We start from the raw sequence: 144,179 nt of genomic DNA on the forward strand, positions 1-144,179 counted from the left end.
AGCAGGCTCTCCAAGGCACACCAGAAGGAGTCGAGGCAGTCTCAGAGGAATGCTGCCAACGCTAGGGAGAGGGCGAGGATGAGAGTGCTAAGCAAAGCTTTCTCCAGACTGAAAACGAGCCTACCCTGGGTTCCCGCAGACACCAAATTGTCAAAACTGGACACGCTGCGTCTCGCATCCAGCTACATCTGTCACCTCAGACAGATCCTGCAGGAGGACCGGCTGGAGGACAGCTTTGCACATCCAGTCAGTCTGGTACGAAACTTCTCCAACAGCCATTATTGGTAAAAAAAAAAAAATACTTTAATGGGAACTAAAGTTCCATTTACTAAATAAACATGACCACATCTGTCTCATGTTAAGGCTTTCTTGATAATTTTAACACTTTGAGAGTAAGATTTGATCTAATTTCTTTTGTTATTGTTATGTATGAATTTTTCAGACATGGCCCTTTATGTCGACAGGAAGATCAGAGGAGGACATCTCATCCACTGTAAGACTTTGTGGCGCTACAGCTTAGTCCGTCTCTTTTCATTAAGCAGCTCACCTAAAAAGCACCTCCAGCACTGACTTTGAGATTTGCTTTCATGTTCAACTGTCTACATATTATGGTTTTGTAGTTAAACAACTCTTGACTAGGAACTGCAATGTTTTATTGTGTACATGTGTTGTATTTCGTTTATTAGCCTTTAGGTGTTTTTGAATTGTATTTGAATTGGAGTTTTTTTGTAATGATATTGATCTGTTAGCTGAATCAGATTATCTTTAAATAGCATGGGTTTGATTTAACATCAGTAAACAAACTGGTTTATGGTAAATACACAAAGCTTGCATAGTGCTATTCAAATCATATTGACAACATTTTAGCAGTAACTTATGGTACACAAGTTTTCCTATTTTCACAAATAAATTAAAATTTAAGCCTATTTTGCTACTTTGGATTTACATTGGTATAATAATAAATACAGCAAAAAAACAACAAAAAAACAAGGGATTTCATTATTTCTTTGTTTGCTTCATAAAAGACAGATTTTGTATTTTATTTTATTTTTATTTCAGTAATTCATTATGAGCTGATTGTGCAAATTGATAAAGCTCTTAGCCTCAGCTAACATAATTTTGTACAATAAGTAACGTAACAGCAGCCTGTCGTGAAAGTGTAGATGTTTGGTTTGAATCATTTTCTTTATTATTACGTGTTTCTACTTCACATCATAAGTCACTGAAAATGCCTTCTTTGAATTGCATTTCACAAAAACTTTGAGCTATCCCTTTAAGGCAATAAAGCACTATTGTGCATTTGGGCTTCACAATAGATTTTTATGGTTTTGAAAACAATCTGAAAACAACAAAAGGCCTCCATTAGTCTTTACATAATGAGTTGTATTTATAGTGACCTGCAATATTTACAGTCACCCCAGCTTAACTTTCTCAAATGCAAGGGAAGTGCAGCCTTCTTTCAGCCAGCTCATCTGCAGTGCAAAGCAACATTTGAGGACGGCTCAGAGCTCCACTGCCCAATGCTTCAATCAGCTGGGAACAAACTCTTTCTCTTGGAGTCACCTGATTGGTGACTGTGTTCAAAGTTGTCCCCTGTGGGACTTTGTGTTGGTGCTCTGATGGACTGATGATTTGTCCATCAGAGTTTACAGCCATTGCCTGTAAACTTTGTGGTTACAAACTGATGGATTGATATCATACACTGATCTTCTGCTGTTATTGTTTTGGTCCTGTTTTTCACTGTTTTATTTTTTCTGTCTGTTTTAGCCTTTTTAGAGCTGAAAAGATGTCTGCACCAGTCCCAAGGCCCTTAAAGACTTAGAAACAATTCTGATCCACATGCTCAGCAATGACTTTGTTGGGATTGTTTTTGGAAGAAGGTCCGTCTGTGTGTAGAAATACTTTCAGCTGTTTTTGTTAACGTGTTTTCTTTGGCATATTTCTGTACTTCTTTCTTTTTTTTGCAGATATGGTTCATTCATGGATATTATAACCATTTTTAAAAATCTGTTGAAGTTTATGAATTAATCTTTAACTCATAGATTTCTGCGGTAAATGACAATAAACACAGACAAAGCTTACAATAAAATGAGAAGGACAAATGTGTCTGCCACTGCTGATGTTCTTAATATTCTGTATGTCAAATCAGGTGCAAACATTCTTTTATTTCTTAGATAACTTCTAGAAAATGTTTAAAATAGTGACTGCTCATTAAGTATCAGGAAATACTGTACATATTTAGCTATCTTGAGGAGCACATGCAGTATTTTCTCATTTGTTTGTTTTCAAAATCTGTCTGGAACTCACATCTGCCCGCAGGGGTCTTGAGAACTTGGACCACGTCTGTAAGATTGTAGGCTTTCAAATTTCAGTCAAAACAAAGCTAAAGGAGAAAAGCATCCTGTAGGTTTGATTTGGAAGTTCAGGAAGAAGGTGAAGGTCAGTAGCAGAGCATCCAGTTCAGTCAGCCAAACTTGCAATTCCCAAATGTGCAAGCTTGCACTCAACAGCCTCCACTCTTAGTAGACAGAATGGATAATAGGGATCTCTTGATGCTGCAGCTCTTTCATCCAGTTAAACCCCACAATGATGGGAGCACAGATGGATTGAGATCTTTTCTGAGGCGGTCTACTGGGATGCCTGGACAAAACTGTTTAAACACAGAAAGAAACAGGGAGAAGAGGGGATGAGTTTTCATCAGGTTACTGCAGAGCTGCAGCTGTTGCCATCTTGGTGAGTTTCCCAGATCCTTAAACCGTTCTCCTGGGACCCACCGGTCACTGCTGGACCTAAGCAGCTAATGAGCTGCCTTCTCACACTCGGCCTTCCTCTGTTCTTGGACCGTTCCCTTCAGTTGGGGCTGAAAAAGTAAAAGTGACTTCTAAATGCCCGATGTGCAACTTGACTGCACTGAAAATGAGCTCCCATTAATCAAATCTGGCAAGACGTCAACAGAACTTGGAGTATAGCAGAGTTAGCATTTCTGTCACATGATCTGCATTTTCAAAGGATAAAGTATTTGTTTTTACAAATGATTTTCTAAAAATAATTTTTCATGACAAGGAAGATGCATGGTGAAGGACACTAAAACAAAGCTGCATTCTATGTACATTATATTGAAAGGGGCATTGAGGTTCATGTCTTTGACGCTACAAGTCTGCCACCTAGTGGTGACAAACAATGTCAAAATACATAATATGGTAATTTGGAAAGCTTTCAAGATGTAAATGTAATTTGCAAACATTAATTTGATGATTTGATGTAATATCTCCTCCTCATGTTGTCTTTGGATTTATGCAACACTGATGGTCTCTTGCACCCAACAACGATTCCTCCACACACCAGAAAAAACAAATATTTACATTTATGCAGGTAGATCATAGTCAGATTGTTCAAAATGCACAAAGAAGAAACAGGAGCAAAGGACAAAATTAGCAAATTATTGCTCAAAAGAATAGTTTGTCAGGTAATAAATATATATATATTCAACAACCTTGAAGACACGTACAGTTTCAAACAGAAATTAAGGTCTTTAATAATGCTGGCTACAGTCTAATAACCATAAGATGACATCAGCTAGAAAAGTACTTTAAGAATAAAAATGCCTCCTTGAAAATATTCAGTTTGTCCATCTGGACTTTGCAAGAGAACAGCAAACATCTAACACTGAAAGGTGGGAGAAGCTTTAATTGCGAAGCCACAGTAGCTATAAATTCACCAGAGTGGATTCCCATCAAGCATGCCATCTCTTTCAAAATATTATTTTTCAGAAAAGTTTGGTCTACTCACAAAAGAGAATCCTTTTTAAAAGCATTTTTCTTATTTTGGGGTCATGGCTGGAGTTTGGTTATAAACTTCTTCTGGACTTATGCACAGCCTGTTCAAATTAAAATGTCCTCTGAGTTCATAACCTTCTATAATTTTTGGTCTCACACAACCTCATTGTGATACAATACAGTGAAATGTAGATACTTGTCATTTTATGCCAATTTTACCATTTTATTAGGGGAGGATGATCAGAAAAATGGGAACCAGTGTGACTATTATGAAACATGTGGGAGAAAGCGTATTCCACTGAAAAAAGTGCAGATTGTGTTCGATAAAACTGAGTTCTTCTGTTGTGTTTCAGTTTTCATGAAGATTAATATCCCAAAACAAGAAAGACTGCAATGCATTTTTGGCAAAGTGTCAATTCTGATCCCTAACATTTGAGCAAAAGACACATCAACAATTACTCAAAACTGTTCAAACATTAAAACACATTTTTAGTAGAAAAAGAATTGAACAGGAAGCTTTTCTCTTACTTATTGGTGCTCTTAAGATCCAATTGCATGAAGACCGCATGTGACAGAATTAACTAACTATAACTTCATTATTACCTAAAAAAAACTATAAACACTTGCAGGAACATAAACCGCTGAGAACACAAAGGAACAAAATCAGGAGAGAAGTGATGAGCAACAACTAGAGGACAAAGTAACAATAAAGAAGAAATGCATAAACTAAACAGGACAATTTGTCTAAACTAGGAGGCATTTATACTAGAGGAGGTGATTACATGATGGGGAAAAAAGGTGACTGATTACTGATGAGTAACAGTCATGGAGGAGGAGCAGGCTGGAGGCATCTGAGGACAACTAATGAAAGAAAACGACTAAATACAGGGACAGTTACAGAATACAGCAAGAAGACACAGGGGACACTCAGAAACTGATGAAACAAAGTACAACCAACACAAGACGGACTCAAAATATAAACACTTGGATACAACAATAATTGATAGAAACGAACAAAAACAACAACAACCCCACTCCCTTCTACTCCCCCCTTCCAAAGACTTTGATATCACAAAGGCAGACAGAACAGTTAATAAAATGTTTTAATTCATTTTCTTTCTTTTTTAGGTTTAGGTTTATTTTACTGCAGTGTCATTCAGATAGTTGAACACTGCAGCTGCCATATTTATTGGAACACCTGGTATAAATGTGTGTCATCTTGTCTTTGTAATTTTTAGAAGTAATTAATAGACATGGGCATCTGTACGTCATATGAATATTGTATTTCTTGCAAACATTCATGCATCCTAAATCTATACCTGCTACCGACTTCTTTCATATTGTTTTCTAGGAAAACATTCAGTACCTTTATCACAGACAGCTACAAATTTCAAATGATATTGAGGAGAAATGGAGAAACACAAATGATCTCCTAATTCAGTTGCATTATATTTATCAACATTTAAGAAAAACACCTATAAACAAATGTTTCACAATGATGGTTCATGCAGTATTTTTTACCAAAGAGCATTGAGTTATGTTATTGATACAATATCAGACTTCAGAGAACTATAATTTTCTTGTCCAGCAGAGGTCAGTCTTTATTCACGTTTATCAACGTGATAGCGGCGTGCTATTTGCTCTGAATTAGGAAGCATCATACGAAGTTACGCTTTCCACAAAATTTTCAGAGCCAATCCAAAACATTTATTTATTTTTTAACAACAAAGTAATTCCGAGCAAATGCATTTCTAAGTAATCGGTTTGAAAGATTTGGCACAGCTCCACTGTTTTCATACATCAAAAACATTTTTCATTTGGAAGATAATTTCCATGAACAGGAAGGTACTTTGTGTCCAAAGTCAACACGAGAAGTTCAACGAGGCTACCTTTGTAGCTACACCCAAAAAACCCCACTGAGTTTGCTCCCTAAAACTTGCAGGAATCCACCCCAAGTGCTCTGACTTGTCCTAGTCCGCTTTGTTACTTCATATCAACTCTAACTTGAACAGAATGATTTCAATTTAATACGTTTCAGTCATATTTGTTTGACAGACACACTGCTTTTTTGGAATATATATTACTTTTTCAAATAGTAACATTTTAACCTCTAATCTCTCATCTCACAAAACTTACATTAAAAATGTTTTTGTTTTTTCATGCAACTTTTTTTTTTTTTAGATTTATTTGTAAAGTTTGCAAGCACTAAAGTTTAGCAGTAATGTCCTATGAAATCAGGATCCAGAGCAACAAAGAAAGTTGCAGTCGAACCTGATACAAAAAAAAAAAAAAGAACTTTTGTAATAATTTTGGAGCATTATGCATAGACCTAAGAATGACATATTTGTAATCACTGGGTCTTTGCCAACGCAACACAAGGTTTTACTGTTTGGATTTGTTCGGTCAGATATTGTCCACTGTATTTGCAGATTGACAAAAATGTAAACAACGCTCCAAGATAATTCATCTCTATGGAATAAGTGGAACAGTTGCTATGAGACATTGGTTGTAATCCTTTTAAATTATTATTGTATATCTTACGTTTTCTTTTTAGCTGAAGACAAAATGATCTCCAACATTTCCTTTCCAAGATGTTCTTTGCTGAAGTGTAAACACAATAAACTGTTGAGAATTAAACTGAATATCTGAAGGAAATATGCTTTGTACAATATTTGTGTAAAAAGAGAAGGTATTGTGGACCATGTCATCTGTTATTCATGGAGAAGACACTCTCCTTTATTCCACAGATGATTTGGTTGCAGCGAGTGACTGACGATCTTGCTCTCAGGGGAGGACTGGCGCTCTTTGTGTCGTGATGAGCTGAGTTTTATGAAAAGAAAGTATAAAAAAGAGACCAGGGAAAGACTGGAAGGGAGATGTGAAAAGATGGAGGGATAAAAAGGTAGGAAAGCTTGACAAAACAGCATCCGCATCAGCCTTACGGGCATTCCTCCGTCTTGTCTACCATTGTCTGAGTTTAACTTAGCGGGAGGACAGAGAACAGAAAATCAGTCCTGAGCTGCTTGGGTGGAGTCCTGATTCGTGCTTTGCTGGCTCTTATTTGCCAATAAGAGCCAAGAGGAAATAGATATTTGTGTTTGCTCTCAGGGTGTCATCCAGACAGCCCAGGCCTTGTTTACAAGAACTGGGCGGTGGCTGCAGGTCATTATCGCCTCCTAACCTTTCTGTGTCTCTAACGATGAAATTTACACCACAAGATTGTTTCTCTGGACTTGTTTTGGATGCTCACTTACTTTCACTTCAGAGGGCTTGATCAGAATTGAACATTGTAGACGGTTAAAATCTTACTTCCAGTAAATAATCTTACTTGCTTGGTTGCTTCATTAAGTAGAAATCAGGATTATTAGCAGGCATAGGCTGACTTGGACTCTTATCATCATAAACCGAGTTCAAACTCAAAGATATAATATTTTATGCAAAAACAATTTCATGAGCCTTTAAGCTGTTGTCTTGTTTGTATTGGGTGGAAAGCTACACAAAAGCTGATCAACATAACAGGAATGTTACATGTAAAGTATTTCTGTTCATAATAATTGTATGACAGAAAAATAAAATAAAATTTTTAAATAAAATTTTTCTATGCTATACAGAGCCCCTGAGCTCCAAAATACTTTCATTTTTACTACATTAATGCTTTTTAAGACATAAACTTTTGTTAGGTCAGTAATTCTAGAACTATTGAAACACTGGAGAGCGAAACTTACATCAGATCAGTGAAAATGCTCCCACTCCCCAGTATGTGCTTCACCCAGGAAGAACATTGCTGGCACATCATCTCCTGCCAACATTTGTCATCTAAATTGTCATTGGCTTTATTGTAAATAGCCATCAAATCCAAACAAGACAAACATTTTAAAGATTCACAAATCAGTGTCCACATGATAGTAGAAGTCAACTTTGTTCTTGGCTCCTCTTGGAAACAGCCACTAGCTTTACTTACATTACACTGGATTAATATAAAATTAAGATGCCAGGAGAGACATGTGTTTCAAGTGAGATGCTCACTTGATAACACAAAAAAAATAAAATTAAATCCTGAAAAGATCCTTAACTATCCCTTTATGGTGTTATCTATGCATACATTTGTTAAGAAAAAGACAAAAAATGAGAGAAAATGTTTGTATCTTGAATAGAAATGGATTTGGTCAAGGTTGATGTGTAATCTTAATGAAGTCAGGAGAATCTGTTTTGAGACAAGGATTTTAACCTGTCTGAATAGTTTCACACAGATGGACTTGGTTCCATCCCTGGTGCACTCCCCCTCCGGTGCCGTATTCTCCCCAAGTTCATCTTCTGATATTACAAAGACGACCACATCTTAACAATGGAGATGATATTTTCCTCCACAATGGCTCCCAGTATCCGCTCAGGGCGAAGCTCAGTAAGCAGCGCGGGTTTTCCCATCCCCGTCAGACGGCAGCCCAGCCCAATGGAGAAATGAGTCCCCTGGTTGCTCTAAGGCCCAACCTGTCAGCAGTCCAGAGGGATTAACCATTCACAGCCAACATATTGTTCTCTGGGCCACAATAGGTTACGTGGGGCCCAATCCTTTGTCATCAAGTCTGTTGTGAACTTTTGCTGGGGCAACAACAGTATAACACGCCTGCAAAGTACGGATTAGACCTTTTTCCACATTCTTCTACCTGTTCTTTTGAGTCGTCTTCTTTTACTACCAGTGAGGAAGTTCCCTGTGGTGATGATGTCCACATTAAAAAGGAAACTTGGTTTGCTCAAGTGGTTCCTATTCGTTGTCACATTATTTGTTTTTATTTTCATCCATGTATCTCACTGAATCTTTGACTTTATTGAAACCATGTACGTGTTTTGAATGTTTGCACAAGTCCAAATTAATGTCAGGAAGGATATCTTTTCACATCATCTGTCTTATTTTGACATCCCAGGGTCACCTTTAACCTCAAAGAGAAAATATTCAGTCAAGGCTCTTTGGCTGCCACAACGAAGCAACTAAATCCCAAATCCAACCTTTTCCTCTAAGAGGCCTGAACTTTCCGTGACCACAACCTGAAATCAAAGGGATTTCACGCTTATCACGCAGAACGTGACGACTTAAATGAAAAGTTTTAGAGGAAGGAAAAAATTTATTGAGATCCTTACTTGTTTATTGCAACTGAAGTCACCTTTATTTGCACAGGTGCAAGGGAAAAATTCCTTTTTCCATTAGTTTGGTTTTGTAGAGTATAATTTTTCCATATTTTTTTTCCGATCTCATACATTTTAAATTTTAATGTAAATATTAGGAGTGTGTCAACTGGTTTTTGTGGAAGTAGTGAACCTGCTTTTTGGATAATTTAGATTTTTTTATTTGTCAAAAGAATAAAAAAATATAAATTCACATTTGAGATAGCAAGATATCATAGCTGGAGGGCATCTATGAACACAATTATGCAAAACCTATAAGAAGCAGTTCAAAAAAACCTCTTAAACAATTTGAGTATCAAAATACCTTAACTCACAATCATTCACATAAAATTTGTAATTATTAGTCAGAGGTTTTCAGTCAGGCATGATATTTCAGGATTAGTTTTATGACGCATCCACAGTCAGCTTGGCAGAGAGGGGATTACCATTACAGCTCATGATGGTCTCTTTGGGCGAACCTTCGGGTCACTATCATACATAACACACGTCTGACAGCAACACTTGGCCAGTTAACGCTATGTGATGGATTACCTGTGCGTGTAAGCCTGGGAGAGTGTCTGCACAGACTTGCATGCGTGTGTGTGTTCATGAGATAAACGTGTCTCAAAGCAAATGTGGGTGTGCACGTATGTGTGCCACCACCACCACCACCACCACCACCCCAGAGAGAGCCTCCATGGCTGGATGGTGTATCAGATGGCACGTTAATTACTCAGCCTTCAAAAGGGGGCTGTCCTGTGGCAGGAGTGAGTGGAGGACTGATGGCTGTGTGGTGGTCGGAGAGGTTGCCCATGGGGAAAAGACAGGGAGATGAAGGGCACATGTGGACGTCTAAATGCTTGTCACGCAGACATGCAAGCACGGAGTGTGCAGGTGTACAGTGTGGCTCTCTCACTGAAAATGAAAACAAGCAGACAGACGCAAGCTCTACTTTAATTTTATTTAGAAAGTTTTGTCTCTTCTAATTTACGGTGTAATTTATGTAAAGTCCAAAGAAAGCATGTCTTAAATAAGCATAAGTAGTCAATAAAAGTTTGCATGCACTACATATATGTAGATTTCAATATCTTCACTGCTCTGTTTTTATGTGGAAGTCATGAGTGAAACAGCAAAAGACAACTACATGAATGAAATTCCCCCAAAATGTTGGAATTTATGTTTTTTACTAAACAAAATTAAAAAAACATTTAAGGGACTTTCATTAAATTAATTGATTTCTTAATTCAGTTTCCACTCTGGTTTATGTTGACTCAAACACTCAGGTACAATGAGAAATATTTGCTATTTGACATATACTTAAAATACATGTTATTCATCAAATGGAAGTACAAAATGGAATAGTCTGTAGTTCACAAAGAGCGTAGTTGCATCAATCCGGAGTCATACCAAAACATACAATTTAGTAATTAAGTCCAATATTGTCCATACTTACAGCAGATTTAGGTTTTGAGGTATATTCTTTCATTTCAACAGCATACTTCTTCTGACTTAATGTAATATTATCATTTTGGACTAGTCCAGCAAGGGTCCAGACTTGAATTTGATGCAGAATGTGTGGAGGTAGATTAGTCTGAGAAAGATTTGAGTATTTCTAATTCCAACAGAATTTTTTCAACTGATTTTTGATGAGGTTATAAATAACTGTTTTTATCAGTTTTGTCTTAAACAGTGTAAGTAAAAGCAGATGTATTCAGTACTTATAATTCAAGACATTCCTATCTCACTTTAAATCAGACCACAAACGTATTGGTTAAAATATTTTAAAAATTCTAAATTTGCCATCGGTATGAATATTTGGAGCATAACAAAATATGCTGAACAACAATTTGCTGGATTGGAAATTTGACTTTACATTTGCTCCATGGCTAAACTAGCTAAACAATAACACAAACTTAAAATTTTGCTTCTACTTAAAAGCTGTCTCAACCACAAGGGATATTACTGTTCTAAACATTTGCTCAGTTTACTTATAATATAACATATAATAAATGTTTATTATCCTCACCATTATCTGCTGAACAACACACACAAAGCATAAGAGTATAGATAATAATTACCAGAACCAAGATTTTAGTAAAATTTTATTTAATATGCTTACATCTGTATTGAACAAGCTTTACAAACTAAAATGTCTGATTAAAATGATAGTTATTTTCATGGCTAATATATGATAATCTACAAAAATGTGTGTAGGAATCTTTGTTCAATTTCAAGTAATTGAAAGTCAACCAGTCAACCCCTTTTTCATAATTTGACAACCATAATTCTTCTGTTCTTGTGCATAGATCAGGACAGCAATCATTTCATACATTTGTTAGAGGTTTTCTGAAATACTCCATAACCATCAACACTTAAATATTTTGTCAAGCATTTATGCAAAAGTAAATTGTTTGTTTTTATGACTTGAAACAATCAAGTTACAAAGATCTTTACTTTTTGGTTCTTGCATTGGAGTCAAAACGAGTGAAACATAAAGAAAATGACATCAAACTGAGAATTTCTACAGTTTTGAATGTGTCCAAATGTGATTTTGTATCATTTTTTCCCCCCAAGCTTTGGAGGGCAGTGAAGATGGACAATGGCCTTTGACCTCACCTGAATCCAACCATCCCCTCTGGCTTTCAGCCTGCCAACCCATCACACGCATACACAAAGCGTCGAGTTCCCAAAGGCCTCTCAGACCCCCTTCTTCTGTGTGTCAGATCAAAGCTCACTGGGGGTTGAGAGGGACCTGACCCGTGGGAGAGGTGGAGGATCCTGCTGTTTGGCTAGTCAGCGGTGTGGAAAGAGACAAACAGGCAGCTTCAAGGACAGCCAAAGAGCCCCATCACCCCACCCACCCAGGATCCCCAAACCCACAGAGGGTTCTCAAGGCCATGCATGGCAGAGAAGTCTTTTTGTTCTGCCGAGGTGTGTAGACACAAACGCATATGCAAGATACGCGGTGTGTGTTATACTGTTTTTCTGCTTTGCTTGAGAAGAGAGGCATTCTCTATCTCCCTCCATCACTACATCACAGATGCTTTAACACACCCTGGGTCCTGCCCTTCACATCACTTTGATGACACAGTGACATTTTTCTTCATATTACTCCTACTTCCTACTCCACTCATCATTTTGTGCTCACAGAAATTGCCATCCAGTTGCTTGGACATCCTGATGTAGAGGAACTTTGAAGTATGTATTTGGTCATGTTGAGGTTACATTATTAAAATTATTTGGTCGGCCAAAAATAGTCATATCCTTTGGATTGCGGCGTGTCACAACCAAGTACTTAACTTGGATATTAGGGGACAGACCAAGTAGAGGAACTGCATAATTATTAGGTCCAAGGAAAATGATAAGTTGTTCTCAACAAATAGAAATCTGAGAAGTGTGACATTCAACCTGAAAATCTAGTTTGACCAAAGTCCTTTAGAAACCGCCTTATTAATATATGAAGCTTAACCTGAACTAAATATAAATGCAGCTGTTCTGTAAAGGCATCAAAGGTTTATTAGAGAACATTAGGTAATGGGAGAACATCACAAAAACGAAGAGACACATCAAGTGAAACATACATTGTGATTTATATAGTGGGATTAGGTTATAAACTGGATAGAGTATGTAACAACTACAAAGATAAAGACATTGCCATCTACATAAACTGACTGGGCCATGGTAACTCTGGAGGCGAGGCATATCAGGCGGGAAAATCTTCTGCCGTTCATGTAAGAAGAAAGTAAGCCATACCAAGTCCCATTCCCAGTTTCAAATGTGGAGAAAGGTGCTCTGGTAATATAAGACCAAAACTACATGCAAGATGATCGCTGTTCCAGAGAAGGAATGTGGCATATCACCCAGAATACAACATCCTATCAGGATGCTGAGACATTCATCAGAGTTGAAGGAAAAATAGATAAAGCTAAGAATAGGTTGCTCCTAGATGAACATTTGGAAAGAACTTAAGACCTTCTAGAAGGACAATGATTCAAAACACATAACCAGAGCTACAACAGTACAGTTTAGATTAAAGCAAATTCCTGTGTTAGAATGCTCCCCATTCAGTCTGACTGAAATGTGAACATTTTCCAGAAAAGAGTGTGAACAATCTTCCATCTCAGGAAGTGGAAATCTAGTGAAGACATACCTCACAACAAGGTAGTTACAGAAAGTTCTCATTCTGGGAGTCTTGATCTTGTTTGTGTTTGTTAGTAACATAAAATGACACATTGTGGAAATAACTGAAGGTGCATGAATACTATTTCGAGGTGCTTTATGAAACCCAATTTTACCCCTGCAGGTACAACATGTGTATGTTTTTGACCTCATTGTGTATCTTTTCTTAAGCAGCCAGCTCCATTCGCTGGTGGAGTTGATTGAACTGTATGATAATGAAGACAGGCCTCAAATTCATGTGGGTGTGTAATTACTCTAATCATCTAATAATTATGTTGTATTCATAAGGACCGGATGCTTAATGATCCATTTACTCACTTTATCTGCACTTGATTAAATCTAATCACACTTCAGCAACGCAGGGTTGTTTTTATAACAATTACTTCACCCGCTAAATCTTCTGCACTGAAATATAAAGACTCTGTAGGCTTGTTTGCCTCCATATTACGAAAGAAGAAAACTAAATAATATCTAAAGTCAACAATCATGGGCTTGAATTTCACAGTCTCTCTTAGCCAAGGATCATAAATTATAGATTTCCACCATGAAATTTTCTTTGAAATCCCAGAGACACCTGATGCTTGTTTGAGCTACTTCATGCGTCGCGCACCGTCCTCCTCCGCGTTTTTATTAAGCCCCCTGCAACACCAGACCCCACGTTCCCCTCTCCCCTCTGTGCGCCTCTGGTATCCAACAAAAAAGACCCATTCGTGGACTTTCTATTACATCCCAGTCCCTCCTTGTTGGTTTACAAGGTGACAAAGCTCGCCGCAGTGTCTCTGTGCAGCTGGCATCACCAGTAAACGAGGGGCTCCCATGTGGACTATCTGCATGGCGCTCATGTTATCTCCAGCGAGGGCATTTAAAGCTCTATGTCTTTTCCACATGTCCCAGACTAGTTTAATTACCCCGGCTTTGTCTCAGCTGGAACCGTTGAACGCCCACCCGCTCGTCTGACTGTGTGGGAACCAGGACGGAGGAGGACAGGGTCTAGGAAAGCTGCTTAATGCTAATTTGTTGGAATTAGTGTATGTCATATGTGAATATTGGGAGAGTTACAAGATCAAAAGCAATAAAACACCCTGCCTTCATCCTATAAATATTTAAAGACAATCTATAATGTGCGTGACACTTTCCTTACACTTGATCCAATTTTCAACAACACACAAGGTCAAATAATTATTGTGTCTTTAAGTTATATTTAATCGTAAGATGTAAGTTCAGTCTCAAGTTTTGAAAGAGTTTTGAATGAGTGATTAGTTAGGTTCTTATTCCCTAAACTGAAAAACATTTCTGCCCTGGCAGGAGCATCTCATCACACTCTGGAGTCCAGCAACCTAAGAAAGGATCTTTTAATGGTCTAAAATAAAAAAAATAAAAAAAATCAACATTCAAAATAATTGAGCAACATGCCTAGGCGATGTGGAAATGACAATATTTTTCAGTAAAAGTTGAGTTGGTTTCACAGTCTGCACTTTTGTTGCTAAGGTATTGTTGTAACACCGAGATACAAATCCCAGATGCAGAACAGTGGAAAAGTATTTGACGGCTGATTTCAGCGATAACACATTTATATGAGTTCTTGAGTAAATACAAAGCCAGTGGTGAAAAATTATTTTATTTGTCAAGAGGAAAAATCTGTGCACCAAGCCTGTGTGGAAATAACAACTCCCATTGTTAAGCCATTAATTAACCAGATTTGTTGACAGGCTGTGTGTAGTTCCTTGAGCCACACCTGGGTCGCATAATGCCAGACTTAGAATCAAAAAATATTTTAAAAGAAATTATCTGACAACATGAAGTAGACTAAAGCATCTCAAATGGCAACATAGCCTTGGTCGAAAGAAATTCAAGAACAGATGAGAAACAAGGTCATTGACATGTTTCAGTCTGGAAAGGGTGTCCAGCCACTTTTAAGAGTTTGAGATTCCAGGAAAGACATTATCCAAAAATTAAGAAAACATGGGAACATGGTGAACCAAGAGTGCACTGATCAATTGTCGAGTAGGTCACAGGATTTAAGAACAACATGGAGTGAACTTCAGGCCTCATTTGCCTCAGTCAAGTTTCAACTGTCCTGCATTTAACTCCATCCACCATACTTTCAGCTCAGACCAGCTTCCATGTCACTACAGGATGTGGCAATTTTTGTGACCATGGTTTCCTCGGGGTCATGTGCAATATTTGTTTTCCATCAAATAACATTTTGTATATAGAAAAAAAAGTCAGCCTTGGACTTAAATGACCACAGCATGTTATTCCAAATGGTTTCTGTGTTCTCTATAGGGTTTTGAGGCACACTGCAAATAGGAGGAGTCTTTCTGGCTTTCTTTCTGGATTTTTAAACAATGAGTAAAGAGGGTTGAGTACAAATACATGTTGTAACTGTACAATTTTTTTAAATATATCTGCTATTATACTTTCAATTCACATTTATATCCTATGTTATCACATGAAATCCCAATAAATGACAATAAATTTTCAATTTATATTGTGACAAAAAGGTGAAAAAAACACAAGGGGTGTAAAGACTTTTGCAAAACACTGTACTTTAGGAAGCAGGACAGCACAAAAATATCCATCTATCTATACATGTGTCAATCCATACATACCTTAACTTTGCATACTACCAGAGCCAGTAGGAATGGTTCATTAATGTCAATCATCCTTGTATACATGCTGCTCAATGTGCTGATGGTGGAGAAACAACTTACAGTTACAGGAAAACTGTCTATGTGCCGTCATTGGTAGCCATGCTAACTAGCCTGACCATTAGTGGCAGGATCAGCTGTGGTGTACCAGCTGTAGTGTAGCAGAGGGAAATGAGGGAGGGTGTGAGCAGTGAAACACAAGCATGATTGACAGTGCTAAGACCCTCCTCCTGGCTCTGATTGATTGTTTCTGACCGAGCTGTGCGTTTCTGCAGATGACTGTAGGACCATAGGGGTAAGGCAGAGGAGGTCGATTTTTCACCTTGTTACAACATAGTGACAGTTTCAACAAATTTATATAAATTTTTTTTTTTTTTGTAAAAGTTATATACTGCAGCTCTAATATTATAAGGACTGCTGGAGGACATGGTGCCAATCTTTGGTAGTCAATAAGCAATACTCAGTTCTAACTATGAAAAGGCCAGTAGTGCATTGCGGAGACACATCACCATGCACACAAAGACTCACACTGAGATTTTTCAGTAGACCTACTATGAAATATTTTGGGCTATGCATGAGAAACGAGATCAAGCAAAGACCAGTTGAGGTTCAAACCCAGGACCTTCCATAAAATAAATAACTATTGCTGAGTTGAAAATACTCTGCTCCATCCCTGTGCTCATTTAACATCACACTTGTGAGTTTATCATGGGCAAAGTCAAACAAATACTACTTTTTACCACTTTTTTAATACACACAATCAGAATTCTGTATAACTTTGAAATTATAAATAAAAAAGGTTATAATTTAACGAATAAAATGTGATTTACCCTAACAAAAACTACTCACTTTTGTGTCTGTAAAATTTTTTCTGGCCTTGAGCCATGTAAAAAAAAGAGAGCCACTGATAGGATCAGCTGACCTTTTCACTCCTGTCTTTCCTCACCCCAGCCATTCCCCCCACTCTTCCCCCATTTCCTCCTGGCACCATCGGCACAGGGTGGCACCCAAGAGCTGCCTGGGCCGGTGCACAGAGCGGGTTAGGGTTACAGCGACCAGAGGCAGCCGCTCACATGTTTTAACAATTTCCTCCGTCCTCTGTGAAATTATGCAAATATTTTAGTCCAGTTTCCTTGAGTCTGGAACGCCAATTAGGAGTGTCTGTTTGGTTTTCAGGACAGCTGCTGCAGAGACTTGGAGACAGGCAGGTCTTGCCTTGTGCTGGAGGTGAAGGGCTCCCACCAAGTAGGCCTGGACCCAGATGTATGACACGCAGATACAGAGGCTGCGCACAAGGAGGCTCTGCTCCTTTTGTAGGGGGAGGTTAAAATGAGCCAAGCACTGGGATTAAGAGGTTAAAAATAAGTCCGTGAGGTGGAACAGAGATGGTGGCAAGGAGGAATATTAGAAAAGCAGATTGGTGACAAAATGAAAGTAGGAAAAGGAATATAGGAGTTTGAAAAAGAACAATTGGAAGAATTTGGCACAGAAAAAGAGGAATAAATGCAGCTACGTGCAAAAGCAATCATGCCTCTTGAACTTTAAGTTAGACAATCAAACTACTATGAACAGGAATATATACCACACTTGTGAAGTCAAAGGATGCATAGCTTTCTTTTTTTTCATAAATAACAAATATAATAAAGTGTGTTGTGTATTTAGCCACTCTGAGCCAAACATGATGTGGGGTTGTTTTTCTTTTGCAGGAACTAGGAAACTCTTTCTGAAAAAGTTGGTTTACAGAAAGAAAACTTGTTATTGTTAGGTACCAGGCTGGTGGGTTCTTTTCAGATCATCCACCAGAGGGCGCCTGATGACAGCTGGTTCTTGGAGGGCGTGCCGGCAGGTCCTAACCAGACGCACCTGTGGGGAATTGCCATCTCCTGGTGGAGTATATGAGCAGCTGACTGCCAGCACATCTTCGCCAGAGTGTTTGCCTGAACTGGTACACTGAGCCCCTCAAGAGTTGTTTTGCTGAGTACACTTGTGATATTCGAGTTGTTTGGAGATCTAATACTCCCTTTGTGATCCCTTTTCCAGGAAGCCTTCAGGAGAACTCGAGTCATCCCTTTTTGGAAGAAAACCTCCAGAGGCACTGTGAAAGTTCTAACTGGGAGCCCGAGCCTCACCTTCACCTTCCCAGTTACTTACCGGTGCAGTTCTCAGTTGGCAGTCAGCTCCATTACTTCTCCGTGCGGTCTAAGCACAACCTGTCCACCCTCCGACTCTCTGCCCAGCTGTCGCCCTTTGGACTTACCCACCTCCTGGTGCCTGGCCTTCCTCCTCCTCTGTTCGGACCCCGACTCCCACAAGTAAGAGCTTCATAACCAGTTCAACAGAGTTGATTCGCTGATCCTGTACTCACCATATCTCTCTCCCTCAGTGAGCGGCTGAACCCGGAACCCTTTATTGATGCCAAGCGCAACTACCCGTTCTGAGTTTTTTGTGAATAAGGAAAATAAATCCTTTTGAACTTTTACACCAGTCTCTCTGTGAGTGTTTCTGCATGTGGGCAAAGAACGTTAAACCCAACATGACAGTTATAGCCTGTGAAAGATGTGATACTTACTCTCCAGCAGTTGATGAACTGCAAATATACAGAAAGATATAAATACAATAATTTACATTCATGTGTTGGACTAGTTCAGCATCCACACCTGAATGCAAATGAGAATCTGTTGGAAGACTTGAAAATTAATGCTTGTAAATACTTTCTATCCAACTAAACTCAGCTTGAGCTATTTTGCAAACAAGAATGTGCAAAAACCGCAGTTGTTAGATTTACAAAGCTAGTGGAGACAACCCCTGAAAGATTTGCAGCTTTAATTTCAGCAAATGGCAGTAGATTCTATTCTTCCTCTACTTTACAATTATGCATTACTTGGTGTTGGTCTACCACATAAAATTCATATAAAATCTAACAAAATTGTAGAAGCTTAAATGTGACAAAATGTGGAAACATTAATTCAGACTCATCAGTCCACACTGGTAATTTTGCAGCTGATTTTGCAACAGTTAGAGTCATATACAACCATTATGTTCTTTTTGAATCAGAACCATTGCAGTAACAATGAAGATTATCAATCAAGCACCAATAAAATCAAATGTAAGACTTAAGGATTTTATGATGTCCAGATTCCTAGCATCTCTTGACATGTCAGGTTGGAGTCACAGAGTCCTGACTGTGCTGAAGAATTTGATCCAAGGGATTGCACTGTCTCGGTAAAAAGTACAGCACACATGAAGGGGGGAATGGATCTGAGGTCATGGCACTAAAAACTTGGCCCTCAGTTCAAAGGTGTGGAGGAACGTGAGTTCTGAGTAGAGATTCATCTTTGTTAGGAGAAAACCTCTTGAAAGCAAGGCATGTAATTGCACTATTGGGCGTGACAGACCATACCATTATTAAACGGTATTACTGAAGGAAATAGGAGAAAGGGGTCAAATTTGATGATGTGAACCTGCACCGATGCTGGTGATAGACATGAGGCTTGTTTTGATGAACTTATCCATCATTATAAATAATAGCCTGTAGGCAGGTGTCATTTTGAGAAATGATCCTAAGTGTTTGTTGAAAATTCTTAAAGTAGATCTGAAAAGACTCTTTCACTCCAACTTTCTCCAATTAATTCAGGTCATTTCTTTGGGCTGATTGAAACACACCACTCAAAGCACAGAACATGAGTCAGATGAACAGATATGATTTGTCCTTGAGCAATGAAGATGGTAGGATTTGTTGTCTGTGACTGTTTTTGCATGAATACCTTTGTTGGGTAGCCTGCCTTCTCTGTCCATGCATATGACCAAAACTGAAGTTATTTAATTCTCAATTTTTAAAGAACTCTCTATATTTTTCACAAATACACATTTCACAAATCCAAACTGCGTTTGAACCAGTGTAGCATATGTAAGTTCAATTTGACCTATTGACTGCATTCACTGTGCTTTTAAGACTTCTGTCAAATTAAGGTTCAGCTGAATCGCACTATTGGGTGTGACAGACCATACCATTATTAAGTGGTATTACTGAGGGAAATGGGAGAAATGGGTCAGATTTGATGATGTGTACCTGCACCGATCTTTCTATGTCTTTCATGCCAAGATATATAAAAAGATATTGTTTCAGTGGTTTTCACAATAAAAGGTTTTGTAACTCTTAAACTGTGCTATAAAAACTTTCTTTTCAGTGTTTCAAGTTTGATCAGTTTTGGCATGTTAGATGTTGAACTATGTGATAGAAAACTTAAATGCAGAGTCTTAGACATGATGAGTGTGGGTACAATGGTTGTCACAATACTAAAATTTCCAAGTCGATATAGATACTAAGAAAAGATCTCAAAATCCGACACCATTTTCTGTCCAATAAAACACCTGAGCTCAAACATAGTGACATTACTTTCATACTCTGAGTACTTCCATACTCTGACTTAAATGGTAAAGTAATCAGTACAGACCTTGTTACAGTAAATTTTAGCCTTGTTTAATCTGACTATGGTAACTCTCAAACAAAATGAGACATAAACATGAACCAACATAAGTTCATAAAGAAATATCCAGCTCTCCTTACGTGAGCAGTTATTAGTTATGAAGAAGTGTGTTTTGAGTTTGTTGTTTTCAGATACACTCGATGCTGGGCTGTAGTTGCCACTAAATACATCTTGTGTTTTTTAGTACAGTGTACTTCTCCATGGCATTCTACTTGTTATTGCAACATAATGCATATTTTTGTTGCCATGTTGTTTTTTGGCTTTCTATTTTTCCTTTTTCTGCAGGTGTGCAGAAAAACAAGATTTCTAGGTTTGTCTTGTGTTCTCTTTATTCTTCTTTCTCTTTAAGCCTATTCCCCACATTTCTCCCTTTCTTTTTTCCCATTTTCTTTTCCTAAATAAACCCAAAGCAATGTAATAATAATGTTTTATATACAGTACAGACCAAAAGTTTGGACACAACTGTGTGTCCAAACCTTTGGTCTGTACTGTATTTCATGTATGTCATGTGACGCATAGTGATAGCCATTAGGCTCCACTCATGAAAATAAATCTATTGGGCTTCACAATGTCACTCACTGAGTAAATTATCATATTTTAAAAGACATAATCTAAATTAAGTAGAGATCTACTGTATATCAATACATCGCAAAATATGAATGTAGGTTTTTAGTATAGAAGTTGGTGAAATTAGATATAATTGGGCACAATAGCAACCACTAGATGATGGCAAAGTGTTGCCAAACAATCCTTGGTATGTACAGAATACGGATTACTTTGGGTGTGTCTTAGTTTGGAACAAATTCATAATAATGTTGTACAAAGAGTTACACAATTCACTAATACACAAGAACCCCAAATTCTTCTGTCATATCTTGCTGTTATTACAACATGGCTGATACAGCATGCTGGCTAATAAGTTTCTGAACCTGCAGACCTTGTATAACTCAATCAATCTGAAAATCAGCCAATTCCTTTACCTTGATCTTTATGTTGTTCCTTTAAACACAAATTGAAAGTTTTCTGATGAAATGTATTTCATCATATAAAAAAATGCTGTTAATTTGACAAACCCAGGAAACCTAAAACTTCTCTATTCAGTTCGGTAAGAGTGAAGAAGTTCAGACGTGATTGCCACCTCATAAAAAAATAAAACGTCAAGATAAAGCTCACGTGCTTAAGTAATTCAAAATTAATAACCCTTAAATTGAACTCGCAAGGTGTCCAAAGCATTGCTTGTCAAAACAACCTACTGTGTACATTCAGATTCCACAAATCACCAGAGATGGCATGATGTTTTGTTTTACAAGAATAAGGCATATTTCTTCATCTCAAGGGAGTCTCGAGTGTCAAAGCAAGGAAGCAAATGTATCCGATAGAAAAAATCTGTTGGAACTTGTTGCAATATAGCCTACTATAAACATATTAAGGTCATTACTGATTCAGTTATAGATTATTTTTTTACAAAAGAAACCGATAATCTGGAGTATATTATAGACCTAGCTGACACATTTTATTTTAACTCAGCTTTTTAAAGACCAAAAGAACAATTGTGTTAAACTTAAAAAATAAAGGGGCTCTTTCATTCAGAGCAGACAGTTAAACTATTTCCAACCCATTGCAATGTGACATTTATGTAAATTTTTCATGATGGAGGCACATGTTCAACAAATAAACAAAAAATACTGATCAGTGGTTGGAGGTCAGAGTGTAGGCATTTCTTTATTTACCACTACGCCACTGGAAGTGCTCAACGTCCTAGAAAAAAAAAGGGAAAGAAAAAAAAAAAAAACTCCTTTTCCTCTCCGTTCCATATTCAGAGTTTTATTTACTCCTCATCCGGAGGGGAGAGTGTTGATAAATGACGGCACTGCGCCCTGGGACTCTCCTGTTTAAGGAGCGGTGGGGCGATTTATGGACGAGCTCTCACAGGCCTCACTGTGATTAATCGACGCCGTCCTTCGCGGACACAGGCGGGGTTGGGGAGGGGGGGCAGCCAACCCTCCACTGTTTGGATAGGCAGATAACATCAAAGGGGCCTGCTGCTTGTGTTAAGAAAATACTGCATTCTGGGTCAGCGCAAATGAATCCAGGAGGAGCCTGAAACTGTTTTTAATGGCATTCCCATCGATATATTATCACTGTGCTGAATTGGGAGTCCAGAGGTCGTCAAATGACGTTTTACAAATGGTACTGTTGCCTCAGCCACTTTCTTTAGGCCATAACTGACTTTGATCAGTGTAGATGTTTATATGAGGCCTCGTCTGTGCATGGGGAATGCACGCATTTGTGGGATGAAAAATTAATAAATGTTGCAACATAAAAAACAAAAATTAAACTTAAAAAGCCTTGAAGAGACAGTTCAAGAACTTTGAACTGAGATTCTGTTAAAAGTTTAGAATCAGTTGGGGCATTGTGTGGTGTAACGGTGAAGCGGGTGCTCCATGTACGAATGCTATGACGTTGGAACATTTGTCACATGTCTTTCAACCTTCTCTCTCTGTCCGTTTCTGCTTTGGTGGCTATCAACAAAGGCCACTCATGCCAAAGAAATCACCAAAAGATAAAGTTAGAAGCAGGTAGAAGCTCCTTATAGTCTACAATTTTCCTGGTGTCTTGAGTAAGACATATAAAAATAAATAAACGTGTCAAATTTTCAAAAGTATCCTAAATAATTTGTTTTTTTTACCGAAGCTGTATTTTGAATCCTGTAGTTCCTACTCTGGTTCAAACTTTGTTTTGTTTCGATCTGCCAAAGTCCACAAACGTTCCCCTAATGAGCTGTCCAAGTGTTAGCCTGCGAGATATTTACCTGGCCTTCTGCTCTCCTTCACACCTGCACCATTGATCATAGGTCACATTGAAGAGCTCGGTGCTCCAGGGCTCACACTGCTGTTCTTTTGATCTCTTCACAATGACCTGCTCATCCCCAGACCTTGAATCCTTCCTTCTCTTTGGACAAAAATTTATATTTCTTCTGTTTACTGCATTCGTCCGCATGCAGATGTAAAGCAACTTGCTAAAACATTCATAGCCCTTTTGCCTCTTTATATTGTCTCACATTACAACCACAACCCACAGTGAACTTTATCAGGATGTTATGTGTTCAATTATCACAAAGTAAGAGATAATTGTCAAATAGATATGTGACATTCTTATGTGAAATTGATCTACTGACCCATGTAAGATGAGTAATACAAACAAAATCAGTTTTTTTGCAATATAGGCCAAACAATTCAGTTTTATTCTCTGCTGTTTTTCTCAAACCACTGGGTGTATTTCTTTTTTAAATAAATGCTTTGAAAATGATTAACCAAAAAGGGAATTTCTCATTGTCAGAGAAACGAGATATTGAATACAAATGCACACCACTTTATTAAAATTAAATCTTCCACAAATCCTTCTGTTCCCTTTTAAACCATGCATTACTGTGTGCTGATTAAAAAATAAACCAAATCCAGTGTGTTCAGGATTGTGATTTAAAAAAATGTGAAAAATTCTAAATATAGATGAATGGGCTATAAATACTTTTGCCAGGCAATGCAGCATTTCCTTGCAAATTAAGTGAAAATTTAGCCTAAAAGATAGACAGATTGATTTAATTAACCTCAATGCACTGTGTACATTACATTGGTGTTTTCTGCAAAGGTATGCAAGGAAGTAAAGCAATCCTGGACAAATTCCCTTTTTTCCTTATCTCATTTACACATCAAATAGTCCGTCTCCTTTCCCATTGTGAGAACACTCTGCTCCCTAAAGTCAACTGGGAATCATTGGGCGAATTTCCGCTCTCTATTTTCTACTCCCAACTGCTTCCCGGAGAGCCTAAAAGGATGTCAATTTAACTGAATTCAGACTGAGCTGAATGGAGCACTGTTACCTGTCCGCTGGGGTAGAACCTCTGTGGTGGCTGCCCTTTCCCATGCTTCCACCACAAGACCTCGACCACTGCCAGACAGAGGGGACACCTGTTCCCTCAGAGACGTTGGCCAGCATCTGAAATCTTAGTGTAGCCCCCGACTATTGGAAGTGGGCAGTGCGATAAGGCCGCCTCGCCATGATGGGGTGGAGGAAATCTGAGGAGAGAGCAGGAAAGGGGATGCCTGCAGCCAGATGAATCTGGTGCAATTTGCCAAAACACTGTGTGTCCCTATGCAAGGCCACTACCCACACTTGCAATAGAATCGCCATTGTGTGCAATGAGTATCCACTTATCTATTCTTTATCGTAATGCAGAGATTTAATAGCCTGCCTGTGCTGCTGTAAAGGACAAAGTTTAGCTCAAATGGAAAGAGGTGAAGTTCCTGTAGCTCTTGAGTCAGAATCGGGTATGTTTGTAGAAAAGAAAAGAAAACTTTAGCCTCTTTTTAATGTTCCTTGCCCTCTAAATCAGAAATTCTTTTATGTTCTTTAAACTATTTGGGTGTTTTTGGCTCCTCTCTCCTTGCACTCAACTCCTCCAGAAACAAAGGAGTGCCGATCATTTCAGACCTCACAGTGCCTACAAATGAAACACTGACTATGAGAACTTTTCAAACATATGGATAAATATTTCAAGGTTTTGCATATACTAACCTCATGTAACCCCCATAAACTATGCTGATCTGTCTGTATGTTTAATGTGTTTGTTTGTTAGTTCTTAGAATGTCCTGTAGAGGGCACTAGACCCACATTTCTCCTGTGTCGGTACGAGAAGAAGAGTAAAGAAGAGAGAAGAAGAAAAAAGAAATGGCAGACTAAGCACATTTCAGCAGAAGTAGAGAAGTTACTACGCATAAGAGCTGTTGTGATATGAAAGAAATCTGTTTATCTTGAACTGGATAATGTACATTCTGTTCTGAGAGTTCTCCGGTGAGTCTGTTGTTTTATTTTCAGCTGCTTACTTACGCAGAATGGCTACCTAGCTGGAGCTAACGTTGCTCAGTTTTTTCGAACTGGAAAAAAAACAAAACAACTGGAGTATAAAGTGTCGCTCTGTAAGCAGCATAGCTCTGTGAAATGAGACCGTTTATGATGAAGTGATGTTTATTAAGTAATTTCTTTATTACTGAGCGTTTTTGGTTTATTTTCAACGCTAATTTGATTTTCACTGAGAAGTAATTGAAAGATTTCTATGATTTCCGTATACCTGTATGATCGGTTAACGCTCTGCATGCAGGTTGGGTTTTATTTGGACGACCGATACCTGAACGAGCCAGTGGTTCCAGAACCAGGAGGGTTCCGCCGCCATCTTTGTGACTCGGACTGAAGCCTGGAAAGACGGAGGTCCTGGTGCTGCTGGAGCTGAATGTTTTGCGTGGACAACAGATAAGCTTATTGAACAAAAAGGGGGCCCAAATCTTTTCTTTTTATTCCACAAACTATTTGTTCACGAACATTTTCATAACGGACAACTTATGTGCACATTGACTGAACTGTTATATTGAAGGACTAACTGGAATATGTAATTTCTTTTGTTGAAATAAGCTTTAAAGCTACTGTTTAAAAAAACTACCCTCAATTTTCTATATATTAATTTGATATTTTTATATAAGGTTGGACAATTTAAGTTTTATACCTTAATTTTATTAAGGTAATTAGTGTTACCTGGATTATTATTTTTTTGTGGGGAAAGAAAAATAAACTTGAATTGTTAAAACTTGTATGCTTATCATCCTCCTGTGTGACCCTAGAACAAAAGTAACTTTCCTACTGAATTTATTGCTAATTAAATTAAGTAGTGGTTACACTCACAAAGTTTTTTCTGGTCCTGGAGGAAAACATGTAAGGTATAGCAAGGTACGGCAAGAGTTTGTTCAAGAGCTTCCAGCAGTAGGACCTTTACACCAGTTTCATTCCACCTCAACCCTTGTGCTGTATACCAGCCTGCCCCACTGGGACTGAGTCACTTTCACCATACCACTTTGATGTCCTGCAGGTCTCAGAGCACAATTTGTTGTCTCTGTTAAACCTGCCCAATACATCTGATTATTTTATAGCATTGTCCTTACATTTATAAGCTTGAATCTCATCAATTTAGTATTGTGGATGGGTCTGACTCGAACAGGATAGAGTTGTAGATCTCTGCTGCTCCTCCAGAATTACTATTGACCTCTTTGTCTGATTAACATACTTGTTGAAAGGCCTGTCATTTCAATTAGATGGCCAAGGGTTTACAACTGTGCCATAGTCTTTCCCTTTTTGGATCATAGATGGAACAGTGCTCTAAGAGATGTTCAACAGCCTTACCATACTTTGAACATCAACTTAGTATTTGACCTGGGTTTCTTGGTTTTTATGACGCTATTTGCTTACTAATGTTTTCCAACAAACTAGATTTTATTTAGTGGGATCACATTAAAAGGAGCTAAATCCAAATACTCATCAGAATTCACGCATTTAAATTTGTAAGAAAATAAATAAACACACCCACCCCAGCTCCCCAAAACATTGCATCGCTTTTCTTGTTCAGTAATCAACTAGTTTGTGTTACGTTTGAACATAAACTTCTAATAAAATGAGTAGAAAGTTTGCAGTTATAACCCTGAATAATGTTGAAACTTGCAAGATTGTGAACACAAGTTGCCTATTGTCCATTCTGAGAATAAAGTTTAAGGTCACAGTCCTACTTGACAAGCTACGGTATTATTTTCAACTCTCATCAAACTTGTTGAGACAGTGGAGGCAAGGATGAGCAGAGGACATTCCATTAAGCTGTCCTCACCTCTCCCACTGACCTGAGCAAGGTTGAGATGCTTTCTATCTGAGCCATCCTTACTGTTGGACAAGCAGAAGAGTGATTTACAGACCGTTGTTTTAAGAGACAAATGCAATGTGACATGCTAAGAATCTTCAATTTTGGGAATGACGAATGAGGGAGAATAAAGTCCTCACATACACAGAGAGAGACTGTGAGACAGGAGAAGAGAGTGCAGCAGTGAATTTGGCAGAGGCCATTAGCCTCTACCCCTCTTGTAGGAGAGCCCAAGCAATGATGGTTGCTCTCCTAGAGAAATAGATGGAGTGGAGCACAGGAGGGGGCTCTAATAGGATAACTCCCCCATTAACCCTGGGGAACAGCCTTTCAGAGATGCTATCACAGTGAGCACACGTCTCCTCGATGCTCGTCCATGTCGCCATGCAAAACAAAAAGGGGCAGCACCTGTCTGAGGTCTAATCAGAGCAACATATTGCCTTAGTCAAATTTAATGAGGATAGAGTAAAATTAGCTCTGCTTTTAAACTTTGTTATTATAAACAAAGAGCCAAAGCTGCAGAGGTGGTAATTGGCTGCAGACATTCGCTTCATTTCTGGGCTGACGTCACTCTAATATTCGCGATATGTTTACAGTTCAAACATCTGCCTGGAGTGGCTGAGCACTTATGGAATTTCGCTCCTAACAGGCAAAATGTGCACTTGTTTTCTGAAAGTAAACACCATCTCCATGGTGAGCGTGTTGTGTGGAAAAGGTAACTGACAGTGCCACCGCGTGCCCCAAGTCGAAATATGATGCAATCAGCCTCTAATTTGGTGTGTTTACTCTTCGTTCGCTCCTCTTGTGAGAAAGAGGCAAATCTGATGGCACAGAGTGGAGGAGAAAATGAAGGAAAGACTGAGACTGTTCAATCCAATTTACTGATCTGGTGTAGTACGTTAAACACAGGCTTTCATAAGCAAAATAACACAATAATGGCTACATGTCTTTAAAGACCCTGCAAATCCAGACAGGTTGCTTTGCCTCTTCAGCAGCGTACCTACTTTCATTGGATAATTCCAGCACTTAATGCATGAAGAATGAGAGTGTCCGGATGCTGAGTGGATAACCATATGCTGTCACAGTAGAACAGACGCGCCTCATATTGAGAGCTCTGTTGACCTGGGAATTGTGTGGGAGGTGCAGAGCAGGGGCGGAGAGGGGGCACAGGGGACTTGTGAGAGTTTTGCGAGGTACAAATCAAGGATTTAACTACTCCGGCAACCCTGTGCAGCTCACAAGGTGCAGGCCAGTGTTGGGTTGGTGCTTTCTGATTGGTGACTCACAAAATACTGACATTTACAGAGCCTTTGGAAAAGTATTCACATCCCTTGACATTTTTCATGTTGTTTGGTTACAAACACAAAATTCAGTGTATATTTTACTGAAGTTTTAAAAGTGCATCATTGCGAAATGGAAGAACTTCACTTTTTCTGACAAAAATAAGTCTTGTCTACGTCTCTTTCTAAAATAATTGAAGTTGTTTAGATTGAATGGAAGCTATCTGAACATCAGTTTTAAGGACTTCCAACTGATTCTTAGTTGAATTTACAATAGCTCTGAACTTAGACTAGACCATTCTAACACATGAATCTGTTTCTATCTAAAAAAAAATCTATAGTATGTTTAGAGCTTTTCTCCTGCTGGAAAGTGAGCCTCCATCAGTCAAGTCTATGGTTGCCTACACCAAGTTTTACTGTTTGATTGCCATGGATTTATCAGTGTCAATCTCCTCATCAACTCTAACCAGCTTTCCAGTCTCTTTTGAGAAAAAGTAACCTTAAAGGTATGATCCCTTCACACACAGTATTGACCATGTAGGTCAAAATATTACATTTTTGTCTCATCTGTCTACCAGACATTTTTCACAGTTTGAAAGCACTTGACAAGTAGTCCAGTCAACAAATTACCCTACCTGAGCTGTGGAATTTCAAAGGTCCTCTTGGCTACTTATTTCATTCATGCTCTTCTTGTCTGGCCTGTGAGTTTAGGTGAGATATACTTGTTCCATTATTTTGATTATGAATTAAACACTGCTCTGTGATATGTTTATATCTTGGAATGTAAGTTTACAACCATACCCAGCTTTAAATGTTATAACTTGTTTTGTTCCTTGGTTGTGAAAAAGTTGTTTGTCTACTAATATTCCCTAACAAACCTTGTAGGCCTTCATGGAACAGCTGTGTTTATATTGAGATTGTACTGCACACAGATGGATTCTCTTTACAAAGTTGATGACTTCTCAAAGCAATTTATCTCTCTTAAATGTATTTGGGGCTATAAGAGTAAAGAAGTTGGAATACAAATACAGTCCATTTTTCAGATTTTTACTTGTGAAACCAACCATGCAGCAACTTACAGCCACATCACAAATATGTTGTACATTATTTTGATGTATCAAAGAAAATCCCAAGAAAATCCGTTGAGGTTTTTTGTTGTAATGTGACAAAATATAGATCAGTTCATTGGGGTCTAAATATTTTTTTAAGGGACTGTATACTACACAAAAAAGTCAGACAAAGCATATGAGTAGGGAAGATCTAAGAAAAATTGCAACACAAAAAGAGATTTTGCAGCTCTGTTATGGTTCTTTATTAGGCCACACATGAAATCAGAGGCAGATGTCCGCTCTCCGTCTGACCAAACCACATCAGCTGTCGCTCCCCTTGTTTGCTCCAGTCTCCCCAATTATTTCTCCAAGGAGGACGAACCAAAACCCAACTATCAGTAAACACACAGGCTCCGCTCAGATTCCATGAATGTCAAGCTGCACAGACAAGAAGTCAGACAGCCTCTGTTTTCATGATGGGGGAAACCCCAAGTTGGTTCTGGCACAGAGCTATCACGCTAGTTTGGGGGAAGTGTTATTATGGTTAAACATGCCAGAAGTTCTGCCTCATCATGAAACAAACCCACCCATTTGTCAAACAACTGGTGGATCCTCTAAGATGCTCATCCTTTGCACTGTTATGAGGCTTCCTTATGACTCGATGCTGCCATAGTGGATGTATCCTAGCAATACATCCACTCTTTGGTATTCAGAACGGGGAAGAAGTGAGGCACTCAATGAGACCTCCTTACAAAACAAATAGTTTAGATCAAATGCAATTCTACAAAACCTGTCTTAATACTTTGTGTTTATGCCATTATATTTAGCCAGTGATCTTTTAAAATGGTGCCCAATCAGTTTTTTTCCTATGTCGGAGACAGCTTTTGCCCTGATTACAATGAGTTGTGGGTATTTCCTGCCTCTAAGCCTCGCATATGGATCGAGTAAGGCAGTGGCTAAGGGGACTACCGTTTCTCTCCACAACGTTCCTCTTTCTTTTTTGTGCTCTTTTTTTTTTCTTGCAGGAAAGGAAAACACTATTGTAATTTCTGGCTGCGCTGTCAAAATACTAAGCTGGGCTCTGGCTCAACATCTGCACACATGTGGCCAGGAAAATCTCAAGAGGGAAGCGTGGCTGAATGCTGTTTAATCCAAGGCATGATCGCCATCTCAGCCACACCTATTGCTGACCTGCGACTCTTGAGGCGAGTTTTTATTTGACATTGTTCCTCACTTAGATATGCAGTACCCTGCAAAATTTTCATACTCCTTTAGCTTTTTTTGCATTTCGTCATGTTGTAACTACAAACATTTACATATTCTATTGGGACTTTATATGATTATGATTATATATGATATAATTATTTTTAAAATGTAAAGATCTGAAAGGTGTAGCATGCATTTGTATTCAGCTCACTTTTAATATGAAACCCCTAAAGAAAATACAGTACAGCTAACTGCTGTCACCAAATTTGGAAACACAGTTCGCCTGTGTGAGATTTAATCTCAGTATAATGCCGTTGTGTTAAGGTTTCTTAGAGAACACAAGTGAACAAACAGCAACACACCTCTCATGTTGATAAAAGTAATTTATGAAAAAAAAAAAGATCTAAATATTATGATGAGTCACGAGAGAATCTGGAGAACACCATGAGGAAAACAAGATGATTGACAGGCTTATTGCAAGACAACAGGTTGATAGGCAGGAACAAAAGGATCTATTGAGTAATGAAAAAAAGAAACTAGCTTATAACTATTTGGGACGACCAGTGACATGTAGGAGGTGCTCCCAGATGTTTGAACATTTATAAGGAAGGCAAGTAGGTTACTTGGTGTGTCGTGTGTCATCTGGAAAGAGTAAAGCAAGTAAGGAAACTTGGTGATGGCATACTGAAGTCTAGGAGCATATACAGAAAAAAACTCCGAGAGGACTGAGGAAAGTAGAGAAGAGTACAAGTAGATGTGAATGTTTAGTAAAGGTTGTTGACCTGTATGCTATGCTAGGTTGGAGAGGGAAAAAGGAGAGCATTATTTGTGTAGGTTGGCAAGGTAGAGGGATAGAGGCGGAAAGGATATGCAGCAGGTTAGGTTGATTAAGGATAGGGATTGAAATATACTGCCAGTGCCAAGTGTAAAATGGAAAGAGTACTTTGAAGTGCTGATGAATGAGAATAACAATAGAGAACATAAAGCAGAAGAGCTGGCTATTGTGGATCAGGAAGTAGCTAAAATTAGTAAGGATAATGAGAGGAAAGCTTTGAAGGAATGAAGACGAGAAAGCCAGTTGGTCCTTATGACGTACCAATGGAAGTACGAACATTTCTAAGAGAGGTGGCAGTAGAGTTTTTGACAAGGTTGTTCAATAAGCTCTTGAAGAGTGTCTGAGGAATGGAGGAAAAGTGTTCCGTTAGCAATTTTAAGAACAGAGATAATAAATTCTATCTGTAGTTGCGGCAAAAGGTAGTTCTAAAACGTATCGAGAGGCTAAAAACAAAATGCACACTGCGATATTCGGACAGTTTTTTTTTATGGCGAAACGACAAATGTCTCAAAAGCACGAGTTCCTTTGGAGGAGATACACCTGTTTTTAAGGCAAACATCTTTCTAGGATCAGTTCCAAAAGCCAATGTGGATCTCAAAAAATCTGTGCGTATAAAATTAAGACTAAAATCCTCATGAAACATAACCTTTAGGAGAAAAGGCCACGTTAGCGACAAGATACACATAAATGCTTTTAAAGGCATAACCAGGATGTCAGGTGTAATGTTTGATATGTTTAACATTTTCATCAATTGGAAAATAATTCCTCAAAATCTACAAGTGATTGCATTAAAGCCACACATATGTAAGACAAACCTACCCGATAATGATGTTGGTTTAAAGGAAAGGAGTGAGATTTCAGAAGTTGGTTGCAGATGGCACATCAGCGGAATCACATTAAGTCCAAGAAGAGCCAGTAAGGTAACCCCTGCATAGTATTCCTTATGACTTTTTTAACCTTAAAACAAATTATTTCGTCCATTTCCACTGGAAGGTGAAGAGACATAGGTAAAATGATCATTTTAAAAATGGTAACATATCTTTTTGGAGTACGGAAAAAGGGTCTATGATATGGCATCCTCCACATTTATTGGTAAATATCTGTAACAAGTCTTAAACTAAGTTATTTTTTGAACCAGTAGCAGGAGCAATAGCAGTAGCACTAGCACGTTTTTGCACACAATTGTATAACGGGTTCCTTAAACCGGCCATGAAAATATTTGTTTTTACCTTAATAAGCATCTGTGTTTATGATTCTTTTCCAGCCTTGTTTCACAAATTTCTTTTGTTGCGATTATAAAAATGGTCACATTTAGTTGAGTTTCTATTTTCTTGAAGTCACTTCCTCTACATTTTCTGATATAGTAAAATGGCCTGTCTATCTGGTCTAGAGGACTTCACAGCATTTTACACTACATTCACACATTCATTCAAGTGCTGATGGTGGTGAACTACATTGTATCCCCCACTACCCTGGGGCAAAATGACATACAATTGGCATTACTGGGCCCTCTGACCACCACCACCAGGCAAACCAGGTGAAGTGTCTTGCCCAAGGGTACAACTACAAAAAAGTATCAAGACATATGGACATGGGCTTCAAACTTGCAACCCACCGGTTAGAGGACAAACTCCCACCTCCAGAGCCAGAGTCACCACCCATATTGAACAATATGTTCTCTTTTCTTTCTTTAAGAGTGCTTATTAGAAATAGACTGGTACATTTACAATTCGACTTCTCAGTGAAGTAGAATAGCAAATACACAATGGTAATCTAGTGGAGTCAAGAAAAGCCTGTAATGACCAAAACAATTCTAATACTGGTTTTAATCTTGACCATTATCATGACATCCACAAAGTACCATAATATATCCACAATCCTTTAAGAAAGCTATTATGCTATAATAAAAATAATGACGTTAAAATATTGCAAGTATTGCCTTTAAACCAGCCAATAAAAATGACAAGATTTGAATGCTAAAAGATTTGGCTTATTGAGAGTGTAAAATAGTGTGGTCAAGGAGCCACAAGGTGAACAAAAACAGCACCAGCCACCAGTTTCCAGAGTCTTCTGATTAATTTGTATTTGCTTCTTCACACTCTGACAACCACCTGTTCTTTTGAGCTTCCCAAAAACACTCTTTTTATAGCCAATTGGCAACACACCTGCACATGAGTGGACCAAGCCACAATTAAACAGGTAAAAAACAAAAAAAAGTCTAAACAGAAACAAACATACAATTATTAATCTAATTTACAAACTCATCTACATAATGAAATAGTCTGCAAAATAAACCCTGTAAGATAACTCAAAAATTTACTTTAAAGAAAAAACAAACAGATCAATATTCAAAGAAAACCCTCTAATTGGTAGAACCCAGCAAGGCAATCAGTGACATCATCTAGCCATTTAAGCAGGAAATACTGGGCCGGCCCCTCCCATACTCCTGCCCTGCTGCATATCTACAAAGGACAAACAATGGTAAGTAAAAAGAAACACAAATACCATGAATATACTCTGAAACAAAATAAACAAGTTCAACCAATAGTAAATGTATCAGAAATAAGAATAAGGGACAAGTGGTGAACACAAACTGAACCACTTTGTCACAGAGAGGAGATATAAAAGCAATGACAATCATTAAGTGTGACTACAGAAAAAAAAGAAGAAAATATTAATATAATACAAAGTCAAATACCCTCATTTTATATTATCTTTCCCTTTTTGAAGACTGGTAGAAATGGGCATCTGTGTCACATCAAAAACATCTCAGGGATTATTTAGATTATTATTATTATTATTATGTATTAGTTTTTATAAGTTCCTCATCAGCTTTAGAAAGTAAAGTATACATCACAGCTGAATTTATAAGAATTGTTAGAGGTGCCATTAATTGTGAACCCATAGATTTTCTTGGATATAATATTGGCTTCATTTTGAATTACAATGACTAAGAAAATGTATTCAAATTAAAAGTTTAAATTTTCTCAAATTTAATCCAGTAAAAATATAAATTGGTGTATAGGCTTTGTCTTGGGGTGCAAATTAACATGGAGAGCACTGTAAGGGCGGTGCCAACTCTGGGAAGGTTAAAACCTAAACAGTAATAGTAATAAAAATGAATGTATGCTAGTTTTTATCATTTCGTTTTGAAAAAATAAATCCACTAAAAACAAACCCAATCCATTTAGGAGAACGTCTCCTGGCTGTAGATTTTGGGATTTGATACCCATGCTTCAATGTTTACATTAAACATATTTTTTAGAGTTAACTGCTCATTATTTCAAGCTCCACTTGCAAACTGCGACCATAATTTTTCCTAACCATAACCGCTGATAGTGGACACACTGAAGTGCATTTTTCTACATACCTACAGCCGTATTTTATTTGGCAACCGGACAGGCCTTCACCTCAAGGCCATATCACAAACCAGAGCAATGAATCAAAGTAATTTGGTTGTTACTTATACTTTTATATTCAGGGTTCTGGCAAGTCAAGCACATACATGCCGACTAATGGCAGTCACTTATTATTGTTGGAAAAGTGGGCCAAAGCTTATTGAAAACCTTTATTTGTCATTAAAAAATTTCAACCAAAATGATTCTCTAAATTACTGATCAGAGCCAGCTTGGAAACAAAAATCTTCCAAAAAACATTCTGGAGACCCTCATTACAACAACCATATCAATAAATGATCAGATTCCTGTTTTTTTATTTTTTTAATTCATGCATCAAAATTGTGACAATGCGTGAATTGTGTGATGTACGCAAAGTGCACAAAATGTTCCATGGTCCATATCATGTTTTAAAAGTGATTTGCTTGTCTCCGCTCTTTTCATGTCTCTCTCTCTCTTGCTTGCCCTGCTGTCCTGTGGCAAACAAAAGAGATAATGTGACAACTCCTGAATTACTGGAGCAGGGAATATGATTGATTGACTTGTTGTTGGCCTGCCGAACCTCTGGAATGCACCGTGTGTGAATTGTGCGTCAAACAAACACGCTAGTAGATTGCTCCTCAAGTTACCTGCCTGGCACGCTAGCTATTATAAATCTTAACATATATGGAAAAAAGCACAAATGAATCTTTTTAAGTCTAGACTATCCAGTGCATTGTAAAAGTATTCACATTCATTTTTTTCGGTTACAGCTACAAATCTATCTTTTTGGGATTTTATATGAATGTATCTGTCCCCTCCGCCCCCCCTTTTTTTTCTGATACTCCTAAATTAAATTCAGTGCTATCAATGGCCTTTAGAAGTCACCAAATGAGTCAATACAGCAGATTACATCACATGTAATTTAATCGGAGTAAAAGTACAGCTGTTCTCTGATGGCCTTGGAGGTTTCAACAAACTTTGTCATGTATGTGACAGAACACATAGGTCCGGGATGAAGAAGAGTATGGTTGTGTTCAGCTATAAGACAATATCCTTGTCATCTCAAAATAGAACGAGTATGCTAAAACTACAAACCTGTCAAACCATGCCTGTCCACCTCAACTGACAGGTTAGGCAAAAAAAAAAAAACATAAAGAAGAGTAACAGCCTAGAGCCCCTGGGTAAGTCTGGAGAAACTGCAGGGATCCACTTTTCAGGTTAGCTAATTATTATACAATCCACCAGTCTGGCTTTTTGTAGGAGGAAAAAATCAACGGTTAATGACGGAAATAAAGTTTTAAGGTTTGCCACAAGCTATGTTGGAGAATCAGCAAATGTGTAAAAGAAGGTGCGCTTGTCATATGAAACTCAAAAATTAACATACCCCCCCCACCCCTGAGTGGCAGAAAACTCAGACGGATCATTCAAAAATGCAGTGCAATCCTGAAAGAAAACCTGGTTCATAAAGCAAACTTGAAACTATGTTGGAGGTTCATCTTCCAGCAGGACTGTCTCCTATGTTCACACCTGGTAGACTCAACCCAAAATACTTAACTGTAATCTTAGTAAAAAGAAGCCACACTTTTTGTAACTAATACACTTGTGTTCTTTTTTATTTTACAGTATGTACTGCTTTGTGTTGGTCTGTCACTAAAAAATAAAATGAAATACAGTGAATTTTGAAGATGAAACCTGAAAAAGATTTAAAAGAATACATTTGCAAGACATTGTGTGCATGAGCTTTTCTGTAGGTGTGGACTGTATCATGTTATTTGGAATCGGATAGGGATGAAAAAAAAAATCTGCCCTCAAGTTGTAATTCTGTGTAAAATAAAATAAAGCACATTGCCTGATTGGTTATGGTAATTCTTCATTTAGCCACAATAACCTAAGGCTCAGGCTATTCAAATCTATTGAAATCACCCAAAACAGATGTGGCTGATGTGAGGATTCAGATTGAAATGTGGAAAATGAAAAACTCTCACAGATGAAAAAAATGTGTAGGAGGATATCCCCATGAAAACAAAGCATTGGTGCATTGTTATACTTTACTGTGTTCCATAAATCAGACATTATGGAGGTGCTGAGAATAAAAAGCAGCTGACACTTTTAGCGTAACAGTTCCGCCATTCCCGCATGTAAATGGCGGCGAGAGTTTTCTGACGCTTAGGCAGAGATCTCCACCGTTTAAGCACACATCCTGGAGGCTTTGTCCCGTGGCGGTGACCCGATCCAGGAGGAGGAAGCAACCAATCTGAAGGATATTAGATCAGCTCTAGGGGAGAAATTAATAAAATTCTCTCAAGTCTGCCTCACCTACCGTACTGAACCGTGAGATTTAGATGCTTGCACTTTATGCGCTTTCATTAGAGCGACTCCATTAAACTCCCCCCTCACCAGGTTCAAATGATCTATGGACATCATGATACGCTTGTGCAAGGTGTTGTGTTCCTCACAGCTGATATCCAGACAAGGGTGGTCTGTGCAACCGGATCCTTTGACATAACGGAGAACATGAAAACATGAAACATAGTTATTGATCACAGAGTCCAGACTAATCAAATAGCACCCTGGTTTGTTTGAAGTTAAAAACGGTTACAGTGGGTGTTTACCGTTGCACTTCAGGACCCTTCAGCCGCACCCCCTCTCAAACATACACACAGAAAAGTGTTATTTGTGTTGTTAAATTTACATTAAGTCCATTTTAATTGCATCAAGCCCACTAAACACATCTTACAATAATGGGCCTGACAGAGAAAATTGCAATCATCTGTGAAGAGCCTGTGGCAGTATAATGGACAAACCTGATTAATTTAATCTCGTTGCACTCCATAATGGCTGCACTTTATCATTTCAACAGATGGAGCACCAAGAAATTAAAAAATGCTCTCAAGGATATGTGGCACCGTTCATCCACTTGCATTCTCCTTTTTTTCCGAAGGTGTATTGGCTGAGCTGAAATAAAGGCTTGGACTGGAACCTTCGGTTGAGTGCATCTTCAAAGCCAAATGAGATTAAGGTGATTGTCAATTGATGCAACAAATCATCACAATTGCCTTGTGATGTATTGCTGGAGGCTGTTAGAGCCTGTCCATCCAATCATCCTGTCTGATTAATAAATGGAGATCATTCAAGCGAGCATGAATGACGGATCTACCTCAAAAGGACCATTTTTCACACAGTACTTTCTCAAAATCAGAATATAATAGAAAATGCTTTTATTGTCATTGCATTCATACATCTATTTGCATGTATAAAAAGGAAGGTTTCAGGAGATGACAAACTAATCTTTAGGACCCCATACAGTAATACAAACCTGATTTGAAAGGGCAGTCCATCCCGAAGAATATAATGCCTTACAGAAGGCATTCTTCCAGGATTTCCCTGTAAATCTTTGACCAGCTTCCCTTTCCCTACTGAAGAAAATAATCCGAACAACATTTTATTGCCAACATCATGTGTTACCACAGGAACTGTGTATTCACATTAAAAGTTACATTTCTTCCAAACAAGAATTTGGCACATGAGAGAAAAACATTTTAAAACTTGGTAGGTTTGCAGATATGGAACACTTTCCATTTTCAAATGATAGATTGAACCTTGCTTCCAGAGATGGCCGGACCTGTCTGGTGTGTTAATAGGTCTGCACGATTTGGTTGCTAAATCATTTGGTTGAAACCGCTGAGGCCTTCACAGAACGATTAATATTCAGTTGTATTCAGTTCAGTTGTATTCAAATGGATTATATTAAGAAAAGGTCACTTCTGAAAGCAACTGGTTTATTTGTTATATTGAGTTTTCCTTTTGGGTTTAGAGGTAATAGATTACACGTGTTGATTTTCAGATTTTAATCATGAAAAAATGGCAATCATAATATTCCTTTCACTTCAAATTGAGGTCCTTAGTTTATGTTTGTCTATTACACAAAACACAACAAGCTAACCTAACAAGATGAAAAGAAAAAGCTCGAGGGGTGTTGCAAGAAACGGTAAATACTAAAACAGCATATGCATTTTTGCATTTAACTTTAAATAGTATATTATTTTTACAAGTGATTGCCAATTTTTTAACTTTCACTTCTGACACCATAATTTCACACATTGAATGATAAACTGAAATTATGTCTTTACACTGAAATTGACTACTTTTATAACACACAAGGCTTTGACAAAATATGTTTTCCTATTTTAAATTACAATGAGCTGAAAACTAAAAAAAAAAAAAAAAAAGATTAACTTCCTCTAGAAAATAACTAGTTTATGTTTTTTTTCTGGATGCCACAAGGTTTGTCCTGCTTTTTACATTATGAATTTTGACAAAAAGATGGAATCATAAACTTTAGTTATCTAGAAATTTATACATAATAAATTCCATTAAAATTTGGCATTAAAAATATGGTTAAATTTGATGTTTGTATTTGTTTTTACTTTACTTTACTGCTGTCATTTCACTTTATCTGCTAATAACTTTATTGATATGCATGTGGGCCTATAGGTGGCGTTCTAAATCAAATTCAGTTATTACTGTTACAATAATAACTCAGTAGCATTGTGCCTTCCTTGTAACTATTGGTTCGATTTAATATTACACTAATAAAATCTGTCAGAGTATTTTCTTATACTCACAATAAACTTGTTGTAAAAAAATAAATAAATACGCTGTGTAGAAAAGCACATATATGGAAGAATAAAAGTCCGTTTCTTCAAATAATTATTCCGCTTACATCTGATACTCAGAGCGCGCGCGCACACACGCTCGCACGCGGGTATCTTTCCAATTCACAGTAACCTTCCTCCGACTCGGCTGCCAGAAGAACTTCGCAGTAAGCAATGATACGTTTTTTAAGGGTCATTTCCACTAGAGTTTTATACGCACAGAGACTACTTCCAACCGGCAGCAGGGAGGAGGAAAAGGAGGCGTCTGTGACATTCTTGTTCATAGACAGGGAGACTTGTTGCATGTGGTGACAGGCAGCGGCTGTTTTTGTGTAAAGGTAGGGAGGATTTGAAAGCACTTTTAATTTCTTTTTTATTTTTATTTTTTATTTTTGGTCTGTTATTTTCGGAGACGTCTCTCGGCTTTAACCATTGTGATTCTGGCAATTTGTCAAATTTGTGACTTTGATTGACAGCGTATTATTGAGACGTTTTTAAAATGGGCGGAGACAGAGCTGTTGGAGCTGGTGGACAGCTACGACGCTGAGTTTGAAGTCGCGGAAGGATTTGTGACGAGCAAAAATAAACCAAGTAGCAAATTAAACGGAAACAGCTTTATTTAAGGCTCATCTGCTGTTATTATGGGCTGTATAATAAAGGCCAAGACATTATTTAATAGGTGATACTAGAGGTCCTTACATAAAGTGATAGTGGGTACTACTGAGTATAAAAACAGCCTTAAACCCAAATGTCAATTTCCAAAATCCAGTTTTCATACTTCTTTAATTATTGTTCATATGAATGCAACCCTTATCCCTATAGAGGGGTTCTTGCACATTTTTCATACAATGTTCTGCAATTTTTAGGGAGGAATCTTCAATTTTACTTTAATGTTATGCAGTGCTTATTTATTTATATGGAAACTTAAAACATTGCGAAAATTATTCAGTCTGTTTTCTGAAAAATGTGGTCAGAAACTCAGAGGTACACTTAGCAACTCGTCTTAAACGGAGCGAAAGAAACGCTGGACTTTTGTACATGCCGTTCACAACACTTTGGTGTTTGGTGTGCATATTTTTGTATTTCTACTACCACCCTCTAGCTGCTGGGTGGTGAGGGGGCAGGAGGATGTAAATGCATCACCAGTTTTCAGCACAGGTGCTTTTGCAGTCAAACCAAAATGACTATGAGCCAGGGTCCAGTTACCAATTACACTGCACTTTTTGGACCATTTATTAAAATATGAAAGGAGGCTTTAGTGAAGCAATTTATCACCTCCTTGATAGGTGCTAGCAGTTTCTAACAGGGGATTTGATTGAAAAAGAATGGATGATACATTGTATTCTGAGTTTCTTTGTATTCTCAACTTTAAATTGTTTTTGAAGGGAGGCAGTGAAGGCAAGTGAGAAAAATGGCAGTTGCAGATCTATCTTCATTTGCTGATAGAAACAAAGGAGTTTCCCTGTTTTAAATAGAGATTGCATTGACAATATTAGTGTTGCTGTTGGTTGTCATGGAAACCATCTGCTACTCTTGTGAATCTAATTCAATAATAACACCTGGGCTTTTCTGCAAACTGTTGATGAAATGTATTGCAAATATGATATGACTTTATTGTTAGTAAGAATGAAAAACAATATTAGAATATTGTAAAGAAACAAATCTGCTCACTTTCTGTCAAACCAGACAATTTGGCAGACCAAATGTTTGATATTGTGCTACAGCTATGTCTCTGACAGGAAGCAAATAAATAGGCTGAATAGTGAGTTTGTGCCATCATGGACAGTTTATGCAACATTTAATCATTTGCTTTTACTATTTACTGTGGATGTAACATCCCAACAAAATCCCACCTGCAAAAATAGCACAGTGAATAGTTATTACATCTTTTAATTTTTCTGCATTGTGCTTCCAGCTATGCAAGTTTTTCTGGAGCCTTCTAAAGTGCCTCTATAGAAACTGCTTAAAGATCACAACTCTATTGGAATATCCTTGACCACATGTCACAAATTGCCCAATTCTAATAAAAATGGGCATTTGATGAGAATTTTGTTTGCAAAACAAACCCCTAAAATAATTGATGTGCTCTATGTATTTACATTCACCTTCTTGTAGCAATACTGAATGTTATGGAACCTTAGTAAATATCAAGAAAATGTTAAACTTGCCTGTGCATTATGTTATGGCTGTTCACTCACTTTAAATAACATGTTTTCACTCTGTGAAATGAGGAGCAGTTAGTACAAGTTTCATAAGAGACATTTGTCAAAATTTCATTTGCCTTAAGTTAACAACAGTTGTAGGTTTTGCTCTCATCCATTCTGCCCAAGATGGCAGTCATTTTTCTGTTTGATTATGTCCTTTTTTTTCTCTGCCTGCACACCACATTTGACAGTGATGGATAACAGGTTAAAAATGGATATTTTCTTCTCACGTGGTGTATGTTGGATTGACTCAAGCATGCATGGCATTCTTCCCTTGGACCAAAGGTCCTTGGAAAGATTCTGTTCCTCTCTGCTTTTCCCATTCCATCATGATACACTTTGTCTTCATTTTACCCCGGCTTGGACTCATTTTCATGATGTATAGCTGAAGCACATCATAAAGACAGAAGTGTAGGTTATGTCAAAGATATGCCATCATGATTACAGTCTTTGCAGAGGCAGGCCCTCTCTGCTTGTTCTGCAGCACTGAACACACACAACTCACTGGATCCTCTGTTTAAAGCCAGTGTTTCCCCCCCATTTCACTGTTTTTCTTTTTCCTGCTAGGCAACATTGTCAGATATCAGTTGTTCTTTGGTATCTAAAAGTGAGTTCATCAAGCTGTCAAATTTGTACACCTTATTAAATGTTATGATGAGGTTTGCTGCTGAAGGTTGGCTTTCCTCTCAGTGGAGGCCATGCGAGAAGGTCTTCATGGTTATATAAACTGTGTGGTGTAGCAATCACAACCTAAAAAAGTGGACCAGAATACACTAATGATGTTTTCTTTGTCTGTATTATTCAGTCTCTGTTTTTCTAATGTAGCCCAGCAACCAGTGTCAGATAAGCAGTCGTAAGGTTATTTCAGGCAACATTTAAATTGAGCCTTCAAGTGTTTTTTTTACTTAGTTGCAGCAATTTATTTTTTGTTTTAATTTGAGTGATATGTTCTTACTACTATTTTGTGTTTTAATAATTGAAGAAAAAAAAAAGTTAAGTTGCACAAACAAATATCCATAAAAATGTTGCAAATTTTAAGGTTGTGCAGTCGCTTTAACTGGCCTAAAGGTTAGGACCACTAACCAGATCTTAGCTGGTAAATTAGGGTTGGCTTGGTTAGCTGACCTGCACTGTGCTGCATTATGATTGGGCATACCTGCTGTTTCTCATGACACAATGTGTGCACACCCTGTCTGGAGGGACAGTCTTCTGTCATTTTGACTAGTCACATACAACCAAATGTTAGTAACTTTCCGTGTGAAGAGCACCAGGGTGGAGTGTGCAAGAACATTTGTATTTTTACAAGTATATGCTAACAGAGGGGGAATACTTTTTTTCTAAATATTGCATACACTTTTAAAAATGCTTACAATTAGGACTTTTTAGGAGAAATTTTGCAGTCAGACTTGTATATTGGAAATTAACTTACTCTATAGTGAATTTCAAATGCCTATAGAGATAGACATTTGCATGGTTTAATGACTGTTGCTTGGACTGTGATCATCTGTTTTGTGGGAATGTGGTCACAATCCCACACTGTGATTGACATATTTATTAATACTTGCGGTCAAAATATGCTATAGCGTTTTATTTTAATACCATGATCTCACATCCTTTGAATGCTGCATTTTATGGAAATATTTATTGACATTATGGAATATATAGTTTTAGCTTCAGAGCGTTATGCATCAAAAGTGAACAACTCGAGAAGGAAACTCAGTAATCAAAAGATTGCAGCTCAGAGCTAAGTCAGTTGTAAAAGCAGCGAAACTGCTTCGACTTATGTCTCAACAGAACGATTTTCATTCACACATGCACTATATTCCCTACTGTACACTACATGTGCTTCACGTTTGCTTTAAGACTTAACTTCAGAGGCGAGTTCTCCAGTCTATTCTCCTTACTTTTGAAGTTACATGCTCCTCCAATTACTGGGGGGGGGGGGGGGGGGGGGGGGCATGCAGTCTCCCCCATGGTGTCCTTGGACAGCTCTTTGTGTGCCTGAAAATGTTGCGGACCATTAATTCTGGATTGTCTTCATCTGTTTGCATAATGTTCCCTCCGTAACCATTTTCCTTTCCCTATTTTCACAGTCTCTTTTCTCAGATTCATATTTTTTTTTCTCCTTCACAAATGTTTGTCGTCAAGATAGTTCAGTTTTATAACAGTTTTTTTAATACCACTGACAGTTGTTAAACTTTCACATCAGGCTCTTTTATAGTACACAGGCAGTAAGCTGTGTACTGTACACAGCCTGTGTGTTTTATGGCCGCTGTTCTGATGGTGCCTATTGAAACTCTTCACCTGCCAACAGCTTGGTTTGCAGCTGTATTGCATGATATTTTTATATGATAATATTAAAATTTTCCAGAACTAGGTGCAATCATAAACAAAGTAGGGGAGCGGTTAAACAAAAATCAGGTTGGTCTAAAGAAGAAGTCTATGTTTTCTTTAACCTGATATATTTTCTAGTTTTTTCTCCAGTTAGACTAATTTGCTGTCAGGCAGGAGGTTGTTTTTGCAACTCAGGCAGACTCCAGAAATTAATTTATCCAAATAACCAAGTCCTCCTGGGCCATGGAGGTTGGGACACTGAAATGGCCCTGGTAGGCTAAAGCCGTCTTTTGAAGTCTGGAATGTTTTGGCTGACTTAGAGCAGGCGACTGGAGTGGAGGGGGGATCGTTTTCACTGACCCATGGGATTTTTAACCATTTTCATATACTGAGAACAAAACAAAGTGAGGAAAAATGCCTGAACTGATTTGCATTGACTTTCCTATCAAAAAACAGAGAGGAACAATTTAAGTGAGGCTGAAAGTAGTTGACTTTTTTTACCCAAAATTTGTTCAGTAGAGGATGGATATACTGCATAGGAGTTTAATCATTTTGATCATCTTAAAAACACATGAAGGGAAAATAGACATTAAAAATGTCTATTATGTGGTAGACCTTCTCTGGGTTATTTTTAGGGGTGTACCAAACACTCATTCAAAAATCAGACTCAGTCAATGTTTCTGCAATTGACATGTTACATGCAAAACATATGTTTCTCCCATTAATTAATTGCATTAAAACACCCTCCATTATCAGACTATAAAAGCATTGACCAAAAGCTTTAATGCACTATATTGTGTTTAGTAAAAATCAAATGGAAAAAACAATTTCATGCTTTTATGCATAAATTTGGACAATTCCTTATTTTTAATGATGAATTTAAAACCATTGCCTCTTTTCAAAAACTGCTGCAGCATTTTACAAATCTTTCATGTCTTATTGTTCTCAATTTTTTTTTGAATCAGCCAAAGTTGGTATCAGCAGATCAGATCTGAAACAAAACCGTAGAAATCAGTTTTATTTTCCTTAGATTGAAAGGAGTATATATATATATATATATATATATATATATATATATATATATATATATATATATATATATATATATATATATATATATATATATATATATATATATATATATGAAATATTTAATCTGTCTTCCTGTACGATTGAATGCTCTGTTGAATAAAACACCTGCAGTAGTCACCCTAGCAGATATAGGTCAGACTTTAATTGCAACAAGAAGATGATATGCTTTTAATAAACAGGCCCAAGGAAAGCAAAGTGCAGGAAACTAGGCAATCTTTGAGTAACGGGCCACTTGAGTTTCCAGCGTAATAAATAATTCACAAGTCCTGCGTGATGAGCTGCTGAGGACAGAAATCCCTAATGACAGCTTTTTATAACCTATGACTCAGCGGCCCATTATGCTTCTGACATCCCTACACTGACCACATCCCCTGTGCATGCTCGGGGTTTACTCTGTTCTCAGCCTGTACACTGCTGCATTTTATTGCTTCAGATTTATTTTATTTTAATTTATAAAAGGATTTTTTTTTTTAAATCATTGACTGAACATTTTTGATGCTGAAAATCACTGTTATGAACTTATTCACTTTAATCCTTTGTAAGTAGTTTTTTTTTTTGTAATTGAAAATGGGTTTTTTTTCAAACAGGTTAAATTAAAACCAGTATATAGCTTTTTGTGTAATTTTATGTATTTTCAACCTTTAAATTGTTCTTTTACTCTCTTACATTCTTGCCAAAGAGATCAAATAAATCAATGATAAAATGATTGTTTTCAACAGGGTTTCTAAGAGATCTTGTAAAACAGAAAAAAAAAAGGCTGAGGAGGTAGTTTTTTTCCACTGATTATCTGCATCATAAATTGTCAGGATATAGTGACAGTTTTAAAAAAAATATGTAAAAACATATTTAGCAGTTTCCTGCTTTAGTGATCACGTCTTGCTTTTTTGAGGATCTTTGTACAAGGAGACATTTAGTAAAGAGGTAGACTATCATGCTTCCTCTGAGTTTTGATATGACTTGTTAACAATTTGATGAATAACATGTCATGACTTGATGACTTTGTCGTTCATAATAAATTTTCATGGTTTTTGTTGTTTTGGATGAGCTCTACAGAAAGTGTTGTTTTCCTGATCCAAAAATTAGGTGGTTGTTTGAAGATCATTTAATAATAAGAATTATAGCACCACCCTGCACTTTGCTCTATTGTGTCTCAGCTAAGACTGCCCTAATAAAGAGTGTACTGTGGACAGGGTTTGGATTGAGTCAAACCTATCTGAGTCTAGACTTTGAGAATCAGTGGTGGAGAGTGTAATTTTAAAATAATTTCATCTGAATTGTCTGTTCCATTTTTACACAATCATTTGCTGGAAATGTGTAAAATAACAAAGCAAATATGGTATTTAAGGAAATTAAAAATGTGCATTTTTTTCTGCTTTAGGCGTACAAAGGGAGATCTGAGCTCATTTCAGTCCCTGTTGCTACTGGCGCGTATGTGTGAGGTAAGAAACACATTTTCACCATTCTGCCTTAGGGCTGTGACTTAAAGTGTTACAGTGTTTGATTGGCATAATGGCCCCATACCCCCCTAGGTAGGGTCATTCTGAGCAACATCTGGACCCATTGTGCTTTTTTGTACGTGCTTGTACTAAGAAGGCAAGGGCTCGTATGGTTTTGGTTGATAACATTATTGCTATCTTTTCTAACCCCTCAGATGTCACTGAGAATAGGTGGTTAATTTTGCGTGCCAAAAAAGGTCTCCAATACCAAAGAACACTTACTCTTGTCCTCAAAGTTAAGTCTGAGAAATAAATCTGGTGCATTGATGAAGTATCTGACAATAGAGTTAGCACACCACTAGTAGTTTATAGTAACACAGCGGACACGGGCAATTAGGCTCACCAAGTAATTTACAGTACTGCTCGCAGGTGGTGACCTGGAAAGAGCCAGGGACCACCTTAGCAACAAACTAGATCATTTAGCCAGGTAGAGTAGCAACTCTGTAGGATGTCCAAATGAAACAGAGCAATTAGAGATTGTAAAAAGCCTGACACATTTCAAACAGATTGTTATTTTTCTTTTTGTAAAATGAATAACCCTATGCAAAAAAAAATATAAAAAAGATTTTTTGGAGGGTTTGTAATTTTAAGGAGAGTGAATGATCACCTTTATGTGTTGTTGATCTTTTTACGTCAGTGCACAGTCCGCTTGTTGGAGCTACCTATTAATTATGAAATACTGTAGGTCTTGCCCATTTCATTTTACTGCGTCTTCCTGCTGAACTTGGTGTGAAAGGCTGCTGTTCTTAAATAGGTATATAAAAAGTAAGAACAGAGAAGGTTCCCTGTGCAGCAGCAGCTTTCTTCTGCATTATGTCACTAGTGTCAAAAAGGCAACACTGAAAAAACACATCATTTCACACATCCTAGAAACTAAAATACATGCTGAAAATTGGCTAATTTGTTTGCACTGTTGGTAGTAATATAGGTTTGTCGCTAATTAATTATACATCTTGAACTTCTGTGAAATGTGTCTCATGGCGAACATGAAACTCAACAAAACGTATTGGGGTTTTCTATAATGGAGTAGCACAAGCTACTTGCTCAATAATTTGTAAGGTTTCCCAGTAGTTTAAAATAGGAAGAGAAGCAATACCACTATTTACATGGTTTGTCAGCCTTTAACATAGATCAGCTGATAAAATACCATCTTTGTTAGTTGATTTCTTATTACATAAACAGAGGTCCAAAAGACACTGCATTTTTTAAAACTATTTTAAATGCCCCTTACGTCTTTGTTTCGTGATTCTTAAAAGAAAAAAAAATCAAAACTAGTGCCACCCAGAGAACTCCCTAAGATTGAGTCAGATTTTAATAAACAGATAATCGTTGCTTTAAGAATATGTTAGTCCCATCAACGGCAGGGCCACAAGATTTTGGAGAACAGTTCACCTATTTTCATTCAGAGTCCCAACAAATAGGCATGGCAGCTAATTGGCAAAAACCTCCACGATGTGAGCGGAACCACAGCACTAACAGCTGTGTGTGGTCCACAAGTGCTGGCACAGCTATTTTCAAGCCTCAGACCTAGAGAAATACAAAGTATGTTTACTCTACACCTGTACTGTAACTTTGCCTTGAGGACAGACGTAAACCGCAACATGTTCAGCTTTCTCTCACGTTAGTGTTGTTAAGGTCAATTGTCAGTTGTTTTCAAAGATCCATATTTTAAACGTGCCTCACTTCTGGGTAACATCGACTACAAATGTAGGAAACATCCCAAAGAAGGAACTATTAACCTGCTTCAGTGGCGTAGGACAATGTCCGCTTAACATTTTTGCTGCTGATATTCAATCTTACAGTAGCTTTTAGATGACGTGAACGTGAATCAACCTCATTTATTTGCTTGGCAATCTGAGGCAGATTGAGTGACAGCCACAGAACATCACATCACTTATGTAAAGCTTCCCTCAGCCACCACGAAATTAGAGTGCCTGTTGCTACACACTGCTGCCTCCTTCTTCTGCACGAATGAAACGGCAGCCTCCCTGGTTCAGAAGTTCACATTTTGGATGCGTGCCGGAACTCCTCGCAGTCGGTGACGTTTGTCTACTGCGCAGGTGGTCAGAATGGCGTAAAAGTTGGCCTGCTTTTATGGTCCTAAAATGTTGGGCCACTTTAAAAAAATATATTACTGTGAGTTTGTGTTACTGAATTAAAAACTGAGAAAGGGACACTTTTTCCCACCTGCTGCAAGTGTATTAATATTTCTCCCCAAAACAAATAAATCACATACATGTGCACACATCTTTGACATGTCTCAAGGCTTGGCTGAGGAAGCTATTTATTCTCAGGCACAGTTAACTACTAGCACATATGCTTTAGAGTGGAATGCCATTCAGAATGCAGAAAATATATTTAGTTCTCGCCAACAGACAGCAAAAGGCACCAGTGGGTCTAGCCCCCGTGTGAGAACAGCTATTTCTGTCACAGTATAGACTTTCAATTACTGTAATCTGGTGCTTCACTCCTTCAAGAAAACCACTATTTAGATACATCAGATATGACATGTACAGTACAAGCCATAAAGACGGATAAATTAGCTGAGAAATTTAAAAAGTGTCATTTTGGGGTATAAAATCTACAGATACTGATCAGTGTAATTCCCCCCTTGCCTTATTATCCGTCTTGTTCCCTTGGGCAATAGCATAGATATTAGCAATACTTTGCTGTGGAGGAAAATGAGGATATAGGATACCGCCTAGTATTTGGTTTGACAGATGTAAGCTTTGCTTTTCAGTTTGTGTAAGCCCATTAATACATAGGTGCTTATAGATGGTGGAAATACCCCACAGCTGCAGTCTGCTTCTTGCCCCAAGAGTGACCCCCAAAAAACACTCAAGCTTCACAGCCGGGCAGCCCTTCTGCCACTTCCAGTCCTGCAAACATGTGTCTAACAAACCCACTGATCGTGATAAGTAGAGCTTTCGAACATCTCTACTAACCAGAATGTGGTCAGTAGATAGTTATCAAACAGCTTTGCTATCCTCACTTATATACGGCTTTATCATAGTTTCCCTAAATGAGAACAAAGCACTTTAAGAGCAACAAAAATTAAGAATTTGTGAAATTCAGTCACTTTGTGTCCAGTCCAGCTGTCATTTAATTAACATAAGCATGCGGTTCAGAAATACAGGCAGACTGTTTAGCGAAACTCAAAAAAGATAACACCTGGGTAATCTGCACTTTTCCTTTGTAAAATAAGATTATGAAGGTAAATGAAACCAATGATAAACTGTTTAATATGAGCTTGAGCACAGAACTACAATGAGTGGAAAACGCATTACAGGATTAGATTAAATAACTAGCTTTTTTACACACTTTCCCCCTTTTTTAAATTTTAGGGTTAGGATAGGATAAGACTCAGTAAGACTCTATGTGGGGTGTAAGACCCATTAAGAGTCTTACACCCCACATAATTAATTCTTGCTGAGTTATCATATCTATATTGCCCTTGGCCTACACACCAATTATGAGTTGTTGTAAATGATCATTTTACTTGGTAAGTTGCATATTTTCTGAAATGGCACATAGCTAGTTATATAACCAGTTTAAAAATTCTTTAGTTTATAAAAGTTTTTTTCAAGCTATGCCAGTGACAGAAAAAAATATAATAATTTTGTTGTATAACAAACACAAGTATGACATATTTACAATCACAAACTATATTTTACTGTTGCTATAATACCTTAATCATTACATTTATATTGATAGTGTTATCAATCCTTCTTATTTTGATTGCGAGAAGCAAAAATATAGAATAGACACCTCCTAGATCGATCTCTCTTTGCATTTCTGCTCTTTAAAAAAGTAGCACCTGGAGTAAAACAAGCATTAATTGGGCTGTCTGCTGAAGTAGAGATTAGCTGCGTAATCGACTTGCTATTCAAACCTTCCCAACTGTAGTTTAAAAACAGTATTACGTTTAGAGTGATGGGTCGTTCTCCTTAACTCTTCATGCCATGACTATGTGTGTTTTTCACAACCACAACTTTTTCTACAAGGCCGAATTTTTTGTAAACAAATGGACAATTTTTGATGACTTCTTTCATCCACCTTGCTAAACTTCAGCAGTAACAAGTGAGATAGGGATAGTGCTGCTTTAACTGCATACAACAGAAGAAAACTCCACTCACTTACACACTTTCATTAAAATGACTTTAACCATCAGAATTTAGATATTCCATGTATGAAAGTTTGTCCCTTTCACAGCCAAGCATCATAAAAACATTATGACTTTAAAAATTCAATTCTGCTGAATGAGTTGGACTCAAACATGTTGCCTCAAGTTGGCAAAAAACCTCAACATTATAAACCATCCGTACAAGGAGGTGACTGGTGAAATTGGAAATGTGTCCCATAAGCAACAAGTAAAAGCTTTTCTTTTTTTAACCAAAGCTGATTTTTTTAATCTATGGAAAACAGTTATTAAGAATAAGTTGAAATATAATGGTACATTTTTTTAATTTGAGTCTGACAGTGAAAAAAACTAAACCAAAGCGTAAAAGCAGTGCAATCTTACCTTACTGGTTTCAAAGTCTTTATAGTAGAATCTTGTGTTTGCTCTGAAGTCATGATGCAGATTGTTTTTTCTGTTTTCCTGCTTTACATTGACAGAATGTGTAAAATATTCAATATTGATGTTCTTTTGTCTTTGGCAAGTGAAACACTCAGATATAATACCCGTTCAACCAATTTTTAAATGAAGACATAGTACATTACAGTTGAAATACATGTATTTAAAAATACATGTATTTTTACATGTAATTACATTCATGCACTTGAAATGTAATCAAGTGCATTTTTAAAGGCAAATATGCAAGCAGGCCTTATAATTTATTATGATTGATATTATTCTGTAAAACTATAATCTATCATAGTTTTAAGGCGACTTTTAGCATTCACAGCAGATTTTGATGCAGTGTTAGTCCATCTTGTTAAAAGCTTAATATAATAACAGTATATAATGCTCTAAGTGGCTATCATAATGTATCAGCCTTTCAGTCATTTAATTAAAGTATTAAATAACTTTCAATGTGATACTATATTGCTTTCTATGCATGAATGAAGTGATTTACAGAACATATTGTTTCTAAGCGAATGTGTTGTTTGTGGATTTTAAATTAAATACAAAAATGGATAACAGAAATGTAATTTTACATAAATTATTTGTTTCTTATAGAAGCTATTTATGCTTTCAGCCTTGGAGCAAAATTGGTCCCGCTTGACTAAGATAATATGAAATTAATTTGTAAGTCATGCCTATGGTTTGCTGCTATGAGTGAACAATACCTACCTTCACTTAGTGCTCAAACTTTTTAAATGTCCTGGAGGAGTTCTGGTTTGAGTCCCAAACCTACTGAGATTTCCTAATGAAGGCTTTACCTTCCAGGCAAGCATATTTCTCCAAATGACAGTAATTTACATATGATGTATTTAGAGAAGAAGAGGGCAGGCTAATTCTATTTGGAGATTTTCCTTTGTTTTAGGAGTCATTAGCAGCTAGCTGAAATCTAATTTTTACAATTTCATCAGGCCATCTTGGAAAGCCTCTGTGAGCTCATCAGAGAGGAGCATTTATTGCTAAGTGTTCTCTATTGCATTAGCACACAATAAAGCGGCCAGGGACTGCTACAGACGTTTATGTGGAATCCAGTTAACACTCTGCCAATTCGTTTTTTATTGGGACACAATCAATTTTTATTCATTTTAAAGCCAGAATGCTTTCTTTCATTGTGTGCCTACTCCAGCTTATTATGCCTTAAACTAATTACCCAGTTGTTTTCACAAAATGCAGATGTTTATGTTAAAGATTTCCTCTCTGAAATGCAGACCTGATGTGCATATACATACACTTTCCACTGTGATTTAAGCAAAAATAATTGTATTCATCATTTAATTTCTATACGTCTGGCAAACAGAGGAAGATCTAAGTAGCAAACTGATTTTGAAAATGGTAAGAAACGTAATCAGCTTTGGGCTTAATGTGTATTTTGCTGTAACAATGTGAGTGTTTCTTTACTGAGATGTAACAAAACTTTTCATGTTTTAAAAGTACATTTCACACAGCAGAAACAAAATTATTTTTAATTCTGGAAAAACAAGTTTGAGCTGTTTCTTACCCTTTAACTATTAAGACAATTCACTGCATTATTTGACATTTACAGCTGAAGCCACTGTATTTTAAACAACTGAGAACAGCTGTTATTCTTACATACGCAGTAAGGTTATTTAATACTTTTTCATGTGCACCCCGTTATGTAAAATGCCTTTTACATGGATATAGAGGTGAAAAAACTTATTTTAGTACCTGTGTTTATAGTATGCTCTGATAAGATACTATATGTGTCTATGGGATGAAAGGTATGAATTTAACAGTGTGCTACTGCCTACGGACAGAATAAGTTACTTTCTGCTGTGAAAATAGAAGTGTTCTTATTCATTTTTACATACTTAGTCATTACCTGATCATCTTGGGCTGAAAGTTCTGTGCTCCACAGATATTGAAGTTGCCTCAGAGGGCTGAGCTGAGTGAATCCTCATCAGTACATAGACAAAAGGTCTGCATGGCATAGCACGGGATTCAGTAATGGTATCATCCGATCTTATGCACATTTCAGAACCGTACTGCATTTGTGTGCTATTCATGGTGCATCTAAGTTGCAGCACTTATACCACATAGTTTTCAAGATGATTGCATCAAATCATTGACTTGCAATAATTCCTCATCTATCTGAAAGCATGTAATAAAAGGACTTATTCCTACACATGCTGGATGTACTCTGAACTCCTTTGTACATGCTTTGTACATGCTCAAACATGCTTTAATAGCATGTTTGATTATACAAATATGAGATTTTAAGAGCCAGTATTTTTATTATTTTTTATTACCTGATCTTTTAAAACAGGTACTACACTGATTTGTAGTTGAACATTCAAGTATTGTTGTTGTGTACTCATTATTTGCTAAGCTGCTTTTGTAGACAGCCAAGACACCTCGGCATGTGTAGAGGAAAAGTGGCTAAAGTCCTCTTAGTGTGAGTTATATGAGTGCCTCTTTACTGCAATGTAATAATTAGAGTGCTTAAGTGCTCCTTGAGCAAAGACAAACCTAGATACTCTCTTCCTCTTCAGCCCCTCCTCTCCTTCACTAAGAAGGTCTTTAATGGCTCCCATTTGACTCAGATATCATTTATTGTTTGGTATCAGGTGTACACCTTGTACCATTCACCATTCGTGCTGAAGCATTCTCGATGTTAATGGTTGTAATATGGGCAAAAGACTTAAAGGCTTACTCCTTACTCTTTATTTTATAACCTCTTGTTGCATTGTCATTTCTTAATACTAATCCTTGTATTCTCTCTTTAGGAGTGCCTATTACCACAAAAAAATCAAGAAATTTTCTTCTAAAAATAATGCAAAAATGTATTTGCTCATTGTTCAAAATGTTTTATCTGTGTGCAAAGATATCCCTGCTGTTTCTGTTGAGGGATTTATCTCGCAGTGGTCCCCAGAAGACTTCAACAGGCTAAAAAGATGACAGGTTATCATTGATCTGCCCATACTGAAATCCATTAAAAAATGTATGGGCTGTTGTGCATTAACAGTGCACTCTACTGTTTTCGATCCATTAGAGGAGCAGGGCATGGGGCCCCTAGTGGCCTGTAGGCCCCACAGAGGTCCTTGAGCTTTCATTTAATTAAATTACCTTATAATGAAAACAGCCATAATGAGATTAATTTTAATTATTCATCAGTGGCCGATTTGAGGGAGAGACAACATTAATAATGCATTAAAGGGCTAAACATTTTTCAATTCAATGCCTTTTCCTTTTGTTAAAGGTGTAATTTATTAAGTGCTGTGCAGCTGCTAAATGTGTCAGTGGTGAAGACGTCCAGATGCAAAGGTCGGTTAGACTGGCTGTTGAACTGCTTCGTAATTATATTTAAATGTCTGTCATGGTAATAAATATGGACCAAATAATACAGCTATCCACATAGCTGTAAAAAAACAGCATAGATATTTTTTAGTACACTTATTTTGAGTTGCTTAAAGCTAACTGGATTTTCAGTCAATACCTGAAGCAGAAAAGTAATCACAACTTGTTTCCCTTCTTTGTTGATTTTTGCATATTTCCATCAGATTAGTAGGTTAATTCCCCAAGTGTGATCACATTAAACCACTTTGGTGTCTGGCCAACAGCATTGGGGAAGATTGTTACACTGTGTAAAACTAAAATTAGCTGGCTTGTTAATATGCTTTTTTTTGCTTTCACTGGGCAGCCAGAATTGCACATTTGAGATCTGTAAGATGACACTGTGAAATTTATGGTTTAGGTAGCACATTTTACAATGAAAAGTGTCATGAACAGATAAGAGCTTAGAGGAAACAAAACAGCAGAAGTGACTTAATCTAGGAGACAAGGGTGTCATTGGGATGGAGAGCTGGGTGCATTTATCAGGTCTTCATCAATACCTAATTAATAATTCAGGCACAGTCTGGGGCTTCTATAGGGCAGGGTTTCAGCCAGCTTGTAATTTTGTAAATTGCTTAGTCATCATGCTGTGAATGGACCAGGGCCGTCTCCCTGAAGTTTAATCCAGATGTGCTTGTAATGTTGTCAGATATACTGTGAGGAAAAAGATGAAAGGTGAAAGATTCCCTCATAGAAAGATTACTGCATAAAAACATGGAATGAGCAATCTATTGTAAGCAACAGGTAACTATATATGGGTATCTATACATAAAATATACTTTACCAAGAGTAGTCTCTGTTTATCAGGAAAGCTTTGATACTGGGAGTAAAAGAAATTAACAAATTGATAATGTTCAATCATTCATTTTAGTTGTGCTATTTTGGCTACAAACTGAATCTCAGCAAACTTAGGTTTTATGCATATTAAATAAAAAGTACACTGTATGCACAGAAATAAAATTTTAAATGTATATGTTTTTAATTTTCCATTTTACATTGCCATATGTATTTATGTATTATTGCATGTCCTAATCTATACCTAATTGTATGCATTTGAAATCAATCAAATAATCAATCAATCAAATAGAGAAAAACAGAAGCCTTTTTCAAATAACATAGCAGAATATACAAAACAAAATAGAATATAAATTAAAATGAAATAGAAATAGAAATAAAACAATTCAAATTGCCTATGAATTATTATATTTTTGAACACAACATGGACGTTATTGTTAGGAAACTGGATTTTCCTATGGATATAAGTCACGACAGATTTCAGAAAAAGAAACAAACAGAACTAGCAGGCACTTTGTCCTTTCTTTCATTCAATTGTGAGCAGTTTAAGGTGTCAGAGCTGTATACCTAATAAATAAACAAATCTCTCAATTACCCCTTGCCAGCCCTCTGACAGGTCCCATTGAGAGAAAAATGTCTTCTAAATGGTCTGACTAGTTTTACCTGTTCTACCTACAAAATGTTCTATTCTTCCACCTAGTTTCTGTGGCAATAGAAGGTTTTTATTTATTTATTTATTTTTGGGCTATAAAAATTTAGTTCTCCAGTAAGTAATGTGAACTACTGCTACTGTTTGTTTCAATACAAGGCTGCTGAGCTGCTACTTTTGGACCTGTCTAGCTGGTAGACATGAGCTCAGAAAGCTTTGCTAAGTCACATATTGAAAGAAGACAATGTTTCTGCTGCTGTGGTTGAGCCAACTAGATGTTTTTAGAAATAAAACACCTGCTGTTTCGGTCATAAGATAACCTAATTAAAAGGATAAAAACTTCACAGTCCATTACAAAATTTCCCATTTTGTGTTTTATGCTTCTCATTGTAGAAATGGATCCCTGTAACAAATGCAGTGTTTATTTTGGAGTAATGGGCGATTCCCAGCATAAGCAGTCTTGTTGTGGCTTCATTTTTGATTTTAACAAAGACCTGCTGAATCGGGGATATATCAGCAGAGTTCACTAAAACATATCACATTTCTCTTCCAACAATGTAGTTTTAAAAGGAGAATTTATCTGTTTTCATCACATCATAAAATATGTATTTACTGTCTGAAGAGATTTACGGTCCAGATTTTAAGAAAAAAAATATTCCTAAAGGCAAAGGAGTTGAAAGTTTAACTCCAGTTCCAAAATATCTTATAGCGTTTTCTTTGTATTTTTCTTTTACTTTCTAGACAGCACATAAAGTAAATATCAGTCCTTCTAATGTTGACTTGTACCAATGAACAGAGCTACATGATAGTAGGAAATGTTAAATTGAGATTTGTTATTGTTGAATATACCAAATATTCAGTTCTTTTTGATTGTACAGCTTTATTAAAATGTAAAACGTATCAAGAACTAGCTGAAAATTAGTGGCATAACAGGATTAAAATTGTAATGTATTTTATCAAAATTCCTTATTCCCCTTTTACACCAGACAAAGACTCACACCATGACATAAATCAGCCAGAACAGGGAAGATTTCTACAAGGCCAGGGACTGTTCTTTTGCAGTGTTTCCAGAACAAAATCCCTTTCCTCAATTAGTCTTCAATTAATAAATTGAAGACTTTTGTTAAATTGGAAACACTTCAATTTAATAATCTCAATATAGGATCTTATCTAGAATTAAATATGGATGATTTACCATTTATTAAATGTATTAAATTTGCAAATACATCCAATATGTGCATATTTCTACAACTTTTTTTATCTAAAAAATGTGTTTGATGTATTCAACAGTACTGCGAATTGGCCGAGGAATCTAAGTATTATCAAACTCTAAGAAAACAAACAACTCAGACAAAATTTACTCTTGGATATTCAGTCTTTCTTAAAAGTGTGCAAAATAATTCTGCTCCTGGAGCTTTCTTATTAGTTCATAATTGCTTGTTTTGGCAAGTTCTAAACATTCTTCTACATCATCCAATCCTGGATTCCTCATCACGGCAAACTCTTTCCTAGGATTTGTTATGATACTTAAAATTCACGTTAGGAAAGTGTTCAAGTTAAATAATCTAGTTGTAAAAGTACTCAGGTCACGTGCCAGGATGAAAAAGTGCCATTTTTTAAGCTGACATGGGTATTGTTTAATATAACTCTATTGGGTAATTTAAGAAACATGTTTGTCTTGAATTTATTTCATAATTGTCCTTTAGAAAAGGTCTTAAAAGTATTCATTTACAAAGATAATCAATTGCTTACATTTGCATTCACCATATCCTGGATACTCCTGTATGGACAAGTGTTACAGCAGCAGTGGTAGCTTACCAATGACATGTAGCCTGAACACATCTGCGAGGATTAGTCATCAGAGAAGTTGAAGGACAAGCGACAGGACTGGCCTCTAGCCAAGGCAACAATCTAATCACACCCACACCGGACTGGCAGCTTTCCATGTAATTTAACAAGTCTATATTGAACTCTATTGTGCAGCTCATGTACAGACACTGCTGTGGTTGCAATCTAAAGGATCTCACCAAATGGCTAGAAAATATTAGTACATTTTGATGATCAGACCCCTTTAGCTCCGTGGCTTGTATGTGCGAGGCTCCAAGCTGTGGAGAAGCGGACACACACGTCCAAATTGGGTTGTTGGCTGAATTAAATTGTGAGGCTTTTCAGGTGTGTTTTAAATGCACAAAGTACTTTTCATACTTTGAAGGAGAATTCTGACGATTGTATTTGGGACTATTGTAAGGATGAGAAGAAGGGTAATGAACTGGAAAGAAAGGAGCAACTGCTACTATTTTTGGATTTTGATTGGGAACAAGTTCCATGTTTAGACACCTTGTTTCCTCTGTAGCTTTATGGCAGGGCAATATATGGTGCTGTTATTTTAGCATGTTGTCGAAACTCACATGCGCTTTTGACCCTTAGCTTTCATCTCACTAGCTACCACCTCATTTGGAAAACAGTAACCCATCTCTGCATCTGATGAAATAAGTGCTTATCTAACACATTTTCTGCATCAGAAGTTGTGTTATACTGAACTGGTTAAGTAGCATGCACAGTACAGGGCTATCTGCCATTGTTTTTTACACCTGTGGACTATTTCACACCTCCACAGGGGGTGTACCACTGTGAGAGACTCTAATCACGGTAGATGAATAAACGGGCAGCTGGATTGCAACAAATGGGTTCACTGAAAACTGGCTCTGTAAATGGGGCATAAAGTTAATGCCAGGATGGTATGTGCTCTGCTGCAACCCCCCCACACCCCCCCCAAAAAAACACTTGCGTTCTCTACTGCTTCTGAAAATCCTCACTACATATCAGCTTGTACTAAGCAGTTTAATCCAAATACTAACAAGAAAAACAACTTTTGTAAGCATATGCTTCTGAAGGATAATTTTCCATAAAGATTTTTTTTATGTATTTCCCATTATAGTGTTGCAAGCTAATTAAACCAAGAATATGTACTGTACAATACAAAGATAATTGATGATTTTTCTTTTTCAAATCAGTGAAAAAGACAGATATTTTGTTCATTCCATCCATCCATTATCCAACACACTTATCCCTTGTGAGGTCATGAGGGGTGCTGGTGCCTACCTCCAGAGGTCACTGGGCGAGAGGCAGGGTACATCCTGGCAGGGCAACATAGAGAAGACAGCACAAACAAACATGCATGCACACACCCACACCTAAAGAGAGTTTAGAGAAATCAATCAACCTGACAGTCATATTTTTGGACTGTGGGAGGAAGCCAGAATACTCAGAGAGAACCCAAGCATGCACAGGGAGAACATGGAACTCCGTGCAGAAAGACCTCGGACCAGGTTTCGAACTCAAAACCTTCTTGCAAGGCCACAGTGATACCAACTGCACCACTGTGCATGTGCATGTCGATATTTCCTTACAAGAACAAAGACTAAGTGTTTTGTGGAGAGTTCATTGCAAATTCTATTTCCTCCAAGGGGAAGTCACCTTTTAGTAGGGAAACTGCTGCTGCAAACACCTCAAGAGGAAACAAATATTGCATATCATTAAGTTTTATTGGCATACCTCACAATGATGTGTTTGTAAAAAAAAAAGTTCTGCATCAGGAAGTCTGTGCTCTCTGTGCAAAGGCAATATTAGTTATTATTCCATTTTTAGCAACATGTAGTTTTTTTGCTTTTGGTTTTGCTCACCTTTACCTCGAATGATAAAGTCTTGGTTATTTTTTCATATTCAAATTAACTGACAGCACTTCCTGTGTACTTGATGGTGGTAGCACAAAGATAGTGTTCAGGAAAAACTGTGAATTATGACTACAGTGAAAAGTAATAATAATAAATGGAAGCCACCAGAACTTAGCATGTGGACTGGGCCTCCATTGAAATACTCCTTTATTATATTTTAGAGGCAGAAAATGGAAAATAGTACAAAACATAAATAAATCACAAATGTTCTCTCTGTTGGTAAAGAAATAGTCCTCTAAATCAGATTCACATTTCCATATGTCTGTGATAACATCCGTTACTATAGCATCTGGAAGCCTGCCAATCCAATTTTTTTGCTGTAGACAGAAAATGCATTGTATTCTTGCTAAAAAGATGACCTCAGCAGATGTTTTCTACTGACAGGACACAAAACGTAAGACCTATAGTACAAGGAAACCTAATAAACTTGATCAATTTGTGGGAATCTAGTTGTGGACTCCTAGCTCAAGATATCTTTCCAAACATAAACAGTGTTATTTCCTTATCCCTTAATTTTGGGTTATTACTTCCCTTAAATCCATGACTTAGATTGTTAAATAATACTGTATTTTTAAGAAAATGCTATTTTTAGTCGTTAAGCTCATGCTTTTCTGCCATGACGGTATCGGAAAATAAAGAGATCACAGTATCCTCTTTTGTGTCGTGACTAAGTTGCTGCACATTCATTTGACATATGAATTAACACAACACTGTGAGGACAATTATTAGCCAAGTGAGTATTGTGATCACAAGATCATTTTAAAGCATATTTTCTAAGTCTAAACTGGACAAACTTGAATGCTTAATAGATTTAACCAGTGCAGGTGACACATATCTGTGTGTGATGTGATCTAAAAGATAAATACCCTAGATCAAGATGTGATTATTTAGCATCTCCTTTTACTTATTCACTGATGCTTAAAAACTCAGTAATTACATAAAGTCTCTCAGAAGGAAGCAGCACTCTTGAACTCACTAAGATGTTGGGGTGTAATCAAACGCTTTGTTTCAAATAGTCAAAAGGGCTGCAAGAAATGTGACTGCAAGAAGTCTACATCTTCCAAAAGGTTATTTTTCATGCAGGACAAAACTTCATCACATGCATTCAATACTCCTCTTAATGGTTAGCCAGTAACGGCGGTAAAAATGAAAAGTTATGACATGGTCCCCTTTCCTCACCTGATCTGAACCCAAATTAGAAGAAGAAGAATTACTTTATTCATCCCAGCAGGGAAATTATTTAAATTAGAACTTGTGGGCAGGTCTTCAACAAGAGATTAAAAGTGAAGAAAAACAGTTCACCTCTCCGCACAGTGTCTGGGAGGCTGGGATTGCTGCTGTATGAAAGGTTGATACTCAGTAGATCAAAAAAATGTCAGACGTCATGAATAAAAGATTTATCACTGTTGTTGAAAAAGAATGGTCTTTACTTCATAAATGTCTATTGGAAAGTTTTGACTTATTTATAATTCTCACTTGAACAGGTAAAAATGAAAACATGAGAGAGGAAAATATGTGTTTTTCGTTTAGTTACGTAATAATTCTGCACAGTAATAGTTGCCCAATAATTGTGCACACATGGATATTCTCCTAAGAAATCCCAAACTCCATTTTTACTTTCTAGCATTCTAGGTTTATTAGTATTTTGGATTAACTGAGAACACTCTAGTTGGTGATTAATAAAAATAATCCTCAAAAATAAGACTTGCCTAATAATTGTGCACACAGTGTGCTCTCTCCAAATGTTCCTCCTGTGTGTTTATCCTTGATAATTAAATGCACCTGCCATTTGGTTAGTTCTCCATGTCTGAGCAATGTGAATACAGATGCTGCAACTTCCCTTCTTTTATCCACTTAAAGTAGCTTTTTTAGGATCAAACAACATGTAGTTGAGTAGAAACTACATGTTTCACAAATGTTCAGTTTGAACGGCATGACTAATTGTGTCCTCTGAATTGTGCTAAATTACTATAGCACAATTATGCCCTTTTGAGTAAAATATGGGATTGATTATGTGTAGAAAAGTGATATTTTCATGAATTATTGCTCACCCCAAGAGGCTAAACTGTCTTTGTGCATCGGGGAAGCAGCTCTAGTGAGAACAGTAGTATTAATGTTAATGTCTACCTAAATTATACTAGAACTATTGTGTTTTTTGTTTCAGTTTTTATTTTAAGTGATCATTTACCACTGTGATAAATTACAAGGAGTCTTTGCTCACCACAGATTTAAGACTCCAATGTGTTAAATTTTGCCTGACTTTTTCACCAAATATATTTTGTCACTCTGCAGCTTCTGACGTTTGAGTTTTGCATCCCAAATGTACTGTTATTTTTCTTTCTTCTTTTATGTTTTTTATAAATACTTATGAGCTGGAATCCTATGTTTGAAATGAAAAAGTTACAAAAATGTTGTAAAATTTATCATATGCGAGTTATAAAGTCCCTCCAGCTTTATCCATGACTGGAAAGTTTCTATAGTTCTAATGGTAACTTTTGTGCATACTTTAAAGTTGTAATGCTCAGTATGTTTGCTGCTGTAGTTGGAAATAAATTACTCATGACCAAATAATCCATGCATAATTTTTTGCACTGCACATACAGTACGTCTATAGCTAACCTCAGCTGTTAAGTCTGGAGTCCTTCTTAGAGCTAGTGTCCAGTGGGAGTTCCTATTAATCAAGCTGTGCTCACTTCCACTTGCTTCTTTCGGACAAATGTGGATGTAGGTTAAATATAAATGATCTCCCAGTTGTGTTGTGTCTGTTAGAGCCCGTTGAGTTAGATGGCTGTATAGTAATGTTCCTGGCTTTGATATAGTGGAAGCACATCTATATTGTCAGTAAGACAAACCCCAGCTTGCACAGCACTAAGTCTTTTGTAACTGGGTTTAGTCATTGGGGAGAATGGCGCAGGCCCAGTCTAAGTGTCTTTCATCTGGCCAATTCAAACAGACGTTTGACCCCAGACATTTGCCTAATGTGTTTTTGTTATGTGGACTCCTGGCTTCACAAATGTCACAGTGGCTGGACTAGTGGGGGTTTGGATAAGTGAGTCAGAGAGGGGAGACACGGAGTCAGCCTGAGGGAGGGGGATTGCAAGGCCACAGTTATGTGTATAACCTCTGCATTTTGCACTCTAACCTACTGGGAGTTGGTGGTGTGCTGAACATAAGTTCTGCTGATGACTGTGGCCTAGATCCCACTGCAAGCCGTCTGATCAGCAGCCTGGCTCTCTGCGCACCACTGACCTGGGCAGCTGTGGACGAGATGGGGAGTGCCACATTACTGGGTGCCTGGATCGTCCCAGTAAGAAGCCAGTCTCAGACAGTTGGGGCGACCCTGACAAATGCTGCCATTAGGGGCGGTGTTGAAAATTTATTACCAAACATATTGGTATTTTAGGGTGCAGCTGATTTTGATTTAGTAGTGTTCCAGCTGAAGCTCTGTCTTCAAATCAGAATGTCAGATTATCACCACAGTACTCACTTACTGCCATTTTGGATAATACTTTTAAAACATCTAACACTGTTTGATCAGTTTGAGAGTGAAGATTACTTGCTTCTTGCATGTATACTCAAATTATAACTCTAGTGAAGCTTTATAAAACATGCTGGGCTTTTTTAGAATTTTTAAGTTTAAGTTGTTAAAAATATTGTTAATTTTCAGTCTCTTTCTCTGTTTTGAAATAAATTGAAAAGACCATCCACAGTACGTTTTTCTATTTAGCTTGAATTTTTGCTGTTTTTACAAAGATTAAACCTAGAATAATTTTAAGATCTTACATCTCCTTGTAATTTAATTACCAATTTTTGTCTTCTTTGTTTGGCTGAGCATTGATCAGGACCCCATTTTTGAGTTGTTGATTTATTCACCTCTAAAATCGATATTTTTTTTTTTTAAAGCTGTGTTTAAATATAATTTCATGCCAAAACTATGACGTATTTTTCTGTTCATTTTATTATAAAATCATAAAAAATAATATTAAGTTATACTTTTAAAAAGATGCCAGTGGTTACACAATTTAATTATCTTATATGTGTGATTAACAACTTTCATTTGGATATGTGTTCGCTGTGTAATGCCTTCAGTGGTACTTTGCCTCAGAAAGGTCTCTTTCTGAGTAATAGGTCTCCAAAGTGTGCTTGTTTTGCTCTTTTAGGGCCACTGGAGAGCAATAAAGTTTTGTCTGAGGATTTTTGAGGTCCTCTTAGACTTTCCCCAGGTGTGCTTCACTGGTCGTAAAGTGTTCTCTGTTCACATGGCATAGACAAATGTACCTGTATCCATAGAGAATTTTAACTACAGATTGGTCTGTATGCACCGTAACAACTGCAGAATATATTAATTCTTTTTGATAATTACATGAGCAAAAGTTTAAATTGATACAATTTTAATATGGTAGAAGAAAAAATATTTCACCTGATTCAGAAAAATATTGTGCTTGTTTTGTTTGGACCTGTAATAACTACGCAGAAAGGCCACTCTGTTATTTTTAGCTTCTGATGTTCCAAGAGGTTAACCATTTTCTTTGTTCCTGGCTGTCTGTGGAAGAAAACTCCCATGTATTTCCATGTTGAGGTATGCTGTGTTTACTTTCATCTCTACTCCTTAGAGAAAGCAGGCCAACCTGATGTTTGTTTATGAAACGTTCAGAACTTTCATTCACCACTTGAAAGCACTCTACTTGCTACTAATTTACCTAAAGGGACTTCAAAATTATCTGTCTGCACTGTCAAAATCTTTTTTGTGGTCATAGCCTGTCATCCTGAAAGACTTCCTTTGGAGTTTAATGAAAGCTTCCTAGATGAGTGAATTTTTTGCTGTATACACTGTGCTGAAAGGCATTTTTATATATCACAGTAACTTGGTTTTGATCCTCAAAGTAGTTCTGGTTTTAGTTTATTTACTTTGCTTTATTTTATTTGTCACATGAGCTTAGGCATGAGATCCTGATGATATGAAAACGGAGTAAAAATATCACGGTTTTGTGGTATCACAGTATATACACCAAAGTTTTTTCAGCTTGCTCTGCTAATTATAGTTATCCGTCCAACTGAGCGTGTCAATGAGAAAATCTGCTACTTTACATAAATGATGCCCATTGCTTTATAACTGTAGTTTCACATTATCTTGATAAGGTTGAAAGATGACAACCAATTAGTTTCCACACCATTACTGTATTTCCTAATGGCTGGATTTTTAATTTTGTCAGCAAGACAAAGGTGTAGTACACTTCTTTCAGCCAACTGACCAGTAATAATCAGTAACATTTGGAGGAAGGTCAGTGCTGTATTCTCCCTATAGTGGGAGAAATCTGTGGTCACTAATAGTACACTGAACCGAAAAAACTGCATGATGAAAAAACTGTGACTTTTTAATGTTTCTATACCTTGATATTGGAAAGTGTCCTGTTCCTTTATGTTCTAACCAAGATTTTAAATAACATAGAACAGAGATTTGTTAGATGGCAGCAGGAAGAGAAAAAAGCTTTACTTCAAAATTTATTTGAACGGGTATTGGTTTTCACTTAACCACTATTGTTTTGGTTCCGTAAGGTACTGGATGTTCCAGTACCTCACAGTAACAGAGCTCTTCAACAAATTTACATCATGCAAACTTTGTCCCACATGACTCAGAGGCAATATTTAAAGCTTTTTAAAAGAGGCATATATAATTAAGCTTTCTTTTTTCTTTGTATTTCCTTTTAAATCAACAGTTGAACACTTCAGTTGCTAATGACTGTAAAAATATATAAAACTGTTATTTTTTTCAAAGTTATCCCAAGTTCAGATTTCCCTTCTTGGGGTAAAGGTTTAAAATGTGTAATGCTCTGCTGAGACGTATGTCAAAGAAGGAACTTGATCCCCCCAATGTGTGATGCTGAATAAACATTGTAGTAGCTCTACCCAAACAATGTTGCAGCACATGCATATGAAAATATTGCAACTGTGTCACCAGAGTGTGAGCGTTTTGTTTCATCTGAACCATTTGATCCCTTGTCACAGTGTTCCTACCTCCTTCGAACTGTTTATATATTCTAAATCAAGATAAGTAAACTCACTTTATCAGATTGTTAAAAAAAACAAAAAACGAAGTCATTTAAAAAGTAGTAAGAATCTATTTAAATTTGCATTAGCCCTTATCTTAAAAACAGAATCTGGAAATTGGAGTTAGATCTATTTTCATGTGTGTGAGTAGCTGAGGGGATAACCTATTGGCAGCGGAGGACAGTTCAGATCTCTCCTCACTCTAAATTGCAGACAGGCATCCTTGCAACCCCACATGAAGACCATTGAGTCCCATCAAGATAATCCTTAATAAAGAACGGCTTCACATTTAATCTTAGCTTGCTTCTCAAATTTCTTACTTGATATAGTTTTTGGCAAGTGCCGTTTTAGCGCTTATGTCAACTGGACCGTATCTGTGCATCTTCTGTTAAGCCTCCATTTGGCAGACATGAGGGAATTTAGGTTTTATTGTTGCACAAATTATAATTTTATTGTTTCTGCATAACACATCTCAGTTTTAAATCGGTCTACTTTTTTTAACATGTGCAAATGTTTAATTCTAGTTAGTAAACGCAATCGCAATTTAAAATTTAAAGCATAATTTGCCCTTTAAGTGAGATTGTTTGGGTTTGACAGCCTTTAATTTATTTCTTCTTCAGTCAAACTGTTGCGATGATTGGAGCTTTTATTCAAAACATGCCGCAGAGCACTGCATTCAGGAGGAAAATCTAAGTTTATTTAAGGCATAAACAATGCTGCATGATTATACCATGGAATTTGAAAATAACTCACTTGCAAAATTTCGTCTCCATCTAATTTTATACAGCTGCTTATTGACACAGAGTGAGAGAGCCAATGCCTGAATGCAACTACATAACTGGAATGTGTGCCTAACTGCTATTGAAATAGTTACCTGAGAGTCCCCCAGCATCTTTTATTAGTCAATTGAGTTATCAGCAACCTGCTCTATATGCAATATATTTCATGCTCTGATGCTATCATGTGATCGTATAGCTTTACCTTTGGGCATTTGGGTTGGAAAATGAACCAGAGTGTTCTGTTTCAGACAGTGTCCATACTGTCACTGCTGTGTGTTTCAGTCAGGAAAGATGATTGATCTATTTTGTTCATTTCTTTATTGATTTCAGTTATGCTCATGTTGGCACAGTTTTGTTTGGCTGGATAAGTTACACCTGAGTTACTCAAAAAGAACTGACTAATTTATGACTTTAATAATCATTATAAATCACATTTAAAAGGTTGTCTTTCATTAACACATTTTTAAATTCCTTAAGATGAGGTCGCTAGAGGTTCTCACAGTATGATAATCAGTTTATTTTTTATTTATTTATGCTATTTAAAAGAGATAAAAGTAGTGAATATTTCTTTACATTTTGTATATCATGTGTAGTGTTTTGTGGTCACAGCTAATTTACAACTAGTGTTCCTTGCCAGCTTAAAGAATTAAGGCATATATAATCAGCTGGAATTGCAAAACTACTGTCAATAAAAGTCTACAAAGATTTGCACAGCCTAAAGTAGAGGTAATGATCACATGCAATAATTAAATGGTTATGCCACGGTTTTAGATTACATCCACACAAACTTTAGGAAAAAAAATTACATTATAATCAGATACTTTTTATATTAAACACAGGGTCCAATAATCATCCTGCCCTTAAAGTAACATGTTAGTTATCATAGGTATTTTGTTATGTGTAAAACATATTTATGTTTGTTTTATTTTGGCGCTTGAAGTTAAGCGTCAAGTTAACCAGCATTTGCAGAATAAACAAATGCAAAATTTAGCACAATTCTTAAAGTAAATGACTCCTTGTTTACAATATCCTCTTTATCTTTATTTTCTTTGTAGAGTGACACTCTATTGTATAACACTCTGATATTAGCTGGTTAAATGCTCATCTAGCCAATTTGAAGTTGACCGACACAGACTGCTCCTGGATGAGTTTTAAAAAGTCATTCCTGGGGCGTGCTGTGGTGGCGCAAGGGGTTAGCATGCCCCACGTTTGGAGGCCTTAGTCCTCGACGCGGACGTCGCGGGTTCGACTCCCGGTCCCAACGACCTTTACCGCATGTCTTCCCCCCTCTCCTCACCCTCCTTCCTGTCTGCCTACTGTAGAAAAAATATGAGCCACTAGCGCCGCAAAAACTCTTCGGAGAAAAAAATGGAAAAAAAAAAAAAAAAAGTCATTCCTTTGCACAAAATGAAATATCAAAAAGGAATTTCACTGCATTGTATTACAAATATAATCAAAATAGAGTGAATGGGATCAAACGTAAATCTGCCTATGTGAAAGTTTTTATTAGATTATATTTTTCTGTATACACCTTGGATCTGTTGGATAATGTAAAGTGCCAGAAGATGACATTTGTTATGAATTAATGCTATATAGCTGAACAGATTTAAATTAATAATGCTGATGGCTGGTTTTCCTTTGCTCCTCGGCTTCCCATGCCATGGAAGCTGAAAATATTTCCAAACAACCAAATTTGTCTTTCCTGTATGCCTTCTTTCAACCAGCTGACCAGCAACAAGTTTGGGAGGGACAGTTTTGAGTCACTCTATGCTCCACCACACAACTTGGGGGAAAAAAAACAAAAACAAACTCTGCTCACTCATATTAAAGTTGTAGGACCGGTAGGTTGGAAATTGTCACTGGTTTTGAAACGTAATTGTTTTTCAAGGTTTTTAAAGCATTGGTGTACTTTGACATGGTTCAAATGCCAAATGTGATGGCATTTGAACCGTGTCTAACTGTAGCTGCTAAAACAAGATAGTCAATATAAACTTATCGTTGGTAGGTGTAAGTGTATTTACTCCACCTCTCTCCTTAAGCAACATAGTGTAGGTTTTTTCAGCAAGCTAACAGGCAGTGCACAGCAACAGCTGGAGAGGAGTAGCACTGTTTCTCCAAGCTTCAAACTATCCTAGAAAAATTAGATCACTCCAGCTCTATGTCATTAAAAGGACTTCAATCTGTATGAATAGTATCATGAAAATTCTAGTGGTTTTTAAAGCTAAACCTGTTTATAACCCTTGACATTAATATTAGACATATCCCTATAGTGATGCTTACATGGCTATTTTTTATACCAGATTAATTAGGTATAACAGAGTTCAGACAGAAATACAACAGGAGGGAACATTTATTTCAATGTTTATTTAAAATAATAATTAATTTAACCACTAGGGTTTTGCATGTTCATAGGAACTTTCAATATCTCTTTAAATGTACTTTAAAAGTAGCCATAGGGACAGAATGATGGCAAATTTCAGCAGTTTTTAAAACAGTAACCTTTGAAATATTTCCATACCTTGATACCGGGAACCAGCCCATCTCTGTTACTTATTATAAAGAACTGACTAGGAGGTAACAGAGTTTTAAAAGAAGTCCAGACTGAAACACAGCAGACTATTCTTCCAGCCGTGGGTGTTTTTTCTCTCTCACCACCTCCTTACCATAGTAAATGTATGATTTCCTCTTTCCTCATAATCATTTGTCAGTATTACATTTGGTTTTTCATCTGCAGGTTTTTTAAGGCATGGAAATTAAACAAATTTTTAATGGTTCACTGGTATTTTGACCAGTTTACACACAAATGATATCCTTAGAAATAATGTCATGACATTTTGCAGCTAAATCTGTTCAGGCCTCATCACCAGCTTGAATAAATCACCAGTTTCAGCTCATCGGTAGCAGTGCGGCCCTGCGATGCAGCTTTGCTCAGTTGAAATAATAACCTGGAGCAGACAGAAGGCAATCATTACCTTGCACATAGACGCTGTGCGTATGTGTTGACGGAGGACTTCCACTAGAGTGCTGCGGAGACGGGCAGAGGCGAGACTCTCGGCCGTTGTTAAACCTCTGGCTCCCCATCACCTATAAGCTAATGACCTAGCCCTCTGTTTGCTCTCTGAAGTCCTTCTGTGTCAGAAAGAAATCCATCTTTGACCCCGAGCTCACAAGAGAAAGCAAAAACCAAAAAAAAAAAGATGTGGTTTGCGGTGGGGAGAAAAAATGAGCATACCAAAAACAAGAGAGAAAGAGGAGGGGGGTGAGGAGAAAAGTTTGAGCCCTAGGGCTATGTGAGCAGAGCCTGCTGTTGAGCATTGTCTTAGTCTGCACTGATACAATCTGGAGAGGACTCTTTTTCTTAAAGCTGGGAGTGAATGACATATGGAGGAGCTTGTGTGCGGCACAACTCCCCTGTGCCTCCTCCAGCCCCAAAGTCTTCCTGTGAGAGCGCCGAGCAACTTTTCAGCTTTTTCAAACAGCAGCAGCAGCCTCTCTCTCCCTCTAACTCATTCACCGCTTCCCTCCCTCCCTCCTTCTGTGTTGCCCTCACACACTCCCTCTCTCTCCTTTTTCCCCCCTCTTCCTCAGACACTCACCAGTCACTGCCTGAAGCAGTAATCGGACAACTCTCGTTCTCAATAAGACAGTCTCCTGAGATACCGAGCTGGGCTCAATGGGTTCCAACACCTAAAATGAGAAAGAAAAAAAGTAGTCCTGTAGTTTACATTTACTGCGCTACAGATTCTACCAACAGTCTGAGAGCTGTTTAAGACAGCGTGTTGTCCTCTCTGCTGGACTGCCCGACCCTTTTTCCAGAAGATTTCTTTTTTAAAGGGGAAGATAAAAAGAGGGGATAAACGCACAGGGATTCAACTGTAATAGTAGTGAGTATTACTTTAATTTCTTTCTCATGTTTGACATATCTATCTGTCCTGTCTTAACTTCTTTTGGCTTTTAGTGTGCCTGACTCCGTAATTACTTATTTTATCACATAAATTACTATTACAGTATGTAATTCCCAATTACTGCAAATTTCCAGAAAATTGGTATTATTTATTCTCTTTATTTTTGGCCAAATCTTGTGATATCATTAAAATTTAAAGAAACCCTGCAAGATCGCAATTATTTAAAAAAAAAGAAAATCAAAAACCTAAGAGATTTTTGTCCATTTAGAAAATTAATTAACAACAAGTAAATAAAATAAAGGCCTTCTTGAGTATTTACAGAAATACAAAGTTACTCAAACAAAAAAATTGAAGAGAAAATTACATGCAATATTTAATTTAAAAAAGGAATCTGGTAACACCATATAAAAATATTGTTACTTAGGTATTAATTTTCACCTGCATGTTAAATATTTGTAAAAATTGTACTTAATTTTTGCTGGCAATAATACATGTGACACACAAGGTTTAGAATGCATAAATAAATACATAAATAAAAATATATGTATTTAGATGTCTTCTAAAACCTATAACCTTTATTGTTTGTTAATAAAAATTAGAAATTAAAATTACTTAAGTGGCATCAAATTTAACATCCTCATGTAAATATTTCCCAATTTAGTTTTCCTGTCTTTTTCCTTGGTGCAGTCTAGCTTTTTTTTTTTATTTGAGAAAGAAGGCGTATTTTACACTGCAGTAGTTAATTTTCTCCAAGCAGACTCAAGAAAACGAACACAGTCAAAGCAGCTGACATCCAATGCCATCTGCTGAGGCCAGGAATGCCGTGGGGAGACCCGAGAGCCTCCGCGCGTCTCACCACGACGACAGGCCTCGACTCCCGGCTGTGCGGCGTCTCCGCTCGCCATCATTTTACGTGCAGGGAAGATGATGATGATTCATCCGGCCGTAATCACCAGCCTCGCTAATTGAAGGATGTTCTGATTTAATGTTCTTGCCTTTGAGTCCTTGCTTACCTTGAAAGTAAAAAAAATAATAATTTCATTTCGGTGTATAAGTATGTGTGATAGGAACATATCTTTTAGAGGTTGGCCTTTATTTCTGTTGACTTTGTTCAGCATCTAATTCCTTCTCTTTCTGTGTGTTAATGAAAGAGAGGAAATGAGCGTTAGTGAGGCAGCCTGCCTGTCCTCTGTGCCATGAAGACAAGCTTGACAGCGCGTGTGACTGCCTGCTGCTGCTATTCACACACAAACAATAACCGTATTTATTCAATTAACAGATAATGAGCAGGCTGATTTAAAGGCTGTTTACACTGCCTATTTGCTTTACACAGACAGAGATTAGGGTGCATGTCTAGCTGCAGTGTGCGCCGGTGACAGTGGCATTGTTTGCCTAGGGACTGATGTCTTTCGTATTGGATGCATCTCGTCGGCCGGGCCCTTGGCCTGCGGATTGAAAACGGTGAAAGACACACAGCGCTAATTGATCCATCTTCATTCAGAAAGTAGAGAGGAAAGATGGGGAGTTGAAAACAGGGCACAAGAGAAGGAAGAAGGTAATAGGGACCCTCTATTAAGTAGCCTGTAGTAGGTGATTAGTGGGCTGGGGGTGTTTACTAAATACCGTGGGGTGTTGTTTTCTTAACACGCCACTGTTTGGATCTGAAATATGTGGTTGAAAGAGCAGGAAATGAGCTTTTAGATGAAGACCTTACAGATCTCTAATCACTAAAATCTTTCCTGTGTTTACTTGTAAATATCTTGATGTGAGGATCATTGTGAATTGGCCTACTGTCCAGGCACTATATATTTTAAACACAAACTGTTTGTGCTAGGTATTTTATCCTAATATTTCCTTCAAAATAAAAAAAAAACATATTTCATAACTGAAAGGATTAAAAGTTCAAGTCAAATGCGCCACACATACAAAATCATTAACATTTGTCGCTTGACCTGCTTTCTGCTCTAGCTTGTAAAAAATATCTCCTGGCCCCTCAGTGGCCACAGTGGTTGGCAGGTTGTGATAAAATGTCCACCTTAAATCTTATTTGATAGCCTCTCGAAGGCAGAACCACCTTCTGGAAATAATTTTGAGGGTTGAAGAAGGTGGTATTAACAGATTTAACGTAGCTGCGGAAGGACCTGCTGAGGCACAATAGCAGATTAAATCCAAATTACAGCGACAAATTGCGCATCAGCACGCATCTGCTGACAACTATGTTTTTATTCACAGACAAGAAAATAAAGTCACACTGTTGAATAAAATTTTTAAATAAAATTTAAACATGGAGCTGAACAAGTAAACTTTTTTAGTGGATATATATGTAATGGCCAATTTTCAAATTAAAATATAATAACACACTGTAAGTTCAGAAATATAACTTGTTAAAATATTAAATACAAATCCAAATATTTAATGTTGAGTTTTTGGCACCTAGTATTTTTACGCAGAAAAATCACGAGTGAATCACAGCTTTTTGCAAACTGTACCCTAACATCTGTGTCCAATTGTTGTCTACATCTACATTCTTTTGCAAGTAGATTTATTTTTCCTGGGCTACCATGTGGATTCAGCTGACCAGTTTAAGTGGAGATTAGATGTTTTAAACTCAGTGTTTGATTAAAGAATTGTTTTGCAAATGTTATAACAAACCACACTTCAAGTATACACTTTAAAATATCTCATAGCATGTGTATTGTATTTTAGGCGTATTCTTTTTAATTTATGTAAAAAAATAAAATGAAAAAAAAAAGAATTTGTTAAGTCCCCAGATTTTGCATTCAAAACAATACCATCAATGTGAATGAGAAGGGCATCGCATGCATCGTAACACAGGTCACACAGATCAGACGCCTTGCATGTTGTGATCATCTATGTTAAAAGCTTGGCTCGGGCTATATTTACCTTTGGCAATGCAGGTCTTGAAATAAGTAAAGCGAAACTAAAAGGCTAGCAAACCACCGTGAATGAAGCTTGTTGTGGCACTTCGTCTTCTTAATGACACTTCTACCGCTTCATCTAGCTGGTCTTTGTTCTTGCTAAGGCTTGAAAGACCTGGCAGTTCAGGTTGAAGCAAGATGAACATCAAAGATGCTGAATGTGGCCTTTTTTCTTTACACGATAAATATTTTGTGGTAAAGAAAAAAGGTTTCTTTTTTTAAAAATTATGCTTTCGTTCCTCTCCCCTTCGTTTTTACTTTCCTCAAGTTTTCACCTGCTGGAGGTGGTAGAGACACCAGCAAGGTAATGGCTTTATTGGGCTGCACCATTCACCACTTAGAATACCACATTAGTCCACCACAGGAGCCCCCTCCCGACCTTGTGATCGCTGTTAATGTGCTGTGGCAAAATGTGTTTCTCTTTCTTCTTTATAGTTTTTAGCTCTGTGGATTTTACTTTGAGATTTATTTTTTCTTAAATATTGTTCTATTTTTATTCCCCTCAACAGAGATTGGTGTTGAATGAGAACACCCACTTTTTGGTGTTTTTTTAATGTTTAAACGTTAGAATGGAATATAATGGTTATGTTCTGTTGCTAGTTATGGGAGTGGAGGCAAATTGTAAAGATAGAATGGTATTCATGAAGGCTTTGCTGTGGTGTGAAGAGCAAAGCCTGTTTGAAAAAAAAAAAAAACTTAAGACCATCGAGCTCAGGTTACCTTGGCTCATGTAAACAGTGGGCTATTAAAAAAAAAATCCTGCTCCGATCTGGGGGAAAAAAAGAACATTATATCTCTCTTTTTTTATTTCCCTGAACAGATGAATACCTTTGACCTTTTTCTGGACCATCTATTCCCATGGAGGGTCAGAGTCAAGTCTAATACAATGCCATAACCATGCAAGTATATGACCCCGCTTGATGTTTGTAGAGAGGCAGGCCCAAGCTGGACTGGACAGCAAAATGTAACTGTCAGCTAAAGGAGAGTAATAGAGGCATTCGCGGCATCATAGGAAACATATGTGGCTCCATATGCTCTCCATGTTCTTGTTTCCAGTCTGCTTCATTGTCTGAGATGCACCACTGATCTGGGGGCCTCTAAAGTGCCTTGCGTTGGTGTGTGTGAAAGAGAGTGAGAGATGTGTGTTGTCGTGTGGGGTGTGGGCGTGGGTGTGTGGGTGTGTGTGTGTGTGTGCATTTACACCACTCTGATCTGGGGCCCCTGAGTGCCCTGCGCAAGATATATGCAAGCAAACAGGCATGAGTTATGTGTCTTTGTTTGCAAAAGTAAAGCCATCGACACAAATAGTTGTGGTTAGCGTAATTATGCATAACAAGCTATGAGATTATCGCTTTTTAATAATTTTGGTCAAAATACCACACTTTTTGGAAAGCTCCACACAAATTTAATACAAAAAATTTATAAATTATATAATTTAATGCATTTTGCTACTGCCGTCCAAATAACATAATACTGATTATTACACTAATAATTTTAACTACCTTTTTATCTGTTAATTGTTTTCATTTTTCATATTTCCAAAAGGCATTGGTTGGTTACTGGTATCAAGACAGAGTATTGCTTTAAATAGTCCTAGTTTCAAAAATATCTTAAACATTATATTGTTTCTAATGAAATGCACTTTCCCTTGCTAAGAAAAAAGACAAAACTGGCATTTTAGAATTATTTTTGGTTGCAAAAAACACATAAACCAAAGGAGCACCACCTTTTGCTCTTACTAAGAAACTGTAATTTATAGCAAAAGGTGACAAACTACGAATTGGAAGAACTCAACTTTTGTTCTATCATAATCAAACTGACAAATATTATGAAAACATCATTATACCTTGTAGTCTATTTATTACAATACTTTATGGCAGTAGAAATAGTTTTTGTTCCTATAGTTTTAAATAAAAACAAGGGAATTATGTTGAACTGTTTTGGGTTTTTTTATATTTTTTTGTAACATCATACTTTTAAACTGTAGTGATTTTACATTGTTATCACACTCCTCAAACCTTTCCTGTTAGCATTAGATTGCAGTAGCTCTCTTTCAGTCAGCTGACTGGAAGTGTGTAGCAACAGTTGGGTGAGGGGCACCGATGCGTTGCTCTTTGCCCTTCACTCCAACATGATCTCTGCCCTTTTATTGTAAGGGTTTTGAACTACAGGAACATTACGACAGAAAATCTTAGCAGTCTTAAACCTTTTAAATTTTTGGTATGCCTTGATAGTGTGAGTGTGCATACTCATTCTGTGTGTTGTTTTGGGGGATTCAGAGCTAGGCTGTTTCATAGTTTCTTTCTGTGTAATAGCCACAAGCTGGGGCAGGCCTGTAGGAAGGGGCCCCATTGGTCATTAGGACTTGTCATTATGCCTGGAGGAGGAGTGCTGATAAATTCAGATAGTGTCAATTGCAGATGAAAGATTTGCTGAAGATGCTAGGGGTGTCACGGTCGACTAGCCTCTGCTCAACAAGTCCCATCTTCTTTCAGTCAGCAGGAACGTAGAAAGACTCTCCCACACTCCGGTTCCCCTCAGCCCCTTGTACCCCCAGCCCCTCACCCTGCTGCCTACCTTCGCTTCTTTAGCCCCACTACACAGTTCCCCCCCACCCACCCTTCCTGCTTACCTTGGCTAAGCTGCTTTGCATGTTGATTGGGGGAGGGCTAATCCAGTTTGCAGCTGTCGTAGACCAATGATGAATCACCTTTCCGTCATTTGGCCATGCTCCCCTTACTCAGGGAGGAGGGAGGACCTGGAGGAGGAAACAACAGTGGAGTAGGACTGCGGCTCAGAGACAGACAATGTGAGCCTCTGTTCCCTCGCCAGCCCTCTCTTCCCATTTTGCTCCAGAATAACAATAATGTTTTCTCTGATAAGCCTTTTTGTGTCATGGATGGCTCTGGACTGTGACATCAAGCTGCAGTAACAAGGACTGACATTGTTTCCTGCCTGGGGCAGGTGGAGGCAGAATAAAGAAAAGGGAGTGTGGTTTGAGAGGACTCAGAGCTGTCTAGGTCCAGGTAAGAGCAAAGTTGTGTCAGTTCCAGTAGTGCCAAAGAAATGTAGCTCTTTGTGTGGCATCAGGGATTGCTTTAAAAATGGGCATTTCTCTGCTAAATTTGTTTCCTAACTCCAGTAGACTTTTAAGCTGGCAGTATGTGACTGCAAATGTTGACCCACATAGGAGAGTGCAGACTTTGCAGGAAAAGTTTTTACAAGGAAAAGATTTAGTGTCCCTTTATTTTCCTCAAGCTTGTAGGGTGTGATAATTTTAACATGAGTAAACTAGTATATCCGAGGAGAAAAATATATTCTTGTGCCCATAAGTAATTTATTTTTTCTTGTTGATTTTCTGTTTTGTATTTTTCTTTAATTATGTCATGTTTTTACCCACCTTTTTTGAGTACACTCTGGTCCTTGGTAAACTGTTCAAAGCAATGAAGCAGAAAATTATTTAAACCCGTGGCAAATTATTGTCTTTCAACCAAGAAATTATTTTTTTTTTTTGTGATAGGAAATGAGACAGGCATCTCAAAAAATTATTAAAGAAGTACACATTTTTATAAACAACTTTTTTTAGAATATTGGAGAGTTGGAGATAAATGATTAGTTATACCGTTATCAAAAAGTTTTGGAAAAATACGTTATGGCACTACAGCATTCAAACCGTTCTTATAATTGTTGAGCAGCAGTATATATGTTTCCACTGGTGTTCTGATAATTTCTCTGTGGTGATGAGCTCCTTGCCATCACCTTAATATATCTCCGTTCATAGATTTTTGATGAGACTACTTTTGGTCAGAATAAACATGTAGCAACCATGTAACTATTGCATTTATATTATATAAATATAATTTGTGCATGTGTGTGGGGGTGTAGCGGTGTGTTGGTGGATGTACATACATATACATTTGTGTGGGTGTAGGCGTGTGTGTGTCAAAATGTAGTGTCTGATAGTTATAGTTTCATCTAGTTAAAATCAGGTTTTTGCCCCCGGTATTATTGTAACAAGCCCTTTATAGAAGCTTATTTGTTTATCAGCAGCAGACATACAGAAACTTTGAAAATTAATTGAAGCAAAAAAAAATAAATCCAAAACCGTTGCGATAAGAACAGTAGTTTTATTTTCTTGTCTTTTCTTCTTTTTTTTTTTCAAATCTCTTGTGCCTCCTATCTACACTGTTGTCTGTGGACGATCAAATCCTTTGAGTGCTCAGATGAGAAGATAGAATAATGTTTTCTGTGGCGTGGTCTTTTGTATAAACACAGAAACAATTAAGGAGCTTGCCAGAGCAAACACACGCCTCATGAACTTCTCATCCGCCCATCACTGAGGTATTGGCTCTTATAATGAGGCAGAATGCTGTGCTCCTAACACATTAAGCATTGCCTCAAACCAGCAAAACATCTGTTTGCACTCATCATCACCCCCAAAACGATATACACTTAAGATCATTTTAGCTGCATGAAACAGATTAATTAGACTGTAAACATTTCGTAAAACAACTTGTAAAATTATGACGAAACCATTGCAAACACACACACACACAGTTACACATATTTTTTCATCTATATAGCTGTCCCTAGTTTACATTAACTTTGTGCTTTAAAAAAAAGAAAAAAATTGCATGTCAGAATCTTGTGTTTTCACTGAAACTACAATGATTTGTGTAATTTGATTTGCTGTGTGTGTGTATGTGTGTCCTTTCAGGTCTATGGAAATGCAGGATCTAGCCAGTCCTCACAGCCGAGTAAGTGGAAGCAGCGAATCTCCTAATGGTCCCAGCCTCGACAACTCACATATCAGCAACAATTCCATGACACCCAATGGCACAGAAGGTGCGTTTGCTGTGTTTTAATCAGAAATTTTAGAATATTATTATAGAAATTAGCTATTTGAATGTAAAGATATACGTATAAGAATGGAAGCAGCAAAATCTTTTTGAGACCAGGAAGTGTTCATGTAGCTTAAACGTGGTTGTTACTGTGAAGCTTTTAATTCTATTTTCTGCTGGTAAATCTGTATGTTGCACAGTAGTTGTTTTCAGTGACTATTAGCTGTTTATTCAAGCTTCCATGTAATTATTCAAAGCCCGCAGCATGGAAATGATTGCGTTTTGAATGTGGTCTCCTCTGTACATACTTATTTGCTCAGGTGATTCGCCTGTGCTTTAAATCTGAGCCTTTGTTTAGTGAAGCAGTCACAACCCAACAAATTATTTAAATGATCCCTTGCCGTGTAATCTCCATGTTTTATATTAGCCCGGGGCTCAGAGTTTATGTTTCTCGCCTTGCAGACTGTCATGTGTCCCTTTTGCCATTCTGTCTTTCCCATAGGAGATAACATCACAATGCTTACCACTGCAGACTGGTTGTTAGGTTCTAACTTACAGTCTACAGCAGGTTTGTCTACTTTTAGTGACACAATGAAAGGACAATACTTGGTGTTTTTCCCAAACTCAAATAGAAGTACTCGTTTTTCCCCAATTATCCCTCTTGGTAAAGTAATTTGTGTTCATCAAAATCTCCCTCAAATGCAAACTTCATTAGTTGCCAAAAGTACAAAACTGCCTCAACTATTGTGCCTTTCATTAAGAAACTCTTTGGATTTTCTGGTATTTTGTTTCAAGCATGGTTTGACACCATCTGGCCTTGAGTTCATTGTTACAAAGTGGTCAGATTGTGAACTTCTTGTTGGGATCCTCCATGCTGCCTCTTGAACATAGTGGTCATTGTTTGCTATGTGACCCCCAGTGTGTGCTAGTTTATGCATGCACTATGTGACCATATTTTTACCGTTGTGTTGTTCAAAGGTGTTACCCCTCATCAACATGTGTGCAAGTACTGCAGAAACATGTATAACATGACAGCAAATGGCTTCTTCAACCATGAGGGATTCTACTAAGCATGACTCCTTCGCCCACATTGTCAATTTGCTTTGCCACAAAAAAGAAAAAAGAAATCCCTTAGCCCGCCTGAAGTGAAATGGATTGATTTCAAAGATTCCTGAGCTGTCAGAGAGCTGTGAAATTGTCTTTGCAAATCTATTGCTGGGCTATATAATGGAGTCAAGGTCAAACCGTGTTAGCTACACTCTTAAAACGATTTTATATACTATATATTTTCTTGACACGTCAATTGAAGTTGCATGTCGTACACACGTTCTTTTTCTCTGTAGCTTTCAAATGCATCTCTTAGTCAAATATAACAGGTCGACTGTGTTCTTTCAGAACTGCAAAAATACAGTTTTATAGTTATTTCAAAACTTAGTATAAATAACTTGCAGTGATCGATCGGAATCAGCTCATTTTTACTCGAGTTGCTAAAACACTAAAAAATGAGAATTATACCTTCCATATTTACTGAAAAACAAATTTAAGTGCATCAACCAACGGTATATCCTTTTTTTGTTTGATAAAAAACTAAAAAACAAAAAAGGAGCTAAAGGGATAGGCTTGGATACTTAATGCAAATACTCTTGTAATTTCCTAATTTTCTATTATACTCTAAACTACCACCTTATTTTTTATCCGTTACATGTTGCCCTCCTCACAATTAAATAATACTCTGAAGAGATAAAAAATCTGAATCGGTAGATGAGACAAAAGAAACAAAAGTGGTTTTAGTCAGGAAAAGCCTTATCTGTGCATCTCTAATTATACATATGAGAAATTATGACAAACTAATATTAAAGGAATTTAAATTTGGCAATTTTGAAATGCAGAAGCAAACTGTTGCTCTTTTTGTCCCTCTCAGATCTTTTCTGTTTTTTGTTGGGTTTTTTAGTTTTTTTATTTTAGTTTTTTTAGCGCTGAAGATAATGTCCATTTTTCATCCTAACTTGATTTGGTGACAATGTGACTCTTTATTTACAGTTAAAACAGAGCCAATGAGCAGCAGCGAAATCGCCTCTTCAGTCACAGACTCTGCTTTAGACAGCTTCTCAGGATCAGGTGAGGGGAAAACATTGTCTCATGTGAACGTTTTTGAGTATGCGTGAACTAACACACACAAACACACGCAAACTGATTATGTGATGAGCCTAGAGATGGGTGGCTGATAAGTCAGGCCTTAGTAAGTGTTCCAGCAGTCAGTCTAATCTAATGTGTGTGCTTGTATTTCTGTGCGTTTAGGCACAAAATACGTTTTCCTGACTTGGTCAGCAAATTTATATGCTGCGCTTGCTTACATGTGTGGGTGTAGTTGTTCACTCTGTTGGTTCCCATGTCAGTGAGGGCTGAATTATGACCTGCTGGGCCCAAAGTCTGTCTGTCCAGTGGAGTGACATGGCGTCCCAGTGGCCCTCACTCTCCATGGGCTGTTACCCTATCATCAGAGCCAGTGTTTTCACACCTTCCTTTCAGTAAAGAAACATCATACAGACACACACACATAAACACATTGCTACCTAAGGCCGAAGCCGTCTTTCTTCCACCCTCTGTGATATCACTTTGCTGCAGAATGAGGCATTTTGTGTTAAAATTCATTAATAGAAGTGTGTGGTATTAACTTACTGCAAATTTTCCTGTATTTTCTCAACCATTTAACTAAGTACTTGATACTTAACGCTAGAACAGCATAAATCACTGCATGACTTTTGTCTCTGACAATATTAATGAAATTTAGTAATCTTATACCCCGTATCCTCCGTGGGGAAACCCAAAGCTCTGTTCAGAGGAGAAAGTGTTGTCCAGTGGCAGGTGCTGCCGATGTGGGAAAAGTGTTCAGTATTAATAACGTGTGTGAGGGGTTACAGAGGCATACAGTTTCATACAGTAAGCACTCCCCCGCAGCAAAATCCCTCATTTTACATGTCATGCCCAATTAGACAGATATTTCAAAACTTTGCCATGTCACTGCACCGGCAAAAACTGCAGCATCCTGGAATCTTGATGAAGTTTTATAAATCAAAAATATTCTAATTTACCATTCTTTTTATGTATATAATCATGCAGATTTTTTATTAATACTTAGGCTGATTTGTTGGTTTTTTTTATTAATATTATAATTATCTGTAAGCTAGTAGCTGATATTTTGCGGGCTGAAATTCTTGTAATTTTAATAAATCATACTTTATTATTTTTACTTTTTTCTTATTTGTCCACAAGGAACATAGAGTTTTGGCAAAATCATTCAGTTAGTATTTAGAGAGCAACAGAAATATATATTTTTTAAACAGTGTAAAAGTTTTAGAAGCAATATATAATAGTTAAAAAGCAAATTTGTGTTAATAATTTAACATGAAAAACATGTGTCTTTTTTTAAAATATGGATAAAACTGCAGTGAAAAAAGAGCACTGTGGAACTAGGTTAAAATTGTGCATTACCAATCAACCATCTGCATTCAAGGTTGTCATTTCCATTTTTCCTGAAAGTTTATAAATAGAGATGCACTGAGATTTGTTGTTTTATGTGAAAGATTTGCTCGTCAATTACTAGCCGATTCCAATTTCTCTTCAAGAGTTTCAAGAAGATGAGGAACAACATAAAAAATTTCTTTCTAGCCTTTGTGTCATGGGTAATTATTAATTATTTTAATTAAGAGCAGAGGCAAAGTCAATTATTTAAAAAGACCTCAGCATGCTAAATGAGAAATGAGTACTTTTACTGTGGCTAGCAATGTTAAATCCAGTCTCCGTGTGAATTACTCAGAAAATGTAGACCCTTAGCTCAACTCAAGGATTTCCAAAAGACTTCCAACATTTCCAAATTCAGCATATTCCAATACAGACATCTTAAAAGTTTAAAATAATACAACTGAGCTACATTGCTGTAGTTTGTTTAACCATTATGTTTTTCACTGCAAGTCTTGTTCTCTCACACTATCAAAACCTGAAGGACCTGCAGGCATGTCTTTATGTGTCATTAGTAATGATGTTTCCTTTTCCATAATGTTTTTCATCTCTCTGCTTCTTCTTACCTAATTTTTAAACCCCGAGTTGTCAGCGTGTGGAGTGATGCTTTGAAATGTTGCGTGCATTGATTGGAACAAGATTATTTATTTATTTTTTTCATTTTCCAACCAGTTGATTAACGGTTGGAAAATGAAGCTAAAAATGGGTAAATCTTAGTCATCATCCAATCTCTTTGTGCATCTTTATGTGTAAGTGTTTTAAATTGCGGGCTGAGATTTAGACAGTTGTGTGGGTGTCATTGTGATTGAAGTGCCCCAGAAATACACACAGTTCTTACTTACCTAATTATTTGACTCCATTATTGCTCCCCTCTTCTTAACATTAAATAAGTTTACAACAATAAACAGAGGAGAGCGTTGTTATTACCCTTTTCTTGAAGTCCAGCAGTTCTTTTTGGCAGAAGATAATATTTACCTTATTTCTTAATGTTTAAATATGTGCTTGCCTCTTTTCTTTTTCAACTCTCCTCAGCTATTGGAACCAGTGGCTTCAGCCCAAGACAAACTCACCAGTTCTCTCCACAGATTTACCCGTCCAAGTAAGGTTTCTTTTATTTTTCCTTTTAAAAAAATAAGCAGCATCCAGCTTCATTTGGCTCTTTAATCAGATCCGTCTGTTAGATTGAGGCTTTCTGACTGGCTTTGATTGCCTAAACGTCTTCAGTTTGTGCCTTCTGAAATCTGTTGTAATTGTTATCCTGTAAAAATTTCCTCTCCCATTTATTGTTGTTTCTCTGTATGTGAGCTTTGGGACGCCATCAGTCTTATGAGTTGGCCAACTGTTTAGTTAAAGGACAACAAGTACAAGAAGTTGTCTGTTAGTAAAGTTGGAACTATAGCGTTAGGGATCTTCCTGTCATCTTTTTCCACTTTCATGTTTTGTTTCTGCCCTTTAATAGCAGGACATACCCACATATTCTGCCTACTCCTTCGTCTCAAAACATGGCTGCGTATGGGCAGACGCAGTACACCACAGGAATGCAGCAGGCCGCAGCATATGCTAGCTACCCTCAGCCAGGCCAGCCCTATGGCATCCCTGCTTATGGTGAGATTTACACACATCAGAAAACTTCTGCTACGTAGCATCAAACGATGAATTCTTTAAATAAGAGATTGTCATTTTTTTCTTTGCTGAAGGTCAGGAATAACACCTTGCTCCTAACAAACTCATGTTCCCACAATTTCTCCAGCAGAACAAGAGCAGTAGAGATGCTGAGTTGTTGTTTAGTGCCTGCATATTCGCAGTCAGTGCAAGATTTGCTTGTGAAGCTGTTCAGATAGATCAGAAAGATTAGTGACATAAATCTGAAAACAGAAACCGGTTTCCTCTGGCAATGTAAGAGAAAGCAAAGAATAAATGTCTTTATTTGTCTAAAGTCTTTGGAGCGTTTTGACCCCAGAAAATTCTGCAATATGTGGAGGAATTTACACTGTTTATTTGAGTGGAGCCCTGCAACCTACTGTTGCACAGAAACAACACTCTGTCTCATTCAGCCAAGGCAGTGGTCAGTGTAAGTCACAAACACAAGCCACATGTTTTATTACTTGTGCATTATTTCACTTATGACCTAAATGATAATATTATATTTTATTACTAAATAAAACAAGGATAGTCTAAATATGTCTTTGTTTTTACAGCCAAGTAGCTCCTTATGTGTGCAAGATAGTATTTCTAAACAGCAGAGCATAGTGAAAATCAGTTATCAGCTAATCTCTGTTCAGCCATTGTGATTAGTGTGTTATGCTAACAGACAGAGTCAGAGTCCCTTTGCTGTGTCCAATGTAATTTAAACCTGTGTTGACTGTTGTCTGTGCATCAAACCGATCTGGTGTCACTAACTGATTTAGGTCCATTGTGGGCAGGCATAAAGACCGAGGGGGGTCTGAGCCAGTCCCAGTCCCCGGGACAGACGGGCTTCCTGAGCTACGGCTCTGGCTTCACCACACCACAGACGGGACAGGCCCCTTACAGTTACCAGATGCAGGGTGAGGACATCTTTTGTCACTTCTGTCTATATCTAGCTCTGTGTCTTCAGAGGAGAAAGCTTTGTTGTCAGGAGGTTAAAGTAAACATGTATAAAATGGTTAACATGATGACATCTGTGCAAAAACTGTTTTCTCCAAATATCGGAAGACATGGTGGCTTTAATTTCTTGTTGAATTTGTTTTTTCTCTAATTGGTCTATCTCTTTGGGCATCTGTAGTTTTTCAGTCCCTTGTATAAATATTCATCCCCCCGGTTGGCCAACTAAATTAGGTTTTCTGTATTGTTTTGAAAAGGATAAAAGAAACAGACCTCTGTTTCTGATTTCGTAGCACACACAGCCAGACTGAGTCAAGACACAGGCTTTGTCCTCACGCGGGACGATGGTTGCATCCCAGGAGTGCGGTGTGCAGCCGCAAAGACTGCCTCCCTGTTCTCTCCTCTTAAAAAAATCAACACAGATGGAAAAATGTCAGGCACTTAGGAGACATCAGCCATAGTGCTCTTCATCCTTTGTTTTTTTTCTCCCTGTGATCATATTTGTATTTGTTTAAGCGTTGAGACCAAGGAGATTTATAGCCTTGAAACCAATAACGATGAGTTGTGGCACTCTGTCCACCCCTTCTCTTTCCTCTTGCAGTCATGCATTCTGTTTAAATGTAGATCAGTTCTTATGGGGATAGTTCAAGACTTCTGAAGCAGGATTCTGTTAAAAGGGTCGAAAAGAGTTTGTATTGAAGTTTTCACTTCATCTCATAAAGTTTGTTCTGAAGGCTGAGAACTGAACATCTACCATCTCAGAACATCAGTATAGCAATATATGCAAATATTTTTGTACCACTTGCACTGGATGGCATCCAGTTAGAAATTGACAATAGGAGATTTAAAATCTAAATGTAAACACCTACATAGTGATAGTCTTTATCTTTTTATTTTTATTTGAAGGCAACTTTTGTCGTTTCTGTTTGGGTAACTTACCAAGCATCCCCATGTAGACCAATGTCAGCTTATGCTGAAAAGAGGGACTGACAAAAAGTTTTGAGTTTTTAACAATCCATGTGTTTCTTCCGAAATTCTCATTTTTTAATTGTCACAATTTTTTTGTGCAACTGCACTGTCCATTCACCATTTCACTTTCCATCTGTTTTCTAAATGACAAAAACCAACCAAAAAGCTTACACCAGATATAATATTAGCTAAATGTAACAATTTTAACAGACTCTGCTTATCCTAATGAGGTAAACCGTCTCTCTTTCACTGTGCGGGAACAGTTAGCAAGCAGCTAGCTCCGTGTTTATTTTCTCTCCTGTGATATCTCTAAGTGTCACATTTGAAATATCTCTACATGTTGCTGAAAAGCCTCCAGAGCATTTCACAATACGTAACGCCAGCTCAGCAGCAGATGTCTTATGGAAAAACCTTGTTTCCACACCTCTTAAGCAAATACAGTTGGCCACAGTAAGAGTTTTGCAGTGTGCATCCAAGTAGCTAAAATTGGACTCAAGAGTGAGAACAAATACAGGGAAATACAAAAGTTGCCATATTGTTCTTGGCAATTTGACTTAAAATGACTTAAGTATGTGCTCATTCATCTGTTAAGTACTATGCTTCTCCTGTTTTTGTTTCCCTCACTCTCTCCAGCTATCTCTTACTGTTGCATGTTCTGTTAGTTTTAAGTGCACCAGTAATTGACAGGCATGTTAGATGACAGATTGGCCACTCTTCTGGCCCTTGGTTCTCTAACTGTGGCTCTGGCCTACTGCCACACCATCATCATTACTCTTTGTGGCCTATTGATCTGCCTGGGCGATGCGCCTCAGGCTTGGGTGTCCCAAACCAAAGACTTTTTCCACATCTGATACTCCCCTTTCTATCAATGTCTCTGCAACCAGCCAGCTGTCAACACACAAAATGATCAAATTAATGTTTCTAGCTCTTGCCTTTAGAAGTTTGTGCAATTCCAAAACCAACATTATATAAGGGACAAAGTCACTTTTGGAATCTTTTTTTTTTTCATATTGGGAATTTTAATGTCAATAAAAGGTAATAACCTAAGATTAGTTTAAAACGGCTACAGAAAGTAAGACCACGCAGATGCTAATTAGGTGAATAATTGGATTCCAGCATTCTTTCCCAAAGTCTGAGCAAACTGAAGAAGCTGAAGCCTCAGTTACCTTTTCTAAAAGTAAAACCCCATCTGGTCCTGATAGTCTATTCCCAAGTGGAGCATACAAACTTCTGCTACAAATATTGTGCACTGATGATAGACATAGCCTGTGGCAAAGGGACTGATCAAGCAAAGCAAATGGACTTCCAATTGTGGAGCCAGAAGGCAGGAGGGAAGAAGGATAGGAGGGAGGGATGGTGTCTGGTCTTGAGTGAGTGAACTAACTACAGCAGGACAGGGGGAGGGAGAGAAAACATGCCCCCCGGGAAACCGCAGCAGTCCCGCTTCCCTCCCTCTTTCTCCCCTTCCATAACCAGCACCACCCCTCCCAACAGCATGGGTTCATTCTCACTGGGTAGTAGGGGTCCCCGAAGCTTTTATGTGGCTCCTTAGTCTCCCTAGAGCAACCCTCAAACACTCCCAGTGAGAGTTTTTATGACTGTTTGAACTGTGTATTAGGCTAATTTGTTGTCCTTCACAGCATTACTCCTCCTTTTCTCGCTCTTATTGTTCTGGTGCACTTTCACTTGATTTTGAACTTTCAACGCAGATCAAAAATCTGTTCCTAATCCCCAGCTCATCTTGAACCAATTAAACAAAACAACATGGCGAGTGAAGCGTTTTGATAAAATTGCTGATAGAGACCAAACTCTTAACAGAGTTATCTCATGCTTAGACTCTAGCTGTTACTCACAAGGCCAAACACTACTGTGTCTTCTCTTTATGTTGCTATACAAAACATTCAAGCCCTTGCTTCTATCCAGGCCAAAAAAATTATAAAAAAATCCAAAAGCATCCCCAAATCATTTCCTTCTTTCTGAAAGCTGCTTCACATTTGTCATGGTGTGGGAGGGCCCTTCTGCTGGGGTCAATGACCAGAGGATGAAAGGAGCTCCCTCTGTTTGTCTCTGACAACAAAGGTGTAATTACGGCCTCATTTAGAAACAGTAAATTTATCTCCTGAATGGTTTTCACTGTAACTGTGGGATACCTTTTCTGCTATGATGAAACAGGAGAATGGTCTTTATAAAGTGCCTATTTTTGTCCCTCATGGCTAAATGTCTATATGCCTTTATTTCTGTGCACAAGAATTAGAAGGAACAACTGAGCTCTGTGTGTCAGGTGTAGTTTCAGAACTTATTTGACTAAAGTTGCAACAGTTAGTTTTCTAGCCAATTTCTGACCTCATGCTGTTTTTATTTTTTTCACCTGTAAGAAGCTCTCTTTAACAACTACAGTGTTAGATACAAAAATACTATTCAAAGTACTGGTTTCTATCTTTCCCGCCATGAGTGCTCATTATTTTATATTACAAGAAAAGGTAATGTCACACTGTGTGAGAGAGGTTAATGCCTGTAAAACAGGGTTTAACTTTTATTTGAAACCAAAGACAAAATTGCTACAAAGTTATTTGAAATATTTTGCTAAAGTTTACTAAGTAGATATTTTGTCCCAAAAGCCTGACGTAGCTATTCTCTGTTTACCCCATAGCTTCTGTATAATTAAGCAATTAGATTTTATCAACCCTTTTGAATGACTTAATTACCCAGGAGGACCACCCCTCAAGCAAGTGAAAAGAAAAGCCTACATATTCATTAGGACTAGATTTCAGTAGCAAACCCACTCAACCCCACTCATTTCAAGCTCAGACCTTCCTTGTTTTGTCCCCTTCTTTTTCATGCACACTCCCAGCATTTTCACCCTGTTTTCTTTTCACCCCACGCTACCCTTCAGTAGTTCACACACAACAGGCTCCTCTGTTCCTCGCATTGTGCGGGCTTCATGGCTGGTTTTGCACCCCCACCACCCACCCCGTCATTCATCAGACCTGATCCAATCACTGATAAGAAAGGAAGAGGAGAAAGATAAGTCCACTGTTAGATGCACTCCCTGAAGATTCCTTCTGTTCACGTTTTCAAATCGATGTTTCAAAAGAAAAAGGGAAAAAGCGGCATATTTTAACACTATGTCATTTTATATGTACAACTGCATTTCTCTCCAATTCTAACCATTCACATTGAGATGGCATATATGCCTGATTTTTTTTTTCCTGTCCCTGAAGGTGGTTCTTTCACAACAACATCAGGGCTGTACGCAGGAAACAACTCTTTGACAAACTCGACAGGCTTTAACAGCACACAACAGGTATGTGTACACATCTTTCTTATCTTTCTTAGTATCTGACCCGGTCTGAAAATACAGCTAAGGTTTGTGTTTCAAACTTCCAACCTTGAAATCTTGAAACAAGCAAACGCAGTATGTTACATTTCAGCCATGACTCAGTCATCATAAATCACTCAGAATGACAAAAAGATTATCTATTGTACCTCTTGAACATATGTATTATGCCACAGTGAAAAGAGAGAAAAAAACAAGACATATCGTTGTCCAGATGTAGGGGCGAACAGACATGTGTTTGCATTTATTTTTTGGAATCTCCTCTGTAAAGTAGCAACACTGGTGCAGGGCATATCTCAGATTACGTTGCCAAACCACCCACTTATTTTTTTTCTTCTACTCTGCTACATTTTCTCTCTTTTTCTCCACCTTTTTGATTAAAAATCTTTACAAATACCCTTATCCTGAGATCCAAATTCATCAATTTCTTATTGATCTGCTCAGATCGGGTCTAATATTTGAAGAATCAGATTTTATTTTGTTCTCTATGTATTAAATGTATCAAAACAAAGTCCTCCCAGCACAAAAGAAATAAAGAAGAGCAGCTTTATTTAGCCTCTTATTTTCTGTTTAAGACTTACTCTCTTGCAGCCTAAAAATATTAAAGATTGCTTACCTGGACTAACATCTATTTTACAAAATGCCAAGAAAGAAGAGCCTGAACTTTCATCTCACATTCACTTTTGTTCTAATCCAGATTTAAACTTTCTTATTCCTCTATTGTCTTGCTCCACAGGACTACCCCGGATATCCAGGCTTTGGCCAGGGCCAGTACGCTCAGTATTACAACAGTTCCCCGTATACCTCACCCTACATGACAAGTAATAACACCAGCCCCAGCACGCCTTCCACCACCACCACATATACTCTCCAGGAACCTCCTGCTGGTATCACCAGTCAAGCTCTCACAGACAACCCTGCAGGTAACAATCATTCCCGATTCAGGGTCAGTGGTGCCAAGAATAGGATTGAAATAGCGGTACTAACGCTACATTTTAGGAAATAGAGAAGGTATTTTTGTGGTATGAAAAACTCTCAGTCTAAACTGAAATCAGATGTGGAATTCATTGTAATTTCATGTGACATTAATGCATGACCTGGCAATTAAGATTGCATCTGTGCCAGTCACTCCAAATTTTTTAACTGCATTTGAAATTGTCAGCAAACAACACAGACGACAGCCAACTTTAACTTAACATCGTTTCACGCACTCATCCAATTAAGATAAAAGAAGTCCCTTCAATGTCTTTTTGTTCTGCACTCCGTTACCTCTTGTTTATTTAATCAGACCAGTGCACAATAGCTTTTCTGTTCCGTAACTGAATTATCATGTTATCTGCTTTTCTAAATCAGTTCTTTCTGAAAAATGTCTCACGCAGGATGCAGTCTGTCCTGCATAAAGACAAATGGTCAATCAGACATCTTTTCTAAGAGTGAATACCAGCTGATCTTTGATGTGCTCCCTTTTATAATCTCCTTCCTCGGCCTTTCCTTCCTTTCAGCAGAGTACAGCACCATCCACAGTCCATCAACCCCCATTAAAGATTCAGATTCGGATCGATTGCGCCGGGCCTCGGATGGAAAGTCACGTGGCCGTGGAAGAAGGAACAACAACCCATCACCACCGCCCGACTCTGACCTTGAGGTAGGATGAGCCCGCTACCTTGGCGACAGACGGCCTCGCCCTGTCTGAAGTGCATAGACGTTAATCCACTTACTCTATGGCTGCCGCTTAAACTCTTGATGGGCATTAAATCTTAACGCTGTGTTCCTTAACTACCAATAAATTATTAAAAGCATTGTGGAATATATGACTCAACGCATATCATATATAAAGTTCATGTGTATAACTTGTAAATAAACAACAAGGCTTTGTAATTCGATGAGTGATCACTCGGTGAGGAGAATATATGTTGTAGTCTCTGAGCTGCTTGCTACCTGATGGGGACAATATGTCAAAATGAACCCACAATTATCTCATTAATACCTTATTAATTTGAATAAGGATAATAGCTGCTATTATAGCGCTGACATCATGGCGTGTTAACATATCTAGTTAATTAGTTTGTCAGTATTGATTAAGCTAATGTAAAGGGTAAGAGGGTGGAATGTGTGTAGTGGGGTGATGAGAGAAGTGTTGCGGTGACCAGTCCAAGCAAATGGATCCCGGTCCCTGTGGCACACAAATACACACTCCTGGCCTATTGACCAGCAGGATCACCTTGCAACCCTACAGAGTGCACCATTGATTTTGTTTCTTTTCTCTCTATTTTGTTTTTGTGTCTTTCTCCCAACCCCACACCCCGCCTCATGATGCCATCTCTCTAGCGAGTTTTCATCTGGGACCTGGATGAAACAATCATCGTTTTCCATTCCTTGCTCACGGGGTCTTATGCCAACAGATATGGACGGGTGAGTGACATCAAGTCTGTGGCAGCGGCAGCAGTGCACTTTATCAGCAAAAATGTTTAAATATTGAAAGGAGAGAACAAGGTCCAGCAGGTGGAAATGGCCATTGAGCAGGGGGTAGAGTTCACTTTTGGTCTTAGTAAGACGACAGAGCGGAACTCAATGTGCAGATAATTGTTTCTTTTTTTAATATGTCCAATGAGGCCTGGCAAGTATTTGACTGCTCTTTGCAGCTGTTGGAGCTATGCATGGCTGGTCAGGGCTTGGTTGTAGGAGCTTGCAACAGTTGCACTCTGACTGACTCTTGACACATCTCGAGTGTTTCTTTCTTCTGCAGAAATGCCACATTGTTAGTTTAATTAAGTGCTGCTCAATGCGTTCCTTTCAGGCAAGGATCTCCCTGGAGACCTACAAGGCTGAGTCCAACAAACGGCTTTCATTCAAATTCAAATGGAGAGATTATCTTAAACCTGGCTTATTTCAACATCCAGGATGATAAATCCTAACAAATTTATTATTAGAAATGTATTAATTAATATTTTGTTGTTTGAGCTCCAAATTTTGTAATTCAGATGCAGATTTTTTTTTGTCAATTCCATTTCCTCTTTAGGAACTATAACATAAAAAGATATAAGATCAGCATTCAAGTATTTTGGGGGCCATTCTCTTGTGAGCAGAGTTATTTTGATTAAGAACAGATATGACTAATAAACATGAAGTGTGTAAGACATCTGACAATATCAAACAAAATTTTAAACAATGGCAAAAGACTTATAATTTTGACATTTTAAAATGTCTTTAGCATGTTTATTTGCAATTAGCATGGTTAGCAGTTGTGATATGGGAGCCCAAAGAAGACCTGAGTGTTGGAAGCGAGGGTTCAGACTAGACAGACTTATGGATAGGTCTTCTTTTTATTGAGTAGAAAAGTATGTTTGATACAAATTATTTTAGGACTCATTCCTACCTATATCTGGACTTAGGGCAAAGAAAATTCATTTTCAGTTATTGACGGCTCATCAACTTTGTGGATTTTGAATTAATTCAAGTTAACTCACTAGGTTTATGCAAAATCTGCATAAAAGTTTTGCTCTCTCTTATTCTGACAGCCTAAATGAACCACAGACATTGCCTTAACATATCCTAGAAAATACTTTCAATGTTTCCACTGACTTCATTTTAAACTCCTCTCTGCATCTGAAAATTTGCCAACATTGACTTTTCTTGACAGTATGTTCACCAATTCGAAAAAAAGAAAAGAAAAAAAAGGAGAATTTTGATTTTCCAAATACCCAGTGATCAGTCAGGCTGATGAAGCTAAAAATGATCATATTCTGGTCAGGAACTGATTTTATTTTGGTGCCTCTCTATTTATTGTAGAAGAAGAAGGTCATTTTCTTACCCAGGTCAATGTGGATTCTCATAAGATAAAGAATTTGCTTTTCCAGGCTTTGCTATTTGTTGTTTCATTTAAATTGCTTCTCTAAATTTAAACTTTCAAAACAAACTATTTGGGAAATAAGGCAGAATTATATTCTCATGGTTTTGTTAAGGTCACAGGTTATCTCTCTGCTTTTTCCTTGTAGAACATGTAGAACACTAAAGATATTGTTTATGGTAAAGTCATCAATACATCCAAACTTGATGGTTTTTAGCCTGTGTGCACCATCTCAAATTATCACCTGTTTTGGCTATGGATTTGACTGGTTTTGAAGTCAAGATGTGAAATATTACTACTCAAGTGTCAGAAAGCTTAGTGTCTGCAGCCAATGCTCTGTGCCTTTGTTCTGGTATTGAGGGGGTGTTTGATGGGGGCAGTGTTTTGTTTCTGGGGTGAAGGAGGACTGCCCCACGACCCTCCACTGTTTATTTACTTTATTCTCAGGCCTGCATGCTGGGTAAAGGGAGACCTAAAGCTCAGGAGCTTTGGCTCCATGATGAGGGGCACTCACACCAAACACTCACACACCCAAACACACGAACAGACACGCAAAGACCCATAGGGTTCTCCAATGGGCTCCTCTGAAACAGGAAACACTCCTAACTCCATAAGGGCCCATTCCATCAGAGCTCATATGGGATGTGACAACCACTAAAGCCCCTCTCTCACTCCCTGTTTTTCCTTTTGTTCCCTCTTTTTCTCCTTCAAGCACAGTTTAGTCACTTTTTCACTTTTTTCATCAGGCTCCAACTGGTTTTATGAATGTAAAACAAAGACAAAATGATTATGACATCTTATATTGGCAGTTATTGCAACCAAGAATACCAAAAGCACATTTTCTGTTTGTCTTCCTTTTATTTAACACTAAGACTTCCAAAAGTCTGCTGACATTTTCAAATCCTAATTTCTCAGTAAAGAAGATATTAGCTGTCCTAAAGGTTACTAGAAGTCGCTACATAAAATAATAAGCTAATTTGCACAATTAACCATTAACACATAATTGTAATGAATGTTTTAGGATACTCGAATGAAATCATGGAAAAGGAAAACAAACGTGAGAAAAAAAACACCCTAAATGTATTTAGACCTTCATATTAGCTTTCCTTTTATGTCACAGTTAAAAACCTTCTTCATCTGAGCTAGGAGCAGTAGAAAGGGCCAAACGAAACACTCTGGTTGAGTTACTTTAGATTTTAATTTTGTGTTTTTATTTAAGCTTTTAGCTTTTATTTTCAGCTAAGTCTTGTTTGATTTTAACTCTCATGATCAGGAACTTAGAGAAGTCACAGTGAACGTGAATATCCTTATGTTTTTTGCAATCTATACAAAATAAACTGACCAAACAGGGCCAATAGAAAAAAGTATCAATGGTAACCTTGATTTATTTGTAGCCTAGACTTGGAGAGGTGAACATCTTATTTCTGAGAGCAGCTGGGATGTACGGCTTCAAAAGGACTGGGGTGCCTGTGAGCTCTTTAGGATGGGGTGGAACCCACTGCAGTCCCCACTGCCCATTAATAACAGCAGTGCATCTGACGCACAAAGGTGATGTCAGATGCACTTTAAAATATATTGTTTTATTATTTTATACTATGAAACAATACACACCAGACGTCCAGTAATCTGATCTATTTTTGTGCACTTTAGCACAACGAATCTGACGTGTTTTAGATGTGCTGATGTTTCTACATTAATGAGTCAAGGCGTGGTGTGTGTTCTACTAAAAATTACACATGCTTTCATGTGTGAGTCTGTTATGTCAAAAAGTCCCTAATAAGACCAGCAAAAGTGGTTAGATTTAGTGCCAGTTGCCTTTTTAAGAGTTATTGGAAAGATCTGAGTCCTTGTCCCCAATTGACCTAGATGGGAACATGGTTCTTGCTCTTTGAAGCTCGAATAAACTATCTAGTAGAAATAACTTTTAAAGTCACTGAAAATAGCTAGTCTACTCAGTGGAAGACTACTGTTGGTAGTGCAGCCTAGCAACATTTACTACAATGGTGGTTTTTACTGATTTTTAACATACAACCACCTACAAACTAACAAGAAATGCATCAAATTTTATTCAACTGATGATTTCTTGCTGCATCTCTACTCCCAACCACCACTTTGCTTCATCAACCTGCCTTTTCCCTCTTTGTCCTCCTGCATATCTGTCAGTCAGATTTATTTGACTGACAGATATCTTAGGGGTGTATACAAAAAAGTTACAAAGCAGTTTCTTTTCTCTTTGCTGCTCTGCACTTACTATAAATGGATGAGTATCTGAGCAAGTTGACATGCACACTTTCTCTTACTCACTGTGACCTCATAGCCACTCTCTCTAACTCTTCCCCTCCCTCCCACATGCACACATAAACAGACTGCTCTTTTTATCAGCCCTTTTAATTGGCATCAAGACACTCACCCCCATAAAGCTGATGGCTGAGGCCAGCTGTGCTGCTATTGGGCAGGCTAGAGCTCAGGCTCAAAGTGGGTAAGAGTGGATGTGTGTGGGTGGGGGTGGTGTTATTGCTAAGGGGTTTGGAGGGAGTGGGGGTGGATGTTGGCACCCCCCTGGAGGCAGTGACATCTCAGGACAGGTGGTCCTGCAGCACTGACAGCAGCAGCACTTTGGCCTTCTGGCCTGCTTGTATGCTTAACTCCCTCACTGACTGATTGTTTAGATTTAATTGGAAAGGATTCACTTGCGCCAGAGAGGATCGCCTTTTCCCACCGATCCCGTCCGTAACGCTAAATCTCCCAGCAGTGGCAGACGTTGGGAAGAGGGAGGTAGCTTGTTGATGTAAGGAGGGGGGTAATTGTTTTTGATGAATTCCTACTGAAAGATTGATTCAAACTGGGAGGCTGAGAGGAAGGAGAAAGCCTGGAGAAGTGGAGGATTGAGCTCTACTTGTGTGGTTTGCACTCTGTCATTTTAGTGAAAACATAAGGATTGTGGGGTGTGACAGCTAATCAGCGGAGAGCTCAGGTGTGTCTTTTGGTGGTTTAACTCGGTAATCCCTGCTTCTGGTCCTGCCTGGCCTGACTTAAAGGCAGATCTCATCCAGCTGCTTGGGAAGACAGCTATTGTCTTCCTTCATCCTTTACTTACTAAAAACAATTTGCTGATTAGAGTTAAGACAAAAACATGGTTTGAATAAGAAGCAGATCTCTGAAGTCATTCTTTTCTCGGATGTAAATCTTTAAAAAATAAATTACCTTTTTAAAAATAAAGATGCTCACATTGTCACAGTTTCAATAACTATTTAGATAAATCTTTAAAAGGTCCTACCTCACAGGTGGTGGGATTAAATTGCCATTTTAGCAATAAACAGATTACTGACATGTCATAATTTAATTAATTAAAATGAAAATTCTTGAAGTTTGTATTTTGTGTTCAGCTTATTTTCTCTGCCATACTTGGAACCTCCTACTTGTAAAATGTTTAAGCAAACAGAGTTATATCACCTACACATATAGTCAAATGATGCATTAGCACAAATATGTGGAGAACAAGGCTGTTTACGATTTTGGGTTGTGACCTTGGCTCTTCTAAATCAACCACCCTTCCTGAGAAGACACATGCTTTTATGGCCTTCATTCAAGCCTGTGGCATTTCTGATGACTATTCTGGTCCTTTTGAGAGGGCCGTAAAAAAGAGGCTGAAACTTTCAAGTCTTCTTTTATGGGAGAAGCCTGCAGTGGAATTTAAAGGGATTGTGTGTTAATTGAGTGACTCAGAGTGAAAATCGTAACTTACTGCATTTACCAGATCTGCCTAATTTGCTTTTTTGAACAAAGCACCAGAACACACTTCAAACCTAATAATTCTTTGTTTGATGTAGATATTTTTGTGTGTTTAAGGACCCTCCAACGTCTGTATCATTAGGACTAAGGATGGAAGAAATGATCTTCAACTTGGCAGACACACACTTATTCTTTAACGACTTAGAGGTGAGTTTCTCTGGTCCTATTTTACTCTCCTGTTGTTTGATAATGTACAAATCTCTTCCATTTACATTGAGTTGATTTTACTGGGTGTAGAGGCATAATCACATTTGGAAGGAAGCTGAATAAGTCCAATTGTAGTAATGGAAGCAACAACTGCAGTATTACATAGAGCTTTTCTCTCAGCTATCCCCCGTTGCAGTGAAGTATTACCTCAGTCCCTAAGGGAAACAGTGAATTTCACATGTGCTGTCAGTCTCCTGGGTTGCCAGCCCTGCCCCCGCCTCCAGTTCATTCCCACTCTAATGGCCGCCAGTGCAATTTGTCAGGCTCTAATGTTTCTGTTGCTCTCCTGTCTGCCGGTGTGTCATGCTGTGTGCTTGGTGTCACTGGCTTCCTACTCCACAAACTCCACCATCACAGCACACTATCCCCTACCATCATCCCTCTCAGGGGTCTTTGCCTCACTGATTCATGTTGTGTAAGATTGTCCCCTGGGGGAAAATCAATACATGGGTCATGATAGAACTCATGATAGGTATATTGTATTCAGACTCATTGAACCTTTTCACTTTGTATTTCCAAACTTCTAGGTATTTCAATTGAAATGTACTGTATGTGGTAGACCAAAACAAAGTAGTGTACAATTATGTTGGGAGAAAATGATAAATGGTTTTCAAATCTTTTAATAAGCATCATGAAGACCAAAGAACACAGCAGAAAGGTCAGGGACAGTTGTGGAAAATTGTAAAGCTGATTTAGGTTTTGAAACAATATCCTAGTCTTTAAAAATACAAAACTGCAAACCTCCCAAGATGTGACTTTCCACGTAAACTGGGCAATCTGGGCAAGGAGAGCAATCTGAAGAAGGCAACTGCAAGAGCTGCAGAAATTCAAAGCTCCGATGTGACAGTATGTGTACAGGATAATCACTATTCAAATCAGACATTAATAAAGTGTCAAGAGTATCAAGAAGAGAGCCTGTGTTGAGAAAAAGTTATAGAAGAAGAACATTTTACAGTTTCCCACAAACCATATAAGGGAAATACAAAATAGCAAGGGTGTGCTCTGGTGAGAAAAGAATAGTATTAAACAGTTTGGCCTACATGCAAAATACTGTGTCGTAGTCCGCTAACACAGCACAACTCCTTAAACACATTGTGGTATCAGTATCATCCTGTGGTGATGCTTATTTTCAGTAGGGACAGTGAAGCTAGTCAGTGTTGATAGGAAGAGAGACACACTGCAAGAAAACCTGCTACATGCTGTAGTGGAGAGAGGTTGCACTGACTAAAGGCCTGGATTCATATGCATAGCATACTTATAAGATTTTTATTAGTTAAAACTTTTGAAACCAAGGGTGCACCTGTTGATTACGATTTTGGTTGATACTGATTTTTTGTCTGAAATGTTGCTCAATATAGCAAGAAAGTTGCTGAGTTGGTAACAGTGGAGTGACTATTGTTTACTCCAAATAGAGAGTCATAACCTGGTGGGTGGGTCTGTCAGTTAAACCGCTCTCACCGCAGAGCAAAAGAGAACAGTAGCTGATTTTTAGATCTCTGTCGAGGTAGATAAGATCGTTGGATAAGAATTGATTCACATGTAAGTATCGGCCCATCACCGATCTCCCAAAAGTAAGAAAATTGGGGCATATTTATCGGCTGGTTGGTTTATCAGTGCACCTCTTTTGAAAACCATGTATTGAGTCCTATTCCCTCACAATGAATTGTAATTTTATGTTTGTTTGTCACATAAAATCCCAGGAAAAATAAAATAAAGTGAGTAGTTTCGAGTTGATGAAATGTAAAAAGTATAGAAAATGCAGTGAATTTTTTTGCAAGGCTCTGTAATTTTCTGTGTTTTGGATATCTGAAATTTCTTTAATAGAAATATTAAAGAAAACTTAAGGAGTAGGAGACTCGGTGACCTAAAGGGCAACGTGATTTGTATCAGAAAAAACTGCAGGCATCCGTTCAAAGATGTGGCATCCTTTTATTATAGCTCAACTTACAATTATTGATGCAACACAACTAAATGATCAGCAAATATCACACTTATAACTTCTTTTTGATAATACAATTGCTAAACTATTGAACTACTGCAAGCCACTACTAAAAAAAAAAAAAAAACGTTCTGCCACACTCTAGAAAGTTCCAACACATTAAGGCTCTGATAGGTTGCCGTCGACCATGATTGACAGGCAGACCAGCGTGGTATTTTCCACACTAAGATACTCAGAGTGTACAGAAATGGTATGTGGCAACATACCATTATCACAGAAATGATATGTTGCATTTGTTGAAATGCGGATACACATTTTATCCGAACATTGTCCCTGCACCTGTTAGTTATCATTTTGTATACATAATTTAGCAGTAATTGATTCTGCTTTTGTTGCTTTAGAATTTTCTTAATTTTATCCAAATTTCTTCCGTCTTATCACAATGGCTCCTCTCTTTTCCTGAGTGTCCTGTTTTATTCTCACGTCACAGAAGAGTAAATGTTTTTCTTGATAATGAAGTGCGAAGAGATCTGTAGCCAGTTTGCCAAGTCTCATTGCTTACCACCATGTTCGACTTTGCTACACAAAGCATGTCCAGCAGTAAGAAAAAGAAAACTCCTCAAACAGACAGTCAAGAGACAGGAAAATATGTGCAAACTCCCTTAGACGGACAAGTGACTGAGATTCCAAATGCAGTCATTGTGATCAAAGTTAATTGGCTCCAATTGGCTGGTTAAATATTTCCTTATGCTCTGGCTGTGTAGAATCCATCTAGCTGCACTTTATTTAATAGATGTGCCCCAATCATTTGAAAAAAAAAAATGGCAGTTTGTGACAACTCTTAAATGTGGTTTTGCTCAACATCTGTCCCGTGTTTTGATTTCTTTTCATGTGCTCATAGATGAATTGGCAGCTCAGACTACTTAAAAATTATTTGAAAACCCTGCATGTGTATTTCTTCTGCTCTTTCTCAGGAACAAAACTGTTAGATTTTGTTTTGACACTTTAAAGATTCAGCGTTTTTTCCACTTTAAACTGTGATGACTGAAAATGATGTGGTCAGTTCAAGGAACGCGTTCCAGGATGACCAAACTCTACAGACGCTGCACTGATTGTCATTAATAATCATACCAGAGACGGGGTGACATTCTCTCAAAGGCATATTCATCCTCTCTCCTAAACTGAGCCCAGCCTATCTGAGTGTTAATTACCAGTTCTCAGCAATGCCTTACCAGTTGTGTTTCCTCTCTCCTGATTTACAGTCTACCATCTCAAACAGAGCTAAATAGAGTCCCACTATAAATACCGGAGCCAACAGCAGTTATGTATTTAAGCATGTGCAGAAATGCATTTGGTCCATCTAATTTAGTCTAAGCCATAAAGGGAGACCCCAGAGGCTGTGCAGGAACACAGGTGCAGAGTTAGTGGCCAAATAGTGTTTGAATGGTGCATCCAAGTTTTAACATTGCCGGCCTTTGTACAAAGACATCAGATAAGGTTCTTAAATTTTGCACACAGTTTGAATTTTGCGATATTTTTTAAAGATAAATTATAGCTTTCAATTATTCTGGAGACTTTTTTTTAACTGTTACCTTAAAGCATAAAAATGTCCCCAGTCTGCAGAGACCACAAAGGCACAATATTAGCTAATGTTCTACGTGTGTTCAAGTGTGGATGTGTGTGGGTGGAGGCCAGCCCGTGTTGATAGAGCTGGTGAGTGATGATTCGGGGGAAAGTCATAAAAAGAAAGAGGGCATGCCGAAGGGGTCAACAGGGATCAGTTTCACCTTTATGTCTCTCTTTCTCTCTCCCTGTATTTTCTTCAAACTTTTTCTGGATCGGCACACTTTTTTTAGGTTGCTTTTTTTTTTTTTTTAGGTGAGTCTTAGAAATACCACAGCTTCACCAAAAGACTCCTAATAAAGACTCCTAAAAATTCTGCACATTCCCCTGCAGATCTCTTATTGATTGTCTGGCACAAACCGTTTACCGCTCAGCCCTTTAAAGGACGGGTGTAGTATTATATGATCAACATTGTTTTTGGGGGGGGGGGGGTTACCATCAGAAATGCTCTCAGTGAAGCCATGAGAAAAGTAATTCAAGGCAATATGATCCTCATTGACGTGATTCCCTCTGTACTATTTTTACATCATCAAGGTTTGCATCACAGATGAGCAAAGCAAATTGCTTTGACAAATCATCTATCAAACATATTTTTTTACAAAATCATAATAATGCTAACTTAATATGAATAATGTAGTTACAGTGTCTTATAAAATTATTTGTTCTACTTTATCTTTTTTATTCTGTTGTGTTACAACCAGGCCTGCACAGTTGGTAGCACTGTTGCCTTGCAGCGAGAAGGTCCTGGGTTCGATTCCCGGCCAGGGTCTTTCTGCTTGGAGTTTGCATGTTCTCCCTGTGCATGCATGGGTTCTCTCCGGGTACTCCGGCTTCCTCCCACAGTCCAAAAACATGACTGTCAGGTTAATTGGTCTCTAAATTCTCCCTAGGTGTGAGTGTGTGTGTGAATGTGTGTTTGTCCTGTATGTCTCTGTGTTGCCCTGCGACAGACTGGCGACCTGTCCAGGGTGTACCCCGCCTCTCACCCGGAACGTAGCTGGAGATAGGCACCAGCACCCCTCCCGACCCCATTAGGGACAAAGGGTGAACAGAAAATGGATGGATGGATGGATGTTACAACCACAGATTTCACCATGTTATGTGACAGAACAACAGATAGTACCATATAACTTTGAAGTGGAGGGAAAATTATATTTGGTTTTAATTTTTTTGTTTGTTTTTATAAAAACTTGAAAAGTGTGACGTTAATATGAATTCAATCCCATTTACTCTAATACCATTAAATAAAATATAGTCACTCTCAGAAATCACCTAAATAGAAAATAGAGTCCACCTGCATATAGTTTAATTCCACTATAAATACATTTTCTGGAGGCCTCAGACATTTGTAAGGAAAGCATCATGAAGACCAAGCCCAAAGATATCAGATGTGGTTTTTAAAAATTAGCCCAGGAATGATGCTGTAACAAAGAGAGATCAACATCTCAGGTCCGGGATTCACTGACAGCTACAGTTATGTGAACAAATTGGGACAAAAACAGCATGAATACTTTTGCACAACACTGTAATTGCCTCTATGTATGTGTAACTGATTTATTTGAGGGGATTCTTAAGAGGATTTATTGTCCACATTGTGAAATCTATTAAAATCACCTAAACTGGAAAATCTGTGACACAGTGGAGTTAACTGATGGTCTGAAGTGATGTTTATAATGAAGCCCACTGAGGTTGAGTTTGCTGGGAAGACTGACAGCTCTGCCATTGCTCAGGTCATTGGAGGGTGGAGGGTTTACTATAGGTGTGTTGCTGCAGCCAGGACTCCAGTGCCGAACAGTATGTGGGAACCGGGGGCCTCGTTCTAGCTTACCGAGCCCCCTGTGATCCCCTCTCAGTGGGGTACGAGGGCTGCCGAGAAAACAACCCTCCCTGTCTGGAAAAAAAAGGCCATGGGGGCAAAACACTCAGAGAGAGGGGGAAAGGGTAAGAGGTCTTTAAAGGTGGGAACATTTTAAATAGAATGTTCTATGTGCAACAGTTGCAGCACATGCCCTGAAAACATGTGGTGCTGCAAAGTCACATATGCAGACATGTACTTACTTTACACATGCTAGTGAACCCACCCACACAAACGCACACATATCTGTGTAGCAGTCCTATAACACTGTATGCTGACTCCCATTTATAGCTCCCAGTCTGCATTTGCAGGGCTGAAACCTCCTCTGTCACTCTCACCCAGAGGCTGACTGTTAATGAGGGATGCAGTGAAATGCACGGTTACCTTTGCCTCGTGGCTGAAATGGTCCTCCTGAGCCTCTTAGGTTGGAGCCGTTCTGTTAGTTTAACATCCCACTGCCAAGAGTCAGATCCTGTGCTTGCCATGCCATAAGAGTGGTAGCTTTAATTATGTTCTCCCATATGGTTTATTTTTCTGTGATTTTCTCTCCTCCTAAGGTGGAACCTGATGCTTTTCTTTGAATTTGGATAATAAGTTGCTCTACTGATTAGCTACCAATAAGCGCTTAAAACGGTACAGCCTTATTTATTTTAATTTTAAAATGAAGACCAATACCTTTTTCAAATCATTAAGATTTGCACCAGATAGGAGTCTGGAACATAGCATGGACGTTTCGTCTTCCAGCGTTGCTCTGAATCCAAAAACAGAACATAAGCTTTTCCAATTTTCTTACTTGCAAAAAAAAAACATTTAAAAACAGTGTCTCCTTTTTCTTTCACTTTACAACCAAGCAGTTCTTTGTTTTTGGTCGGTCTCCAAATATTGGTTGTGATTTGACAAGATGTGAAGAGGTTGAAGGGTTACAAACATCTTTGCAAGGAGCTATGCGCTTTCAGATATACTCCAAACACTCATTTGAGTATTTGCCTGGCCACTGATGCAGGAATTCTGTCATACTCCTCCGTCAAGTCTCAAGGTTGCACCCCTGATGTGTTCTGGAAAGACTACAGACAGAAGGTGGAGGTTTTAAAGCCACCCTGTCAGTCATCACACTGCAGCGTTCCACTTCAAATCCACTCTGTAGCACCAATTCGCAGCCACATGCCAATCAGAGCTGAGGGTGTGTGGAAAATATTGCATTACTGTCTGATGACAAATTATATTTTAATATTTTCAAAAAAATGGAGACAGAACACCTGTTCAACATGGGTTTGATGGGAAAATGAACATTAGCTTTCACAGACTTGTTCTACTTGGCAGGAAAAAAACTGTTTCACTGTTGTGAGGAGAAAATGCTGATGTGACTGAGATTTGATATAGCACTTAGTGCTGCTTGCCTTGAGGTGTGGTTTGGATGTAAAATGCCAAAATTAGGAAATAATGAGCAGCAGCTCATCTATCAGATGTAACTAATTTACTGCCTACCTGTGAGACGTGGGGTCCTGTTCTTTTCCCAACTTCTCAGAAACAGGACTTCAAAGACCCACTTTGTTAAAATACAGTTTTCCTCCCTGTATCCCCATGCCCAGCTGTGGGATTTCTCTCCCCCGCTCCTGTAAAACCAGCATAGACATCTCTGTACCTGTGCTTTGTTTGGCACTGCTGTTTGAATTCCGTGACTGTTCAAGCAAAGATTGCGGACTGGAATGAAGAGGGTTTGAAGAACTCTCCCTTTGTTACCCACATCCTGTGTTTGACCCCCAGATAATCACAACCCTCCTCCACCCACCTCTGGACAGGGTTCCCTGTGGTGGGAACGGACAAGGAAGTTGCTGGGGGTCATAGACAAGGGGCAGGAGAGGCGGGAGGGGGCTGGATGACAGCCTCTTGCCAGTAGAGTGGTGGTATTGAGAACCTGTGAACAATTGATGAGCCATGTTCACATGGCATTAGCCTGGAGGGTCACAATACCTTTTGCCATGGTGGCTGCTGCTCCCCACCCCAACTCTGACAAAGTTGCAGCTCACCTGATAGACATAACAGAGGAAGAGAGGGCGCTATTTCTAAAAAGCTGACGCCATTGTATGTCATTGAGTGAAGTACGCCTTCAAGAAGTTAAAACAACTCTCAAAGAAAATGAACATGGCCTTCCTTGTATGTATTTTGGCGGAGTTGCCCTGTCTTTCTTCTCCATGCCTATGACTGTTCCAGTCACCACTCTGAGCTCTTTCGAGAGCTACAGGAAGACTCGGGCCGTCATTGCTGATTGCTTAATGACAGATGCTGAGAGAACAAAGAGGGCTCTGATAGCCTCCTCCTCAGTGAAAGGCTTTCAGCACTCCAGTGGAAAGACAGAGATAGAAAAAGGAAGACAGTGAACATCCTGAGTTCTTATGGGATTTTTTTGTTGGCGTTTTGGCTTTTTCTTTTTTTCTTGAGCTGCTTGAAAGTCAAATGAACATAGATAAAAGAAAATAATGTTGCTTATGTAGGGAACAAAGCTGCTCAGTGTTTGGATAGACCAGTAGCAATGGCTTCTGTTAGAGGGTCTTCACTATTTGGTACAGTAAGAACATCTGGTGTTAGTTAGTGATAATTGTAGAGCTTGGTGAGGAGCAAAAAAGGGAATTCAATAGAAGAGCAATGCTCTAAACCTTCTAAGAAATTAAAGAAGATTGCCCCCTAACGTGCCACTATTATATAAACATATATTTTGATCGCACATAATGTACATAAGCATAAGTATTGTCAACATTTTTTGGTGTGGATGCTGTTACTGAGAGAGGAACATTTTCTGCTATCTATTTTCAGTATCAGTGAGAGATTACTGAAGTCAGAGGACACACATTTCTAAGGTCTATTCAGGCAACCAGAGCGAGATTTAAAATAATAATTTTAAAAAAGCCTGTCTGTCACAGAACATTCTCAATTTTGAAATGTTTATAACCCTTTTCTAATTGTTAAGAAAAGCTCTTTTATTCCAGGAAATATATATTGTTACTCCCACAAATTCACTGCGCTATTGCAATCGCAAAGGACTGCCTGGATACAGTACTGGTAAGATATTTGTAGTGTAAATTAAGCTTTTTTTTATGCACGTGGTCAGACATATTATATAATGTAACCACAATCAGCCTTCTCTGTGAACAGTTTACGACTCCAAAGTGTCTCACATCCGCAGAAGAACATAGACGTCACAAAGCAGCACACTGTTTACAGAAGAAATAAAGGATCCTATTGTCAGTGAACTGATTTTAAAGAGTTGACAGTATTGTCACAAGATCTTGAAATGAAGGAAGTTCAACATCTTGATGAAAGAAGGTGATAAAAAGTGATGGGCTTTTGTGGAGCATGCACTGCAATTTCTGTAGAGAAGTCTGTTTGGATGAGTAGTCATAACCAGGAATGGTGTACCATGGGATGTGATGTGCATCTCTAACAGACTTTTCATAATTTCATCATTTAAATTTTCAGCCATTGTTTAAATACGGATTTAACATGTCTGGTGTTTTCCGGTGCAGAATTATGATGCATGTCTCACATCAATGACTTAAAATCTGAGACGCCTTAAAAACTACCAGATATGTATCCTGTTTAGTACCACATATGAAAGTGGCACAAATCCTATATTCTTTTTGGGTGAAAAAATCCGAATTGGGTCTACAGTGAAAAAGTCATATATGGATCCCTACCCCTAAAAAATGGCTTTGGGTTGCATTTTCCTGCTGTGTGAACATACCGCTAGTTGGCCTTGATATCCCCACTCAATGTATATATTTGATCATTTAAATACTGAAGTTCATAGAAGCTTTGGGGACATTGTATGATGATAATAAAAACAAGAGTCAGTAGAATGAGGGTTTGCCCTATGGTTCTTAAGTTGTCTTATGTTGCTGATGAGAAATAAAAATAGGTTAAAATCATTATCAGTGTTGAACAAAGCTTTATAAAACCTGAATGAAAATTGACCACAAAATTCTCACCTGTGCATTTCTTCCAATAACTTTATCTGCATCAGACACCTTGCTACAAAAGGAACTCTGACTTTGTTCTCTCTACAATTTACAACATTAATTATACCTGCAGGTTCTCTACCAGGTGTTAATTTGTCAAATTCCAAATGATAGTCTGAACAGTAAAATTCACCACCTAACAGTATTTCTTTCAATGGCATCCGCTTCTTACAGCACCATTCATGGCTCTGTGGTGTTTACGAGGGCGTCAGAAGTGGCTCCTAATGAGTACGTGTAAGGGTTACTGTACAACATTCCCCGCAGCCACCTTCTCTATTAGCTTTTCCAGTCCTCACAGGGAGCCGGTGCAGAGGTTTATACCAGCACCAGCTGGGAATAGTAATTCCTGCAGTCTTGCTCATTCTTCCAGCAAGTTTCCCCAATTTTTCCCATGTGCACACAAACAGACAAAATTCTTTGTTGGAGGTCCCAAAACCATGTCCATCATTTAATTGGGCATTGTTTCATAGTTCAGATACTATAAACATACAAAAACAATGTAGTAGGGGAAAGGAGACACTCAAGTTGTAGGTTCAGGCTATTATATTGTTCTTGGCCTTTTGAGTCTTAAATGCTTTACATTTGTTGAGGTTTGCTATGTTTATTAGCTTTGAGTCCATAAAAAGTCATTCATAATCAGGCTGCAGTTATGGCGGCTGTGTTTGGCCTAATTACTGAGCCATATGTATGTGTTTGGGATTCTTTTGGCTGTAGGAACTTAAATGGGTCTATAATTAACACACAGAAAAACATTGTTCTCAAATATCTGTTTTGATCCATGCTGGCTGTCACACTCTGAAAGAAACAAATTACATGGGGAGAACAAACATGGGCAGCTATTGTCAACAGGGTACAAGGAGACAGCGTGTAATTTTGGATCCAGTGCCAAATGAGTGGAAGTGAATGGCTCTGTACCAATGCAGTGAAAGACGTGGTGGGAGCTGATTGTTGGAAGATTGTGTCTGATTCATCGCAGATAATTGCTTGATAATAGAAGCATTCCAGTCGCTTGCACCAGAATGGGGGGTAGTTTGAGGCATCCTCTATTGGAGGCTTAACTCAACGAGTTGTTTTTCTTTTTCTAAACAAAATGGTTTGCCTTCACAATCGAGGAATTGCGAACAACAACATCAAGGTTAGCTTTTGCTCAAGATGCTCAAGATGGGACCAACCACAACTTTCCTCAACTATTAACAATCTACAAGCGAGTGGAAACATGTTAGAACAACAGAGCAATGAGCCCCCACCAGTGTTAGTTGGCAGTCCATCTTCTGGAACGCGGAGCTGTGTGCTGGCTCCATGTGAGGTCACCATGGACTCCTAGCATTTTACCCATTGCGCTCTTCTGTTTCCTCCTCTCTACCCTTGCTCCCCCCTTATCGGGGTGCCGGAGCCCCTTAGAGGAGGGGCTAGGGGTCACAGGGTCAAAGTCTTTTCCTCTTTGGATCTTAGGGCTTGCTGGGAGAGACTTGGCGAGAGAATGGCTGCATTAGAGCTGGGGTTGGGGGTCAAGATTTTAATTCTGTTAAAGAACAGCTGGTTTGAGTTTCTCCTCACGTCGCTATTCCCTCCCTCTCTCCACAAATCCAGGGAGATGAAAAATTTGTTCAGAGGGGAACCAGTAAAATAAAAAAGGTTTACGGTCCAAAGCCCTTACCCTTACCCTGCTCGAGCATTAGAGAGGAATGCAATAACGTCAGCATTTGGCCTCGCTTAGACTGACCTAAAACAAGGAAGTTCTTTTTGTGTTTGGGTGTCTTAACAACCGGATGAAACTTAATTAAAAAGCTCAAAAAATTTTAATGGATTTTTCATACTTTAAACCAGGGAAATTCTTTTGCTCAAGTATCAATTTCCATGAGAAATTATTATTTCTCACATAATGTTAAACAGGTGAAACTGACATGTTTGGCAGTTACTTTACCTTTTAAAAGGCTGCAGATTTTTAGATAAATTGGAAAATAACCTGCATCGTTGTAATATCTAGTATTCTATCTGTTAATACAGCATTTGCCAGCTGCCAGAAACAAATTTAAATCATAATATTTCACAAATTTCCATCCTTCACAATTAACAAACACATTGCTCAACCTCCTGTTCTATTAACATGAGTTTTTTAAATTAACATTTAGTAAAAATAAATAGTTCAGCTATCCTGCACTACTTCTGCAAAACATGCAGTGTGTTGAACTGAATTTCAAGGCAGGATAACTTCGCATTTCAAACATGATGATGGTATTGAGAGAGTGGAAGTAGGGGATAGGCACTAAAGCACTCCTATAAATGGAAAACTAATAGGTTTTTTCTTCTGCTTGCTGCATCCTGGCCGGCCGGCTGGCTGGCTCACTAGCCCCGGGGCAGTGTTGGTGTGTGGCGCAGCAGCAATCAGAGGTCATAATTTCATTGGCGGTTAGCATCAGGTTCAATTTTTCTAGTAGGTTACATTTACCAGAAAGTCTGGATTGTGTTACTGTGTAACGGTGGAATCAGTGCAGAGCTGTAGGATCCCTCTACCTTTCCAAGACAAGCCAGGCAACCACAAAGGAGAACTCCAGTATGCAAGACTTTAGAAAATGCACAGACAGAGACACATTCAGGCAGTCTATTAGTGTTAAGTTAATCAGTTTTATACCCCAAAACCCCTAAACCAGATTAACTATGAATCTTCTTTTAAAACATTTTGTATATAAATCTCTGTGTTTGTCTGCGGTTTACAACAGATGTTCATATAAAAGTTCTTTGTTTTAAAACCTCTCTCGAAGAATTACTCCTTTCAGAATAATGCTGATATAATTTTGAAAGAAATTAAAAATGCATAACATAGATTTTCTCAACAAAATTTACATATTGTTCTTTGCATATTGTTACAGGTTACTTGTAAATGCACCAGTCTTTACTAGTATTGACATACTGAAGGCAGAACAACTTTGTGAAGTCTCTTTTTAGTTTATTGTTTTTTATTTGAAGTTTACTGAAGGAAATCAGTATTTGTATCTATTAACAAACCATTTCATTCTCCTGTACTTGACATTGCAGTTAAGTTCAGTTTATTTCTCATATTTTATTAAACTATAGAGGTCAGTAACCATTAAAAGTTTTAAATCCTTAATTTTATATATCTTAATTATATCTTACTTTATAATATTTAATACCTTGAGTTCAAAATTTTAGAAAGTTACCTTAAGTCTTTGGTTGTAACAATAAGTACAAAGCAGCCCAGGAGGACAAATTGACAAATTGCTGTACAATACCTTCTGTGGAAAATAGCTCATTTTTGTACGTAAAAATGTCGGACAGGAAACTGCAAATGGTTACTTGCAGTCTTATATGAGTTGCTTAAAAAATGCTAGAAAGTGCCAGTCTTGCTTGCTAACAGCTGTTAGCTTAACTACCATGCTAGCATCTCACTCTACTTTAATAACTTGCGAGTACTCTGAAGCTACTTTCTGCTCAGGCATGTTTCACAAGTTTCCTGTTTTCCACTCAAGCATATTTCTAAGCCACATTAAAGTGTGGATTATGTAAACCGCTGGCAATCAAGAGTTAAGTGCACCCAGTGACCTTAATACCAGCCAATCAGTTAAAAAAGGAAGACTTTGACACTTAAGATTTGATCAGGGCCACTTTGAGGATTCAGCAAAGAAATGCAAAGAGTGGTTTGAAAAAGTATAAAGCTTTTTTAGCTGAAGGAAAGACTTTTAAAGCCAAAGCACACTTTCCAGATTAAAAAAAAAATCTCTATCAAGTATTTTCACAAGAAAACAAAACTGTTTCCGATAAAAACAAAATCAAAAATGTCTTGATAGTCTTATAATCTAAGATGAACTCTTTGTGTGTTTCAGGAATGTGACCAGGTACATATTGATGATGTGTCTTCGGATGATAATGGCCAGGATCTAAGGTTCATAATATCTGATGATTTGTCAAAAACAGTGGAGTAGCTAGAGCTAACACATCTCATCTTGGTTTTTATTTTAGTACGTATAACTTCAGCGCTGATGGTTTCCACGCAGCAGCTACGAGTGCCAACCTGTGTCTGGCCACAGGCGTTCGGGGAGGCGTGGACTGGATGAGAAAACTGGCCTTCCGCTACAGACGAGTAAAAGAAATCTACACCACCTACAAAAATAACGTTGGAGGTAATCCCCAACAAGCAGTGCTGCATGCACAGTTCTGCTGGGCAAAAATGAGTCTGCACATATGCGTGTGGGTGCTTGTGTGCCCTCTTTGTGTGGGCGTTTATGTGAGTGCCTGCGTATGTTTGGGGGGGTCAAATTTTGAAAATTTCAGTGGTATTCGGATGGCTGGTCCAACCCAAACATTGTTACCCTGTGTTTCAGGTCTGCTGGGCCCTGCCAAAAGGGAAGCCTGGTTGCAATTGCGAGCAGAAATTGAAGCCTTGACGGACTCCTGGTTAACACTGGCACTAAAAGCACTAACATTAATCCACTCAAGGTAGGACTCCAGAGAACAAAATAGTACCCAGATCCACAACGCACATCTATAAGCCTGTATATGGTGTAAATAAGCCAAGTGTGTCTGAGGCAATTTTTAAAAAAAAGAAAAAAAAACTCTGCTGTGGATCTTTTTTTTTTGGACAGCCTGCCTATTCTAATTTTGACAAATAAGTGTGCTAAAAGATCTGAGCTGAAAAACGAGCCAATCCTTCAATGTAAGACATGTTTTGGGGACTTGATACATTGCTTTGTCTTTTATGCAGCACATTGTGTTTTCTTTTCTCCTCTCTCAAAGTGATTTGAAATTATGTCACCACTCCACTCTCCTCCTCAGGTCAAACTGTGTGAATATTCTTGTGACCACCACACAGCTCATCCCAGCCCTGGCAAAGGTCTTGCTCTACGGCTTGGGAGTCGTCTTCCCCATAGAGAATATTTATAGCGCAACAAAAATAGGTAAAGTATGCTTTCCTATATCTGCTTCACTATTTTGAGCCTTTTGCTTTGGGACATGCTTATTGTTTTAGCATTGTGAGTTTAAGCTTCCAAGAGACGCTCAGTGACAGGACTGCGGCTGGGGGGATGGGGTGGAAGGCGTGGATTTTTGTCACCGGAGAGGGTTGATGTTCTTCAGTGAGGGAATAGTCCTAATCAACCTGGGATTATTTTCTTGGAGCAGGACCTGTGCTGGGCCTCTGGTCCTCGCCTCTGCATATGAAACCACTTCTGCGCGTTTATGTCATTCTAGAGAAACAGAAGCCCCTCTCCTGCTCCTCCTCCTCTTATTCCTCCAATTTTCCTTCCACTTTCGCCCTGTTTCACTGTTTCAAATACAAAATAAACATCAAACTCCCCAGTTGGGAGGTTTTTCAATGTCTCTGGATCAATTCATGCTTTTGCAATTTCATATCCTGAGTTTAGGCGTACAGTTTAAATTTGTCCTTTCCATTTTGAACACACCAACAAACTACTGTATGCTCATGTAGTTATGCACTCATGTAAATAGTTATTTTTCTTGTTGTAGGTAATAAATGAGAGCTGAATGGTCATCAAGATGCTGAAACCTTACATATAATTAGAATTAAATTATAATTTAAAAACCTTATGTAGCGCTCTTTGGTTTTTTTTTACTTTTAATCACCATTTGGTTCAGTATTTGACCCCAGATTAAACCAAAAATAATTAAACTTTTAATTGAGTCATATAAACACATTTCCTTATAGTAGAAAATATGCAGAATCTAGCAAATTACTTTACACCATTGGTTGGCAAACCAGCTATGACACCCCTGGTGGGAATTAATTGACGCGTGGTTGGTACATCGTGTACCAACCACGCAAAGGAGGTAAAATGGCCAGCATCCTTTTTATGGAATATTGGAGCAGATTTGGGGGCTATTACACATTTTGCTCACAAGAAGGAAAAACTAAGCTGTTTTTTTCTGCGTGAGAAAAAACAGGCTGTCATGGGTTGAGCGCCACCCATCACATTGAAGTTAAGATTATTTTCATACTGCAGTTGGCAAGGAATAAATAGCTTCAATGTATCAATCAATCAAATTTTATTCATGTTTCAGATGTAGCAAAAAGTGCTTTACTCAGAAAAAGGAAAAAAAAATCTAGCAAATATTGATCAACAAAAAAACAAAATTCTAATCTATTTAATAAAATAACAAGTATTACTAACTAGAATGTAGTGCTCTAAAAAGGGTAACTAAGGAATAAACAATAAGGAGAAAAACAATATAAAACACTTAAAATCTCTAACATAGAAAGTCTTTATTAACCATAAGACAAATACTGTACATACTAATAATAAAACATATGCACAAACTATAATTTATGTTGAGATCTAAAATAGTAAACTGAAAAAATATACGAATAAAGTCATGTAAAGCATTTTTAATTACAAATGCAGTAGGATAAAAAATGTGTTCATGAGATTTGATCAACATAAAAAATGAAAGCTTAGCGTGGCTGTTACTGTTAGATTTACCAAACTTAAAGTAAAAGCCAGGTTAAAAAAATACATTTTCAGTTTGCATGTCTTTCAATGTGCTGGCAGACAAACATCCACCACATAAATGTTTGTTAAACTTGTGTTGCCTTATATAAATCAGATTGGCAAAAAACATATTATTCTGTGCAATAAGGACTTGAAAACTCCTAATCTGCTATGATAAATATAAAAATAAATGTGTTTGACTTTCTGCTTCAATAGTAATAAGTGTTGTCTTTCTTTTTAAAATTAAAGCGGTTATGTCATGTCTTATATTTTCTTTTTATGTGAGCATTTTGCCCACGTCTAGCTGTGCTCACCTCTTTCAGGACCAAACTCAAGAGTGGTTTAATCATTTGTCCCAAATTCTCGTAGCAATGAGGCAACCTTAATGCTTTTAAGATTTTAGGGCTGATCTTATCACACCTATTTCCTGAGCTCAATGTTTACACTCTTCCTTGTTTTGTGAGTGTGGTGTTTTTAAAGGGGCTCTTGTCACACCGTGCCTTTGAATCAACTTGGGACTCGGTGGCCATTGCGGGAGTGGGTTTGTGCTTGCATCTATGCAACGCTCCACTAACATCCTGACTTTCTTCGCAGGGAAGGAAAGCTGCTTTGAGAGAGTAATTCAAAGATTCGGGAGGAAAGTTGTTTACATTGTTATCGGAGACGGGGTGGAAGAAGAGCAAGGCTCAAAAAAGGTGAGAGGCACAAAACAGCTTATTCCTTCAACTTTCCATTCCATAATGCCAGAAGCTTCTTATAGGCACTCAGAGAACACACAAAACATACCTGCCATACCACTCCAAAGAAAGTAATTAGCACTCCAGTTCTCCTTCACAATCTCATCCGTTTATCCTCTTATTAGGCGTCCAAGTACAAGAAGGAAAGTTGGTAGGCTGTAATCAGCGCTCTTCCTCCTCCATCTCAGGTTTACAGAGCCGGGGAGGAGGGAGATGGCATAATTATATATTCCTGCTCGCTGCTCGGAGCAGTGTGAAAGCTGCATGTGTAATGCTAGACAAGCCCTTTCAGGCATGTTGAAGGCGCATCGTAAATAGAGCGCACATAAAGAAGACTTAAATCATTGTTGATGAAATTAGAATATTTACTGCAATGACAGGCCTGTTAGCACGAGATGGATTGGGCTCAAAGCCGTTCGCGGAAACAACTTTTTTTTTTTTCTTCAGACGAGTCCGACTTGCCGTTTTTAAATGTTGCCAGCTGGCTTCTGCTCCTTCTGTTGTGTATTCAGCATTTCTGTCAAGTGTAGATGCAAATCAAAAGGCTGTTTGCTGCAAACGTACTCATTATGAAATTTATTAGCGGCTTTCAAGCATGTCTTCCTGACAGTTACCATGGAGCTCTTTGTCAGGCTGAAGACTCACATTTTCTTTGAAACGTCTCCAGCTCCTTGTCCCTTCACCTGTTTGTCAGGAAACCCTTAGCAGAAGCACAGGGGTAGATGGACAGTGATTAGAGAAGAGCAAACAACGTTTTACTGTGAGTTAGTGTAAAGCAATAGCTCTATATTATGAAAAATGAACACACTCTGGGAATCCAATCTTGAGAGACGATTGTTGAAATAGATGTAAATACTTTTGCTCAGTCTTGAGTTGTTGGAGTGTGACATTGATGGAAGGATAAGGTGTTATTTTTCCCATATGAGTGGTGCGAGTCCCATGAGACGGCACAGAGTAAAAGGTTTCTGTGTCAACATCAGAGAGGACGTGGAATAACACGACAATTTCACCCGTCAGGAGGCGCATATCAGACGTGACACCGCGTGGAACTACAAAAGCAAAAGTCTCAAAGTCTTCATTCCTTCACCTTTTAAACAACAAAAAAAAAAATCCCCGAAACAATTCTGTCTTCAGTTATTACCATCGCCTGGGAGAAAAGGCTGAGATAACATCTCCAGCTTTTAAACTTAAAAGCAAAGACAATTTACAAAACAAAAAGCAAAGAGCTTTTTAAGGGTCAGTGCAGGCTCTCCTAAGCGGAACATACGCCTGGGAGAGGCCATACCTTTAATAAGGGGAGGGTAATGGGCTCCACACACTGAAGAGCTGAGGACTCTACCTGACAAGCTCCTTTCATTCTCTGCGACTCAGGTTTCTCCTCCGTCCTTTGCTCGGGAACAACAGCTCATTTGCACTGTCCTAAAAACACACTGGCAAGCAGGAAGCTCAGTGAAAAGACACCATGGGGAGTTCACTTCTGTTATGCCTGAAAAAAGCTGCTGGCTTAGATCGGGGCTATAAAACAATTCACTGATGCTGCAGAAAAAGTAATTTTGAGGTATGATGTGTCTTAGAGTTACAACTGTTTTTCTGGGAAGTTGACAATATGGTCCTGGTTTATTTAATGGACAGCCTTAAATAAAAAAAATTTAAAAAATGAAATCTACAATAAATACTTTCGTGGTTTATAATTATACATCAGTATTGCTTGTTGTTTTCAAAAGTATTCACACTCCTGGAAGTCTTTTTATGTTTTGTCATGTTACAACTTCACCTTTTAAGGTGTTTAATTTGGGGTTTTATGTGATACAACAACACAAAGTACTGCTTGACTGTGAGGTCTCAGGGAAAGGGCACATTTTCAAAAAATTTTACAAATAAAAATATCTCAAATGTAATATCTCTTAAAGCACTGTTCAGTCTGACATCTTAAAGGGCAAGGAGTATGACACAACTGCAAACTTAACATTAAAGAAGTAACCAAGAACACTGAGGGAGGTGCAACGATTCACATTTCTGGAGTCGGATTCTGTTGATACAACAATCATTACTCACACACTCCCCGTACCTGGTTTTGATGAAAGAGTGGCAAGAGGAAGTCCCATTGAAGCTAGCTACCATCCATGTTAGGAAACTATCACTGCATATCACACTGAAGACACCACGGCATGTTGGTGGCAGCTTCATGCCGTGCAAAAAAATGCAGATAAATCCTTAAAGTGCAACATGTTAGGCACTATGTTCACCATCCCCCTCTGCCCAATCTGAGTCTTTGTGAAGATAAAGCAAAAATGTCTGTCTGTAGATGTATTCCTTCACAACTTTGCACTACTTTGTTAGTCAACCACATAAAATCTCAATAAATTACATCCAAATTGTTGTTCTTGTAATGTGACCAAATGTAAAGAAAAAAAAATAATCAAAGGCTATAAATACTTTTCAAGATTGAAAAGCTAAATCCCAGCTTTTCAAAGCATTGGTTTTGGACATTTATGTCTAGTATTAAACATTTCCCATAGCTCTTCAATGCTAATAGCTGATGATTTTCTATTCAATAATGAGTCATGCATCATGACAGAATGTTTCAATGCAGTCCTAACATGATGTTTCTATTTGTCTCACAGCACAACATGCCCTTCTGGAGGATCTCCAGTCATTCGGACCTCATGGCCCTTCACCACGCTCTCGACCTGGAGTACTTGTAGCACTACACCAACACCACAGTAAACCCCTCTCTGCACATCAGGACATAGAGCGACCTTTCACCTTTGCCCTCTAGCCCCTATCCTTTGCTTTGCTGTGGCTTCCAGAGCTCAGAAAATAGGAAAAGCACCCCCACAATACTCTCACACACAAACCCCAGCTCTTCCTCATGTGCTGCCCGGCTGCCCGTCTGTCTTTCGCTACAATGAATGAAAAAGAAAAGAAGAGGCGAGTGGGAAAAAAAAAGAAGCACGCGGTTAATGTGCTGACATAAAGTCACGCATTGTCTTAACCCTGAAACTTTTCATTTCTCTTCTCTGCGACACAAAGAACGGGAGAGAGAGGTGAATTTATGGTGCAGCAGCTGCTCACCCTGGTTACTGTGAATCGGCTGCTCTCTGAAGCTGCCAAAGTGTTTTACGGCCCCTACACACCTTCCCGTTTGTGCCGGGGCTCCGTCAGGTTTCACACCTTAGAGGAGAGCAGAGCTACTGATGGCCTCGCCTTCCGCGCCGCAGAACTCAGCTTCAGCTGCCGGCCAAGCTTTCCGCCGTTTTCTCCACATACTTTGCTCTTTACCAGTTGTTCTTTCGATTCACCACCTTTTACGTCTCCTCTCTCTGTAAGCGGACCGACAGACTTGGGGTGATTTCTGTCAGCCTCAGCGTGGGAGTCCTGTGCTTCTTATTTATGAACAGACTTTGCAAGTGGCCCCCGCGCCACTGAGAAGGTACCTCGATAAGACTTGTGCCTTTTACAAAGAAACGGTGAGAGGAAGACATATATGGAAGAATCAAAAAATAAAAATAAAAGGGGGTTTTCTAATAATTTAAGAAAATTAACAAAAAACTTATTTACAACGCTAAGACAATCGTGTACAGAGGAAATCCTTTTTTTCTGTGTGTAAGTTTGTAATCACTGGACTATTCCTTCCTATAATCATTTAGGTACATGTTCTTGAAAGGTGGCTTTGCTTTTTAATTGAAGTAAAACTATAAAGGAATTAAATTGCCCACAAGCTTGTGGAGGACACCTGAAAGTGTTGGACGTATTCAAGTTGAATTTTGTTAAAACGGTGTAGATATTGGGATTGTGTGATCAATTGTTCGTCAAGACCAAAATCGTTGATATCAGAGTGTCAAGGAGCTTTCTTTTGATTCTGAGTTGTGTCTCATCCTTGTCTCTTCTACTATATGTTCCATATTTGAAGGGGATAAGGGTTTATTTTAGTCACTCAGAGAGGAAGCTCTCCACTTGTGTCCTCATGGCATTTCACCAGCTTGCAACCCTGATCTCAACATATTAAAAAGACAAAATTAACTCTGGTGAAGGTTTAAAGAATTGCAGCAAAAGGCAGTTTCCTGCCTCCTGAGGGGCATTTTAACTGCATTTCGGATAAATCTGATATTTAAAGAAGCAAGCTTGAATAGGTTTTATTATCTTTTATACAAGCACTATAAGAACTCTTGTACAGTGAGCGTAATTTTGTATGATGTAGTGTTTTTATTTCAACATTGACTTCGACGGGGTAATCATAATTAACAGTGAAAGAAAAGCCACTAACTTTAAGGGATTGGGGAACTTACAGGACATGTGCTATCAACTGTGAATTTCTTAAATAGAAACCGACTTGTTGTGTTTCTAATTTTTCCCTCCTTTGCACATGTTCACTCTTGGCCTTCGCATTTAACTTCAGATCCCTCTCTGCTCGAACAGAGCCCCCCTTTGTGTTGAAACAACCTCCACACACACGCCTACACGAGCTCACAGACACACACATACTGCTGCTAGATCAAGGTAAAGGTAGGTAAATAGAGAAAATGTTTTATAGATTTATACAGCACGCTTTTTTTTTATTATGTTGCAATCATAAATGCAAACTGGAAATAATTTACACTTCATGGGCCTCATCGTGAAAACGCAAAAGATTGTTGTGTCTGCAAAAATATGTGTACAGATGTTTTTGACATTATTATTTGATTGTGTTTAAATTAATAAAATTGATTTGTGAGCTGTTGCATGTCGTCTGATTTCTTTGGTATGCAAAAGCGTATTTTTAGCATGTTCTAAAATAGAGGGGGTTATTTTCTCTCATTTTTCAAATGTGAATTAATGTGGTTACAAGATTAAAAAGGTTCACTGATATCATTCTGGACTTCAGGCTAAATCAGAGGGCCCAGAACTTAATCCAGTAATGCTTAGCAGCAAGCAATCATCCCATACACCATCAATTTATAAAGTCTGCACTCAAACCTGGATGTGGACCAAATAGCAAGTCAATCTAGACCCCCCTTATTTTTAAGACGTGTTCAGCTGAGTCTTCACTGGCTGCTTCGTCTGACAAACCTGCGTGCAATGGATCATGCTACTGTAACAAGTAAGGCCAACAATATCGGCTTTTAATAGTGCTTAATTTATAAATCATGCAAGTAACGAAGTGTCGTCCACACAACTAATTGGAACCACCATTAAATGTTTTATGATCCAGATTATCAACAAGCCAAATCAAAATAAAACAAGCTAATGTTTACGTATCACCTCAGCAAACCTTCACCACCTTCAAAATGATTATTACTCATAATAAGTATTCGACACCTGTTCTGTTTTTATTGTAAAAAAAAAAATGCTCGTAGGTTTCTGACAGACTTTTTAACAGTTTTAGAAAAATTTATTTACAATTAATGTTTCTTTTCCTCCTTTCTGCTCTTTTCCTTTTTAATTGGGCCATTCAAATTTACACTCAAATATATGATCAAATATTTTTAGGACAAACATTTGTTAACTTTGTGAAACATTAAAAATTAAAAACCAAAATAAGTAATGAAGTTATCAAGGTAATTTTTTGTTTTTTAATTAGACACAATCAAAAGACAAAAAAGTTGCTCTAGAAAATGTTTAGAGCAATTAGAGCAGCTTACTCTCATGAACAAACAATTGCACCAGGAATTAGGCGCCTTTTTTGTCTTTGCCTTTTTTTCATTTTAATGAAAAGGATTTTCTCCTCACTTGTTCTGTACCTCTGAACACTTCAAGAAATCTGAATTAGAACGTCTGTTTTTTGAGCACACTTGCCCTATGCTCAAAATACTCAAATATACATCAACTACTCGAAATACAGCTTTGATCCACTGGATAAGCAATTTTATTAAAGTCCCACATCTGCTAACTGTATTTTTCATAAAGCCTAGAAGAAGCTGGGAAATACTCTGCCTAATATCCCTAATATATTAAAACCCAGGCAAGAAAATCACTGTTTATGTCTGGAGTCTTGTGTGCAAAATGGCCAAACCACTCAAATCCAAAGAGAGCTGAGTTGGTTAAAGTACTGTTTAAACAATATAAAAAGAAAATCCATATGCATGCGATGTAGGTTTTAATGAGGTGGTCATTGCTTAAAGGGTTCAGTATGTAACACAAGTCTTGATATGTAAGACTTGTGCTTCATACCTCCGGCCTCCTGAGCCACGACGAATAATTAAGAATGCATGGAATTTTATTACAGCCGCACAAACTGTCTAATATCCAGAGGAATTATGTTAACATATGAAGGAAGAGTGATGGACATCTGCAAGACTGAGCCGAGCAAACTCTGGATCCTCTCATCAGAATCACAATGATTTTTAAATGTGCATTTCCAAATTCTGAACAGGTGAAAGTGTCTGAGATCCTGGCTTGCTTCTCCTTCTTGGAGAGAAGCACTGCTCTGTCGCAGACTAAATGTCTTCTCCCTCTGATAAGTTTTCCTGATGCTTGGAGATCTGGAAGAAATAGCCAGACAGGACCAGACCAGACATTTCTTTGAAAAGAGTGGGTGTCGATGCGCGCCAGCCAGCCAGCCGCTCTGGCTGTTTTAGCAGAACAGAGGGGAGCCAGATTCTTTCTGCTCAACTCGTCTCTTTTACCTTACTCTCAATTTCTCTGTCGTAGCTTTGATTTTTGCTGAGATTTATCGTCGTAGATTTAATGTTTGTGGCCGCTGGATGGTTGAGTTTTATGCTTATTATTGGTGGTTTCTCCTGCGCATCTACATTTGCAGAATAAAAATAAAGCATCTCTTCCCTCTTAAATCTTGATTTGGTCATTCCTCTCTGTGACGTCCCACCAAAGTGCCCACCCTCCATAAAACTGTACTGCAATAACAAACAATGCCATTGATGATTTACGACCTTGCCCAGACAGTGATTTCATGCAGATTTCCATAGAAGGGGCCCTCTGACGATGCATCGCAATTGAACTGATATCGTATTACACACGTATCAAAGTCGCCCCAAAAAACCTGATCCACATGCACATGAGCCACATCTCTTTTACGAGCGGGAAGCCTATTAATAGGGTTGTGTTCTTTTGGTGGCTAAAGTGTCTCAAGTTAGGGGAATTTGCATCTGTAGAGAGCAGCTGTCCACAGATTCAGACAATAGGCAAAAGAGGGAATTAAAAAAGAAGAATTAAACAAAAAGACCATCCTTAGAAGTTTCTGCTCAACCTGTGGGCTTCATTATCCTTTTCTTTATTCTTGTTTTTGACTCATCTTGCTTGTCTTGAAGCCGGGTAGACAAAGCCAATGTGACTGACTGCAGTAACAAAAGAAAGGCTTCTTGCTCCTGTTGAGCAGATCCCAGTCCTTGGCTCGCTCAGTCAGCCGTGGTAGGCAGTGACAGTAGCAAACCTGTTGTCATGCTGTAGCAGTCGGTGGTGCTAAACTAGACTCTTTGTTTACCGTCTGTTTATTTCTCAGTTCCTGGGATTTGAACGACGGAGCTGGGCAGGGACAGCTGGTCATCAGGAAGCCGCGGATGCCAGGGATCTCAGCCAGGAGTGCCAGGTCCAAAGTGGGCCTATGTCCACAGCTATGCCTGTCCAATGCAGACTGGGCATTCCCAAATGAGTTAGGATTGTCAAATGCTATTAATGTATTTTGGCAGAGGGTTTGATGGGGTCAACATCGTTGTGGTCTTTGGGGTTAATAGAGCCAGAGAGCCGGTTGAGCCTCCTAGGGGTCTTTAAGGTTTGGCTACCCTACACATCCAGGGATCAACAAGATGAGAACTCTGTTACTGTGCCTTTTTCACCACTAAAGTTCTATTACACGACATTAGTGACATCACACAATGCCAAAAAACATCACATTTGCCAGAAAGAGGGGGAATAAAACTAACCACTTACTCTCTTTCGACCAATTTATAGCATTGGTCTTGTTTCTTGTGCGTTCCTTGGTTTTAATGATGCTGCTGGTTCACTAAACCAGATCTCTAAAATAAACTAATGGCGCCTTCACAGAACAGCTGTATTTTATTCAGAGAATAAATTTATCATGGATACAGAAACACTTATTAAGTCACATTCAATTGGTAACACTGTATCTTATTTACAGGTGACAAATTTAAGAGTGTGACATGGGTTAAAACCATGTCACACTCTTAAGTTGTAAGGAAAAGATTTAATTACCATTAATCGATCACAAATTCTGCAGTTAACTCGATTAACTCTTTTAAGAATTGTAATTAAGTCCCACTATTCCCAAAACTGTGCACTACTTTCGCTGGTCTACATAAGCTTTACATAAACTTAAAATTATTTGCATTAATTTGTGTGGCCACGGAGTGTCAACATTTGAATTATAAGAAGGGATGAAACATTGTCTAACAAGGCTTTGTAATTTTATGACCTGGATCAGTAGAATCAGTTTTATTTGTGATTCAAATAAAGAATAGGTTTCACAATATGAGTAAGGTCCATATTGGGGACGAATAAAGTCCCTTTGTCCAGTCTGTCCTCGTTTATGAAAAAACTAGAGATGTTGGCGTTTATGTTGATGCCCACTAAGTTTTTCTCCCCCTTCATGTACTTTGGAAATTAAAATTCCCCTCCAACTGCTCTTACAAAGTATTCCTTATACAGAAGAAGGTACATCTCTGTCTGGACTCAAACTAATTGGCAGAACAAACTCAGCAACACTTTTATGTAACCTCTCCCCACAGTGCATAACCACTGTGAGGCTGCAGTGTTTGGGTTGTTACGAGATTGAGTGGCAACGCTCAGCCCAGAGTTGAACCGATGCTTGCCATCTACCCAACCACACCACAGCTCCACCTGCATCTGCGGTCAAACACACACACATACACCCCCTACTATTTACAGGGCCCACCGCACCGGTCCATCTAAAGGTGAGTGGCAAAGATTTATAAGGAGAGCTGAGGCCGCCCCACTACAGTGAGAACGTGTGTGTCGGTGTCCTCGTTCATGACTTCTGCAGCTAACTCATGAGCTGTGAGCTACGAGGTCCCTGCGGGTTTATAATTGCAATCTCCTTCGACCTCCCTGTGTTGAGGGCGTGAGCATGTGTGAGTATCTTTGTAACATTGTCCCTCTCTGCTGTTAATTTTAACACTGCTCCTTGGTCAAGCCTTGGTTCTGGGCCAGGCAGTTCAAACCGGCATTTAAAGGAGCTGTTTTAATGTACCGTCACTAATGCACACGTGTTCCAGCTCAGTTTGTTTTTTGCTTAATAGATAAGCAGGAATATTGTCCATATTTTGGTTGAAATAGAAAAGAAACACTAGCTCTAGCTCTAAGGTGAACTCGCTGTGTTTGAATCGCATGTATTTCCTTGAAAGGCTTGGAACGGCTGCTGCTGTTTATTATCATAAAAAGGAAATTGAATTAGCTTCCTCTGAATTTGTCCAAGCACAGGTCCAAAGAGGCACATTTTTCCCCAATCCACGTACATGCCATTATCTTCTACTTCAGCTAACACATTGTGTGTTTGCACACTCCAGAATATTTTCATCTAGCTGCACAATGCTATTAAAATGTTGTTGTTGTTGTTTTTTCCACACTTCAATGTTTTTAGCTGATCACACAAAATTCACTATCAAAAGTCCTCCTCTCTTCAAATGACCAAAATACATTTGTTTCCATAGTAGGCCTCCTTATTTTAGATGTGATGATCTGAAACAGTGTTCTCTAACTCTGGTCCTCCTCAGTGTCCTGCAATTTTAGGGCTGACACACTCTCGACTTAATCAAGAGGTCTCTACAACTATTGATGACATTCTGAGGAGGTAATTCAATAATTTGAATCAGGTGTACTGGAGCAGAAACGCATCTAAAATTTGAAGGACTGTGGGCTCAGGGGACCCGGGTTGAGAACCACTGGTCTGAGCAGCCAATAAAATCCCAAAACATTTTCTACATAAAATCTTCTTATACTGATTTTAATGAATCATTAGTCCTTTAGATGGACAGATTGTTGGTGTGACCACTCCAACTTTAGTCAACTATCCAACAACAGGACTCCTCCTCTAAACATCTAACATCTCAGTACGTTTTTTTTTACAAAGAACAGCAGAGGTTTTGTCTCATGGCTCAACCAGTTGACCAGCATTTTGCATATCTCCACTAGTTGGAGGGCCTCCTTGCCATCACCCTAATCGTTAGCCTCCTCCGCAGATTTAAGTTGAGACTCTGGAAGAACCGCTTCAAAATGTAAATATTAATTTCACAAGAAATGTGTTGACTTGTAGACTTTATAAACTTAAATCAAGATGTATTTATCTTTTTGTCTCAGCTTTCAAAGGCATAAAAATCAGGAAGCACATTTTTTCCTACAGAGACAAACCATCACTGTATTTCACTATATTTTTCTCCTGTCTGGCTTAGGTTGTCTTGACTGGTTTAGTAGGAATGTTAATGTTCTGTTCCAATTGGCTGAAAAAGGTTTGCTCTGCCTCTAGCTGGGCTGGGGACACAGAAGGGATGGAGGGGTCACTGGGGACAGGATAAAATATTCTATATCCTGGGTGACTCTGCTGTTCTTGGGGATTACAAAGGGTTTTACTGGCGGATGAAGGAGAGTAAAGTGGTAAGTGACATATCTGGTCTGGGAATATAGCAATCAGCAGCATGGAGCCGCGCCAAGACCAACGGACCTGGCCAGAAAATGCTAAAAAGGTTTGGAGGAGAGTAAACAAACTGGTAGTGCTGGTTTGCGGAGTGGGAGGGTGTAAGGAAGGGAGAGGGAGTCCAGGGGGACAGATCTGTTAACCATCAGTGGCTGCGTTTCATCCCGCCGCCCGTCTCCAAAAACTTTCAAGGGAGGCTTTGTGTACCTGCTCTGCAGACAGGAGCTGGGAATTTGGGGAACAGGAAACCAAGGCTGCTTCCCCCCCTCCCCTTTCCCCTGTTCCCCACACTTCCCCCAGTCCCATTCCCCATGCCCCAAGCTGCCCTGCAACACACACCCCACTTTCACCAAATGTGGTGCCCTCTTTCTGTCATCACCCTATGCTAAACCCTTTCACTGATCATTTGTAGTTCTGTGAAAGAACACACAGTGGAATGTGTCATACAAAACACACATCCAGTCAGGGATGATAAGAGGATGGGCGGCTTGATCCTCTACTTTTAACTGTGAAGGATGCATGCGTTGCATCATGACCTCACTTAAATAAACTGAGGAGTATTATACAGCAGATACTTGACTATATGCTCAGTGTATCTGCTGAACCACCAACACAGAAGACTGGAGCACTGGCAATAGTCCACTATGCTAACTGGACCATGTTGTCCATGAGCTGCTCAAGACTGTACAGTCACACAACCTGCACCAGTTCACCTCAACTTATTCCTTAGTGGATCATTCATAATGGCAAAACGCGTTTTGGGCCAATTACAAATACAGTGTAATGTTAAGAATGTGAAGAAACTGTGGGAGAAGAAGAGGACAACTAAAAGTACCATGAAAGTCATTAAGTAGTGGAAATATAAGACCAGCAGAAATTTCTCTTTGATTGCATTTCCTCTTTTTATTTTGTTCTTATTATAAATGTTTTTGAGCTTTGGGTGGTTCCATGTTAATATTTTTGTCTATCTCCTCCCTTGTCTTCCTGTACCTCTGGTCTCCTTGGAGATGCTTTTAAGAAGCATCAGCTGACAGAGCAACAGGACCAGTGGGACTCTCCAACTCTACCAGACTGTAACCTCTTGATGTCAGTAGTCCAGTGTCAAAGTTGTTTTTTCCTTGTTTCCTTGTTAGAAGTTACTTCTAGTATCTTTCATAATTTCAGGGGTTTTTTCTCCTGATTAGCAGCAAACCAGCTATAATTACTCCATAAGTAATTATTGCTGGTTTGCTGCAATAAACCAGCAATAAACCAGAGAACAGGTCAACCTATTTACACTCACCTGAATGTTTACCCTTCCCTAGCAATATTCTAACAATAAAAATATTTTGGAACAAATACCATCATTTTGTTCAGTCGTTATACCCAGATCAGTGACCTACCTTCTAACGAATAAACCCCACTCATGGACCACAGTCAAGAATTTTTGAGTGGCGTATTTTATTTCTAATACAAAATCATTGTAAGAGACAGAGACGGAAAAGTCTGAATCAAGGTAGTTTTTCATAAAGGTGACAGTGGTTTGTCCTGTAACTGGTGGGTTGTTGATTTGAACTCGCGCTCTGTCCATCTCAGTCTCTGCTTCCTTGGGCCGGACACTTCCTCTGCCCTGCTTGCTGGAGGTAGTCAGACGGCCCAGTGGCAACACAAATGCAGGTCACTTACCATGTTACTTACAAGAAAGTTTTTATTTATTCGTTCATTTTAAATAATTAATAACATAGACTTATTTGTCTACTTATTATGTTCAACTCATCACTGATAGGTACATAAACTTAGACGTCTACAGTGGGTGGCATGAGAGTTTGAGTCTCACCTCACAAAATTGAGCGTTGGCTACCTTGGCCAAGTAACATCTTCAAGAATTTAGTTGGATTTGAGACCAATCTTAGAGAAAGATATCTTCGAAATGTAAATGGTTTTACTGTCGATCAGGGTGTCCCATGTATAGCAACTCAATAAATCCATAATGAAACATCTACCTAAACGTTGGTACTAAAGGTGCAAAAAAAAAAACAAACAACATTTTAAGAAGATTTAATGTCATTTATCACTTACCAACAACAAGGACAAAAATTGGTCCAGATTTTCAACAATCATTTAGAATTTCACTTTTAAATGTACAGCTGGCAAATCATCATATTATCACCACCTATCAGACTAAACCTCCTGGAAACATATCCAGAAAGTAAGCACATAAAGTTAGAAATTACAATAAAGAGCCAGCAGGATGGAAGTTGTCTTCTACAATCTAGGGTATTTCTAACAATTGATAGGATTTGTGTTAACAATTAATAGCATTAAAAACTCTTTTGAAATTCTAAAACAAACATAATTACAAATGAACATTCAATTTTGAGGAGATAAGAAAAAGTTACATCATCAAAAGGTGACTCTTTTCTTAAATATCCTCCAATCCAATTATTCTGTAAATAGTGTCTATAAAATAAATGAAATAGTTAAATAACTGTTCAAATAAATCAATTTGTATGTATTTTTTTTTTCTATTTATTTCCAAGATTGCGCGCTAAATAATTTGAGTAACAGGTTATGAGGAGAGCTACTCATAGCTAGTACCGAGGTGACACGGATCATAAAGGCTTCATTGTTATTGCTGACTTGTCTCCCAGTATGCTAAATTAAAAAATGGATGTAACCTAACACGGGATGGTAGCAGCGATAAGATCTTGAGTCTGCCCGTGTCCCTGCAGGCCCTACTCCACCTCTGTGCAACAGCAGGGAAGGCAGCACATTACTGACAAGAGGCGTTCAGAGGAAAGTGAACATCCCCAGAATCAGCAGATTATGTTTTTTTTGGTTTTTTTTGGTGCATAAAATCATTCCTGATGCTTATATTACAGTCACCTTTCAAAGCCTCACAAAGCCACAGGCAATGTCTGTCTGGTGCAGTAGGAAGAGGAAATGCAAGACATGGTGTGAGCTGACAGTAGTTGCAAACAGTAAAAACGCATGTTTACATATTAGCTGATGTGGTCATGTATGACCCTGTTTCGTGTGTAACCATAGAGTGCTAAAGTCACTGTAAATAGCTGTCAGCTTGTGTGCTGCTTATGCATTACGACCATGCTTGCTGGTTCACATGAGTATGTTGCAGCAGAGTCACAACGCAGTACCATGACAACGTTGGAGCTGTCTGATCCTTTCTGTCTAATTGTCTGTGACCTCGTAACTGGAGACGCACTCTGCAGGCAGGAGGAGGGCCTTTCACACGGCAATCACTACTGCATTTGTCCTCCACGCAACTCCTGAATACCACTGCCAGACAAAAAGGTGTCTTTTTGTGTGCTTACGAGTGCATGCATGTGCAGGTGGGGGTATCTTTTTAATTTACTACTCATATAGGAGAATGTATTGTATTGATTAGTAGGAGCATAGTAGCCAAGTAACAGCACAACAAAGTCACACATTTTCAATGGAAAAAATTGTAAATTGTTCATAAAAATAAACAAAAGCTAGAGCATATTTTAAAAGAATAAGAAAATAATCCTTAAAGTTATAAGTCATAAACAAAATCAAAAAACTCAAACAGAAGGAATAAACTTTTCTGTTATGTAAGATAAAAAAACCCCAATGCCTTATATATATTTATATATGTATATATGTGTGTGTGCCTAGGTGGCGATAATGCTCTAAAAATCCAAAAGAAGAAGAAGCCATGCGGTAGTAGAGCAAGCTGCTAACAAGTAGCAGAGTACATCAGCTCTGTAAGGTCATTTGAAAAAACGGATATGTGACCATTAAAATGTTTCACGTTTCTTTTTAACCTCCATTAAAAATCAAGAAGAAGAAGAAGAAATCAACATTAAAGGTCTATATCAGCCAGAGGAGGAATGATTGGCACAGTCTCATTGGATGTGAGTGTGAATTCTGTGTTGGATACATTTTGCAGGCCTTGATCCATTTCTTGCATTATTCCGGACTATATTTGGGTTTTGGAAATGTAATAAATTGTATTCCGCCCTCTACGCGCTCTGATCAACTTGCCATGACCATGGCAGTTGGTAGCATGACTCGCCATGGTCATTTTCCTCAAAATCTTTATGACTGCAGCGCCTGCAGTCATAAACCAACAGGTTGAGGGATGGTCAGTTCCAGATAAGGGGTGTGTACTTCGGGACAAATAGCGACCACCGATTTGTCACTTGCTGACAAACCCATTAGAATGATTGACAGGTGGCATCATGTCAATACTTTACAAAACAAATCTTTTCCTGCTATGACTGGTTCTGTCATCCATAAATGTCTTGAGAAAACTAGAGGCTGTGCTCGATTAAGGTTAGGTATGTGTATTTGCACCAGTTATAGCCAATGGTGTTAATGTTGTATCTACATTGAAGGTGCAATTTCAATTAGATCTGAGGAATTAGATTTGGTTATTGCAAGTAGTGGCAAAAAAGTGAAAAAAGAAACTGCTTTGCAGGCTGCACGCTTCAATAAAAAAGAAAAAGTCATTTTCTCCAGTCATAAGGTAGCCTACTGGATACCTGGAACATCACGGCGCTTTCTGCCTCTTAAAGCTGTTTTTTTTTTCCCCGTTCCAATCACATACGATGTTCTTGTTCTGCAACGCTTTCTAGATGCATCCTTGCCAATGTATAACCTGTTTTTCTTCACGTTTTATGAAGACACCAGTCAGCCACTCTTGAGTGCTTCATTTTAAGTACAAAGTGATGGTGAAAGTAGTTTACAGCTGGAGGCCCTTTGCAGTCTTTCCTTGCCGGAGAATGCATTCTCTTCCATCTCTGTCTTGCCTGTCTTACCTTCCATCTGTCTGCTAAGATCTGCCTGTCCTGACGTCTCTGTTGTGTTCCTCCATATAGGGGTCTTAGTAATGGCCCCTGTCACACACAAAGGTATTAAGACCTCAAGCCTCTTTCTCTTTCTCTCCCGCTGCCGCTGGCAGCTGGAACAGGGGAATAATTTGATTTGGTATTTTATGCTGGAAAAGAGCCTTTCTTCCCAAGCCACATTTGTGCTTGGCTTCTCCTCAGCTCCACAGCCCTCTGAAAGACTTTACATGACATTAACACATTTCAGAGAGCATTATGGCTTGAAAAGAGATTTGTCTAGACAAAGACAGGGTTTATTTGTAGTTAGAGCTTCATTTCCTGTCTGTTCCTTCTGCTGCACTCTTTCCCTTGCACCTTTTTGCCCCCCTCTTTCCTCCGTGACTCCTGCCGGGTGCACAATGCTTGGCATCCTGACAGGTAAGAGGATTTCTATTAGTTTACCTCAGAATGGGCCCAGCAGAAACGTGATTAATGAAAGCAATTAGTCTTTGTCATGTCTTCAGCGCACTCCCGCTAAATCACCGGATTGCTCCTCCACTGACGCTAAGAGCAAATTACATCACCCGGATCCTCCACTCGCTGTCTCTTTATGAGCTCCCCACATCTCAATGAAGAGACTGACTGAAAGGGGAAGAATGGAGCCAAGCTGATACCCATGACTCAGTTTTTACCCCGTTAGAAGTTTATCCTGACAACATTTATTGTTTCCAAGGATTTAATAACAAATATTTAAGCTTAAGGACCCCAACTGAGATTTTGTTTCTTCTGGGAGACATTAGAAATCCTGATAAATGTTCTACGAATGTGTGTCATGAACTGACAGATAGTGTTCAGGAGAACGGTGTAAGTGTTTCCTAATGAACAGTAAACTGATCAGGGGCCTGTGTCTAGCTCCCTTGGTTCTAGCAATTGTCTACAAGTGATAGAAAGTTTAAGATAACACCAAAAGTCTTGTTTTGAACTTCTGGACTTCTAAGTTTAGCATCATGGTTGTCTGCCTTGGAGCTAAATCATCCCTCACCCTCAAAAAAAAAAAAAAAAAAAAAAAAAAAAATCAGACTGAATAAAACAGAATTCACCAAGCCATAGATAATGTTTTGCTAGCTGCAGGCATGGTGGACCTCAGCCAACAGTAATCACTGCACACTAAGAGAGAAGCAGCCACCCTCCCACCCCCCAGCCCTCTGCTCCTGCTCCGCTCCATGCAGCTTCCTCCTCTCATAGATCTTCAGAGTGATACATTTACATCTTCATCTCCTGTGCCCCCTACACCCTTCTCTTTACCACTCCTTCTCTTAATGCTTTCTGACTTCGTCTTTTGTCCTGAAACCTGTCAAATTCTTGCTGATGATTTAAATTTGATCAAAAATGTCAATAACAAAGATTTTAGTTTGAAAATAGGTAAATATTTTCCTTTATTGGGACTAAATTTTAACATCAGACAAAAAATATTTTGGTTACATACAAAATACCTTGTTCTGATAATAATTTCATTCAGAGCAAAAAATTAAACTGACCTGGTTCGATGTTAAAAAACAAAACAAAAGGGAAGTTGTTTAGTTGTGTTACTGTTGACAACAACTGGCTTCCAGTGTTTGCGGCATTTGGTGATGAGTTTTATTCATCACTGGAGTCTAGACACTTTATGAAATTGTTTTATAAAGTGCATGTTTAATTGTGATGCTGTGATTTGACCTTACATTTAGAGCCATACTTTGAATAGGCATTTATGACATCTTTGTTTTGTTTCTTTATTATTTTTTTTTGCCATTCAGAGGTGGTCGGTTGGTGAAATCATTGCTCCGTCAAGTACAACAAGTCGTCCACTGAAGCAACTCCAGAACATCACCCCTTTGCCACACTGTTGAACTGTAAGCATGATATTCTTTTCCAGAAATGCCTTTTCAGTTTCAAATCCTACTGGTAGTCTCAACATGCTGTTCACTCTACATGCTTGTGATTGGCCTAATGCTAACGTTAGTTTTGTACCTAAAATAAGCTTTTTAGCTAATTTACTAGCTATGTTTATCATTCTGAATGCTAAGGCTGTCTTAAATGTTGCTACTAACATTTAAGCTAACCATTTCATTTGGGCTAATTTTTGTTTAATGTTAGCATATTGAATGGAGCAAGTCCATGTTAATGAACACTATAATGATACTCCTCATGGTATTGACTACATTTTAGTTCACCTTAGCATTGTTGCTAATTGTCAGCATCAGAATGCGGGGTTTCAACCGGCTCCTTTTAAATTTCTTGTTTACTTTTGTAACTGTTATATTTAGTAATATTTTTTAAAGTAAACATTTTTATTGCTCAGACTAATGTAATTCTGCTATAATGCTGTTGAATAGTCTTGATTCAATACAAGTAAACCTTTGTGCTCGTTTGACTTGGTGTTGAATTCAGATCAACTTTAGTCAGATTTCAGTGACTAAAGTTTTTGAAAATGTGTTAGTCATAGTGTTCAGTCTGAGGTTCTTTGTTTACCATTCATAATACCTTTTATTTAAAAGTATTTGTGGGCATTTCTGACAAGTTGACTGAATTTTTTTTTTTTTTTATAATACAATCATGACAGTGATTTTTGCTCATTTGTACAACACATTTCTCAATAAGTGGTATGAAACTGTTTCATCTGGACAAACACTAAAAGTGCTTGGTTTGTGTGTGGCCTTTGGAAACGTGTACTGAGGATGATAGCACTTGCATATTTTGGTGTGATCCTATTTCTTCATTTCCTGCACTGGCTGGGAACCAGGTTGCAGCACAGGCTTCAGCTAGACCATACCTTCCTCAGCTGCTATGCTTCCTCTTCTTCTCTTGCTCTGTCATGAGATAGATACCTAGTTGGCAGATATGTTTCTTCTGGAAACAAGATGAACCAAGGCACTTGGCATCCGTCCTGTCCTGTCTGCTCTTAACACATTAAAGAAAAGTCAATCTTGTAGCAGTATACTGTTATACTAAGACAAATTCCTGAACATGTCGATGTGTGTGTTGGTGTGCGACAGTATTGAATGTTTGCATCTGTGGCAGTCCACTCATGTGCCAGGGCTTGTGAACATCATGCTCCTTCTTGTGAAGCTTAAACTGAAGACTGCCTTGTCAAGCTGTCATGCATTAGGACACTAATATCTCAGTTCACACACCCATGCCTCGTCTCATCAGTCAGAAATGGGAAAAGAAAATTGTTGCAGATACACAAGTTTTTCTCTCCTCAGCTGCCAGTTTCACTCTTTTTCACTGTCGTTGTCTAACATTTTTGCTGACAGCCAGCCAGAAACTAATTGTTTACAGCTCTTTCTGCTTCCAACACTTTGATATCTTTCCCAGGCTTCAAAAGAGCGTGACAACAATAGGCTTGTGATTGCCTAGGGTATGCTTAGGGTAGCCAAGTCTACGTTACTTATCACATCTTTCTGTCAGTGGAATGGCTTGGAAACTTTTACTGGGTAAGAGATGGTGTTCAGAAAGGAAGCAAACTTGTTAGTGGTTTTGCAGGCAGCTTGTTTTAAGCTTAAGGCTATATCTTGGGGTGTGAGTGACTTTCCAATAGAAATTCAGGTGAATACCTGCATGTGTGTATTGTCAAAGATGAAAATGGTGCTGTCTCTGCTCTATTTTAAAAGCAATGCTGCGGTATTTATAATTGAAGCTGTCCTATTGCATCAGATGTTCACACATTGTTGCTTGGCTAACCACAAGCCTAAGTTTTTTGTTTAGTGATCACAGTAGAAAAAAAACAGACAAGATTACGCAAGATATAGGGATTGATATCTAAGATTTATGAAATACTAATTTCTTTCTTATTGAAGAAAGCTGGAAGCCAGATATATATGGATTTTCTTTTTATTTAGAAAAAAATGTGCACATAAATGTATATACCTTTTTCTCGTTGAATTAATCCTTCATACCCATAACAAATTTAGATGCCAGTTCACCATTGTTTTTTTCTCCAGTGTTAATCTGCACTGGCTAGATAAGATAATACTTTATAATGGCCAAACATTTGCTGCATTGTATAGCAAATGTCACATTTTTGTGTTGAAATACTATTTTCTTTCTGGCAGTGCCAGTAGGATAAGGCAAGTCATCAATCTGTTGTCCCACTGACGTTAACAAAAAGACCACAGCTGAAAACCGGACAACCCAGTGTTTTATGTGACTTTTTCAGTTTCAGTTCATAGTTTTACTTTATCTTCAATCACATACGTCCCACGACGCAACCCAAAAACATTCATGTTGTTTCTTTTGCTTGTAATATAATTCCGTCAAGGGAGCTAGCACTTGACAACAATAAGCATTAGATTGCGTTACACTTTCTTGTGTTTTACTCCACATAACATTAGTTCACTTTTCACACAACAGTGATCCAATTTCTGTGTTTCTCTGTAACAAGTATTGTTTAGCGTGGAGGTTGCCAGCAGCAGGTTAGCACCTACTCAGCCCTGCTAACATGATATGCATTCACCTCCATTGGGGATATGCTGTGCATGTTCTATTTCTGGATGTTGAGTAAAATGACACTTCACCCTCAAAATGTGTTGTTGAAACAGGGGGGGAAATGCAGACCAGTTTCACATGTTACATGTGGGACATATTGGGACGAGACTTGCAGAAGTAGAAATCAGACTCAAGCTGTTCTTACGTACATAGCAGTGCTAAGCTATTCAAAATATTCACCCAGAGGAGATAAAAAGAGAATATTTGGAAAATATATGCAGACATAAACCGTCTATATATCTTATATATATATATATATATATATATATATATATATATACAGTACAGACCAAAAGTTTGGACACACCTTTTTAATTCAATGAGTTTCCTTTATTTTCATGACTGTTGACATTGTAGATTCTCACTGAAGGCATCAAAACTATGAATAACACATGTGGAAATATGCACTAAACAAAAACGTGTAAAACAACTGAAAATACCCCTTATATTCTAGTTTCTTCAAAGTAGCAACCTTTTGCTGTGATTACTGCTTTGCACACACTCTACATTTTCTTGATGAGCTTCAAGAGGTAGTCACCTGAAATGGTTTTCACTTCATAGGTGTGCCCTGTCAGGTTAATAAGTGGGATTTCTTGCCTTATAAATAGTCATGAAAATAAAGAAAACCCATTGAATTAGAAAGGTGTGTCCAAACTTTTGGTCTGTACTGTATATATATATATATATATATATATATATATATATATATATATATATATATATATATATATATATATATATATATATATATGAAAACATAAACTGATTGAGTATGAATGCCAGTTGATGGATTTGTACATTCCTTTATTCTGACTGGCATTTTGGGAAAACATGCAAACTTTTGTAAAGTCATAAATACAGGAAGACATTTTTGAAAGCACAACCCTGGACAGTGTTGTAAAGAAGTATTCATCCTTTTACAGATGTATTTTGTTTTCTACTTTTTTCTAGCCAGTAAACGTCGGTTATTGTTAACGTTCAACATCCAACCCAAGAAGAATACTAATAGCAGCTTTTTTTTTTATTATTTAATACAGCTGTCCAAAAAAGCCTAGCCCTTTGTGGAAAAAATTTTATTGTTAAATAAGTAATTCGCAGTGATTTGCCATGTTTTATTATTTAATATCCCCAGCCTACTATTAACTTGCAGAGTGAAAACTCTTAAACAAACCTGTCTCCTAACATGAAATGCGCTAAAAAAGGTTCAACATGATGTCCTGATGTATCAAAATTACTCCGGGTGCACATCATAATTCATCCAACACAACGCAGAACAACAGCTAAAGCACAGCAGGCCTCATTTAAGATAAGTGTTCATGACTCAATAATAAGAAATAAACTGGGCAAAAACAGCAACTATGGTGTGTGTTATGGGAAAAAGTCGCTACTGACTAAAGACAAGATGAGGATTTCCTATTTTCTTAAACATTTTCTTAAACAATCACTAACGTTTTTTGGAAACATTTCTGTGGACTCACAAAACAAAAGTATATAAAATATATAACCAGCATACAAGGTTATCTTTTAATGTAATACAGCTGTCCAAAAATGCCTAGGGGCTAGGTAATGAACATCCCTTCATTACACTGTCTGTCCATTCTTAGTATAAATGAAGTAACTGCAGACACTTTGGGAAAATAATTGCAGCATATTTTGGTTGAGACTCTTTTTTAACTCTGCAGTTAAAAAAGAGTCCAAGAGTCTTGTTAATCAACTTGAGCAAAAAAAAAAGTCACCTCCTTAACAAGCTGGCTTCTCATTTGAAACCAGATGTAAACCCAGTTCTACAGAAAAAGCCGTTTTTCCCTGAGATGAGCCAATTTTGGCCAATACCTCAGATGCTGACCGCCGAGAGTTTTCTGGCAGCAGCAGTCTATCAGACTGAAACCGTTATTCTCTTTTTCTTCCAGCTGCTGAAACCAATGGGAGTTACAGTCTGAGATCACCAGCGGGGACTGAGCTGATGTGAGTTCAGACTAGTTGCTTTTCGTTCACCAGGAGCTCTGTTTTTTCAACATGCCAACTATGACACTCAAAAAGTTTTGAAAATTAATTGTGATGCTGTTCAAACCATATATATATATACAGTATATATATATATATATACATACAGTATATATGTATATGTGCTATCAGTACCATTTTAACATGAAGTATCTTTCCTTGTGATTATTTCAAAGTTCTGACTGAAAACTGGTAAACTATTTAATAAACATTATTTATTAGCTATTTGTATTTGCTACATTATGGTTATTTACTTTACTGATGCTTCAAAGTACAAAGTGAGGAAAGCAAATCCCTGAGCCATTTCTAATCAGAAACAAATGTATTGGGTCATTTTAAACACCAGCAGCAGTATGAATAGTTTTAAACTTCACTTAAAGTCAGGTTAAAGCTTTTCTGTAGATAGCTACTAACTCAGAGAATCCATCCTATGGATAGGTGGATGGTTCACTCTGTTCTTTGTTCTTCCTGGATTTATACCTGATAACAAACTTCCTTGCCTGTAAGTTTAGTATCTTTATTAAATATTCAAGTGTACGTCTGGCTCCACCTGTGTCCAGCTGCCACACTTATTATGACAGTTTTGGATTCTGACGTAGCTCTTAACAACCACATGAAGTATGTTACTTAAATGACTTACTATCAACTTAAAATGAAAACATTTTCTATATTAATAGAGGGTTTCTTTTCCAAACAAGTCACAGAAAAACTGTTGGATAGTTTTATTTTCAGTAGGTTAGTGGGGCATAAAAACTGAATGCTGTTGCTCCAGGTTTGATTCTTTTTCTGGGTATAGACTTGAACCAGAAGACCTAGGTGGTCTGGAAGGTTGATACAACAAAAGATCCTTAATCTATTCTGGTGCTAAACCAGAATAGATTAGTGATTTATAAACTATCAAAAATCTTTTAGGGTGTTTTCTCACCTGAAAGTCCCGAAAACTCACTTGGTGCGGTTCACTTTCACACTTTCAAACAGACTAATCACGGCTATTGTGTTGTGAATGCACCTTTAAAATTTGTTTTCTGAGCTAAAGTCACTGTAATGACTTTAGAACCAAGCTGATGTGCTCTATTTTATTAGATTTAGTGGGAACACATTCAACAACATTGTGTCCCGGAACTGTTCTTTAGGTGATTAAAGACTCACTTTGTTATTGCCTTTATGTGTCTGTTGGGGTTCAAGTCTGAGTCTGTCACTATTCCAAGATTTCAGTCCCGATCAGTAAGTTTCAGTTGTTATAGCTGAAGATGTGTGCTGACTCTTGACTGTTCCTCTTTTTGTCCCAAAATAATAACTTCAGTTTTGTTTCTATTCAGTTGAAGGCTTATCCAAGCATTGATTTGTTCTATGCATCCGCTCAGTGCTTCAATGGTTTCATAGTCAACTGGTGACATTTTATTATAGAGAAGTTTGTCATCTGCAAAGTTAGGGTGACTGATCCTATTAACGGCAATAAGAGAAACAATTAGGGATAAATTATTTGTATAAACCACAGTTATCATCATATAAAACAAAAAAGATTTATCAATCTGGTAATCAAGCCAATGGGTGTCAATGTGCTTTTAAAAGATTCTTCCAAGGAAATGTGAAACTTTCCACTGTAATGTGATAGAGTGGTAGGAGATTGTGGTGGCTATTCTTAGAATAGATAAGGATTCAGCCTGACATACATCATTCCCCACCATGTGGGCTACTTAGAAAAAAATGAGCATGGGTAATGATGTACCACGAGATTAGACATAGCTGACAGAAGTATTACATTTTGGCCAAAAAAAATAAAATGTCATCATTAATCCTTCCAACTGAATTTCCTCTTCCCAGTGGGGTGGAGCCTGTCTCTCATTACACACAAATAATGTTAACCAAACTAAAATAACACAGAACATATGCATAATTTTTTCTGGCTCTTGCACATTCCTGTGATAAGCAGTATTTTTGATGTAAGTGGTATGCAGTCAGAATTGGCGCAGGAGCAGGTTTGATCCCTGACTCAGAGTTTTATTATGTAAGGGAAAACAAAAAGAAAGAAGACGGGTGAAGAGTGATTCCACTTCCTTTACATGTTTGTGCAATGCTATAGCTGAACCCAGACTTGTAAAGTGTAAAAACACAGTGCAAGTTGTTGAAGTTGCATACTGGTAAATGGGTGCAGTGTCAAACATATTACTTCGCTTCAATATCTTTACAATTTAGTCATATTACAAACACAAATTTGAGGGGGATTTTATTTGCTAGACCAACATAAGATAGCACATAGCTGTTACGGAAATACAAAATTAAGCCTTGTTTTCAAAACGTCTTTGAAAATGAAAGTTTAAAAGTGTCCCCCTTACTCTGCTATGCCTAAATAAGATCCGGTGCAACCAGTACCTTTTAAATACCACTAGTGTGTAATTTAATCTTTGTGTAAATCCAGCTGTTCTGTCAAGACATGGACATTGAACAAACACACAGACTACGCTGCATTGTGTTGTGTTGATCTGTCACATACACTCCTACTAAAACAGATTGTTTGTGGTTGTGACTTAAAATGTAGAAAAGTTTACACAGTATTCATACTTTTGCAAGGCAGTAATTTATGATCATGAACAAAAAGAATAGTTAAGAAGTAAAACAACATAACAAACAGATGCCAAGGACAACATAAATTATGTACAAGGCACAACACTGTAAAACAGCTATCTATATAAAGAGATCTTTTGAATGCATGTGATTTAGCCAAGACCACTTTCACTGCACCATTTCCTCCTATCCTCTTCCTCCGGTGACAGCAAATGGATTTATGTGTATGTGGTTGGCCAGAAGAACCCACTACTGTACCCTCCCTGCAGAGCCTGTCACACTTGCTGATGTATGCCCCTCCACCCTGCTCCCTGGCCAAAGCTTTATGATGGAAACTGATACAAACACTGTGATAGGGTTTCGGGATAAATTATTCACGCTTCCAATGCTCTCTGCTGCTGTTTCAGTTCTTAGAGGACGTCCATTTTACAAATGGACCCTTTTTTTAGACCTCCTCCTTTTAATTGATCCGCAGCAAAGACAATACATGTGTGATTGAGGGCAAGGAAATCTGCACAGCAAAAGTTCAACTCAATCTGTGACACTGTTGTCAGGCTGGTGCGAGCTGATGGGTTGCCGCCTGCCTGTTCGGTGGGTGCATAGGTGCCATAAGATTTACTGCCTGGTAAATGAAATGGCTGTCCATTGGCTGCAGGGACTGCACATCAGCAGAGCCCTGGTCTAATGTCTCTACCATCTGGTAGGATAGGCCTTTAATTGAAAAGAATTTCTGGACTGAAAGGGAAGAGCTGGACCAAGTCTTGCAGTCCCCAAGAGAGAGGGGTAATGAAAAGAAAATAACTTCTCTCCTCTTTAGTGCCTATGGAACCCATAAAGAATAACAGGACATGGTGATATAACAGACGCGCTGCAGTAGTGAGTGGGTGAATAACTTTCATATTACACCCTACCATCTGCTAAGACTGTTTTGGAGTGAGGAAGCCAATTGGATTAAACGTTACGGCCACTTTGCTCACCGCGGCTTTTAGGACTACCTTCAGGTGGCAGTCCATAAAGCATTTCTTTGTCAGATTTATTTAGCCATGAAAGATGTGTTTTTACTTTTGTGTCAGACTCCGCGCTCCCATCTTGGAGCGGGATTTTTCTTAAAACAAACACAAGGGAGGGGAGGGGATGGCAGACATCCTGGAGGCCATAGAGGATAACTGATGAGTCTAGCAGGACCAAAGGCAGAATAACAACACTCACCTTTAATGTGGTTTCCCCCGATGCAATATTCGCTGCGTCCCAGACACTGGTGGAGTAAGTAAGATTGTGTGTGTTTATATTTGAATAACACATGGATTTAAATTATGTCTAATAATTTCAGACATTACGCAAATCATTGATTGGATTGTTAGACTTTTGGGCAATTCTTCAAAGAGACTGTAAGTGAAGTCAAGCTTAAAAATGCTATAGAAGCTCACAATTTTTTTACATCTGCTTCAATGAAGAATGCTCCAGCAAAATGTGCTGCATGGATCTGTCACACTCGCATTTCGGTTGACCAGTGTCAAAATTGGATGGGGTCATTGGCAAAATCCTTTCAAGCTCCCAAAGGAATCCTCCACACTCCAGCTAAACAGATTTGTATCCTAAAGATAAACATAAAAGAAAGTTTTCTGTAAGCCAACATAAATTACAGATACTGTGTGACATCAACTGGAATAAAAACAAGCACCACCCGTAGTGGATTTCCATTCTCCTACTTATTTTGTAAATATTGTCAGTGCTGAAATCAGGTAGACAGGATACCTTCGAGCATTCGTCTGAAATGGCTCTTGTGTGTTTTTGGCATTTGCTGCATGCACAGCCCAGGACAGTATGAAAACACAGAAGAAGGAGATTTCAATTTTATACCAATTTTTTCAGATGACACTGTGTTCCAAGTGTTCATTATGTTATATTTCAAACATCAGACAAGCCAAGGACTGGCTGCGATACGTTACACCTTCCGGCCTTGATTTTGAGTCAACAGAACTACAGCAACATCCGTGGGGCTTCAAGCAAATACTGCTGACAGAGCTTGAGTGTCTATGGGCTGCGATCTCATAGTAGTGAAAATAAAGTCAGATGTATTTTCAGTCAGAAAAGCAGCATTCAACAAACTGAGAGCAGATAAACAGTTTCATTAAAACAATAACCAGGAATAAGCAGGGTAACTAGTTTTTCCATTCACTCGTGTGGGTGGGTGTGTGCGTGTGTGTGTGTGTATAAATGTGTGTGCAGACACAGCTTGTCCACCGACATGGACCCCAATAGATCAGATAACAGCACTTCATAACATTGACACATTCACAGCATGGGGTGCGCTATTCGAGAGGCCGAGGCACTGGTGATATACTGTACCCAGCTGACGTGTCATTGGCTAATTTTGAACCAGTGAACAGCCTCGGTCATGTGACAAAATTAAAGAAAGCTCAGCCTTGAGGAGATGTAAATCGAAGAAATAACACCCGTGAACTGAGAGAGATTAGATTTATTCTGATTGGCGCAAATTATTTAATTTCATATTTGATAAATCTTTGTTAATCAATTATTTTTGATTACAGTACAAAATGCAAAATGAATAATTAATAAGTCACTTTAAGAAAACCATTTAAGTAAGTACAGATATACAGTATTTGTGTACATACCTGGCACAGCACTCTTGCTGAAATATAACTGCTTATGTGACAATTTGCATCGTATTACGTGAGTGAGAAGAATTGAAATCAAAGTCTAATTTTGGTTGTAGATATTTTTTTCCCGTAGATTATTTTTCAACTCTTGTGTAATCGCCCACCTACACTGGTGTGAAAAAATCTTTGACCCTTCCTCATCTTCTTTGTTTTTTTTTTTTGTTTGTTTGTTTTTGCATGGCTGTCAAAACTTAAGTGTGTCGAACATCAAACCATTTAAAATATTATTTAAAGACAACACAAGTAAACACAAAATACAGTTTTTAAATGCAGATGTTTATTGTCAAGGGAGAAAACGATCCCAACCCACATGGCCATGTTAAAACATAACTGGTTCATCACACCTGAGTTCACTCTCTCTAGCCACATCCACACACCTGTTCTCATTCAAGACCTCAGTTAAATATGAGCTGCCTGATAAGGTGAAGTACATCAAAAGATCCTCAAAAGGTAGAAAGCATGCCAAGATCCAAAGAAATCCAGGAATAAATGAGAAAGAAAGTAATTAGGATCCATCAGTCTGGAGAGGGTTACAAAGCCATTTCCAAAGGTTTTGGGCCTGTGAACCACAGTGAAAGCCATTATCGACAAATGGAAAAAACATGAAATGCTAGTCAATAGCGGTCCCATGAACATGATGACGACTCATCCAGGAGGTCACAAAAGACTTCGCAACAACATCCAAAGAACTGCCAGCCTCACTTGCATCAGCAAAGGTCAAGGTTCATGTCTGTACCATAAGAGACTGGGCAAAAACGGCCTGCATGGCACAGTTCCAAGAGGAAAACCTCTGCTGAGCAAAATGAATATTGAAGCACATCTCAATTTTTCCAGAACACATCTTGATGATCCCCAAGACTTTTAAGAAAATGTTTCGCGAACAAACTCTTTCATCTGACATAAAAGTAGCTGCTTTTTGGCCCAACAGTGAGACATGGTGGCGTTAGTGTGATGGTCTGGGGCTGTTTTATTGCTTTCATATCTGGAAGACTTGCTGTTGGTGACCCCAGTCTGAAACCAGATTGGATTCTGCAGTAGGACAATGAGCCAAAGTCCACCAGAAATTTCACCTCTGAATGGCTGAAGAAAAGCAAAACGGAGACTTTGGAATGTCCTAGTCAAAGTCCTGACCTGAATCTTATCCTTTCATCCTTGAAAACCCTCCAGGGTAGATTTTTCTATTTTTTTCTCCCTTAATAATAAATACCTTCATTTAAAATCTGCATTTTGTGTTTACTTGGACTGTCTTTGGGCAAATTTAAATTAATTTGATGTTCTGAAACACTTAAAAAATAGGTGATCAAGAAGTGGGGGTAACCACCACTTTTGATTTTTAGGTCAGTTTTGATCCCCAACTTAGCTGATGTCCATGTAAATTTGTGGCACTAACACACATACTGTATCTAATTAGTGTGAGTTACTGATATATATATATTTTTAAGTGATAATAAATACATTGTTAGAAAATCAAGCTGGCTCTTAGCAAATCTGACCCGTTCAAAGTAATTTCTCTAAAGATACTCGGGACATATAACTTCATGTTTCTCTGACAATTAAAATCAGTGAATCAACCCTTTTTACATGTTCAGGGAAGGTCAGATTACTTCAGAATAATTTGCTCGTGTTTGGATGGTGAATGAGATAATTATGTTGTTGTGGCTCCAGAGATGATTCAAACCCAAGCTGAAGCCTCCTCAATTATATGTGTGAGGTAAAGTGGCCTCATTCAAAGCCAATGAGAGCTCTTGTGGCTCTCCTCGCCTCCTTGCTCTTAAACAAACAACCCAGTCAGACACCGATAGGAAGCGCCTCTGTTTGAGCATGCCTGACCTTTAGCCGCTGTCCCAGTGTGTGTCCGCCGAGACGAGACCTGCATGTTTGAGAAATAATCCCTAGTACCAACAAGAACAACGTTATAAACCCACAGGAGAATCTCTTCTCCTGCTGATCAGCCTGGATGCATTGCTTCAGAGCAGTAATCTAAATCAAAAGATGCTTCCAGACGAAAGCAAGAGCTCTGAGTTTGGTACGGAGTATATTCATCTAATAGTTTTTTAAAATTGTTTTTATTATTTTATTATTTTTTGACAAAATAATAATAAAGGTGGGGCATCTCATAGGGAGTCAGTGTTATGCCATACTCCTGGGGCCAGCTGGCAGGACCCAAAGCTGGCATGACAGAATGTGACAGAGGATCCGCAGAGTAGGGACCCGGGGAATCCCGACACAATAATGCGGACGGCAGAAGCCAAAGCCCAGATTTAATCACCGCCATCCCCCACCTGCCAATAGAAAATTACACAATGGATATCAATGGCAGTCTCCCCATAGTGTTGAGCCTCAAGCAGCCTTTCCAGGCTCGCCCCAGCTGTTCGCCAGTACGCTTTAACACGGAAGCGTCGGCGCAGGGAATGAATCTCAAGGAACCACAACAGGAAAATCAAGACTTCTGAAAAAATAAGAGTAAAAAAATCGCTGCAACTGATGTGACAGTGTTTTGTCATTCATTGTACTGATAGCCAGTTGTTTCAGTCAGATCGCAGCGGACTTGACAAATTATAAATATAAAAAGTAGAATGTGAAATTATATTACAGGAAAAATAATGATAATTTTTCTTCATTTTCATGTGATTTGACTCCTTTCACTTGTTTGAAAATGTTTATTATTTATATAAAATATTTTGAATCTTCTGCTTGTTGTTAGATTTAAGAAGAAAATTATATTTAAAAATATATATTTCAAATATAAAAAGAAAAACTGAAATGCATAATTACATTCTTAAACCTTTTCAAATACTTCTTACAGATTATGCTTCTGTTTATTTCTTTGGAACAAAAACAAAAAACCTCAAAACGTGTGCACACATTACGTTTTAATTTTCTATTTTTTTGATGCCATGTTTTTAAAGGAGTCTCTTTTTTTCTGATTTATGGAGACTCGCCCGTATTTTCAAATGCACACCTGCGAGAATTTAAATGATATAATGATGTGTCAGTCCAGAGCAGAGTAGAGTCCCTGATTTTAACCAGAGCTTTTTTTTTTTCTTTTTTTTTTTTAATGTCCCGTGCAGGCCTCAATTTCAATCAGATATAATCACGTACATACACACTAATTCGCACACGCACGCGCACACACACAGAGTCATCAGGTTAGTACTCACTTCTGGGACTTGACAGGTAACGGTCTTGTGGTTTGGATACCAATCAGTCTCTCAAAATGTTTACATTTTTCAGCGTGCTTTGACTCTCAGGTGCCCCTGTATTGATTGCTGCCCCATAATTAAGATCTGCCAAAATTAGAGCAATTTTATATGCCGAACACCCTCGCTCATGTCGACATATTTCCTTTATGCAACCTTTTGTCTTTAGGTTCCAGATGGGTGAGTTTTGTTTAAAAATCTTTAGTGATCCTACATTAATTTGAAATTGTACTTGTTTGATGTCTCCTCACATTTTTACTTGTACTAAAATAAACAACCACTAGGAAAAAAAAAGACTGGTATGATGCTGTCATTCAGGTGTATTTAGCTGGTCTTATGTTTGGGTGAATAGATATTTATGCTCCTGTTTTTTGGGGGGACATAACTAACACAGAACAGCTGTGTAAAGCGAAGGCTTTACACCATTGCACGTTCTGATATCTTCTTCGCGATGAAACGGAGAGGACCTCTGCTCCATGTTGCTCTCAGCCATGACTCCTCCAATGTTTACATGTTTACGCTCACAGTTTCCATCTGTTGTTTCTGGAACAATCAGCAGCAGGGGCCCAGAGAGAAGTCCGAGAAATGTCTGTAAGCCGCACTTAGCTGGGGTTTTGTGATTGGGAGGCTGGGCCTGATTATGCTTGACTAGGGTTAGGAGAAAGGAGTTGTTTTTTTTTTCTTCAAGGCCCTCTCAAGGTTTTTGATGGAGGGCCGGGGGACTCCGGGGACCAGCACAAGCGCTGCC

The 144,179-nt window shown here is 38.1% G+C and overlaps 2 protein-coding genes across 21 annotated transcripts in view; both read left to right on the top strand.

Moving 5' to 3' along the window:
- Positions 1 to 288, top strand: part of msc (musculin (activated B-cell factor-1)) — a 558-nt gene extending 270 nt beyond the window's left edge. The window contains exon 1 of the mRNA XM_032552146.1: positions 1 to 288. This exon is cut by the window's left edge and continues 270 nt beyond it. Coding sequence (XP_032408037.1) covers positions 1 to 288 — 288 coding nt within the window.
- A 39,230-nt stretch (positions 289 to 39,518) lies between these two features.
- eya1 (EYA transcriptional coactivator and phosphatase 1) lies at positions 39,519 to 117,782 on the top strand. 20 transcript variants are annotated; one of them, XM_032551724.1, is made up of 20 exons: positions 75,970 to 76,147; positions 76,303 to 76,364; positions 77,614 to 77,679; positions 78,056 to 78,183; positions 78,682 to 78,747; positions 80,220 to 80,297; positions 82,731 to 82,797; positions 83,158 to 83,303; positions 84,107 to 84,244; positions 88,472 to 88,554; positions 89,324 to 89,510; positions 90,090 to 90,232; positions 90,916 to 90,999; positions 96,284 to 96,373; positions 109,706 to 109,764; positions 109,842 to 110,002; positions 110,204 to 110,318; positions 110,655 to 110,776; positions 112,919 to 113,019; positions 115,686 to 117,782. In XM_032551724.1, the coding sequence occupies exons 4-20, from the start codon at positions 78,060 to 78,062 to the stop codon at positions 115,764 to 115,766; spliced, it is 1,845 nt and encodes a 614-aa protein (XP_032407615.1). In that variant the 5' UTR covers positions 75,970 to 76,147; positions 76,303 to 76,364; positions 77,614 to 77,679; positions 78,056 to 78,059; the 3' UTR covers positions 115,767 to 117,782. The 20 variants fall into 20 exon arrangements, with proteins under 20 accessions (XP_032407614.1, XP_032407616.1, XP_032407612.1 ...); XM_032551723.1 differs by lacking the exons at positions 75,970 to 76,147; positions 76,303 to 76,364; positions 77,614 to 77,679 and adding exons at positions 39,519 to 39,726; positions 46,397 to 46,457; XM_032551725.1 differs by lacking the exons at positions 75,970 to 76,147; positions 76,303 to 76,364; positions 77,614 to 77,679 and adding exons at positions 39,524 to 39,555; positions 46,397 to 46,457.
- The last annotated feature ends 26,397 nt before the right edge of the window (positions 117,783 to 144,179 follow it).

Source organism: Xiphophorus hellerii, chromosome 21, assembly GCF_003331165.1.
Source record: "Xiphophorus hellerii strain 12219 chromosome 21, Xiphophorus_hellerii-4.1, whole genome shotgun sequence".
Taxonomy (NCBI): domain Eukaryota; kingdom Metazoa; phylum Chordata; class Actinopteri; order Cyprinodontiformes; family Poeciliidae; genus Xiphophorus; species Xiphophorus hellerii.

Bases quoted from the DNA above. Each gene is read 5' to 3' on its own strand.
- eya1 (XM_032551723.1), top strand. From the start codon at position 78,060: ATGGAAATGCAGGATCTAGCCAGTCCTCACAGCCGAGTAAGTGGAAGC. The intron at 78,184-78,681 runs GTGCGTTTGCTG...TCTTTCCCATAG, and splicing joins GACACCCAATGGCACAGAAG to GAGATAACATCACAATGCTT. The intron at 90,233-90,915 runs GTAGGATGAGCC...CCATCTCTCTAG, and splicing joins CGCCCGACTCTGACCTTGAG to CGAGTTTTCATCTGGGACCT.